General features: G+C 44.4%; 3 protein-coding genes across 7 annotated transcripts; 2 read left to right on the top strand and 1 right to left on the bottom strand.

Annotated features, from left to right (window-relative positions):
- The first annotated feature begins 18,816 nt into the window (after positions 1 to 18,816).
- STOML1 (stomatin like 1) lies at positions 18,817 to 41,834 on the top strand. 3 transcript variants are annotated; one of them, XM_056572639.1, is made up of 7 exons: positions 18,821 to 19,545; positions 27,274 to 27,380; positions 29,422 to 29,571; positions 38,768 to 38,971; positions 39,346 to 39,550; positions 41,290 to 41,439; positions 41,555 to 41,834. In XM_056572639.1, the coding sequence occupies exons 1-7, from the start codon at positions 19,476 to 19,478 to the stop codon at positions 41,752 to 41,754; spliced, it is 1,086 nt and encodes a 361-aa protein (XP_056428614.1). In that variant the 5' UTR covers positions 18,821 to 19,475; the 3' UTR covers positions 41,755 to 41,834. The 3 variants fall into 3 exon arrangements, with proteins under 3 accessions (XP_056428616.1, XP_056428614.1, XP_056428615.1); XM_056572640.1 differs by having other exon boundaries at positions 18,825 to 19,545; positions 41,299 to 41,439; XM_056572641.1 differs by lacking the exon at positions 41,290 to 41,439 and having other exon boundaries at positions 18,817 to 19,545.
- Positions 41,835 to 62,080: 20,246 nt separating this feature from the next.
- Positions 62,081 to 85,165, top strand: PPIB (peptidylprolyl isomerase B). Its single transcript, XM_056572638.1, has 5 exons — positions 62,081 to 62,275; positions 79,857 to 79,970; positions 80,834 to 80,927; positions 83,243 to 83,427; positions 84,720 to 85,165. Exons 1-5 carry the CDS (start codon positions 62,141 to 62,143, stop codon positions 84,840 to 84,842), a joined length of 651 nt encoding a protein of 216 aa, XP_056428613.1. The 5' UTR covers positions 62,081 to 62,140; the 3' UTR covers positions 84,843 to 85,165.
- A 2,842-nt stretch (positions 85,166 to 88,007) lies between these two features.
- On the bottom strand, positions 88,008 to 139,336 carry SNX22 (sorting nexin 22). 3 transcript variants are annotated; one of them, XM_056572637.1, is made up of 9 exons: positions 139,204 to 139,336; positions 134,306 to 134,588; positions 133,658 to 133,827; positions 111,994 to 112,077; positions 111,072 to 111,176; positions 97,180 to 97,274; positions 96,328 to 96,363; positions 91,824 to 91,891; positions 88,008 to 89,923 (listed from the first exon to the last, which is right to left on the bottom strand). In XM_056572637.1, exons 3-9 carry the CDS (start codon positions 133,715 to 133,717, stop codon positions 89,811 to 89,813), a joined length of 561 nt encoding a protein of 186 aa, XP_056428612.1. In that variant the 5' UTR covers positions 133,718 to 133,827; positions 134,306 to 134,588; positions 139,204 to 139,336; the 3' UTR covers positions 88,008 to 89,810. The 3 variants fall into 3 exon arrangements, with proteins under 3 accessions (XP_056428612.1, XP_056428611.1, XP_056428610.1); XM_056572636.1 differs by lacking the exons at positions 133,658 to 133,827; positions 134,306 to 134,588; positions 139,204 to 139,336 and adding an exon at positions 131,195 to 131,478 and having other exon boundaries at positions 96,328 to 96,360; XM_056572635.1 differs by lacking the exons at positions 133,658 to 133,827; positions 134,306 to 134,588; positions 139,204 to 139,336 and adding an exon at positions 131,195 to 131,471.
- Between the last annotated feature and the right edge of the window lie 4,843 nt (positions 139,337 to 144,179).

Below are 144,179 nucleotides of genomic sequence, written 5' to 3'. Positions count from 1 at the left end.
TATCCCCTATCCTTTGGATAGGGGATAAGATGTGTAAGCATCGGAGTACCCCTTTAATTATGATGATCCTGTATAGATGTATCTAAGATATATTCTTTGATAACTGTTAAATCTATGTCTGTACATAACCATGGTTGTTCCAAAGGGAAAGATTATCACAACGAATCGTGAACGAACATGTACAAATAACAGAATAAAGTAAGCATTTTAGTGGGTGATAATGTTATAAAGAAAAGGAATACTTGGTGTAAGATTATGGAAAGGATAAGCCTAGCTCGTGGGATTAGTAAATGGTAACTGTCGTAAAGTATGGGATACTTAGGGATATGAAGCTTAGAATCTGATTAGAGGGGAATTGAACTGGAGAATACTCATTAGTCAAGACACGTCTGACCATACACATTTCTAGTACTGAACCTACAAAGGAACCCAAACCACACTCTAGAAGTAAATGTGCAGCCCCTGCTGGGAGCCTTGACCCCCATGTGTATATTGATATGAGTCCCAAGGGGGGTCCCAGATGAGTTTAAAGCTATAGGTCAAGTAAAAGCCGGAGTTGAGTCAATAATATCCCAGATATCCCAGGCTGAACAACTAAGAGCCACATCTGCTATAACATTCCAAAATGGTACGGCATTAGATATGATGTATGGTGTAAGAGGAAAAAGGGGGGTATGCAAAATGTTTGGGGAGACCTGTTGCACATATATATTTCAGCCAATACAGGACCAGTAAAATAACCATACTCATAATTCTGATAATCTTGCTTTGTTGTGTGTTGTTTGCCTTGCCTAAAGAAGTGAGACGACCGTCGAGAATGCCACGCCAGTGATGACGAATGTGGACTTCGAAATTACAGATGAAGCCTATACCCCATTACAGAGCGTTAATGCCATCTAGAACACCAGTGAACCATAGGGATAGCATCTGACTCCATATGTGTAAAGTCTGAGGCTAAGGGGGTCCATGGACAAGCCATGGGTCGTCCAAAGTACAGTGAAGAGTTCGAGAAAACACATTGGGGCAGATGAGTTAGGGAAATTAGTGAAAGGTAAAATTATCATTTTAGGGGGGATTGTAATGGATGTATATATATATATGTGTGTGTGTGTGCGTGTGTATATATATATATATATATATATATATATATATGCTTGTGTATGTATATATGTATAATGTTCATTTAGGGGCCTCCATCCCCCGCATGCTATTTTGCTCCTTCTTGTCTGGCCCCCACCATCGAATAGAGGAAATTGCTGGCTAGCATGCAAGAGGACTTGAAGCCCGCTGAAGTTTCACAAAGAACTATACCTTTATATGGTATGCATATGGTATGTCAAGACTAAGAAAATCTCCCTTGTGAGGGTGGGAACTTTGTTAATTACAAAGGTGATCTAAGGTTGAACGGTTTGAAATAAAGCTCAGAAGAGCACGCAGAACTTTGAAGTATTTGAAACTGACATGGCTCCGTTTGACTTACTGTGGTATACTTTGGTATAGGGAATTCTGTTTACGGATTTTGCCGGGAGTAAGATAGTTACAAGGTCACTGATAAAATCCATATCAATGTGAATTGAAAATCACTCATTCATATTTTCCACCCAGAACGGAGATTGACCGGATTGTGGCAGCCATTCCCTGCTCTCAGTGAGAAAGCCGGCCAGAGTACAGAGCAGAAATGCCAGCACAGGAGAAAGCTGCTCCACATCTCAGGGATGAAGGATGATCGCAGCAGGTGTCAGGAGTTACACCCACTGTGATCTGTCCTTAACTGCAGGTACTACTACTCCCAACATGGAGCACCCTGCTTCATGCTGGGAGCTGTAGTACCTACATTAAGAGACAGATTGCAGCGAGTGTCACTCCTGACACCCACTGTGATCCTCCTGTATAATGTATCGATGCGGCCGGCTGCTGTTCGATATATATACACAAGGAAAGAATGTGCAGGGAGGCACTCGTGGATCCAACAGTGTTTATTCAGGTATGGTCACAGGATACAACAAAGGTCAATGAGCCTTTTCATGCACACATACGCTTAATCATGATTAAGCGCATGTGTACGTGAAACGGCCCGTTGGCCTTGGTTGTATCCTGTGACCATACCTGAATAAACTCTGTTGGATTCCTGAGTGCCTCCCTGCACATTATTTCCTTGGATTTATTGGACTTTTGTTTCAGTGGGATTGAGCACCGTGAGGTACACAGCTCAGCCTGAGCTCCTGCGTGTTGGACGCCGTTCACAGCACCCGCGTCAATTGGTCTGCGGCAGTGCCGACACACTTTTTTCTTCAAATACTTTGATGTATATATATATATACCTATTCATATTTCACGCGGAGAGCTGTGATTGGCTGGAACCTGCTGGCCAATCACAGCTCTCCGCGGGAAATATGAATAGGTGTATATATACGGCAGTGCAGGGGGACCATAGAAGAGCAGCCTACCGCCCGTATCTTTACATTATACAGGAGGATCGCAACGGACGATCTGTCAATTAGTACAGGTACTACTACTCCCATCATGGAACAGTGTGTTCTATGCTGGGAGTAGTAGTACTTCCTAAAAAATGTAAAGAAAACAAAGTGAAAAACATGCTTCATTTTTATTATTGTCGGCTACCCTGCCTGCCCACATAAATGGATCCCTGTTTAAAAATGGATTAAAATTTTGTTAAAATAAAAATAAACCTTGGCGTGGTATGCGGGCTCAAGTGTGTCCTTCATATAAGGATATACTGGCTAATGTCTCAATTTTACATCAGTTTTGAGGGTTAGCTAATGTCATTGTTTACATTAACCACAGTTGTGAAACCACATTGTGATCCATAGGTGCAGGTCCTCCACTCCAATGTAGGTGCACAACTGCACTTGGAGTTGAGCACCTTGTATCACCTTAGATCACATCAATGTAAGTGTTTTTATAATAAAAATACTATTTTTTCCATCACTATCTTTATCATTTTTTTTTTAATGGTACAGTACCAAATTGTATTAAAAAAAGGTATCTCCAAATTGCTAAAGTCCAATAAAGAATAAAAACCGCCAGCAGAAATGCCAAAATTAAAGGGTCACTCTCACTCAAACAAACTTTTGCTATTGCACAAAAAAATATTTCTAATATACTTTGTTTAAAAAAAAAATTAGTTTTCTATGTTTTATTTGTGCTTAAAAACACTCAAGAGAACATTTTCCCCCAACTCATACACAGACTTTGGACCGAAGTCCAAACACAGGAAGTGCCGTCTGGAGTGCTGGGGGGGGGGGGGGGGTGTCCAGCCTCATCCAATCATAGCTCCTCTCACATATAGCTGCCATATGCTGTTGGTTTAACACCCCCCCCCCCCCCTCAGCACTCCAGGCGGCACTTCCTGTGTTTGGACTTTGGTCCAAAGTCTGTGTATGAGTTGGGGGAAAATGTGTTCTTGAGCTTTTTTAAGCACAAATAAAACATAGAAAACGTATTTTTTTTAAACAAAGTATATTATAAATATTTTTCATTTACCATAAGGAGTGCAATAGCAAAAAAATTTTTAATGAGAGTGTCCATTTAAAACCCACATGTCGTTTTTCTTGGCATTGCCACGATTTCAGGGGAAAAAAACGCCAAACTCTCAACGTGCTGCAACTTTGCAAAACCGCAAAAGAGCTGATAAACGCCCCCCTCCCCCCCCCCCCAAAAAAAAAGGTGAAAAAGAACATTTACTCCAGGCAATCAGACAGAGCACGGAGGTGAGGGGTGTCAAGGTCTGTGACGAGGAGGTTAAATGTGCAGCTTTCGCGGATGACCCCTTAATATACCTCTCGTCCCCTGAGTCCAGCCTCCCGGCCCTCCTATCGCTCATCTCTGATTATGGTCGGTTTGGTAACTTCAAGTTGAACCTGACGAAAAGTGTAGTCTTGGATGTCTCCCTTGGCCCGATAGGGGTCTCGGCCCTTAAAAGTAGATATCAGTTTAGATGGGCTACTTCCTCTATCACATACCTAGGGGTTCAGGTCCCCAACGATCTCACCCGCACATATGACTTGAACTTTAGCCCCTTACTCTCCTCTTTCTCCTCTGACCTGACTAAATGGGACAGACGTGACTTTTCCTGGATTGGGAGGGTCAACATTATCAAAATGAATCTTTTGCCTCGTCTTCTCTATCTCTTTCAAACTATCCCTGTCCTCCTCCCCCGCACATTCTTCACTGCCCTGGATAGAATGTGGACTAAATATGTGTGGGGTCCGGTGGGCCATCGTATGGCTCGGAGTGCGCTGGTGCGTCCTAAGTCTGAGGGGGGTCTGGCTCTCCCCGACCCCTTTCTCTATTACCTGTCCGCAGTAGCCACGAGAATACTGAATTGGTTCCACCACTCTAAGGGGAAACTTTGGGTGCGCTTGGAGACCCTCTTGACACCTGTCCCGCTCACTTCGCTCCCCTGGCTGCGAGTATCGTATTGGACATCCTCTCGAATGGCGAGCCTCCCGTTTGTGGCGCGGTCTGTACTCCGGGTGTGCCATCGCTTTTTTGACAAGATGGGTCTCCTGCGCCCCAACGGCCCCCTCACGCCTCTTCGTGATAACCCCGATTTCACACCGGGTGCGGTAGCAGGTCCCTTTCTGGGTAAGGTCAGGGGGACGGTCTTTGTTTGCGCCCACGTTTTACACTCGGGCTCCATTAAATCATTGGCGGAGATAGTTCCAGGTGGTTCCCCAGCTCCCATTCACTTATGGCAATATATGCAACTTACCCATTTTTACTCTAATTGGAAGCAGGTACTGGACCTTCATAGATCCCCGCTCCCCTTTGAGTCCCTCTGTTTTAGTACTGACCCCCCTGGTCGCTTGGTCTCTGTTCTCTATGCCCTCTTACGTGATCATACCTGTTCTAAACCTTTGGCTCATCAGGGGGGATGGTCTCGGGAGTTGGGCTGCACTCTTGCCCGGCAGGATTGGACCAAGGCTTATGCCCTTTGTCATGGTGCCTCGATCTCGGTGAAATTACAAGAGACCAACTTTAAAGTGTTGTCTAGATGGTATCGTGTACCTGCATTGTTGCACCGCTTCTATCCCTCCATCTCAGATGTATGCTGGAGATGTGGCGCTTCTCCCGGGACCATGTCTCATGTTTGGCTGGACTGCCCCCTTCTTCTCCCATTTTGGTCGGGGGTTCTGGAGATCATTAAGAGGGTGACGGACATTGCTGTTCCCTGTTCCCCACAAGCTGTATTGCTGTCGATGCTCCCGGGCTCGATCAAATCCATGAAGGCGGGCTTGGTGTGTATTCTTCTCTCCGCGGCACGTAGGGTCATACCTAGAAAGTGGAAATCTGCCCAACCCCCGACAATTTCTGACTGGGTCCGTGAAGTAATCTATATACATGGGATGGAGGAGTGCATGGCGGAGACGGCATCCAAATCTGAGCGGTTTTTGCTGCGCTGGATGCCGTGGTCTGCGTTTTTGGACTCCCCTGCCTGCGGTGCCCTGAACCTGTCCCCCTGAGGTGGGGTCCTGAGGACGCACTTTTTGGGAACTGGTTGGACGCCCCTGGCCCTGGTGGTCCTTCTCCACGGGGGAGTTTCTCTCCCTTTCCCGGGTTCCCCCTCCCTCTTTCCCCCAGTGTGTCCTTCTTTATCCCCCCTTTTCCTTTTTTTCCCCTCTCCGTCTCTCTTTTCTTCGGTTTGTGTTGTTTAGTCTTCCCTTCTCGGTGTTGTTTTTGTTTGATTTAGTTGATATGTTACGGGCTTATAGTGTCTTTCCTTGCCCATATTCCGCCTACTGATCATTTATTGTTCACCCGGCTTGATTATGCTGGTTTACTTGCTCTCATGTTTCTTAGTGTCATTTTTGCATTGGCTGCTACACGTCCCTTTCTTGTGTACGGGATGACTGGGAGGCGTAGCTCCCGGGACTCCTCATATGCCTATTTGCTGCCTTTATTTGTATCTCCTCATTGTCAATGTATTGCTGCCATCTCATGCAGAATTGCTTACATATGCTTTCCTGTCAGAAAATGTATATCCTGGCGGATGACGTTTCTAATGTTTTTGTATTGCTATTGGTCCTTAATAAACTTCTTTTTGAATTCGAAAAAAAAAAAAAAGGTGAAAAACACCAAAGTGTTTAAAAAAAAAAACGCCAAACTGAAAAACGCTAAGTGGAAAAAGAATTTTGCCATTTTTAATTAATTTACAGCTAGCATCTGGCTGCAGCATTTTTTTGGCCGAAGAAAACGCCGTGCGGCATAGTTACATAGTTAGTACGGTCGAAAAAAGACATATGTCCATCAAGTTCAACCAGGGAATTAAAGGGTAGGGAGTTGGCGTTTTTCTTGGTGTTTCCCCCCCCCCCCAAAGAAAACCAAGTGAAAATTATGGCGCTGATAATTGCTACAAAACTGCAGCGGGGAGCTAGGTGGAGACAGGTGCCAGTTTTCAATAGGTGCTGATTAAAAAGACTCTCCTGTCTGTCTCCCCGCTGCAGTTTTCTATATGCACAGAAGAAAATAAAGAAATAAGTTCCCTGATGGTGAGTGCCGTTGTTTCATAATTCTCAATACAAAATGCAGCACTTTATAACAGAGCACCCAATTTGAAGTGGTTCATTTGTGCTTATCTCCTGCATTGGCTGGATTTGTTTCAAGTGTGAATAGGACCCTATCATACAGCAGTGCCAGTACAGCTATTGTTTTTCTAATTACAAAAATAACAGCACATGTTGTCTAGCCTCCCTGTTGTTACATATACACTGCTCAAAAAAATAAAGGGAACACTTAAACAACACAATATAACTCCAAGTCAATCACACTTCTGTGAAATCACACTGTCCACTCAGGAAGCAACACTGATTGACAATCAATTTCACATGCTGTTGTGCTTACAGCCTAACACCGTGCAGGACATTTGGCATTTGCCAGAGAACACCAAGATTTGCAAATTTGCCACTGGTGCCCTGTGCTCTTCACAGATGAAAGCAGGTTCACACTGAGCACATGTGACAGAGTCTGGAGACGCCGTGGAGAATGTTCTGCTGCCTGCATCATCCTCCAGCATGACCGGTTTGGCGGTGGGTCAGTAATGGAGGATATCCCTCAGGAAACCATCCGCCACCTCATCAGGAGCATGCCCAGGTGTTGTAGGGAGGTCCTACAGGCATGTGGAGGACACACACACACACACACACTACTGAGCCTCATTTTGACTTGTTTTAAGGACATTACATCAAAGTTGGATCAGCCTGTAGTGTGATTTTCCACTTAGATTTTGAGTGTGACTCCATATCCAGACCTCCATGGGTTGAAAAATTAGATTTCTATTAATACTTTTTGTGTGATTTTGTTGTCAACACATTCAACTATGTAAAGATGAAAGTATTTCTTACGATTTAGTTCATTCATTCAGATCGAGGATGTGTTATCTTAATGTTCCCTTTATATTTTTATACAGTGGGGATCAAAAGTTTAGGCACCCCAGGTAAAAATTTGTATTAATGTGCATAAAGAAGCCAAGGAAAGATGGAAAAATCTCCAAAAGGCATCAAATTACAGATTAGACATTCTTATAATATGTCAACAAAAGTTAGATTTCATTTACACTAGGGTGACACAATTTGCCCTGCAGGCAAAAAAACTGGCAACTGTGACGTGAACTGACAGTGACGACTGGTTTTATTTAACAGCCAAAAAAGTTTTTTTTTTTTTAATTTGCACAACTGTCACACCAAATGTGATTTGCACTAGTGTGACAATGAGCAAAAAAGCTTGCCAGAGGAGTTCCCCTTTTAAGCAGCGGTCTCCAACCAGGGTGCCTCCAGCTGTTGCAAAACACACGGACTGATATATTTCAGGCCTTTGAATACTGTAGTAGTTAGTTGCTTTAAAGAAAAAAAGCTTGCCAGCGGAGTTCCCCTTTTAAGCTGTGGTTCCCAACCAGGGTGCCTCCAGCTGTTGCAAAACACACGGACTGATATCTTTCAGCCCTTTGAATACTGTAGTAGTTAGTTGCTTGAAGGAACTTAAGTTTTATACTGGAGTACCCCTTTTAACCAGCGGTTCCCTCCCAACCATGGTGCCTCCAGCTGTTGCAAGACACACGGACTGATATCTTTCAGCCCTAAAAAGGGCTTTTTTGGGTGCTGTCCTTAAAGCAGATGTTACACTAGTGCTTTAGAAGTAAACTGGACCCTGAATACACCACCTAGCAGCAACCTAGCTATCGCTTCCCTATACAGCAGGAGCAGCTTCTCTGTCCCTCCACTTCCTAAGCCTGCAGCATGCTGAATGAGGGTAAAATGGCGTCCGTGCAAGAGGCAGGAGGGTCTGGAAGGGAGGGACTGCTGCTGATTGGCTGTAATGTGTCTGCTGTCTCTGACTCACAGGGTCAAAGTTTACTGCAATGTTAAAGTATAGGGGGCGGATCGAACTTCACATATGTTCGCCCGGCAACGCGAACATGCTAAATTCGCTGGGAACTGTTCGCCGGCGAACAATTCGCCACATCTCTACTAATAAACTGTAAACAAAAAAATAACAATAAATAAAATTAAAAAAAAGTTGAATAAAAGTAAAAAAAAAACAAAAAAACATTAACCCCTTCCATATTAAGTTTGAATCACCCCCTTTTTCCCAAATTCCATATAAAAAATATGTAAAAACATAATAAAAATAAACATGTGGTATCACCGCGTGTGCAAATGTCCGAACTTTAAAAATATAATGTTAATTAACCTCTTAAGGACCCAGGACGTACGGGGACGTCCCCGCACCCTGGGCCTTAAGGACCCAGGACGTCCCCGTACGTCCTGGCGTTTTCCGGTCTCTGCCGCGCGCCGGGCAGAGATCGGAACTGGATGCCTGCTGAAATCTTTCAGCAGGCATCCAGGGCAGACGCCGAGGGGGGCCATGTAGGCCCCCCATGTCGGCGATCGCCGCAAATCGCAAGGGAAATCGCCCTTGCGATCTGCGGCGATACCGGGCTGATCGGGTCTCTGGGACCCGACCGCCCGGTAATTTCGCATGATCCCGGCTGTCACAGACAGCCAGGACCATGCTGAAGTATCGGAGCGAGGTGGCAAGCCTGGCACCTCCTCCGATCCCCTGCGATCCGTCGGTTAGTGAACCGACCAATCGCAGGAGGGGGGGCGGTTACTTCCTCCCGTCCTGCCCGGCCCCTGAAAGTCCGGAGAGGACGGGAGGAAGACCGGAGGACGCGGCGGGGGACGGGGGAGTGCTGGGGATCGGCCCCGGTACTTACCTCGTCCCTGAAGACCCGGATCCCGGCGGTGAAGATGGCGGCGGCGGCGACAGGTGAGTAAATCTTCAGCCGCGGTCGGGCCCTTTACAGCAATGCACGTCGCCGTAAAGCGACATGCATTGCTGTAATAGGACCCTGTAAACTACAACTCCCAGCATGCCCAGACAGCCCTTGGCGTCTGGGCATGCTGGGAGTTGCAGTTTTGCAACATCTGGAGGTCCACAGTTTGGAGACCACTGTGCCCTTCCAGATGTTGCAAAACTACACATCCTCAACATGCCCTTACTGTCCAGGCATGCTGGGAGTTGTAGTTCTGTAACATCTGGCCCTTCAGATGTTGCAGAACTACAACTCCCAGCATGCCTGGACAGTTTTGGCATACTGGGAGTTGTAGTTTTGCAACATCTGGAAGGGCACAGATTGGGAACCACTGTATTAGTGGTCTGCAAACTGTAGTCCTCCAGATGTTGCAAAACTACAACTCCAAGCATGCTGGGAGTTGTAGTTCGGCAACATCTGGCTCTAAAGATGTTGCCGAACTACTACTCCCAGCATGCCTGAGAATGTTTGGGAGTTGTGGTTTTGCAACAGCTGGAGGCACACTGGTTGGGAAACATTGTTTCCTTACTCAGTGTTTCCCAACCAGTGTGCCTCCAGCTGTTGCAAAACCACAACTCCCAAACATTCTCAGGCATGCTGGGAGTAGTAGTTTTGCAACAGCTGGAGGTCCCCCCCCTGTGAATGTACAGGGTACACTCACATGGGCAGGGGGCTTACAGTGAGTATCGGGCTGCAAGTTTGCAATGCAGCAAATTTTGCGCGGCAGCTCAAACTCGCTGTAATCCCCCCGCCCGTGTGACTGTACCCTAAAAACACTACACTACACTAACACAAAATAAAATAAAAAGTAAAAAACACTACATATACACATACCCCTACACAGCCCCCCTCCCTCCCCAATAAAAATGAAAAACGCCTGGTACGCCACTCTTTCCAAAATGGAGCCTCCAGCTGTTGCAAAACAACAACTCCCAGTATTGCCGGACAGCCGTTGACTGTCCAGGCATGCTGGGAGTTTTGCAACAGCTGGAGGCACCCTGTTTGGGAATCACTGGTGTAGAATACCCCTATGTCCACCCCTATGCAAATCCTTAATTCAGGCCTCAAATGCGCATGGCGCTCTCACTATGGAGCCCTGTCGTATTTCAGGGCAACAGTTTAGGGTCACATATGGGGTATCGCCGTACTCGGGAGAAATTGACTAACAAATCTTGGGGGTCTTTTTCTCCTTTCACCCCTTATGAAAAGGTGAAGTTGGGGTCTACACCAGCATGTTAGTGTAAAAAAAATAAACTTTTTACACTAACATGCTGGTGTTGCCCTATACTTTTCATTTTGACAAGAGATAAAGGGGAAAAAAGCCCCCCAAAATTTGTAACACAATTTCTCCCTAGTACGGAGATACCCCATATGTGGGCGCAAACTGCTCTGGGGGCGCACAACAAGGCCCAGAAGGGAGAGTGCGCCATGTACATTTGAGGGGATTTGCACAGGGGTGGCTGATTGTTACAGCGGTTTTGACAAACGCAAAATAAAAAAAAAAACCACATGTGACCCCATTTCGGAAACTACACACCTCACGGAATGTAATGAGGGGTGCAGTGAGAATTTACACCCCACTGGTGTCTGACAGATCTTTGGAAGAGTGGGCTGTGCAAATTAAAAATGTTGTACAGCCCACTGTTCCAAAGATATGACAGACACCATTGGGGGGTAAATGCTCACTTTACGCCTTCTTACGTTCCTCAAGGGGTCTAGTTTCCAAAATGGTATGCCATGTGGGGGTTATTTTGCTGTCCTGGCACCATAGGGGCTTCCTAAATGCGACATGCCCCCCGAGCAAAATTTGCTCTCAAAAAGCCAAATATGACTCCTTCTCTTCTGAGCATTGTAGTTCGCCCGTAGTGCACTTCAGGTCAACTTTTGGGGTACCTCCATACTCAGAAGAGATGTGGTTACAAATTTTGGGGGGTATTTTCTGCTATTAACCCTTGCAAAAATGTGAAATTTGGGGGGGAAACACACCTTTTAGTGATTTTTTTTATTTTTTTTTTACGTATGCAAAAGTCGTGAAACCCCTGTGGGGTATTAAGGCTCACTTTATTTCTTGTTACGTTCCCCGAGGGGTCTAGTTTCCAAAATGGTATGCCATGTGTTTTTTTTTTTTGCTGTCCTGGCACCATAGGGGCTTCCTAAATGCGACATGCCCCCGAGCAAAATTTGCTCTCAAAAAGCCAAATATGACTCCTTCTCTTCTGAGCATTGTAGTTCACCCATAGTACACCTCAGGTCAACTTATGGGGTACCTTCATACTCAGAAGAGATGGGGTTACAATGTTTGGGGGGTATTTTCTGCTATTAACCCTTGCAAAAATGTGAAATTTGGGGGGAAACACACATTTTAGTGAAATTTTATTTTTATTTTTTTACATATGCAAAAGTCGTGAAACACCTGTGGGGTATTAAGGCTCACTTTATTCCTTGTTACGTACCTCAAGGGGTCTAGTTTCCAAAATGGTATGCCATGTGGGGGATTTTTGCTGTTCTGGCACCATAGGGGCTTCCTAAATGCAACATGCCCCCCAAAAACCATTTCAAAAAAACGTACTCTCCAAAATCCCCTTGTCGCTCCTTCGTTTCTGAGCCCTCTACTGCGCCCGCCGAACACTTTACATAGACATATGAGGTATGTGCTTACTCGAGAGAAATTGGGCTACAAATATAAGTATACATTTTCTCCTTTTTCCCCTTGTAAAAGTTCAAAAATTGGGTCTACAAGAACATGCGAGTGTAAAAAATGGAGATTGTGAATTTTCTCCTTCACTTTGCTGTTATTCCTGTGAAACACCTAAAGGGTTAAAACGTGGACTGAATGTCATTTTCAATACTTTGGGGGGTGCAGTTTTTATAATGGGGTCATTTGTGGGGTATTTCTAAAATGAAGACCCTTCAAATCCACTTCAAACCTGAACTGGTCCATGAGAAATTGTGAGTTTGGAAATTTTGTGAAAAATTGGAAAATTGCTGCTGAACTTTGAAGCCCTCTGGTGTCTTCCAAAAGTAAAAACACGTAAATTTTATGATGCAAATATAAAGTAGACATATTGTATATGTGAATAAAAAAAAAAAATATTCGGAATATCCATTTTCCTTACAAGCAGAGAGCTTCAAAGTTAGAAAAATGCAAAATTTTCAAATTTTTCATAAAATTTGGGGATTTTTCACCAAGAAAGGATGCAAGTTACCACAAAATTTTACCACTAAGTTAAAGTAGAATATGTCACGAAAAAACAATCTCGGAATCAGAATGATAACTAAAAGCATTCCAGAGTTATTAATGTTTAAAGTGACAGTGGTCAGATGTGCAAAAAAAGGCCGGGTCCTGAGGTGTAAAATGGCTGGGTCCTTAAGGGGTTAAACTGCATGGTCAGTGGCATTTATGTCAAAAATACCAAAGTCCAAAACTGCATATTTTTGAACTGCATATTTTTGGTCACTATGTTTGTATAAAAAGCAATCAAAAAGTCCCATTAAAACTAAAATAGAACCTATTAAAACTTCAGATCTACATGATTATTTTCTAGCTATTGAAAAAGGGGACCTGGTTCCCCAAAATGCATCTAGCATTACCAGCATTACATCATTGATGTACCCCAACTCAAGCCGAACTGAATAAACCACAGCATGTTTGGAAATATTGATCTACTATATCAAGATTGAAGCTCGCACGCTGCGTGGATACCTGCTGTGCCAGGGCCGGACTGGGGATGAAAACCAGCCCTGGAAATTATTGCATACCAGCCCCACAGCAATGCGTCATTGTGCCAGCAAACGGCCACCGAGCGCAGATGTATCACTTTACGTGGGGCACAGAGGAAGAGAGGTGAGGATAGGAGGGGGACAGAGGAAGAAAGTTGAGGATAGGAGGGGGCAGAGGAAGAAAGTTGAGGATAGGAGGGGGCAGAGGAAGAGAGGTGAGGATAGGAGGGGTGCAGAAGGAAGAAAGGTGAGGATAGGAGGGGTGCAGAGGAAGAAAGGTGAGGATAGGTGGGGCGAAGAGGAAGAAAGGTGAGGATAGGAGGGGCGCAGAGGAAGAAAGGTGAGGATAGGAGGGGTGCAGAGGAAGAAAGGTGAGGATAGGAGGGGCGCATAGGAAGAAAGGTGAGGATAGGTGGGGCACAGAGGAAGAAAGGTGAGGATAGGAGGGGTGCAGAGGAAGAAAGGTGAGGATAGGAGGGGGGCAGAGGAAGAAAGGTGAGGATAGGAGGGGGGCAGAGGAAGAAAGGTGAGGATAGGAGGGGCAGAGGAAGAGATGTGAGGATAGGAGGGGCGCAGAGGAAGAAAGGTAAGGATAGGAGGGGTGCAGAGGAAGAAAGGTAAGGATAGGAGAGGTGCAGAGGAAGAAAGGTGAAGATAGGAGGGGTGCAGAGGAAGAAAGGACAGGATAGGAGGGGGGCAGAGGAAGAAAGGTGAGGATAGGAGGGGCAGAGGAAGAAAGGTGAGGATAGGAGGGGTGCAGAGGAAGAGATGTGAGGATAGGAGGGGTGCAGAGGAAGAGATGTGAGGATAGGAGGGGGGCAGAGGAAGAGATGTGAGGATAGGAGGGGGGCAGAGGAAGAGATGTGAGGATAGGAGGGGGGCAGAGGAAGAGATGTGAGGATAGGAGGGGGCCGAGGAAGGGAGGTGAGGATAGGAGGGGGGCAGAGGAAGAGAGGTGAGGATAGGAGGGGTGCAGAGGAAAAGAGGTGAGGATAGGAGGGGGGCAGAGGAAAAGAGGTGAGGATATGAGGGGGGCAGAGGAACAAAGATGAGGATAGGAGGGGTGCAGAGGAAGAAAGGTGAGGATAGGTGGGGCGAAGAGGAAGAAAGGTGAGGATAGGAGGGGCGCAGAGGAAGAAAGGTGAGGATAGGAGGGGTGCAGAGGAAGAAAGGTGAGGATAGGAGGGGCGCATAGGAAGAAAGGTGAGGATAGGTGGGGCACAGAGGAAGAAAGGTGAGGATAGGAGGGGGACAGAGGAAGAAAGTTGAGGATAGGAGGGGGCAGAGGAAGAAAGTTGAGGATAGGAGGGGGCAGAGGAAGAGAGGTGAGGATAGGAGGGGTGCAGAGGAAGAAAGGTGAGGATAGGAGGGGTGCAGAGGAAGAAAGGTGAGGATAGGTGGGGCGAAGAGGAAGAAAGGTGAGGATAGGAGGGGCGCAGAGGAAGAAAGGTGAGGATAGGAGGGGTGCAGAGGAAGAAAGGTGAGGATAGGAGGGGCGCATAGGAAGAAAGGTGAGGATAGGTGGGGCACAGAGGAAGAAAGGTGAGGATAGGAGGGGTGCAGAGGAAGAAAGGTGAGGATAGGAGGGGGGCAGAGGAAGAAAGGTGAGGATAGGAGGGGGGCAGAGGAAGAAAGGTGAGGATAGGAGGGGCAGAGGAAGAGATGTGAGGATAGGAGGGGTGCAGAGGAAGAAAGGTAAGGATAGGAGGGGTGCAGAGGAAGAAAGGTAAGGATAGGAGGGGTGCAGAGGAAGAAAGGTGAAGGTAGCAGGGGTGCAGAGGAAGAAAGGACAGGATAGGAGGGGGGCAGAGGAAGAAAGGTGAGGATAGGAGGGGCAGAGGAAGAAAGGTGAGGATAGGAGGGGTGCAGAGGAAGAGATGTGAGGATAGGAGGGGTGCAGAGGAAGAGATGTGAGGATAGGAGGGGGGCAGAGGAAGAGATGTGAGGATAGGAGGGGGGCAGAGGAAGAGATGTGAGGATAGGAGGGGGGCAGAGGAAGAGATGTGAGGATAGGAGGGGGCAGAGGAAGGGAGGTGAGGATAGGAGGGGGGCAGAGGAAGAGAGGTGAGGATAGGAGGGGTGCAGAGGAAAAGAGGTGAGGATAGGAGGGGGGCAGAGGAAAAGAGGTGAGGATATGAGGGGGGCAGAGGAACAAAGATGAGGATAGGAGGGGTGCAGAGGAAGAGAGGTGAGGATAGGAGGGGTGCAGAGGAACAAAGATGAGGATAGGAGGGGTGCAGAGAAAGAGAGGTGAGGATAGAAGGGGTGCAGAGGAAGAAAGGTGAGGATAGGAGGGGTGCAGAGGAAGAAAGGTGAGGATAGGCCTCTCTTTCTATTAGATATCCCCCCCCCTTTAGGCAGGCAGATATGTTGTAAGCAGGCTTTAGCCACCAACACCTCCCTTTCCACCCTCCATAGACAAATAGATCGCCCCTCTTTAGGCACTTAGGTTGGAATGGCTGCACAAAAAACATAGCAAAAAGTTACCTTTCACCACACCCACGCAGAGCCGTTCCGTCCGGGGCATGAACATCCGTGTCATCGCGTAGGCAGCGTGATGACGTCATATCATTGCGCCACCCATGCCATGACACGGACGTCCTGCATGGCCTCCCGTCGGTAGGTGGAGTGAGTGGCAGGGCTTGGAGCTTATAGCTCTCTGCTCTGCCACTCTGTGGCCGCAGGTCCTGATAATAGTGTGAAGCAGCAGCCAGCCCGCGCTGCTGTCGCATTGGGCAGCCAAACACGGGGCGGCCACTGCCAGTCCAAGGGACGAGCAGCCTACCGGGGATTATCCCGGTAAGCCAATCCGGCCCTGCTGGTACATCACAGATGCTGATAACCGGCTCACCCGTACTATAGGATCCAGGGCTTGAGCCAGCGATACGAACTCATATTACAGACAATCTATTAACCAGGAGTGGGTAAGAGGTGCATACTACCAGCCCCATACAGTATCTCACTTGTGACTTGTATATCATATTGGCCCTGTGCCATCAGGACCAATCAAGTAAAAATGGACAGGATAAAGGGATGGCACATCAATGCGAGCTGTGTCAAGAAGGTTTGCTTTGTCAGAGTAGTGTCCAGAGCATGGAGGTGCTTCCAGGAGACAGGCCAGTACATCAGGAGATGTGGAGGAGGCCGTAGGAGGGCAACAACCCAGCAGCAGGACCGCTACCTCCGCCTTTGTGCAAGGAGGAGCACTGCAAGAGCCCTGCAAAATGACCTCCAGCAGGCCACAAATGTGCATGTGTCCACTCAAACGGTCAGAAACAGACTCCATGAGGGAGGTATTAGGGCCCGATGCCCACGGATGGGGGGTTGTGCTTACAGCCTAACACCGTGCAGGACATTTGGCATTTGACAGAGAACACCAAGATTTGCAAATTCGCCACTGGCGCCCTGTGCTCTTCACAGATGAAAGCAGGTTCACACTGAGCATATGTGACAGAGTCTGGAGACGCCGTGGAGAATGTTCTGCTGCCTGCATCATCCTCCAGCATGACCGGTTTGGCGGTGGGTCAGTATTGGAGGATATCCCTCAGGAAACCATCCGCCACCTCATCAGGAGCATGCCCAGGTGTTGTAGGGAGGTCCTACAGGCACGTGGAGGCCACACACACTACTGAGCCTCATTTTGACTTGTTTTAAGGACATTACATCAAAGTTGGATCAGCCTGTACTGTGATTTTCCACTTAGATTTTGAGTGTGACTCCATATCCAGACCTCCATCGGTTGATAAATTAGATTTCCATTAATACTTTTTGTGTGATTTTGTTGTCAACACATTCAACTATGTAAAGATGAAAGTATTTCTTACGATTTAGTTCATTAATTCAGATCGAGGATGTGTTATCTTAGTGTTCCCTTTATATTTTTATACAGTGGGGATCAAAAGTTTGGGCACCCCAGGTAAAAATTTGTATTAATGTGCATAAAGAAGCCAAGGAAAGATGGAAAAAATCTCCAAAAGGCATCAAATTACAGATTAGACATTCTTATAATATGCCAACAAAAGTTAGATTTCATTTACACTAGGGTGACACAATTTGCCCTGCAGGCAAAAAAACTGGCAACTGTGACGTGAACTGACAGTGACGACTGGTTTTATTTAACAGCCCAAAAAGTTTTTTTAAATTTTTTTATTTGCACAACTGTCACACCTAATGTGATTTACACTAGGGTGACAATTTGCCCTGCAGGCAAAAAAACTGGCAACTGTGACATGAACTGACAGTGACGACAGGTTTTATTTAACAGCCAAAAAAGGCATGTTTTATTTTAATTTGCACAACTGTCACACCTAATGTGATTTGCACTAGGGTGACACAATTTGCCCTGCAGGCGAAAAAACTGGCAACTGTGACGTGAACTGACAGTGACGACTGGTTTTATTTAACAGCCAAAAAAGTTTTTTTGTTTTTTTATTTGCACAACTGTCACACTGTAGGCAGCATGATGACGTCATATCATTGCGCCACCCTTGCCGTGACACGGACGTCCTGCATGGCCTCCCGTCGGTAGGTGGAGTGAGTGGCAGGGCTGGGAGCTTATAGCTCTCTGCTCTGCCACTCTGCAGCTGCAGGTCCTGATAATAGCCAGCCCGCACTGCTGTCGCATTGGGCAGCGAAGAACGGGCCGGCCACTGCCAGCCCAAGGGACGAGCAGCCTACCGGGGATTATCCCGGTAAGCCAGTCCGGCCCTGCTGGTACATCACACATGCTGATAACCGGCTCACCCGTACTATAGGATCCAGGGCTTGAGCCAGCGATACGAACTCATATTACAGACAATCTACTAACCAGGAGTGGGTAAGAGGTACATACTACCAGCCCCATACAGTATCTCACTTGTGACTAGTATATCATATTGGCCCTGTGCCATCAGGACCAATCAAGTAAAAATGGACAGGATAAAGGGATCTACAGCGCTGCCGAGCGCCTCTACCATATACTACACTTGTTATTTTTGCATATTATATCGGCACTATGCCACCTGGGCCAATCTAGTGAAATAGAATAAGACATTGGTATCTACAGAGCTGCTGAACGCTTTCACATAGTGTCCCAATGGCCCGGTGCTGTCCAAGCCACTAGAATTTGCAGTGGTACAAATTATCTGTACCTACAGCGCTATTGAACAACAGTATACTCACCTTACAAGTGACAGCCGAACGGACATACAAATTGTCAGTCCTAGACGGGAGTACACCTTCCCCCGGTTTTCCACAGTAGCATATTTACTCTCCTGTCTTCTTATCGTGCAATACATCATACTTATATTCCCCTTGCTCATTTGGGATCATCCTATATGTTTTAATAGTCAAACCATGAAGCATTTATTGAGGCTGAGAAGAACAGGAAAATCATTGCTTCCAGTCAGTAATTACGGTAACTACAGTCCTAAGACCGAATAAACAGTGAACAAGGTACAGTACAGTGATACACACAAAGAAATGATTGTTAATACAAAGCTCTCAATGAATAGAAAAGGACATGACAAGTGATAATATCCATAAAAGTTCAACAATAATACTTGAGAACACAAAGGATACTGAACCCACAATCCTATATGTTTTATGGGGGAGATTTATCAAAACCTGTGCAGAGGAAAACTTGCCCAGTTGCCCATAGCAACCAATCAGATCACTTCTTTCATTTTTCACAGGCCTTTCTAAGAATGAAAGAAGCGATCTGATTGGTTGCTATGGGCAACTGGGCAAGTTTTCCTCTATACAGGTTTTGATAAATCTTCCCCGATGTGTTTATAATATAATTTAATAACCTCGGATATAACCATCCATTTGTATCTTTCACTGTATTTTATGTCTCGCATCCGATGCAAGGGCCCTGCAGAGGATGTTATTTATAATTAATAAATAGTTATATAAGAGATTTGATTCTCACTCTAAATTTTTAACCTCTATTTCTATTTATACCATTTCTAGTATCTCTATTGTCCCCATTATCTAGTAGATATTGTCTATTTGGTGGTTGGTTGTTACAATAAAGTTGATTTAAAAGGAAAAGGAAAATTAGAGTGGAGGTCACATGTTTCCAGTGTAGAGTGGAGGTCCAGGCTGCAGACTCCTTTCCCACAAGGTAGGAAACACAGGATTTGTTACTTTCTGCGCACATGTAACCTCTCCGCAGTGCAAGTTAGTCCTCCCCTCCACTGAAGTCACATGACACTGCTGTGACGTAAGTGACAGGGCGGCCCTGTCACTTACGTCACCCCTGTCATGCATGCATAGTAACCAGGAAGAGACAAATGTAACTGACCATCCTGGCGACGTTCTCAGGGATTCCGGGCAGTTTTCTATGGAGGATACCGCAGCTGTCATGCACTTGTGTGGTGTCTTCTTACGGGGTATTACCCTAGGAGTTCAGTGATATTATTAGTAGCAGGTTTCCACCATGTGGGAGAAGTATAAGTACTCAGCCTTACCGCACACACTAGAAGGACAGACTCCAGCTACAAAACCAGGTAATATTTCTTTATGTGTGAACAGTTACTGAACTCTCATATAGGCAGTTATATGTACAGCAATATACAATGGTCCCTCAACATACGATGGTACTCCGTTCCAAATGGACCATCATTTGTTGAAACCATGGTATGTTGAGGGATCCGTGCAATGTAAAGTATAGGACAGTGGTCTACAACCTGCGTACCTACAGATTTTGCAAAACTACAACACCCAGCATGCCCGGACAGCCAACGGCTGTCCGGGCATGCTGGGAGTTGTAGTTTTGCAACATCTGGAGGACCGCAGGTTGAAGACCACTGGTAGAGGAAGTTGTACTCACCTGTCCCCGCCGCTCTGGACCGTCACCACTCGTCACCGTTGCCATGGATGTCGCCGTCCCAACGTTCCGGCAAGGCCTCTGCTTCCCCAGCATCCTCGCTCTCCGTCGCCGCCATCGCGTCGTTACGCACGCCGCTCCTATTGGATGACGGGGCGGCGTGCGCAGCGACGTGATGACGACAATGGAGAGCGCCGACGATGCAGGGGATCCCGAAGAGGACATATCGGAGCCCCGAGGACAGGTAGGTGATCGTCAGCGGACCACGCGGGGCACCGTAAACGGCTATCCGGTGACAGCTGAAGCAGTCTACGCTGCCGGATAGCCGTTTATGCGATGGCCCTGACATACAAAAGCATCGTATGTTGATTCTGCCTTCAACATGCGATGGCCTCTGAGAGGCCATCGTATGTTGAAATGATCGTATGTCGGGGCCATCATAGGTCGGGGGGTCACTGTATTGTACAGGTGAGGTCGGCCCTCGTATTGGCAGGTGATAACTGCTACCACTTTTCCTTGATGTGTGAATGAACACAGGCTGGTTTCACACCATGATTTTGCTATACGGTTCCTGTATCAGGTTTTTGATTAAAAAAAAACTGATTCCTCAAAACCTGACTAAACTGTATCAAAACGTGTGTACAAATTTCTATCTGTATACGGTTGAAAATCGTATGCGGTTTGGAAAATTATGTCCGTTGGCATCCGTTTTTTAAGGGGAAAAAAACATAAGTTTTGAACTTTTCACTCCATTATGAATAAAGTTTCACTTGTTTGATTGAAATTCCAAGAAAAAAAAAATGTGGAAAGTCAAAAACCAAATGGTGAAAACTGGATGGAACCGTACACACATATGGTTCTGTACGGTTCCCACTGAAAAAAAAGAAATGTAAGCGGTTTAATACGGTTTTTCACCCGACCAAAAACCGTGGTAGGCTACGGTTTTCTGTCCAGAAAAAAAAAGGTAAAAAACCGTGTGGTTTGAAAAACAGAGACAATCGTATACAATATGGTGCATACGGTTTTGAATGGGAAGTCTATGGGCATGGTTTTCTGTGCGGTTGCTTACATTTTTTTTAAATGAAACCGTATAACAAAATTGTGGTGTGAACCCACCCAAAGACGTTTTGCAAGCAACTGTAGCTTTGATAGCGGGACTTAAAGGGTTAATAGCCTCGCAGCGGCGATCTTTGCTGCGTCCCCTGGCAGCGCCTCAATCCCCCTGCCGCACGCTTATGTCCTGGGGAGGGAAGGGGTTAAGACCAAGTGCGAGTACTGATACTTTTTTAAATGTCATGTGACAGGGTTTTTTTATTTTAATTTTTTTTTTAAATGGGGGGAAAAAGGGGGGGGGGTGTTTTCAGTTTTTATTAGAGGAAGTGCTTTTTTATATTGAAAAAAACAAAAAAATGTATTTAAACTTTTTAAAAATGGGGGTGGTTCAAACTTTTTAAGGAAGGGGTTAATTCACATTTATTATTATTTATTTATATATCCCCATACATGCAATCTGTAGATATACTGATCAATGCTGTGCCATAGCATAGCATAGATCAATGTTATCGGTGCTCCTTTACTACTGCCTGCCATGGCTGGCTGCAGTATAGGAGCGACGATCGGGCAACACGGAGCATGGTATGGGATCGGCACATCGGAATCGGGACACCGCTATTTCAACACAGTGATCCCAATAACAAGCAGTTATTTCAGGACTTGACTGTTATTTCAGGCAGTGTTCAACTATGATCACAGCATCTAAAGGGTTAATGCCGGACATCAGGTATTGGAGAAATTTGTACAAGTACCAGCATCATCCCTATTTTTCATTATCTTGATTATTTAATAAAATCATCACAACCATCTCTCACTGATCCCATTAATCTATCTATCTATCTATCTATCTATCTATCTATCTATATATATATATATATATATATATATATATATATCTCAGTGTGTGTGTATGTTCCAGCATCACGTCCAAGATATTAACATGAAACTTGGCACACAGGTTACTTATATGTCAACAACAAACATAGGATAGGTGATTTAACCCTTACTCAGGGGCGTAGCTAGAAACCCAAGGGCCCCGGTGCGAAAAATTGCCTTGGGCCCCCCTACCACCTGACAACCCTCTTCCCCAATCTCGGACGATCCCCTACTCTGCCGCATAAACATTTCAGTGACTACAGCACTGATGAGACACAGTCAGGAGAATACACAACTATATAAGTGACTAACAGGCAGGCCAGACAGACAAAACATATGCCCAGGCATTTAAGAATAAGCAGACCATTTTTCTAGTGGGGGTCCAACTGCTGGGGCCCCCACCAATCACTCAATCACCCTGGTTCCAGTTGCTCTCCAGCTGTTATAAAGCTATAACTCCCATCATGTCTGGAGAGCCTCCGGCATTATAGGAGTTGTAGTTTTACAACAGCTGGAGAGCCCCAGATTAGGGTACAGCATCACCCATCATCACTGTGGAACAAGTGACTCCAGCTGATAGGACAGTCAGGAGAATACACAATGATATCAGTGACCTGAGTGATGTCTTCTCTGTTGTCTTTTCTTTTCTTCTTCATCTGGTTCAGACGTCAGGACGTCTTCCAGCTCCATCTTCTCTGCAGAGTCTGACGCCCGGACATCATAGGCTCCTCATCCTCTGTATGAAGACAATAATCATTATTATTCTGCTAAATACTGTACCCCCTGAATATAAAACTACCATCCACTGTACCTCCTGCATATACTACCACCCACTGTACCCCCCAAATATAATCCTGCCACCCAATGTACCCCCTGAATATAATCCTGCCACCCAATGTACCCCCTGAATATAATACTGCCACATACAGTACATACACACACGAACAATTCATACATATAGTACATACACACACATCATAGACACGCCGCCTCCGCCCCCCCACCCCACACATGCATAATACATACACACACACATATCATGCATACACATATCATACATACACCCGCCGCCTCCAGATCCCCCCGCATAATACATCTCCACACATCATACATACATCTTGTTTTCACACACCTATCATTCATACACACATCATTCATACATCATACATACAGTACATACACACACATCATTCATACATACAGTACATACAGTACATACACACACACACACCATACATACACACGCTGCCTCCGGACCCCAAATTCTATGATCACCTCATGAACAAGCAGATACCATTATTCAGGATGGCTGAACGTGTGCAGCCCACAAATCGCCCCTCCCCTCCCCCCACAGATTCAAGAAATTTTCTGCTGCAGATTTGCAGATTTGCTGTGGTACATTTTGCTACCCATTGAAGTCAATGGGCAGCAAAATCTGCTGAACCAAATCTGCAGCAAAAATACGCACATGTGAATGCACCCTTAGGGTAGGGTCACATGTAACAGATCAGTAGTGTATGTTACTCTGCTGATCGGTCAATGACTTGACCCTATAGTGTGCCTCCAGCTGTTTTCCCCCGTGTCCTGCTTACAGCAGCAATCCGCCGCTACCAGCCGCTCCATGATGTTTCCGAGAACATAGCATGTGCCCGTGGTGACTCGCAGGTCCCTGTGTGGCTGCTTGTTAGTGGCAGATTGCTGTTGTGAGCAGCACACAAGGGGGAAACCAGCAGGAGGCACTCTATAGAGTCAAGTCATTGGCTGCGGATGTTACATGTAACTCTACCCTAATGTTAATCTGTACAGGATGATTTATGATAAGAGGGGTGTTCACAATATATATTTCTCTAACTTAAAGAGTACTCCAGGATGCAAAAATTGCCATTCAGACTGCCAGCAGTAAAATAATAAATATACATACTTGCTGTTGCTCCCCTGGTGCCTCCAGTAACCCGCTCTGGCCTCCGCCCCGATCCTTTTCCTGGTTGCCGGTGGTCGGTGAGTCATACTGCACTCAGCCAAGCCCCGCCTCGGCCGGCGATAGGCTTAGCGGCAGTGTGACTCACCGACCACCGGCAACCAGGAAAAGGATCGGGGCGGAGGCCAGAGCGGGTTACTGGAGGCACCAGGGGAGCAACAGCAAGTATGTATATTTATTATTTTACTGCTGGCAGTCTGAATGACAATTTTTGCATCCTGGAGTACTCCTTTTAAGACATTTACTGTAAGCCAGTGTTTTCCAACCATGGCACCTCCAGCTGTTGCAAAACTACAACTCCCAGCATGCCCAGACAGCCTTTGGCTTTCCGGGCATGCTGGGAGTTGTAGTTTTGCAACAGCAGGAGACCCAAAACTACAAATCCCAGCATGCCCAAACAGCCAAAGGTTGTAGTTTTACAACAGCTGAAGGCTCCATGGTTGGAAAACACTGGCTTCTGACATCAGAGGATGTCACTATGCGCAACTACTTTGAAGTGAGCGCAGGAGTTCCTGCTCTAACTTCATAGGCATGCCTTAAATCAGTGGTCTCCAACCTGCGGACCTCTAGATGTTGCAAAACTACAATTCCCAGCATGCCCGGACCACCAACGGCTGTCCGGGCATGCTGGGAGTTGTAGTTTTGCAACATCTGGAGGTCCGCAGGTTGAAGAAAACTGCCATAAATGAACGGCGCTGCACACTGCAGCGCCGTTCATTTATAATGCGCGGAGGAAAGGGAAGCAGTCAGACAGACGGTCCTGCTGGCGGATTACCGGGCTGTGACTGACGGTCCTGCAGGCGGTGTGACTAGGTGAGATTACGGGCAGTCACTGCGGAAGGAGAGAGGCAGGGCTTCCTGTTGGCGCCGTACGTGCCATGCCAGGGGTGGGATAGTCACTCAGGTTCCACCCCAGGTCCTCCTCATGTAGACTGCGCTGCTGCCAGACAGACAGGTCTGGTAGCAGCGGCTGCAGTCATGCTGATTAATTAATGGCGGTGCCGGCCATAATGTGATTGTGGCAAGGGGGGCCCTGCGGGCCCCCCTGGTTAACGGGCCCGGTCGCCATTGGCGACCGTTGCGACCTGTATAGCTACGCCACTGCCCTTACTCACCCCCATTTTCCAGGGTCGGGATTTTTGTTTAAAGTCCCATGCAAGTCTATGGGAAATATGTTACTGCATAACTTCCAAACGGCTGGAGATATTTCGATAATACTTGGTCACATGTTACTTATATGTCCACTTAAAATATAGGATAGTTAATTTAACCCTTAACTACCCCCCATTTGTGAGGGTCGGGGTTTTCGTTTAAAGTCCAATGCAAATCAATGAAAATGTATGTTCCCACATAACTTCTGTACGGCTGGAGATATTTCAATACCTGGTACACATATTTATGGACATTTATCAACGGGTTTAGTCAGGTTTTCTTTACTATAATTGTCGCAAAATACGGGATATGGTGTTGGGATATGACAACAATATATGAGGACGGGATATGAAGTCAAAAGCTTCCTCTGTTGATTTTCCTCCACAACAAGGATTAGGAAGGAAAAACCGGGCAACACCGGGTACTCAGCTAGTTTTAGATAAAACAAATTTGCTGATGCAATTTCTTGTCATTTTATGTCTACAGCTTATATGCAGACTTGTGTATCTCCAAGATAAGGGGCACCAAATAAACAGAAAAGGCACAAAATAACTCAGATTCAGGTTAGGTTTCCACAAAGATTTTTTTCTGGCAATTTTTTAGAAAAACTGCCACTGCAGTTTTTGTGCCAAAATTAGAAGTGTATTCCAAAGGAATAGGAAATATATAGAAAGGACTTAAACTTCTTCCTACTGACTTTGGCTCAAAAACTGCAAGGGCAATTTTCCAAAAAGGCCAAAAGAAAAACCTATGAGGAAAGCAGTGAGACATACACCCTATGCCAAACCTATACCACGGTTTTAGGTCGGTGCAGAAAAACGGTATACGGGACAAAAATTTGCCAACCTGAGTCTGCGTTTGACTCTCGGCTCATTGAAATGCATTACATACGGGCCGGGGCCGGCTGGGATATGGGAGCGCCCGGTTTTTGCTCCCCCCTGGATACGGTCACGTATTGCTAAAAACGTGGTGTGAACTGGCCCTAATACAGTAAAATGACAAATCAAACAAGCATAGAATCATAAGCATATTCATTGCCCACCACCCCAACCAAAGATACCCTCACACTGGAGATGTTTTTGGCCAAGAATGAACATGTTAAGTCTTTAGGCAGAATTCTGCTGGACTGCATTGCCGTCTATGAGACAGGACATGTCCGAGCCCTAAGGCTAGGTTTCCACTTGTGTTTTTTTTTTCTGCCATTTGTTTAATTTTTAGTTACGGTCACTGATTTTCCCTGCGTTTTGTCGGTTTTTCTGGCATTTTTACCTTTCTGTGGAAATTGCATTTTTGGCCCCTTTAGCGGTTTCCCTGCGGGAGTCTTTTCCGAATTTTATTTGGGTACCCAAAAAAATGCAGTAGGGAACAAATTTTCTATTTTTATAACAAAGCTTTTTTTATTTTATTTTTTAAGCAGGAAACAATTTATGTGTGTCAGCAGGGACTTGAAATGTACCCTGCAATATTAAAAATGGATAAGGGGTCCATGTCTTTTTTTTAAATTAATATCTTTTTTATTTTCATTTTAACTTTTTATTACTAATGTATTTACTGTATTTTAATAAATGCCATCTGGCCAATCACAACTCTCAGTGGAAAATATGAATCTGTGATGTGAAGTTCTCTTTACATCACCGCTCCGGAGTACAGTACAGTGCCGGGGAGCAGAGCAGTTCCACAGGCCGCCCCCTTCTCCCGATCTGTCCCTTAGGGCAGCTACTACTGCTCCCAACATAAAACACACTCTTTTATGGGGAAAAAAACCACCTCAACATGCTGAGATTTTTAAAAACTGCCAAGGAGCAGGAATGGGATAAATAGGATAAAAAAAAAAAAAAAAAAAAAAAAACATCATACCCACCCTTGTTGCCCTTGTTCCAGTTTCCCCTGCTAGAAGTGCTGCAGTGACAACCCTGAACATTGACCATGTAACACTGCAGCCAATTACTAGCCTCAGTGGTCACATGTATGAGGCCAATGATTGGCTGCAGTGTCACATTCTCACTGAATAAGGATGTCATTGCAGCACTAGCAGGGGAAACAGTAGCAATAGTGGCTACAAGCTGAGGGGTGAATATAGGTTTTGTTTCTTTTTTTTTATTATAATTTTTTATTTTATTTACCCCATTTCCTGCCTGTGTGACATTTTTTTTTTATCACGGCCGTGGAGAAGCCACGGTGGACCACTGATGACTTGTGGTTCAGGCTGCATGAAATTGGTAATAGGTTACTCATAAATAGCAAAAGCACAAAGGTTAATAAGAGAAATCCTAAATTGCTATATCTGACAATGCTTGCTGTAATATGTTACATTTCTGAAGCTAAGCACACACATGTATTTCTCAACAGATGCCTCTCACTCATGGCTGACGTGGTGCTGTCACGTGTGGATTACCTGCCTTTCAGCTATAATTCTTCTCCTCACTTTACCTATATCCATCTGGTGTTTCCTAAAGGTATAAATATTCTGTAAAGTGGAGGTGACCCACAGAAAAACTGCATTTAGCATTAGAATATGTATGTACCCCTTTACCTTGGTTTCAATCAAGTCCCTTATGCACCAAATATGCAGTAACTACCATCTTAGGGCTCGTTCACATTAACTTCTGTCCCCGTTAATTCATGCCCGTTATCAAATCTGTTCAAGCCTTTTGCAAATGGCTGTAAATAGATCCCATTGACGTTATTGGGATTTTTTTTTTTACAGTGCTTTGTCACCCATTTGCACTCGTGTGGTTCCTATTCCTATTCCGTTTTTTTTCAATCCGTTTTTGATCCATTATTACTTCTGAGCATTCTCAGAAAAGGTGGGAGCAACCAATAAAGGATACAAACAGATTAAAATTGATACAACAGGATGCCACTTAATGGGTTACTCTGGCGCTTAGACATCTTATCCCCTATCCAAAGGATAGGGTATAAGATGCCTGATCGCGGGGGTCCCGCCGCTGGGGACCCCCGTGATCTTGCACGCCGCACCCTGTTAGAATCAGTCCCCGGAGCGTGTTCGCTTCGGGTCTGATTACTGTCAATCACGGGGACGGAGCATTGTGATGTCACGGCTCCGCCCCCGTGTGACGTCACGCTCTGCCCCCTCAATGCAAGCCTATGGAGGGGGCGTGACAGCTGTCACGCCCCCTCCCATAGGCTTGCATTGAGGGGGCGGAGCCGTGACGTCACAATGCTCCGTCCCCTTGATTGACAGTAATCAGACCCGGAGCAAACACACTCCGGGGACTGATTCTAACAGGGTGCGGCATGCAAGATCACGGGGGTCCCCAGCGGCGGGTCCCCAGTGGCGGGACCCCCGCGATCAGCCATCTTATCCCCTATCCTTTGGATAGGGGATAAGATGTCTAAGCAACGGAGTACCACTTTAATGTCATCCCTCTGTATCAGTTTGCATCTGTTTGTTAGTATGGTCCATTTAGCAGCAATGATGGGAGAATAGCAGGACAGGAGAGAACAGCCATGTGAACGTAGCCTTACAAGAGCTTTCTACCTTATTCACAGAGTGCAGATCTCTAGCTTGAGGGTAATAGCGCCACCAGGATGAGGCTGTATTTTCATGGCTTAGTTTTGCATTGGAAAAAATAAACGCCTACATACATACAGGCATGATTAAGGTGCCTATACACATTAGCTGTCTTCACATTCAGTCTTTAGTAAAGCTGCTGCATGTAAAAATGTAAGCTAGCTCTGAGCTAGTGTAAACTTTCGCTATAACTTACGCCACTGGCATGAACAATATAAAATCACGGAGGTGCCCTGTGCACGCTACTGAACTAAGCAGCGCGCTCAGCACATGTCATAGCCGGGACCCGTAGCTAATGCTGGACATCACCGATCACAGTAATGTTCGGCATTATCCCTTTAAACGCCGCCGCAATTAAAGTTGATTGCGGCATCTTAAAAATCTGAAATGAATTGCCGGTTAGCTCAGGGATGCTGATTTTGATCACCTCAGTAAAATTGTGTGTCAGGATCAGCTGAGAGGATGGGCGGAGGTCCCTTACCATGCTCTGTGCCATCTGATTGTCGCACCTATACTGCAGCCATCCATCGTAGGCAGTAGTAAAGGAGCGCCGATAACAGTGATCAATGCTATGCTATGGCAGAGCATTGATCAGTGTGTAATAGTTCCCTATGGGGACTAAAAAATTGTGAGAAAAATGTGTAAAAAAAAAATAAAATAAATAATATGTAATAAATGTGAATTAACTCCTTAACCCCTTCCCTAATAAGTTTGAATCACCCCCCTTTTCAAAAAGTTTCAATCAAATTTTTTTTTTTTATATATAAAAAAAAGCCCTTCCTCTAATAAAAACTAAACAAACACCCATTTTTCCCATAAAAAAAGAAAAAAAATGTAAACCCTGTCACGTGACATTGAAAAAAAAAGTACTTATAAAAAGTATTGGTACACCATAAAAAAATGGTATTGGAGCATCCTTAATATTTACTGAATGTGATTTTATTACTATTTTATTTTAACAGATCGTTCCAGATTATGAGAGGGTAGTGGTGTTTCGCCTTGGTCGGATACGTCCACCTAAAGGTCCTGGACTTATCCTACTGCTCCCTCTTATTGACCAGCTTCAAAGAGTAGACATGAGAATAAGAGCGTTCAGAATACAGCCATGTAAGGTGAGAACTCCAGAATTAAAACTGCTTGGGTACCTCAAAATGCATGTAGTAACTTGCATCCTCATGGATATGCTCTTAATAGCACATTCTTTTTTTTTTTTTTTTTTTTTTTATAAAAGCTGGATAAATATCACTTGTAAAGCTAGAGAATCAAAAGAAAACCCCCAAAGGATAAACACCGAATACAGTGCTAGTACTGTTTCCTCATTCAAAGAAATTGTTTGTTCTACTTTATTTAGTTAAACTTTATATTGCAGGTCTGTGCTGTGTATTAGATTTTCAGAATTTATAAAAAAAAAAAAAACATTTTTGAGTGGTGAGGGTGTATTAAAAATAATGCATACTCCCTGGCACTTTCTTCCGCTGCTTTTATTCTGAAGGTGCCTAGGTACTTGCTCTCAGCACTTATGTGCTGACATACAGGAAAAGCCCTCTCAGCTGAGGCAGGTCACCAGTTTTTGTCGGCTTGTCATCCAAAAGCGGTGAGCAACAGGTAGTATGAATCAGACCCCACCACAGTACAGACCCCAGAATCAGACCTAACCATAATGCAGACTTCAGAATCACCACCCACCATAATGCAGACCCCATAATCACCACCATAATACAGACCCCAGAATCACCACACACCATAATACAGACCCCAGAATCAGACCTCACCATAATGCAGACTTCAGAATCACCACCCACCATAATACAGACTCCATAATCACCACCATAATACAGACCCCAGAATCACCACCCACCATTATACAGACCCCAGAATCACCACCCACCATAATACAGACCCCAGAATCACCACCCACCATAATACAGACCCCAAAATTCCACCATAATACAAACCCCAGAATCACCACCCACCATAATACAGGCCCCAGAATCCCACCATAATACAGACCCCAGAATCAGACCCCGCCATAATACAAACCCCAGAATCTCCACCCACCATAATACAGACCCCAGAATCCCACCATAATACAGACCCCAGAATCAGACCCCGCCATAATACAAACCCCAGAATCAGACCCCGCCATAATACAAACCCCAGAATCACCACCCACCATAATACAGACCCCAGAATCACCACCCACCATAATACAGACCCCAGAATCCCCCACCACCATAATACAGACCCCAGAATCACCACCCACCATAATACAGACCCCAGAATCACCACCCACCATAATACAGACCCCAGAATCACCACCCACCATAATACAGACCCCAGAATCACCACCCACCATAATACAGACCCCAGAATCAGACCCCACAATAATACAGACCCCAGAATCAGTCCACACCATAATACAGACCCCACCACAATACAGACCCCACCATAATTCAGACCCCTGAATCACCACCCACCATAATACAGACCCCCGAATCAGACCCCACCACAATACAGACCCCCGAATCAGACCCCACCACAATACAGACCCCCGAATCAGACCCCACCACAATACAGACCCCAGAATCAGACCCCACCATAATACAGACCTCAGAATCACCACCCACCATAATACAGACCCCAGAATCACCACCCACCATAATACAGACCCCAGAATCACCACCCACCATAATACAGACCCCAGAATCAGCCCCCACCATAATACAGAACCCAGAATCACCATCCACCATAATACAGACCCCAGAATCACCACCGACCATAATACAGACCCCAGAATCACCACCCACCATAATACAGACCCCATAATCACCACCCACCATAATACAGACCCCAGAATCCGCCCCCACAATAATACAGACCCCCGAATCACCACCCACCATAATACAGACCCCCGAATCACCACCCACCATAATACAGACCCCCGAATCAGACCTCACCATAATACAGACCCCAGAATCAGACCTCACCATAATACAGACCCCAGAATCACCACCCACCATAATACAGACCCCAGAATCGTCACCCACCATAATACAGACCCCAGAATCACCACCCACCATAATACAGACCCCAGAATCAGCACCCACCATAATACAGACCCCAGAATCACCACCCACCATAATACAGACCCCAGAATCAGCCCCCACCATAATACAGACCCCAGAATCAGCCCCCACCATAATACAGACCCCAGAATCAGCCCCCACCATAATACAGGCCCTAGAATCACCATCCACCATAATACAGACCCCAGAATCACCACCCACCATAATACAGACCCCCGAATCAGACCTCACCATAATACAGACCCCAGAATCACCACCCACCATAATACAGACCCCAGAATCGTCACCCACCATAATACAGACCCCAGAATCACCACCCACCATAATACAGACCCCAGAATCGTCACCCACCATAATACAGACCCCAGAATCACCACCCACCATAATACAGACCCCAGAATCAGCCCCCACCATAATACAGAACCCAGAATCACCATCCACCATAATACAGACCCCAGAATCACCACCGACCATAATACAGACCCCAGAATCACCACCCACCATAATATAGACCCCATAATCACCACCCACCATAATACAGACCCCAGAATCCGCCCCCACAATAATACAGACCCCCGAATCACCACCCACCATAATACAGACCCCCGAATCACCACCCACCATAATACAGACCCCCGAATCAGACCTCACCATAATACAGACCCCAGAATCAGACCTCACCATAATACAGACCCCAGAATCACCACCCACCATAATACAGACCCCAGAATCGTCACCCACCATAATACAGACCCCAGAATCACCACCCACCATAATACAGACCCCAGAATCAGCACCCACCATAATACAGACCCCAGAATCACCACCCACCATAATACAAACCCCAGAATCAGCCCCCACCATAATACAGACCCCAGAATCAGCCCCCACCATAATACAGACCCCAGAATCAGCCCCCACCATAATACAGGCCCTAGAATCACCATCCACCATAATACAGACCCCAGAATCAGACTTCACCATAATACAGACCCCAGAATCACCACCCACCATAATACAGACCCCATAATCACCACCCACCATAATAGAGACCCCAGAATCCGCCCCCACAATAATACAGACCCCAGAATCACCAACCACCATAATACAGACCCCCGAATCACCACCCACCATAATACAGACCCCAGAATCAGACCCCACCATAATACAGACCTCAGAATCATCACCCACCATAATACAGACCCCATAATCACCACCCACCATAATACAGACCTCAGAATCCGCCCCCACCATAATACAGACCCCAGAATCACCACCCACCATAATACAGACCCCAGAATCAGACCCCACCACAATACAGACCCCCGAATCAGACCCCACCACAATACAGACCCCAGAATCAGACCCCACCATAATACAGACCTCCGAATCACCACCCACCATAATACAGACCCCAGAATCAGACCCCACCATAATACAGACCCCAGAATCACCACCCACCATAATATAGATCCCAGAATCACCATCCACCATAATTCAGACCCCAGAATCACCATCCACCATAATACAGACCCCCGAATCACCCCCCACCATAATACAGACCTCAGAATCACCACCCACCATAATACAGACCCCAGAATCACCACCCACCATAATACAGACCCCAGAATCCGCCCCTACAATAATACAGACCCCAGAATCACCACCCACCATAATACAGACCCCAGAATTGTCACCCACCATAATACAGACCCCAGAATCAGACCCCAGAATCACCACCCACCATAATACAGACCCCAGAATCACCACCCACCATAATACAGACCCCAGAATCAGACCCCACCATAATACAGACCCCAGAATCACCACCCACCATAATACAGACCCCAGAATCACCACCCACCATAATATAGATCCCAGAATCACCATCCACCATAATTCAGACCCCAGAATCACCATCCACCATAATACAGACCCCCGAATCACCCCCCACCATAATACAGACCCCCGAATCACCACCCACCATAATACAGACCCCCGAATCACCACCCACCATAATACAGACCCCCGAATCACCACCCACCATAATACAGACCCCAGAATCACCACCCACCATAATACAGACCCCAGAATCACCACCCACCATAATACAGAACCCCAGAATTGTCACCCACCATAATACAGACACCAGAATCACCACCCACCATAATACAGACACCAGAATCACCACCCACCATAATACAGACCCCAGAATCACCACCCACCATAATACAGACCCCAGAATCACCACCCACCATAATACAGACCCCAGAATCACCACCCACCATAATACAGACCCCAGAATCACCACCCACCATAATACAGACCCCAGAATCACCACCCACCATAATACAGACCCCAGAATCACCACCCACCATAATACAGACCCCAGAATCACCACCCACCATAATACAGACCCCAGAATCACCACCCACCATAATACAGACCCCAGAATAACCACCCACCATAATACAGACCCCAGAATCACCACTCACCATAATACAAACCCCAGAATCAGCCCCCACCATAATACAGACCCCAGAATCAGCCCCAACCATAATAGAGGCCCTAGAATCACCATCCACCATAATACAGACCCCAGAATCAGACTTCACCATAATACAGACCCCATAATCACCACCCACCATAATACAGACCCCAGAATCCGCCCCCACAATAATACAGACCCCAGAATCACCAACCACCATAATACAGACCCCGAATCACCACCCACCATAATACAGACCCCAGAATCAGACCCCACCATAATGCAGACCTCAGAATCACCACCCACCATAATACAGACTCCATAATCACCACCCACCATAATACAGACCTCAGAATCCGCCCCCACCATAATACAGACCCCAGAATCACCACCCACCATAATACAGACCCCAGAATCACCACCCACCATAATACAGACCCCAGAATCACCACCCACCATAATACAGACCCCAGATTCACCACCCACCATAATACAGACCCGAGAATCAGTCCCCACCAGAATAAAGACTCCAGAATCACCACCCACCATAATACAGACCCCAGAATCAGTCCCCACCAGAATACAGACCCCAGAATCACCACCCACCATAATACAGACCCCAGAATCACCACCCACCATAATACAGACCCCAGAATCAGACCCCACCATAATACAGACCCCAGAATCACCACCCACCATAATACAGACCCCAGAATCACCACCCACCATAATACAGACCCCAGAATCACCACCCACCATAATACAGACCCCAGAATCACCACCCACCATAATATAGATCCCAGAATCACCATCCACCATAATACAGACCCCAGAATCACCACCCACCATAATACAGACCCCAGAATCACCACCCACCATAATATAGATCCCAGAATCACCATCCACCATAATTCAGACCCCAGAATCACCATCCACCATAATACAGACCCCCGAATCACCCCCCACCATAATACAGACCCCCGAATCACCACCCACCATAATACAGACCCCCGAATCACCACCCACCATAATACAGACCCCCGAATCACCACCCACCATAATACAGACCCCAGAATCACCACCCACCATAATACAGACCCCAGAATCACCACCCACCATAATACAGAACCCCAGAATTGTCACCCACCATAATACAGACACCAGAATCACCACCCACCATAATACAGACACCAGAATCACCACCCACCATAATACAGACCCCAGAATCACCACCCACCATAATACAGACCCCAGAATCACCACCCACCATAATACAGACCCCAGAATCACCACCCACCATAATACAGACCCCAGAATCACCACCCACCATAATACAGACCCCAGAATCACCACCCACCATAATACAGACCCCAGAATCACCACCCACCATAATACAGACCCCAGAATCACCACCCACCATAATACAGACCCCAGAATCACCACCCACCATAATACAGACCCCAGAATCACCACCCACCATAATACAGACCCCAGAATAACCACCCACCATAATACAGACCCCAGAATCACCACTCACCATAATACAAACCCCAGAATCAGCCCCCACCATAATACAGACCCCAGAATCAGCCCCAACCATAATAGAGGCCCTAGAATCACCATCCACCATAATACAGACCCCAGAATCAGACTTCACCATAATACAGACCCCATAATCACCACCCACCATAATACAGACCCCAGAATCCGCCCCCACAATAATACAGACCCCAGAATCACCAACCACCATAATACAGACCCCGAATCACCACCCACCATAATACAGACCCCAGAATCAGACCCCACCATAATGCAGACCTCAGAATCACCACCCACCATAATACAGACTCCATAATCACCACCCACCATAATACAGACCTCAGAATCCGCCCCCACCATAATACAGACCCCAGAATCACCACCCACCATAATACAGACCCCAGAATCACCACCCACCATAATACAGACCCCAGAATCACCACCCACCATAATACAGACCCCAGATTCACCACCCACCATAATACAGACCCGAGAATCAGTCCCCACCAGAATAAAGACTCCAGAATCACCACCCACCATAATACAGACCCCAGAATCAGTCCCCACCAGAATACAGACCCCAGAATCACCACCCACCATAATACAGACCCCAGAATCACCACCCACCATAATACAGACCCCAGAATCACCACCCACCATAATACAGAACCCCAGAATTGTCACCCACCATAATACAGACACCAGAATCACCACCCACCATAATACAGACACCAGAATCACCACCCACCATAATACAGACCCCAGAATCACCACCCACCATAATACAGACCCCAGAATCACCACCCACCATAATACAGACCCCAGAATCACCACCCACCATAATACAGACCCCAGAATCACCACCCACCATAATACAGACCCCAGAATCACCACCCACCATAATACAGACCCCAGAATCACCACCCACCATAATACAGACCCCAGAATCACCACCCACCATAATACAGACCCCAGAATCACCACCCACCATAATACAGACCCCAGAATAACCACCCACCATAATACAGACCCCAGAATCACCACTCACCATAATACAAACCCCAGAATCAGCCCCCACCATAATACAGACCCCAGAATCAGCCCCAACCATAATAGAGGCCCTAGAATCACCATCCACCATAATACAGACCCCAGAATCAGACTTCACCATAATACAGACCCCATAATCACCACCCACCATAATACAGACCCCAGAATCCGCCCCCACAATAATACAGACCCCAGAATCACCAACCACCATAATACAGACCCCGAATCACCACCCACCATAATACAGACCCCAGAATCAGACCCCACCATAATGCAGACCTCAGAATCACCACCCACCATAATACAGACTCCATAATCACCACCCACCATAATACAGACCTCAGAATCCGCCCCCACCATAATACAGACCCCAGAATCACCACCCACCATAATACAGACCCCAGAATCACCACCCACCATAATACAGACCCCAGAATCACCACCCACCATAATACAGACCCCAGATTCACCACCCACCATAATACAGACCCGAGAATCAGTCCCCACCAGAATAAAGACTCCAGAATCACCACCCACCATAATACAGACCCCAGAATCAGTCCCCACCAGAATACAGACCCCAGAATCACCACCCACCATAATACAGACCCCAGAATCACCACCCACCATAATACAGACCCCAGAATCATCACCCACCATAATACAGACCCCAGAATCACCACCCACCATAATACAGACCCCAGAATCACCACCCACCATAATACAGACCCCAGAATCACCACCCACCATAATACAGACCCCAGAATCACCACCCACCATAATACAGACCCCAGAATCACCACCCACCATAATACAGACCCCAGAATCACCACCCACCATAATACAGACCCCAGATTCACCACCCACCATAATACAGACCCCAGAATCAGTCCCCACCAGAATAAAGACTCCAGAATCACCACCCACCATAATACAGACCCCAGAATCAGTCCCCACCAGAATACAGACCCCAGAATCAGGCCCCACCAGAATAAAGACCCCAGAATCACCACCCACCATAATACAGACCCCAGAGGGTGTGAGTCAGTTTAGGGCCGCACTTATCCCCTGCCCAGCGTGACAGCAGATTTGTAAAATCAGTAGTGTGGTCTTTACCTGCAGCTTCCCATAGGGTTTACTAATTGCAGGTTCATTCAGTGAATTCCCATATACTTTAAATCCTTTCTCTCAGGTGGTCTCCGGGTTTCATATATTTTATAGGTCCAGTCTCTGCTGTAATTCTTAGAGAAAGAGATAATTTAATTGTCTGGTCTTGATGTAAAAAGGTGTGTTCTGTGTTACATGGAGGTTACCAGGGAATTGTGTCAGGTTAGCTCTCTATTTGTTCAGTTTTCAGGACTCGGAAGTAAGGGGAAATCGGACACTAAAGGTAACATTCCAAGATGGCAGTCTCTTGGGCTAATGGTTTCGATGAAGATATATCTGTAGGGCAGCTACCTGACTTTCTCCTACTTCTTTCTTTAGACACTATCATCGACATCTTCCTTCTAATGCTGACCTTACCTTTGGGCGTAAGGTGTTCCAGGTGGTGATCCCTCCCTAGGGATATTTCCTCCTGGGTGTTTGCAGTCTCTCCAGAGTGCTGTTTTGGGTGATATGATTAAATAATATATTATTAGTACTAATGATATATTATTAGTATTATTAATTTAATATTTTGCAACCGATAACTTGCATTCCCCCCTTTGTTTTCTTTGGTTATTGGCTCACAGAGTACATAGAGAAAAATGAATTGAGAAAAGGTGAGAGGCTCCACCTATTTACATCTGCAGGGTTCCTTTCCGTTTTGATTGGCTCTCTCTCCTGTGTGTTATTATGGGTTCCAGATAATCAAATTACCATAAGGTTGTAATTATCGCTTTCCTGCAGCATTGCCTGTAGGTGCTGTACATAAACAGCCATACACTACGAGGGATATAATGAAAAATATGGGTTTGCTTCGAGTATTAGTTTTGTAGAAAGAAGAACAATAAAAGGGCAAACAAATACAAGGACTTTCAAAGTTTCAGGTCATACACAGGAAGCTGTTGTAAAAACTATTTTCCAGACATATGTTTTAAAAATGTAGGAATTTATGACTTTATCTGCTATCTTTTAACCATGAATCCACCCTAATATTTTCAGGTCAAGTCTCGTGACGATGTGCTTGTATCCGTAGAAGCTGGTGTACAGTTTAGAGTATGTGATCCTGTACTATCTGTGCTGTCAGTCCAGGACCTTAATTTTGTTATCCAGAACACAGCAGAAAATCTGTTGGTGCAGAACTTTGGCCGCAAGTATCTCAGAGAGATTTATGGTGACAAAATGCGACTAGGAGAACATTTTAAGGTTAGTAAACAGGAAAAGAAGTCATTTAACATCATCCTGGGAAATAGAGTATTTGCTGAGTATACAAAGTTTACAAGAATTACAACTTCAAACAGTTCTATAAGTAAATCATTTTGTTCCAATTATACTGTGTAAATAAGTAAAGTAATTTTATCGGCATTACTGTGTAAATATAGCATTAGTGCTATTTATGTTGCCACCTTTGTGTCTACAGAAACTCCATCTACTTTTGCTTTTAAGCACCACAACTAATTCACCAACTATGTTAATGTACGAGCCCTGCGGCTAAAGAGCATGTGCGCGTGTATTTACATATTTGTTTGGGCATGCAGAATATGTACAGATTATTGCTGTTATCTTACATTGTCTTTCAGGAGGATATTAATGAACAGGTAAAGCCTTTGGGAGTTTGTGTAGAGCATGTGGACCTCCTTGTGGAAGCTGTCATGCAACCCCACGAAGAGCATGTGCCCCTCACCTCACAAGCTGTAAACCCAAATGGTGGATTAGAGCAACTGATCATGCAGTTTGTCTCAATAGCTACGCAAGTTTCAGCACAAGATACAAAACCATCTACAGGTTTGACAATTTTCGACTATATCTAAATATGATATTAAAATGTGTGTATTAAAACCGCATTCATAAAGTCTTTTCACATCTTATGTTGAGGCCTTATTCTATAATTTAAAAATCAAGTTTTTCCCAATAATTCTGCCCTCAATACCCCATTATTTGATGACCAAAAAGCCAATGATCACTGTGTGCATATCGGAAAAACTTCCAGTAGGTTAACAAAGCCAGCATGAAGCCTCTGCTCAGTAAAACACACACGAAAGCCCATCTGGAGTTTGCAAAAAAAAAAAAAAAAAGCCCAAGCACCTAAAGGATTCGTGGACTGTGAAAAACAAGATTCTGTAGCCTGATAAAACCATGATAGAATTTTTGGCCTCAATTTCAAGTGTCGTGTATTGAGGACACTAGGCTTGTGTTCAAGAATAAAAATGAAATCGCCAGCAGTCCAGCTAAAATTCCATTCTTTTATATGTGTGTCTGATCGTGGGGGGTCAGAATGCTGGAACCCCTAAGATCTCCTGAATAGGAAATGGCTTTCTGAGAGATTGCGGGGGTCCCAGAGGTCAACCGCTAGAATCAGACACTTATCCCCTATTCTGTGGATAGGGGATAAGTTGTTTTTCAGTGGACCACCTTTAGTGCATTAGGGAATTCATAAAGAAGCTTCATTTTAAAATTGTCATTGGTTCAAAGGGTTTTCTAAGTTCCAGGCGATTATCAGAAAATATCTTTAGTTTGCTGGATAAAATAAATATTTTTAAAGTGTACCTGTCATAGTGCAAAAAAAAAAAAAGTAATATGTTACTCAGTATCTTATCCTGATCATGTACATACAATTTGTATGTGTCTAGGACCTATATATACCTAACAAATAGCATTTATGTCTTGCTCACTTTCTTTATCTCCCTTTGTGGAGGGGGTGTGTCCGTCTCCCTCACTGTGGATGACTCATCAGCTCTGAGTCTGGGAGCAGTCTGCAAATCACTGCACAGTAGTTTGTATGCATACATTTTCTATCTGTTCCTAGTAAAGCTGGATGCTAATCAACATAGCTGTCACTATGTGTGTCATTCAGCTTTCAAAGACTCCTGAATGTCTGATCAGCTTCTTTGTCATTCAGGAGTCAGAGAAAGCTTTGGCTGTTCAAGCATGCTGGGAGGTGTAGTTTTACAACAGCTGGAGCTGCTGTGTTTGTAAAGCACTTTGTTAGAGCAGTGTTGCCTTTAGCTGTTGCAAAACTACAACTCCCAGCATGCCCACACATCCTTTGTCTGTAGTTTTGCAAGAGCCGGAGGCACACAGCTGGAGAATACACGGCTCTAAAACAGTTTTACAAAGATTGTATTCCCAACTGTTGCAAAAATACAACTCCCATTCACAATACATGACTACTGCTGCAAGTCTTGTCACAGCGGTTCAAAGATTAGAATTCGTACTCCATTTTGTATGTCAGCCAAAACTGACCAATAATCTTGTGTATAGGGGCCTCCCAACTCTCTCTCCTACACGTTAGAGGGAAGAGGGATCAGACCTGTTGGATTCAGTATGCCAAATCCTTTGGTCCCAAGGGAGATCTCTGGCTGCCATAGATGTCTAACTGCAGCTTTTTCCCCTCTTCACAGTAAAAATAAACCAGTTTGGTGTGTGAACTTGTTTAATTTAGTGTTAGGAGAAAATCTGGTGGCCAGCACCATAACAAATTCACTTTAAAACTGTGATAATGTTACAATGTCTTTGTTTTGTAGCGGTTACAGATCTCTCATTAGAGGAGATGTTGTCTCGACTGGAAAGAATCCTGTCAGAATCTTTGGTTTCAGAAATAAGGTCTTCATATCAGTTCTTCGTGATCCAAAAAGATGGGAAGAGATCTGCATGTTTCCTTGATTTAACATCAGGTAGATACATTAAGACATGATCCTCAGGAGGTTCCCATGCCTGCTGTTATGTATTGTTTTGTTTTCACCCTATTTCCGTATCCATCAAATGTTTTCTCTATCTTCCTCCTTACAGGATCTGGACTTTGTGGCATGGGAATCCTCACTTTCTCCCCTGATGTTACTCTAGAGATTACAGAAGCCGATCTCCTGTCTGTTGTTCGAGGAGACTTGAATCCCATGATTGCTTACACAACAGGTCGCTTACATGTCACAGGGAATCTACAGACTGCACTACTACTACAGAAGGTCCTTCCAAAGATACTGCATTCCTGATGCTGTTGCAAAATGTCTTTTTTTTTATTGAAGGTTTTTATGTGAAATAGAGTTGTTTATATAAAGAAAATCATATGTTCTATTCCCTGTCTTTTTTATCATTCTGTTTTTAGGCTATGACTTATTTTGTGCTTTTGTTTCTATATATTGTGAAAAATGTACATAATATTAGACCAGGCTAGTTTTTACCATTTTGGCGGAAATTCCTCTGATCTAAGGCCCCTTTCACACTTTAAAATTAATCCGTTTTAAAGATTCGTTCAATGTTCCGTTATAAAAACCCTTAAAATTGGACGTTAAATGTCTGTTACAAAATCCCATTATAGTCTATGGGATTTTTACATTATCAGTTTTAACCCGTTATTAATAACTGATGTTATTTTGTGATTGGAGAAAGAACGGAAGAAATAGTGCATGCACTATTTCTCCCGTTAGTTTCTCCCGTCACAAAATAATGTCCGTTATTAATAACGGGCTATGAGGGGTTAAAACGGATAATGTAAAAATCCCATAGACTATAATGGGATTTTGTAACAGACGTTTAACAGACGATTTTAAGGGTTTTTATAACGGAACATTGAATGGATCTTTAAAACGGATACATTTTATAGTGTGAAAGGGGTCTTACCTGTGCTCAGCATAGGTGGACTTTGCTGATCTCATCCACATGCTGCAGATGTATTCTGTGCAGAAATATGTGCATGCGTTTAGAATTGTCAAAGATTTCCCCACAGGTGGTAGAAAATTTTTACTTGTATGAATCTGGCCTTATGCGTACTGTTCTTTATATCAGCAATGCACTTTTAATTTAGAGGGATAATACATGTGAAAGGGAAAGCGACTCATTAGCAATATATTTCAAGGCGTTCTTTGGGTCTTGTCCTTTAGCTCAAAGACTTCAGAGGAGACCAATTCCTTTAACAATATGCAGTCTCCTGTAGCAGAAACACCCTGAAGACTAGGTTTCCACACAGGTTTTTTTTTCTGCCATTTTTTTGGAAAACTGCCACAGCAGTTTTTGAGCCAAAGTCAGAAGTGGATCCATAGGGGAGGAGATGGCCTTCCTTTAAAATTCCCATTCCTTTAGAACAAACTTCTGGCTTTGGCTTAAAAACTGTAGTGGCAGTTTTCCAAAAAATGCCAGAAAAAAAGCCTGTGTGGAAACTTAGCCTAACAAGTTAGCCTAAGGATAGGTTCATACTATGTTAAAGGGGTATTCCGGGTTTATACATCTTATCCACTTTCCAAAGGACCCCCACGATCTCTGTGCAGCCCCCGGCATTCTGTTCCAGGCATTGCCTCCGAGACGGTGACGTGACATCACGCCCACAAGCGACATCACGCCACGCCCTCCATTCATGTCTATGCTGGGCGTGGCTGTAGCGTCATGTCCCCGTCTCAGAGGCAGCGCTCAGCACAAAATGCCGGGGCTGCACATAGATCGTGGGGGTCCCCAGCGTCAGGACCCCTGTGATCATACATTGATTGGATTGATTTGGATAGGGGATAAGATGTATAAACCCAAAATACCCCTTTAATGCATGCGAAATGCCGATGCATACTGTTAACAGGAACAGTGAACCCTATTGATTACTATGACTGAATGGAGTCCCCTAGTGACTCAGTTTGGGACCTACGCGCTATTTTAAGTGGACTTAAAAGCGTGGGCAGCTGCGCTTTTGAAATAGCGCATAGGTCCCGAACAGAGTCACCCATAGAAACAATGGAGTTTGCTGCTCCCACAACAGTATACATTGGCACCCTGCTTTTAACAGATATGACTAATGGGAGCACTAACAGAGTATGAACCTAGTCTAAGGCTGGTTTTAGAAATTCCAGCTTGACCTTGTTTCTGATGACCTGCAATGAGGCAAAGATTTGCGGCCAGAAAATCAACCCAAGTTTACATGTGGAATTTATGGAAGTTTATGGAAGTTTTTTTTTATCAAAATTTTTATTACATATATATTTGCACAGAATACAAGAAGTAAATTATTCTTATACGTATTACTGTGATTTATTACTACAAATCAAAAAGCAAGGAAAATTAACTTAACAAAATTTTCCTACATGTAACTGAACCCACCCATCCTTCCCCCCCAAAGTAGAGAGACTGTGGAATTAACCCAAACATTATTTAGGTCACCCTAGCTGCCTATTACCCTGTGTTATTCCTAGAAAAGTGGTTGAAGGAGATCCTGCCCTTGGAAACCTTCTCTCCATATTTCTCGATTGAGCGTGCTCATCGTGTTCTGGCACGGCCGCCTCCTCCTGGTGGCCCTCCTCGTCCCTTCCTGGCCAAGTTGTTGCACTTCAGAGACAGGGATGCTATTCTCAGGGCCGTGCAGAGAGGTCCTCTGTGACTGCAGTAGAGTGTCCTTCTATCCTGACTTTTCAGTGGAGCTTTGCAAGCAGCGGGTGCAGTTTACGGAGGTTCGGGCGAAGCTACGTGCCAAGGGATACCGCTACTCCATGTTGTACCCGGGCCCGCTTGAGAGTTGTTAATGGAGCGACGGCCAAGTTCTTCACTTCCCTGACAGAAGCACTCCATTGGGTGGATGCGGCCCCTCCGGCACAGCCTCCGGATTGACTTTTTCCTGATCACCCCTGCTGGAGACTGTTCCCCAGGCTTGTCTTTAGTTAGGTGTTAGGGAGGTAGTCTCCTTTAGGGTCCTTTTAGGTTCCTGATCCCCTAGGTTTCCTGGGTCTAGTTATTTAGCTACTGGCCACCTCTAGTTTATGGTGGGGTGGCGCTGCAATGTGATGGACTGTCCTGCTCATCACTCCTTCCGCCATGTTCTTGGGTTTAGTTAGGGGAAGGGAGTTAGATCACTAGGGACTCCATAGGTTCCGGCTCTCCCTGAGTTATCCATGGGTTATACTTAGCTACCGGACGATTTACTGTAGGTGGGGTAGCGGGGGCGCTCTGTTAGAGTCGTCTTCCAGTTGCTTAGTGTTTAGCGGACGCTTTGCAATAGTTGTAGTTTTGGGTATAGGTCTGCACTGTGTTAGGGGATAGTAGTTGCTATGTCCCGTTTAGTGTTAGACAGGGAATTCATGTGATTGTTTTATGTGTTGTTGTATCTGTTTCTCTGTTATCTGTTTGTGCCCTGTTTGTCTTTTTGTGGTATGTGTGTGGTCCTGGTGCTCCGTCCTTCCTCCTCTGGGCCTTTCATTGCTTCCTACTGCTCCTATCTTTGATCGTTACTAGTGAGGGGTACCTTGAAAGTTATTAGCTGGAACGTCCGTGGGCTTAATTCCAAGTTCAAGAGGGCCTTATGCATGGACTTTGTGAAACGACAGTCACCTCATATTATTTGCTTACAGTAGACTCACATCACGGGACAGAAGGTACTTGCTCTGAAGAGGGCATGGATAGCTCAGGGATATCATACTTCCTATTCCAGTTATGCCAGGGGTATTTCATTCTTAGTTACTAAGTCCCTGCCATTGGTGGTAGCCTGTGATCACTTTGGGAGGTTTGTCATTTTGCACTGTTCTCTGGGCTCTTTCTCGTTTGTCCTTGTCTCTGTCTATGTCCCTCCTCCATTTCAGGTCTCTGTCCTGGAGTCCATTGCTAACAAACTCTTGTCTTTTCCCTCTGATCCTGTTTTACTTGTAGGAGACTTCAATGTAGTTCCTGATCCTCAGCTCGATCGCACCACTGCTGCTGACCCTGGCTCCCTTCATTTTAATACCTGGTGCTCGGCGTTGGGCCTGACTGACCTTTGGAGATTGAAATATCCCACAGCATCTGCTTTTCCCTTCTACTCTGCTGCTCACAGATCCTTCTCTCGTATAGATCTTGCACTGGCGTCGAGGATCTCCTTCAAGCGGTAAGAGACGTTTCTTACAGCACTAGGGGGATCTCAGACCACTCTGCAATATTGGTAGTTCTCACGTTAGGTCCTAGCCCCCTCTCCCGTATTTGGCGCATGCACCCTGGTTGGCTACAGTCGGAGGTGGTAGTAGAGGCCTGGGGGGCTGCTCATTCTGAGTACTGGGAGCATAATGCTCTGTATCCTGATCCTCTAATTCAGTGGAACACCTACAAGGCTACAATTAGGGGTGCTTTTGTAGCGGGGGTGGCGGGTCAGAGGAAGCTTAGGTTGGCCACGGAGACTAAATTGTTGCATGAAGTTAGTGCTTTGGAGGCAGCTTACATTAGAGATCCTACCCCTGACGGTGAACGGGCATGGGTGAAGGCGCAGAGGGCTCTACTGCTTGTCCAGAAGGATAGGGTTCGGTTGAGGTTAGCTGATAGGGAAGCAGCGCTCTTTGCATTTGGTGATAAAAATGGGAAAATTTTAGCGTAGTTGGCTAGAAGTAGTCGCCCTGCAGCGTCTATTCCCTGTATCAAAGGGGGGGATGGCTCCCTGTTGTCTGATCCCCAGCTAATTAACTCTTTCTTCAGGGATTTCTACTCCTCTCTTTATTCTGTCACTTCTATGCCCTGTCAGGGGGAACTTCTGTTTTTTCTAAAGGATTTGTCACTTCCAAGGCTTATCCGTGCTCACGCAGAGGCGTTAGATGCCCCTTTTACTCTAGAGGAGGTTACACAGGCTATTAAATATCTTCCCCATGGAAAGATGCCAGGATTAGACGGGTTGGTTAGTGATTTGGTACGGGATGAACGAGGAGCTTTGGCCCCTATACTCCTTAACTTGTTTAGATCGATGGCTGAGGCTGACTCTTTTCCGGATTCTATGAGGGAAGCATTGATAGTGGTACTGACCAAGCCTGGGAAGGATCTGTTATTACCTGATTCCTACAGACCTATCTCCCTATTAAATGTCGATATTAAGATCTTTGCTAAAATATTGGCTACGTGCCTATATGGGGTGATTAGCTCTATCGTTCATCCTGACCAAACCGGGTTCTTGCCGGGCAGGGCCACTGATGTTGACATGAAGCGCCTACAGCTTAATATTGCGGCAGTGGGGAAAGGCTTTCCTTCTGGGGTCTTGGTTAGTCTAGATGTCTATAAAGCCTTTGATTCTGTACTGTGGCCGTATCTCTGGGAGGTGTTGGGCGAGTTCGGGTTTGGCCCTAAGTTTTGTGCTTGGGTTGGCTTGTTGTATGATTGTCCCAGGGCTTGTATTCATACTAATCTAGATGTTTCCGATCCCTTTTTCTTGGGCAGGGGGACAAGGCAGGGATGCCATCTATCCACTTTCCTTTTTGCGCTAGCGATTGAGCCCTTGGCAGCGGCCATACACAGAGATCCCGCTATCTGCGGCATTCCCAGGGGGTCCATTGAAGAGAAGGTTTCTCTTTATGCAGACGACACTCTGGTATATTTGGCAGATACAGGGGGTTCCCTTGTCTCTTTGATTGACTTACTAGATAGAGCTAAACCTATCTCAGGTCGGCGGGTCAATTGGGGAAAGTCCCCCCGTATGACTTTCTCGACGTCCGTTTCACTTCCTTCTTCTATCCCAGCAGGGGTGCAGGTGGTTTCCCGATTTAGGTACCTTGGGGTGGAGGTTAATGCATCTTTGGCAGATTATATGTCCCTGAATTTAGATCCGCTCTTGGCTTCCACGGTAGATAGGTTGTAGGCCTGGTCCTCCCTCCCTAGCTGGACGGATTAACATTTTTAAAGGGGTTCTCCGGTGCTTACACATCTTTTCCCCTATCCATAGGATAGGGGATAAGATGCCTGATCGCGGGAGTCCCACCTCTGGGGACCCCCAGGATCATGCACGCGGCACCCCCCGTTTGTAATCAGTACCCGGAGCGTGTTTGCTCCGGGACTGATTACAGGCGACCACCAGGCCGGCGGCGTGTGACATCATGCTCCGCCCCTCAATGCAAGCCTACGCTCCGGGGACTGATTACAATAGGGGTGCCGTGTGCAGGATCCCGGGGGTCCCCAGCGGCGGGACTCCCGCGATCAGGCATCTTATCCCCTATCCTTTGGATAGGGGATAAGATGTCTAAAGCACCGAAGAACCCCTTTAAAATGATTTATCTGCCTAAATTCCTTTATCTTTTCCACTTTGTTCCTGTGGTCCCCCCCAAGAAATATTTTAATAGATTGTGTGGTGCTCTGGGATCCTTCTATTGGCAGGGAAAGTCTCCTAGACTCGGTCGGGCTCTCCTTCAGGCCCCAAAAAAGCACAGTGGTTTAGCTGCTCCCGATGTATAGAACTATTTTCTTGCCTCTCAGTTGGTTTATGCAGCATGGTGGATCGATCTGGATTTGTCGAACTCGGCGAGTGCTTTGGCTGGAGCACTGATGGGTTCATATGAAGCTCTCACTAACTCACTGTACAGGTAATATTCTTGATCCTCTTATACTCTTCCTCTGAAAACTAGCTAAGGTGTGGTCGGTGGTGTCTAGCAAGTTTCCACAACCGCTGGTCTCTCCTAGGGCACCCTTGTGGGGGAATGTACATTTACCTCAACTACATGGGTTACAGGAGGTTGGTTTCTGGGGTTCTCATGGAGTCAAATTTGTGATTAATTTGTTCCGGGAGGATCAGGTTTTCTTATCCTTTGCGGAGATGAAGGACAGATATGATATTCCTGGCAGTGCCTTTTATAGGTACCTTCTGCTGCGGAATGTGGTTCAAGCGCAGTTTGGCTCCCTGGCATATACCCCTGTGTTTTCTGATGTAGAGATTCTCCTGGGCACCACGGATCTCACTAAACCTCTCACCCAGTCCTATGCTCTCCTTCAGATGCTGGGGCCTAGCCCGTTCTCGCGAGCCTATCATAAGTGGGTGGCTAATATTCCTGATTTGTCTGAGTGCCAGTGGAAGGTAGTGGAGGGCTCCTATTATTCTACGGTGGTTAGTAGTAGGGACATGTTGATTCAGTGAAGGTATGTTTTGAGGTTATACTATAGTCATGTTAAATTGAAACGTATAGGGGTGTGCTCGTCGGATATATGTTTCTGCTGTTCTGCGGAGATAGGCACTTTTATGCATGCGGTATGGGATTGTCCTGTTATAGCCTTTTTTTGGAGGGAGGTGATGGGGTTTTTAGCGTATAATCTAGATTTCCCCTTCCTGCTTACCCTGGTGGTGTGCTTGTTGAGAGTTCTCAATGAGGTGGTACCTGGGTCGCATAGACGTACCCTGATCCGTTTCTTGCTATTTTGTGCTCGTAAGGTTGTTGTGATGACGTGGATTTGTCCCCTCCCCCTTTATCCCGAATATGGTTAGTAAATATGTCTCGTTGTACCAAGCTTTTGTATAAGAGTTGTAGGTGCCTGGAAAAATTTGATAAGGTGTGGACTTGTGGCTTTTATTCGATGTGTCGGCTGACCTTCCATCCGAAACTACTCAGTAACTTTTTTAACTAAGGTATTTGCCCTGCAGGGGGGGGGGGGGGCTTGGTGGCGGGCTGTTCAGAGTCACTGGGATGTGTGGTAGTGTGAATGTACGTTTGTCTGTCGGTGTGGGGCTTCTCTGGGAGGTCATGGGAAGGCTCTCTCACTATGTGTATGATTACCTTTAGTTGTCTTCTCCCTGTAATTATGATGGAGTTGCCTTGTGGCCCAACAGAGGCAATGGTTGGGTGCTACACGTTGTTTGGTTGTATATTTTTTGCAATAAAATTCAATAAATAAATACTTTTAAAAAAAATAATTGGCCATACTAATTTTAAAATGGTCTCCAGATCTTATTGAATTGAAGTAATGTATGATATTCCTTTTTTGTTTATAGTATAATTCACAATATACCTCTCACGCACTTCCTTTAGATTAGGAATTAGGATCTTCTGTCGTCACACAAGGCCAATAGATTTCCTAACCTAATGCATAACTCTATCGCCAATAAAGTAAATCTATCCCCCAGGATACTATCTGCACAGCCCAATATACAACATAGCGGGTTTGCAGTTAACTGAATTGAAAATATACCTCATAAGTATTTCAATATGTGCATGATGGAGAATCCTATATTAAGAGTGGATTTTTTCAAATGGGGTTTTATGAAACCATAAAGAATTGACTGAGTAGCATTTATTTTCTATTGAATAAAAGTTTCTATTATGCGGCTGCCTAAAAGAACAATGGCTCTGGAAACAAATCCTCCTAAAGGATTAATATCCTATTTGTGTGTTAGTTCAACCTTTTAATCAGAACAATCCTCTTACCATAAATGTCACCATTAATGTAGAATGTCCACGCTTTTTGGAAAATCTGCATTACCATAACTCAGGCAGTTTTAAGGTTTGCTTATGGAAAACATATTTAACCAGATTGTTTGCAACTTTAAGGATAAAGCCCATTTTCACCTTAAGGACCAGGCCAATTTTTGTTTTTCCACGTTTTTTCCTCCTCCTCCTCCTCTTCTAAAAATTATAATGCTTTCAATTTTGCACCTACAGACCCCATATAAAGGGCTTGTTTTTTGTGTCACCAATTATACAAACTGGACCTCAAACCATGGTCAACTACAGTTTTAGGTGTGGTGGAAAAACCGCATACGGGGAAAAATTAGCCGACCAGAGTCAGCGTTTCACTCCGGTTGGCTCATTGAAATGAATTACATACGGGCGGCATACGGCAGGGATACGGAATCGCAAGGTTTTAGCTCCCCCCAACCGTATGCGGTCCCGTATTGGTAAAAACGTGATGTGAACCCAGCCTTATCGGTGCTCTGCTTTTCAAGCTTGCCATCGCTGGCCAGAGCACAGATCGGATGTCGAGGAGGTAGGTAAGGGCCCCTCCTGCCGTCCACTCAGCTGATCGAGACCCACAATTTGCCATGAATGTCCCGGTCAGCTGCCCTGAGCTAACTGGCACCGTTAACTCCGCACTTTAGATGCTGCGATCAACTTTGATTGCAGTGTCTAAAGAGTTAATGCCAGGCATTGGCTTAATCGGCGATGCCCGGCACGTACCTGTATGCCCTTCATCCTGGAGGGATAAAACTTTTAACCTAAAGGTACGATCACACTGACTCTATTCTGACATAACTGGAGCAGGGTATCCCTTTCACCATTAACATCCCATTTTCTGCAGGATGCCGTCTGATATGATTAACAAGGGCAGGAACGCAGTATTGCTGTAGTCTATATAAGGCATGCTGTGGATCAGCAGCATGACCTGAACCTTAACAAGGGATTCCAGGTAGGAAATGTACACTGAACACCAAGGACCGAATACTCTTACCAAGATGCCTGGATAAATGCTGAGATTACAAAAAATACTGAATATTCCCCTCTTAAGATGATCGCTCAGGTGGGATTTAAATTTTTTTTAAAGTGCTTGTCTGGACTTATTACTGTAAAAAAAAAAAAAAAAAAATTCTGAATTTTTACAGCACTGCAACAAGGACACTCTGAATAGTCCCAGTCATATCAGCACACTCTATAAAGCAGTGATGACCCATCAACTGCCCCTAGCCACCACAGCTTTGTGATGCATGGCAATCGGGCACAGCGGGCATTTGCCCGGTGGGCCGGGCCGTCCAGTGGGCCGTCTGCCTCGATGCAATGTTTAAAAACCTTTTTTTTTTATTTCTAAGTTTGCGGCTCCAGTCGCTCTTACCCCTCCTCCTGCTGCAGCAGATTTGCTGGAGGCAAACGTGTGCCGCGTAGGCACGATGTCTGCTTGCTCCTTGCGCCCAGGAAGAAGTGGAGGCCGGCAAGCAGATGGGAGTCGGCGCTCCTTATCTGCCTCTGACCCCAACATCCGCGGCAACATATTCCTGGCGGTGGTGGCGTAGCGGCCCCCAGCAGTGCCCCCCTCCGAAATAAAAACCCCCGCCCCGGGCACCTCCCGCACCCCCGCTGAGCTGCTGTAGCACGGGCCTTTGCTTTGGCCTACCCAGGGCCTAGTGCGGCTTAGCGCTGCCTCAGACCCTGGATCCCCGGGACATGATCACCCTGAACTCGCGGCGTATGCAGGTGAGGAGGCCGAGGACTGGGGGGAAAGGAGGTTATGTATCATGTGTATGTACGATGTTTGCATGTATGTGTTATGTGAGGGGTGTGTATGATTTATGTGTGAGTATATGTATTATTGCGTTTGTGTATGTATGATGTGTGTACAGTGTGAGTATGTATGTAATGTATGATGTGTATGTAATGTATGATGTGTGTACAGTGTGTGAGTATGTATGTAATGTATGATGTGTATGTATGATGTGTGTACAGTGTGTGAGTATGTATGTAATGTATGATGTGTATGTAATGTATAATGTGTGTACAGTGTGTGAGTATGTATATAATGTATGATGTGTATGTAATGTCTGATGTGGGGGCGGCGGCTGGTATATGTATGATATGATATGTGTGTAGAATGTGTATGTATGATGTGTGTATATATGTATGTATGATATGTGTGTAGAATGTGTATGTATGATGTGTGTAAGATGTGTGCGTATGTATGATGTTTATGTATGAAATATATGAATATGCATGATGTATGTATGATGTGTGTAAGCTAGACAGATGTATGTATGTGTTATGTATGCTTTTATGTACGATGTGTGTATGTCTTTTACACATTTTACATGTGGAAATTCAGCACAATTAACACCATTTGAACATGACCTCGGGTCTGCAGTGGACAGAGAGCTCTGGAGGAGGAGAACGGAGAAAGGCAGAGGAGTCTGGAGGAGTAGGGAAAAGGGGGTCTGGAGGAGGAGGACAGAGGGGTCTGGAGGAGGAGGACAGAGGGGTCTGGAGGAGGACAGAGGGGTCGGGAGGAGGAGGACAGAGGGGTCTGGAGAAGTAGGGAAAAGGGGGTCTGGAGGAGGAGGACAGAGGGGTCAGGAGGAGGAGAGAGAAGTCTGGAGGACAACGGAGGGTGGAGGAGTAAAGTGGGGTCTGGTGGAGGGGTCTGGTGGAGAAGGCTGGAGGAGAACAGAGGGCCCGTAGAAGGGGATTGAGGAGGACAGATTGGTCTGGAGAACAAGAGAAAACAGAGGTATTGAGGAAGATGCAGGAGGAAAGATAGGTCAGGAGAAGGATGGAGTACAGAGACGTCAGGAGGAGTAAAGAGGGGTCTGGAGAAGGAGAATAAAGATGGACAGAGGGGTCTGTAGGTGGAGGAAAAAGGAGTCTGGAGGAGGAGGGTTGAGGAGGAAAGAGGAGTCTGAAGGAAGAGGACAGAGGGGTCTGGAGGAGGGTGGAGGATGAAAGAAGAGGATGGAGGAGGACAGGGGGTCTGGAGGAGGAGGATAGAGGAGGACAAAGAGGTCTGGAGCAGGAGGGCAGAAGAGGATGTAGGAGGAGGACAGAGGGGTCTGGAGGAGAAGGACTGAGGAGGACAGAGGGTCCTGGATGAGGAGAACAGAGTGGTCAGGTGGAGGAGGAGGAGTAAAGAATGGTCTGCAGCAGGAGGGCGGAGTAGGATGGAGGAGGGAGGATAGAGGGGTCTGGAGCAGGAGGGCGGAGTAGGATGGAGGAGGGAGGATAGAGGGGTCTGGAGCAGGAGGGTGGAGAAGGATAGAGGAGGACAGAGGGGTCTGGAGCAGGAGGGTGGAGGAGGAGGACAGAGGGGTCTGGAGGAGGTGGATGTAGGAGGACAGATGAGTCTTAAGGAGGAGAGAGGAGGAGGACAAAGTGGTCTGAGGAAGGAGGATGGAGAAGGACAAAGTGGTCTGGAGGAGAAGAGAAAAGAGAGGCCTGGAGGATGGAGGAGGACAGAGGGGTCTAGAGGAGGACAGAGGGCTCTGAAGAAGGAAGATGGAGGAGGAAAGAGGGGTCTGCTGGAGAAGTATGGAGGAGGACACAGGGGCCTGGAGGAAGAGACAGAGTTGTCAGGAGGAGGACGATGGAGGAGTACAGAGGGGTCTGAAGGAGAAGAGAAAAAAATGGTATTGAGGGGGACGACGACAGAGGGGTCAGAAGGAAGACGGAGGAGTAAAGATGGGTCTGGAGAAGAAGGACAAAGGGGTCTGGAGCAGTAGGATGGAGGAGGACAAAGGGGTCTGGAGGAGGAGAATGAAGGAGGACAAAGGAGAATGGATGAGGGGGACAGAGGGGTCTGGAGGAGGAGAATGAAGGAGGACAATGGAGGACAGAGGGGTCTGGAGGAGGGGGATAGAGGAAGACAGTGCAGGGGTGGGATTAAGCTGATCTGAGAAGAAACAGTGTGTGGCAGTATTATTATAATGGGTACAAAGGGTTCTTTTAAGGGGGCACAGTGTTTGGCAGTGTTATGTTAATTATTTTTTTCATGTAGAGGATGAGGATCTGCTGGCAAAGTGAGGAGCCAACGATGTCCTGACGTCATACTCTGCAGAGAAGATGTAGCTGGATAAAGTCCTGGCGTCTGGACCAACAGAGAAGACGTCACTCAGGTCACTGATATAATATTCTATTCTCCTGACTGTCCCATCAGATGTAGTGACTGATATTGTGTATTCTCCTGACTGTCCCATCAGAGCTGTAGTCAATTTTAAGTTCTGCAGGGATGATGGATTAAACTGTTCCCCAATCTGTGGCTCTCCAGTTGTAGCAAAATTACAACTCCCATAATTCCTGAGGTTCTCCAGACATGATGGTAGTTAAAGCTTTACAACAGCTGGAAAGCCACCTAAACTGAGGTGATCAGTCGGGGGTCTCAGTAGTCAGAACGCCACCCAAAAAATGGGCTGCTTATTCTAAAATGCCCGGGCCTATTTTTGGTCCCAGTCCAGCCTTGAGGACATGGATTCATCTGTCTGCTCTGCCACTCGCACTATTAATGGGGGAGATGGATAAATAGTGTGTAGGACATATTACTGAGTTGGGGCACTATTAATGTGGGTAAGATTACTAGTGTGAGTGAACACAATAGGGTCCATATTTTGTGGGGGCACAAAAGAAGCCGTATTGTTGAGTGGGGGAACAATAAGAGAAGTATTAATACTATGTAGGAAACCAAGGGGGTGTTAATTCCATTTTAAGCACTAAGGATGGGAGTTTATGTAGAGGTGGGAAAAGGTAAGGATGGTACTAGAAAACAATGAGCGTAAGGCTAGTAAGGAGACATCAAAACTTAGCTGAGGGTACATTCACACATGCAGATTTTCGCAGCGTATTTAGCTGCGGATCCGCTGGTGAAGGCCCCGCTCTATGCTGGCTTTACATGTGCCTGCTGGTAGTGGCAATACGCCGATACGAGCAGACACAGTGCAGCGATGTGTGCAGCGTACTCACACATCGCGGCCGCTCTCCCTGCTCTGAGCTAGGCAGAGATCTCCCGCGATGTGCGAGTATACTGCGACTTGCACATCGCTTCAGTGTGTCTGCACGTAACGGCGTATTGCCGCTACGAGCAGGCACATGTAAAGCCAGCATAGAGCGGGCCTTCACCAGCGGATTTGCAGTGTAAAATCCGCTGTAAATCCGCGCGTGTGAACGTACCCTAAAGATGTTTCTATGGCAGATTCTGCAGAGATGTGTTGTGGTGGAATAAATCATGGCAGTCTGGGCTGGATATAGAAGAAAAAGGAAAGTGAACAATTCTAAGATGAAATTTGTAGTCACTAGCTAAAGTCTTGTGGGCCATGGTACATGGAGTCAACTTAGCCCCCTCCTCACGAAGTTCCTATGCAATAGATATGGACAACCTGCATATTTTGGGGGTATATAATATTAAAGCAAAATTAGAAGACAAAATAGAAGACCGCTATTGAAAAAGAGACTGATGAACGTCTCAAAACGCGTCTAGCCTCTACATATACCAGCAATCTATTATACCATACTCACCACCATAGAAACCAGAATCTTTACAAACCAACTTGCAACTGCTGGAGGCCCAGAGTGAGCGGCCCACTGTTACATGCGCAGCGACACAGGACATCAGCACTGTTACGTACGCCTCTACACAGGACGCCAGCATTCACTGCTGACCTCCCTTACATCATCACTCCCACAGTCACCTGTTGAAGCCTGGACATTTCACATCGGCCGGACGCCAGCCGTGCCAGTCCGGCACCACAGGACCACGCGGAGAAGTGCGGCTTTCCCTCCAGACGGGCACATACAACTGTGCCGGACCCAAGCCGAGCCAGCCCGTCAGTGTGCATAGGGACACCGCCGGGAGGTCAGGTAAGTGGTGCTGTGCACCACTGCATATTGCTAACTCACTGTACTACCAATGAACATAGGAGTATAACTCCATTATATCACCAACGGTGGTAAAATACTAACGATTACTTCACCACCAATGAGCATAGGAGTATAACTCCAATATACCACCAACGACGTACTACCAACTGCTGCTTATTTATTTTAAATCCTGGACATTTAGCAATAAGCTGGTTTACTATTATCACTATTTTTATTTTATTTTCATATTTTAACCTATATTTTACTTGTATATCTGTATTAATTCCTGCCCCCTGCAAGGGCCCTGCGGGGGTAGGTGATTATAACTGTATTTAATAAATGTTTTATGATTACACTGACTCTCCTACAATCTTTTTAACCCCTTAAGGACCCAGCCATTTTACACCGTAGGACCCGGCCATTTTTTGCACATCTGACCACTGTCACTTTAAACATTAATAACTCTGGAATGCTTTTAGTTATCATTCTGATTCCGAGATTGTTTTTTCGTGACATATTCTACTTTAACTTAGTGGTAAGTTAATTTTGCATTTTTCTAACTTTGAAGCTCTCTGCTTGTAATGAAAATGGATATTCCAAATATTATTTTATTTTATTCACATATACAATATGTCTACTTTATATTTGCATCATAAAATTGACGAGTTTTTACTTTTGGAAGACATCAGAGGGCTTCAAAGTTCAGCAGCAATTTTCCAATTTTTCACAAAATTTCCAAAATCACAATTTTTCAGGGACCAGTTCAGGTTTGAAGTGGATTTGAAGGGTCTTCATCTTAGAAATACCCAACAAATGACCCCATTATAAAAACTGCACCCCCCAAAATATTCAAAATGACATTCAGACAGCATTTTAACCCTTTAGGTGTTTCACAGGAATAGCAGCAAAGTGAAGGAGAAAATTCACAATTTCCATTTTTTACACTCGCATGTTCTTGTAGACCCAATTTTTGAATTTTTACAAGGGGTAAAAGGAGAAAATGTATACTTCTATTTGTAGCCCAATTTCTCTCGACTAAGCACATACCTCATATGTCTATCTAAAGTGTTCGGCGGGCGCAGTAGAGGGCTCAGAAGGGAAGGAGCGACAAGGGGATTTTGGAGCTTACATTTTTCTGAAATGGTTTTTGGGGGGCATGTTGCATTTAGGAAGCCCCTATGGTGCCAGAAAAGCAAAAAAAAAAACACATGGCACACCATTTTGGAAACTAGACCCCTTGAGGAACGTAACAAGGAATAAAGTGAGCCTTAATACCCCACAAGTGTTTCACGACTTTTGCATATGTAAAAAAAATTTAAAAAAATTTCAATAAAATGTGTGCTTCCCCCCAAATTTCACATTTTTGCAAGGGTTAATAGCAGAAAATAGCCCCCAAAATTTGTAACCCCATCTCTTCTGAGTATGGAGGTACCCCATAAGTTGACATGAAGTGCACTATGGGCGAACTACAATGCTCAGAAGAGAAGGAGTCATATTTGGCTTTTTGAGAGCAAATTTTGCTCGTGGGCATGTCGCATTTAGGAAGCCCCTATGGTGCCAGGACAACAAAAAATACCCACATGCCATACCGTTTTGGAAACTAGACCCCTTGAGGAACGTAACAAGGAATAAAGTGAGCCTTAATACCCCACAGGGGTTTCACGACTTTTGCATACGTAAAAAAAAATAAAAAATTTTCACTAAAATGTGTGTTTCCCCCCCAAATTTCACATTTTTGCAAGGGTTAATAGCAGAAAATACCCCCCAAAATTTGTAACCCCATCTCTTCCGAGTATGGAGGTACCCCATAAGTTGACCTGAAGCGCACTACGGGCGAACTACAATGCTCAGAAGAGAAGGAGTCATATTTGGCTTTTTGAGAGCAAATTTTGCTCGGGGGGCATGTCGCATTTAGGAAGCCCCTATGGTGCCAGGACAGCAAAATAACCCCCACATGGCATACCATTTTGGAAACTAGACCCCTTGAGGTACGTAACAAGGCGTAAAGTGAGCATTTACCCCCCACTGGTGTCTGTCAGATCTTTGGAACAGTGGGCTGTACAAAATTTTTAATTTGCGCAGCCCACTGTTCCAAAGATCTGTCAGACACCAGTGGGGTGTAAATTCTCACTGCACCCCTCATTACATTCCATGAGGGGTGTAGTTTCCGAAATGGGGTCACATGTTTTTTTTTTTTTTTTTTGCGTTTGTCAAAACCGCTGTAACAATCAGCCACCTCTGTGCAAATCACCTCGAATGTACATGGTGCACTCTCCCTTCTGAGCCTTGTTGTGCGCCCCCAGAGCACTTTGCGCCCACATATGGGGTATCTCCGTAGTCGGGAGAAGTTGCATTACAAATTGTGGGGGGCTTTTTTCCCTTTTTACCTCTTGTCAAAATGAAAAGTATAGGACAACACCAGCATGTTAGTGTAAAAAATTTATTTTTTTACACTAACATGCTGGTGTAGACCACAATTTCACCTTTTCATAAAGGGTGAAAGGAGAAAAAGCCCCCCAAAATTTGTAAGGCAATTTCTCCCGAGTACGGCGATACCCCATATGTGACCCTAAACTGTTGCCTTGAAATACGACAGGGCTCCAAAGTGAGAGCACCATGCGCATTTGAGGCCTGAATTAGGGATTTGCATTGGGGTGGACATAGGGGTATTCTACGCCAGTGATTCCCAAACAGTGTGCCTCCAGCTGTTGCAAAACTCCCAGCATGCTTGGACAGTCAACGGCTGTCCGGCAATACTGGGAGTTGTTGTTTTGCAACAGCTGGAGGCTCCATTTTGAAAACAGTGGCATACCAGATGTTTTTCATTTTTATTGGGGAGGGGGGCTGTGTAGGGGTATGTGTATATGTAGTGTTTTTTACTTTTTATTTTATTTTGTGTTAGTGTAGTGTAGTGTTTTTTAGGGTACAGTCACACGGGCGGGGAGGGTTACAGCGATTTTCCCGCTGCGAGTTTGAGCTGCCGCGCAAAATTAGCTGCATCGCAAACTGCAGCCTGATACTCACTGTAAGCCCCCTGCCCATGTGAATGTACCCTGTACATTCACAGGGGGGGACATCCCGCTGTTGCAAAACTACAACTCCCAGCATGCACAGTCTATCAGTGCATGCTGGTAGTTATAGTTTTGCAACAGCTGGAGGCACACGGGTTGGGAAACACTGAGTTAGGAAACAGACAATGTTTCCCAACCAGTGTGCCCCCTGTTGTTGCAAAACCACAACTCCCAAACATTCTCAGGCATGCTGGGAGTAGTAGTTCGGCAACATCTTTAGAGCCAGATGTTGCCGAACTACAACATCTGCAACATCTGGAGGACTACAGTTTGCAGACCACTAGTACAGTGGTTCCCAATCTGTGCCCTTCTAGATGTTGCAAAACTACAACTCCCAGTATGCCAAAACTGTCCAGGCATGCTGAGAGTTGTAGTTCTGCAACATCTGAAGGGCCAGATGTTACAGAACTACAACTCCCAGCATGCCTGGACAGTAAGGGCATGCTGAGGATGTGTAGTTTTGCAACATCTGGAAGGGCACAGTGGTCTCCAAACTGTGGACCTCCAGATGTTGCAAAACTGCAACTCCCAGCATGCCCAGACGCCCCCCCTCCTGCGATTGGTTGGTTAACTAACCGACAGATCGCAGGGAATAGGAGGAGGTGGCCGGCTTGCCACCTCGCTCCTATACGTTAGCATGGTCCTGGCTGTCTGTGACAGCCGGGATCATGCGAAATTACCGGGCGGTCGGGACCCAGAGACCCGATCAGCCCGGTATCGCCGCAGATCGCAAGGGCATACGTGGCCCCCCTCGGCGTTTGCCCTGGATCCCTGCTGAAGGATTTCAGCAGGGATCCGCTTCCGATCTCCGCCGGGTGAGCGGCGGAGACCAGGAAAAGACATGACGTATGCATACGTCATGGGTCCTTAAGACCCAGGGTGTGAAGACGTATGCATACGTCATGGGTCCTGAAGAGGTTAATATCATATTTACATATATACACACACATTACATTTACACACACACACACACACACACACACACACTCACTTTTATACACACATTAAAACCCATATAGACAACATCACATATTTATATGGTCCATACATATTTATCCATATCACACAAACCCAATTTTAGTATTTAATACAATACATAAGCCCAGATTTGAGGAAACACATACACAGTATATACACAATTTTCATATATTTATCCTGGTTGTACAAGCTACACAACCTTCACGCTAGTACTCGTCTGGCAAATATTCCATATAATCACTGTCTTGGTTGTAGCTACCTATTTTTTTTTAAATAAAATTAGAAGTTTATTGGGGAAAACTGTTCAATAGAAACAAGGCTCTAGCCTGGATACCGGATGAGATATGGTCATATGGTTGGGATACATGGAGGCTCTAGTACACTACTGGCCACTTTAACCTGGATACAAGATGGTGGGGAAATATGGAGGCATACAGGTTCCTATTACATTCAGAGGGTACAGTGTGTGGCGGTATCATATACAGAGGGCACAGTGTGTGGCGGTATCATATACAGAGGGTACAGTGTGTGGCGGTATCATGTACAGAGGGTACAGTGTGTGGCGGTATCCTGTACAGAGGGTACAGGGAGTGTGTGGCGGTATCCTATACAGAGGGTACAGTGTGTGGCGGTATCCTATACAGAGGGTACAGGGAGTGTGTGGCGGTATCCTATACAGAGGGTACAGTGAGTGTGTGGCAGTATCATATACAGAGGGCACAGTGGGTGGCGGTATCATGTACAGAGGGTACAGTGTGTGGCGGTATCCTGTACAGAGGGTACAGGGAGTGTGTGGCGGTATCCTATACAGAGGGTACAGTGTGTGGCGGTATCCTATACAGAGGGTACAGTGTGTGGCGGTATCCTATACAGAGGGTACAGGGAGTGTGTGGCGGTATCCTATACAGAGGGTACAGTGAGTGTGTGGCGGTATCCTATACAGAGGGTACAGTGAGTGTGTGGCAGTATCAGATACAGAGGGCACAGTGTGTGGCTTTATCATATACAGAGGGTACAGTGAGTGTGTGGCGGTATCCTATACAGAGGGTACAGTGTGTGGCGGTATCCTATACAGAGGGTACAGTGAGTGTGTGGCGGTATCAGATACAGAGGGTACAGTGAGTGTGTGGCAGTATCATGTACAGAGGGTACAGTGTGTGGCAGTATCATGTACAGAGGGTACAGTGTGTGGCAGTATCATGTACAGAGGGTACAGTGTGTGGCTTTATCATATACAGAGGGTACAGTGAGTGTGTGGCAGTATCATATACAGAGGGCACAGTGTGTGGCTTTATCATATACAGAGGGTACAGTGTGTGGTGGTATCATGTACAGAGGGTACAGTGTGTGGCGGTATCATAGACAGAGGGTACAGTGAGTGTGTGGCGGTATCAGATACAGAGGGTACAGTGTGTGGCGGTATCATATTCAGAAGTAACAGTATCATATTCAGACGGTACAGGGAAATCTATAGTTGCCACTGTTTCTGAATCTTTGCATCACAGATATATAATCCTGTCATCTAGCAGAGCCCTAAACCCTTTCTAGATGTAGAAGAGATGGATTCTCATTTCACTGTGAACATCATATTTCCACGATGCACTAGGATAAATGAGCTGCACTACTCTAACCAAATAACATATCCACAAAGGCGCCAAATCACAAACTCAGCACCGCTATCGCAGCGCGAAGAAATGTCCACAACAACCCTCCAGGGGGCGGGGCCGCGGACACACCGCATCCTTTCACCAGCCGCTCTAGGAGTATGGAGTGCCGCGAGCTCTCCAGGGAGCCCATAAGCTGTCTAGCCATGACCGGCGATCATTCCTATTGGATGAGTTGTCTGGCATGTCGGCCTCTGATTGGCTGCTTCGTCACCCAATTATAAAATCGTAACGTGGCACATAACTCTGAAGATGCAATGGGGGTGGCAGAAATATGGTACAGTCCTAGATTATTTCTAAGAGCAATGCTAGAAAGAAATAAATAAAACTGTTTACATGGCTATTGTACTAATGGAGTAATATAAATCTTAGGAAATATCTAAATCATAGGAAATAAATTTCTGAAAATAGTTTTTATACAATTCCGTCATTAGTTATAGTCCAGGTAGCACTTTACCTGTTCACCAGAACCTATTATATGTGTATTAAATGAGCCTGCAAGTCATATATCTGAAGTGCTGCTATAAATACATACTCATTTATATTGTAGGATTAATACCATACTGAACACCCCTCTATTCAGTTGCCCTGTGGACCGCTCCTGTTACGGTGACGTCACACCGCCAGGACGCCCTATTTCTTGCTCTCCGAGGCCTGTGCTCTTCTTTGATGCTTCGGCTGCTGGAGAGAAACATGAAGCTGCTCTTTGCCGCTGCCCTTATCGCGGGTTCCGTCATCTTCCTGCTCTTCCCCGGGGGCTCCGAGGCGGATGAGAAGAAGAAGGGACCCAAGGTCACCGTGAAGGTAATAAGCGGCAGTGCGGACGGGAGGGAGCTAGAGCCGCCGCACAGAGTCCACGCTGCCCCGGGCGCTGCAGTCATTGGAGATGCACGATACGTCTCCTGTACGTGGCCAGACGTGGCGGGGGCTTTCCGGAGCCCCCCATGTTCTTTGTCCTGTGCACGATGCTCCCCGCACTCCTCCTCCCATTATAGTGAGACGCAGCGGATATATATATATATAATATATATATATATATATATATATATATATATATATATATATATTCTCTATCGCTGGAGACTACCGCGCGGTACCGCTGCGTCTCCTGTCAGCTAGTGATGCTCTTACACTGTGTCCATAATGCTGCCTATAGGACACCGCTATCCACAGCATGAGGAGAAGATAACCAGGGGTCAAGTGAGGGAACTCAACCCAAAATCTCCACTCAAGGGCTGGTCCTGTTAATGGGAAGGTGATCCTGCTGTGGAAATGTCCTGCAGATAACAGTCCTGTAGAGGAGCCCACAGCATTGTTGCAAAACTACAACTCTCATTCCCTGAAGGCTCAGGTCTTGACAGGAGTTGTAGTTTTGGAATGCTGCCCTATATAAAGGTGGCTGGCATCACTGCCTACTGCATTCACATGTATAGGACTAGGTTTCTGTTGCAGAAGCTTCTGCAACAATCTGCCTGGTGTGAATCTATCCTAGGGCAGTGTTTTCCAACCAGTGCGCCCCCAATAAGGGTATGTTCACACTGAGGAATGTCCTCAAGCAGAATTCTGATGAGGAAGTCTGTTCGCTTGAAGAAAGAATATGTTCTTTCTTTCAGGCGGAATCAGCGTCGTTCTCCCATAGAGATCAATGTTATTTTTTTTTCAGTCAGAAGCATTTTCGCGCGGAATTGCCGCATGAAAAAAAAAAATTATGAATAGAAATACTTGATACTCCTCCTCCGCATGAAACCTGCATTTCCGTGCGGAATCTCTGTGAGTTCTTGTGGAAAAGTAACAATATTTTGAGGCAGAAAATTTTACTTGATTTCCGCCCCAATTCCTCAGTGTGAACATACCCTTAGGGTGAGAAAACATTACTTGAGGCCAGTGGGGACCTCTGTATGAACATGCCGATACAGGAAGCCATATAGAGCACCTTGAGGGCTTGGTATTCCAGAGCTTCTTAGTCAGGCTAGGATCTGGAGGGCTTGGTATTCCAGAGCTTCTCAGTCAGGCTAGGATCTGGAGGGCTTGGTATTCCAGAGCTTCTCAGTCAGGCTAGGATCTGGAGGGCTTGGTATTCCAGAGCTTCTCAGTCAGGCTAGGATCTGGTGGGCTTGGTATTCCAGAGCTTCTCAGTCAGGCTAGGATCTGGAGGTCGTGGTATTCCAGAGCTTCAGTCAGGCTAGGATCTGGTGGGCTTGGTATTCCAGAGCTTCAGTCAGGCTAGGATCTGGTGGGCTTGGTATTCCAGAGCTTCAGTCAGGCTAGGATCTGGAGGGCTTGGTATTCCAGAGCTTCTCAGTCAGGCTAGGATCTGGTGGGCTTGGTATTCCAGAGCTTCTCAGTCAGGCTAGGATCTGGTGGGCTTGGTATTCCAGAGCTTCAGTCAGGCTAGGATCTGGAGGGCTTGGTATTCCAGAGCTTCTCAGTCAGGCTAGGATCTGGTGGGCTTGGTATTCCAGAGCTTCTCAGTCAGGCTAGGATCTGGAGGTCGTGGTATTCCAGAGCTTCTCAGTCAGGCTAGGATCTGGAGGGCTTGGTATTCCAGAGCTTCTCAGTCAGGCTAGGATCTGGAGGGCTTGGTATTCCAGAGCTTCTCAGTCAGGCTCTGGAGGTCTGTTCTCAGAACCGGTTAAAATATGTGCAAGCAGTCATTTCTTTTTTTTCTCTGCTCACATCCTGCAAATGGAACCAGAAGGACCCTATTATGCTTGGTTCACCCCCCTGTGACACTGCTGCAGATCCTTGATCTAAAGTGGGTGCTTTAAATCAATGAACTGAAGCGGCTTTTGCGGTGCCTAAGACCGCTGCCGCCTCTCTCCCCTTTCCTGTCCTGGGGTCCTCCTGAGGCCTACCCATTGCTCCCCCCTACCGACCCTCTGCCCAGAGACCACCGCAGCCTACTTCTCTCCCCCTGCCGGTCCTTAGTCCAACCACCGCCACTGCCCCATTGCCTCCCCATCTCCGGTTTTCTAATTACCTGTTCCCGGGGTCCGCGCTACTTCTGACTCCAGCGGCGTCCTGAGCTGTCACTGTGCACACTGATGGTGACATCGCGTTGAGGACATCACTTGTCTTTGCGCAGCGCACAGCGTAACACAGGATGCCGCAGGAGCCAGAAGTAGCGTGGACCCCGGGATCAGGTAATTATAAAACCGGAGATGGGGAGGCAATGGGGCAGGGGCGGTGCAGTGGTGGGGGGCAGGGCATTATCGGATTATCGGCAAGGTAATTGCAGATACCGATAACGTCCAAAATCGTGAATATCGGCCAAACTGATAATCGGTCTATCCCGAATAGGAACTAGACAAGATGTTTCCCTCTCCGGTGCTGATGTGATATGCTCCACCATCCCGCGTCCAACTTGAGACTCCAGATGAATGTGAACTGTCCCATTCTACAATCGGTTTCCTTCCGGTGCTTTTTCTTCGGTGCCGGAGGGAAAACGCCACTGGAAGACGGATATATGTGGAGGGGCTGTAAAGTTAGTGGGATCTGTTGGTGTCCTCTGTGCAGTGGACCGTCCAGAGTCAGTGATGGAGCTCCCACACAGATGTGAATCATGTTGCCTGATGTAACAACTTTCTTCTATATTTTGACAAAAGGATATGCACCCCCTAAAACTAGACACTGCCCTGAGTGGTCTCTCTGCAAAGTAGAACATGCTGCTGTGTACTGCTGCCTGCAGAAAGAACAAATTGATCTCTGCACCTTTGTTCATGCACTACAGATGACAGCATTCCATCACTGTAATGTGTTCAGATACACCTGCTGATCAAGCATTAAGAAGATTAGATTTCATTCAGACAGCATAGATTTAAAGGGGTACTTCAGTGGAATTTTTTTTAATTTTTTTTTAATCAACTGGTGCCAGAAAGTTAAACAAATTTGTAAATGACTTCTATTTCAGAATCTTAATCCTTCCAGTACTTATCAGCTGCTGTATGCTCCACAGGAAGTTCTTTTCTTTTTGAATTTTCCTTTGTCTGACCGCAAGTGTTCTCTGCGGATACCTTTGTCCATATCAGGAACTGGCCAGAGCAGGATAGGGTTACTATGGGGATTTGCTTCTACTCTGGACAGTTCCTGACATGGACAGAGGTGTCAGCAGAGAGCACTGTGGTCAGACAAAAGAAATTCAAAAAGAAAATAACTTCATGTGGAGGATACAGCAGCTAAGTACTGGAAGGATTAAGATTTTTAAATAGGAGAAATTTAAAAATCTGTTTAACTTTCTGGCACCAGTTAATAAAAAAATAAAAAATGATTTTCCACCGGAGTACCCCTTTAAGCTGCACACAGACAATAGATTAATGAAGACTCATGTCTGCATGTAGTTCCTTTTTTTTTTTTTTTAACAAAAAGTAATCTAGCATTAGTGCTTAGCTGGAAATTCTCCTTGAGGGTATGTTCATGTGTGTGTTTTGCTGCAGATTTTCTGCCGCTGATTTGCTTACCCATTGATGTGAATAGATGGCAAAAGGCTGCATGTTTGAATGTACCCTTAGTAGGGATCGACCGATATCGTTTTTTTAGGGCCGATACCGATAATCGGTGGAGGTTAGGGCCGATAGCCGATAACTTATACCGATATTCCGGTATAAGTTATCGGCTATTTAACCCCCTGCGACACCGCTGCAGATCATTGATTTAAAGCGGGCGCTTTAAATCAATGATCTGCAGTGGCTTTTGCGGGGCCATAGGCCGCCGCCGCTGCCACCACCCGCTTCTCTCCCCCTACCTGTCAGGGTGGTCCGGGCCATCCATCCATCCTTCCTGTAGTGTCCAGGGGCGTTCCGGGTGAAGAGTGAACCGGTCCGGGCTGTACTTCTTCTCCGGCGGTCATCTTCTCCACTCCGGGCAGGCTCCGGCCTAGTACGCTGCATAGACGGCGCTGCGCAGTGACGCCCGTGCGCAGCGACGCACCTGACATCACGGCGTAGCGGCGTCTATGCAGTGTACAAGGCCGGAGCCTGCCCGGAGTGGAGAAGATGACCGCCGGAGAAGAAGTACAGCCCGGACCGGTTCACTCTTCACCCGGAACGCCCCCGGACACTACAGGAAGGAAGGATGGATGGCCCGGACCACCCCCATTACGGGTAAGTTTAATTTTTTTATTGACTTGGAGGGTGGGGGAGGGGCCCGACCGGTATAGCGGTATGGGCAAAAATCCATACCGGTATACCGCCCAGCATCACGGTGGGGGTCGGGGGTGTGGCGGGTCGGGGGTGGCGGTCGCGGTGCGGGGGGCGGGGCATTATCTGCAAGGTAATTGCCGATACCGATAATGCCCAAAATCGTGATTATCGGCCGATAATATCGGCCATACCGATAATCGGTCGATCCCTAACCCTTAGGGTAGAGTCACACATGCCATATTTTGCAGCATATTTTCATCTGGTTTTGCTACCTATTGATGTCAATGGGTAGAAAAATACTCAGCAAAATATTATTCAGGTTTTGGCAAAATCACGGAGTAAAAAAGCCACCAGGACCCAGATAATCATGGGGGACTGCTCTCTGCACCGCCAGCCTTAATTGACTCTTTTCTCCCGGTCTGTGTATAGTAAGACATTTCACTCAAAAGAATAAGTGGAACCCCGGCCAGGCAAGTGTGCTGCAGCTCCATTCATTCTGACAATTGTCATTCATTGTTGAGATCAGTGAGGGCCCCAGCAGTTAGACCACTACTGATCAGCTAGTGATTTTGTAGGTAGAGGAGAACTCTTCATCTTGGCATAACCCCTTTAAGGAACTGCACACATAATGATCAGAATTGTGATTTAGTGTGTACACCAGGAAAGTGTAGTTAAGGCTTCATTCTCAGTCTGTCACTTTGGTCTCCATCAGACTGATATACTACAAAAACCAACAATAAAACCCAAAACTATGGAATAGCTTGACCTGTTGTCATTTCTAAAAAGAAAAAAAACTTTTTCTGGTGTGTGTAGATGGCTTTGGGGGGCCTGATCACATACCCTTTCAGTTTGTTGATCCAGCCATCCTGTGTTTGGCTTTGTAGAGACAGAGGGGACAGAGCCTCATCACCACTGCACTTAAATCTTATCAAAGTGCAGCTTTAACTTAAGTGTTCCAAATGGGATGAGATCCTAGAGAAGGCCGGGGGTGACCACAACAATGTCACAGTGGGTAGGAACCATTTGATTTCTATAAGGCTGGGTTCACACTGCAGAATTTCTGTGCAGAATTTCTGCCGGAGATCGAGCCGGCGGCGCTAGGACTGAGCAGACTGCATTGCTGCCCCCATAGACTCCAATGCATTTCTGGCTGCATTTTTTGGGAGATCTGCTCAGAAATGCATTGCCATCTATGGGGACAGCAATGTAGTCCTTGCAGTCCTAGTGCCGCCGGCTCGATCTCTGGCAGAAATTCCACAGTGTAAACCCAGCCTAAGTTGCCCACAATTGTTTGGTCAATGGGGGAGATTTATCAAAACCTGTGTAGAGGAAGAGTGGTGCAGTTGCCCATAGCAACCAATCAGATCGCTTCTTTCATTTCTCACAGGCCTCTTTAAAAATGAAAGAAGCGAGCTGATTGGTTGCTATGGGCAACTGCACCACTCTTCCTCTGCACAGGTTTTGATAAATATCCCCCAATGACCTTTTATCTTGCTTAGTAGTAAATGTGTAAAACTCTGGATTTAGTTTAGTAGAAAATAGTAGTTGCTCTATGTAAACCTCTTGCCCAAAAAAGGACTGCTTAAAGGGGTACTCCGGTGGAAACATTTTATTTAAATCAACTGGTGGCAGAAAGTTATAGATTTGTAAATTACTTCTATTAAAAGATCTGAATCCTTCCAGTACATATCAGCTGCTGTATGCTCCACAGGATGTTCTTTTCTTTTTGGATTTATTTTCTGTCTGACCACAGTGTTATCTGCTGACACCTGTCCGTGTCAGGAACTGTCCAGAACAGGAGCAAATCCCCACAGCAAACCTCTCCTGTTCTGGACAGTTCCTGACATGGACAGAGGGGTCAGCAGAGAGCATGATGGTCAGACAGGAAAGAACTTTAAAAAGAAAAGCACTTCCTGTTGAGCATACAGCAGCAGGAGAGAATTGACTATTGTGGATGAACTAAGATGGATGGAAGGAGTAAGATTTTTTTTCTTTTTTTAATAGAAGTAATTTACAAATCTAATAGTATAAAGGAGTTGGAGAGGCTCTTGTCTAACTACCCACCAAATAAACCCGGGCTGCCTAATTAGACACCTATACCCAAGGTGTCAAAAAGTAGTTTGTCTATAGAAATATATATATTAGGGCTCGGGGTTTGAGACAACTGGACAGATGGTGATTAAATTTATTTATAATTGTACAATGTGACAATATAATATAAATAAAAAATAAAATAAATACAAATAGTGGCGTCTGCATCTCACAGGGCCCTTGTGTAGGCGCAGCACCAACTAATATAATCTAAAATATAAGTATACCATAATGTGTTAAAAATTATATAATAAGACCACCATATAAAAATATATATAAAACCTCTAATAGGATATAACTATACAGGGAGAGAAATCTTAGTTCATCCACAATAGTCAATTCTCTCCTTTCTCAACAAATTATAGCAGATTCCAGTATAGTTGTAACCAATAGCAACCATATAGGTTTTGGTTAATAACCCATAGCAACCATTTAGATTTGTCTGGCTGTAGCAGTAGTTCTTAATCGAACATCTTGGCAAATAATGTTCATATAATTGCTATTAGCGGGGGGAGGAGCCTAGCCGCGGATAGGAATGGACGCGTGAGCCTGCTGCTCTCTCGTCTGACCGGAGAATCAAGCCTTCTAACTACCTTATTTTCCCCTACAAATGGTCAAATACGGCAAGCTAGTGCCTGGAGAGTCGCCCAAACCGGGTAGGAATCAAGCAGATATGTTGAAATTCTTTAAGAGAAAGGGCGGTGTGTCTCCCTCTCGGCAGGCCAAGATGACGCAGGAGACTACCCCACTCAGAGACTCAGGAGACGACTGTGAGGCTGAGAGTGAAGTCAAGGAGGACACATCGGCAGTTCTCACCCAGCAATGCCTGAAGTCCTTCATGAAAAAAGCCTTACCTCAGGCAGTGAAGCCGCTCCTAACTATACTAGCCGAGATAAAATCTGAAGTCTTAGGGATTGGTCACAGGACCGAGGCCTTGGAGACTGCCTGCGCAACCCTCTCTGTGTACTCGGCTGCTATGGCGGATCGCATGTCCCTCCTGGAGACCCACTTGAATTCCACCTACACTCTAATAGAAGACCAGGAAAATCGCAGTCGCCGGAAGAATATTAGGCTAAAAGGCTTACCAGAGTCCTGGGCGGCAGAAGTGCTCCGGAATGTAGCGGGTGAAGTTTTTGCCGGCCTACTGGGTCCTGATAGAGCAAAGAGAGTGGTCATTGAGAGGATCCACCGGGCCCTCAGGCCGAAACCGACTGATCCCCCCCCCGATCCCCCCCCCCCCCCCCCGTGATGTGGTGTGTGGGCTCCTGTCCTATGTAGACACCGCGGACATTCTCCGGGCCGCCAGGGAAAAACGGCCGATTTGCTATGGGGATACTGAAATCGCCCTGTACCAAGCTATAGCCCAATCTACACTAGCAAAAAGGCGCCTTCTACGACCGCTTCTGGAAAAGCTGAGAGATAAGGATATCCAATATGCATGGCTATTCCCATTCGGCCTGTCCATTAACTTCAAGGGCAGGAGACTCACTATACGTATGCCATCTGACCTAGACCGAGTTTGGCCTACCCTAGAGATGGAACCGCTGGACATACCCTCCTGGCTCCCGGTGTCAGATCTAACCCAGCTGCCTCCCCTGCCGAAACCGGAGGAATGGAAGATAGTCTCCCGCACCAAAGGCAACAAACACAAGAAGACGCCTGTTAAGGATGGTCCCCCGCCATGTTGACCCGCTTGGGGAGCGCAGTGAGTCTTTTATTTGCCACTCCATGTGAGGGCTTTGAGCTGTCCTCTCCCCCTGATGAGGATCATCTGTTATCATTAACCCTACAGTTACCTTCCATTCTCTGGGCATGTTTGCCAGTGCATTGTGTGCTCAACTTTTTACCCCTAGTGGCACCTGTAGCAAGGTACTGTAATTCATCAGTCCATTATTCCCCAGCACCCCCCCCCCTCCTCCTATGATGGGATGCAGCTGCCCTATATGATCCCTCTGTGCACCCTGCAGCAACACGGAACTTCTTTGGAACACTCACACGCTGCAAGTGACGTTTCTGCTAAAACATGCACTGGACTTGGACTCCTCCCGGATCCCTCCCCGGGCCTCCCTCATCGCCCCCTCTCTTGTCACACTTCACCCCACCCCCCCCCACCCACCTTTTTATTTTTATTTTATAACACTCTTTGCAGACACTTCATCCCTGCAGGGGGACTTTGAGCTGATTCTCATCGTTGGACTCCTTAAACTTTCCCAAGACTGGACTTTACCTCTGGAAATGGCCTGCTCTATTCCTTTCTGCATTGGTGTTTTTCTTTTCTTTTTTTCAATTCATTTCACTGCTTTATTTTATTTGCCTAGCCTATCTAACTTTTATTTAAGTATCTTAACGTTACACTGTATTTGTATTTTAGGATGCACTTTCTGTGTGGCAATTCTCTCTGTGGTGGTCGCCTTCTGGTGACTCTTTCCACATCTACATTTTCAAATTTTATTTCCTACGTTCCTCCTTGGGTCCTCTCTTGCTCAATCCTTATTCCCCCTCCCCCCCCTTCCTTCCCTTTTCCTCCCTCCCTCTCCTCTCTCCTTCCGGCTCCCCTTACCCCCTCCCCTCACCGCTTTTCCCTCCATTCCTTCTCCCTTTCTCTTCTCCACTCCCTCCTTTTTGCTTTTCCCCCTTCCCTCTTTCCCCCTCCGACTTCTTCCCTTCTTCCACCTATTCTAGCCTTTTTTACCCTTCCTCCCTTGCTCCACCCTCCCTCTCTTCCCCATTCCTCTTACTCCTTTCCGAAGTTCCTCCCTTTTCCTTCCTTAATTCTCTACTCCTTGCCCTTGCTCTCTCCTGTCATGCCTCTTTGAATTATGGACTTTATACCTCCTTGATGCTCCTATGGGGTTGTCATGTTAGCTTAAATTATATGTATAATCCATTGCTTGACTGTTTCAGTATAAAATGGCTTTGTTCTCTGGTGCACTCAGACTAGGTCTTGTTGTACCCCCCCTTTCACTCGGTTCTGTCCTCCTGGCAGTTCTTCTGAGTGAAATTCTACCTGATATACCTACCTAACCTATCCCCCCCCCCCCCTTCCTCTCTCTCTCGTCCCCCTTTCCATACTTGAATATCTCTTAACTTCCTCGCACCCTTACCTCTCACCACTCGCGCTTCCCTTTTCCCTTCCCCCTCTTCTCTTCCCCTCCCTTCGTGCACTCTCCCTCCACTACTGCCGGTTGTCTTAGCTAAGTGTCATAATGTCAGATGTCAACTTAGTGTCATTCAATGTGCGGGGGCTGAACACCCCTGAGAAGCGCCACCATGTTGTGGACCACCTCAGGCGTCTTCACACCTCTATTGCGTTCATCCAGGAAACACATTTTAAAAGAGACAAGATACCCAAGCTCCCTACCCGTTACTTCTCACAGTGGTTCCACTCATGTCATGGCTTCTCGGCGTCGAAAGGGGTATCTATAGCTTTTAGCTCATCCCTGCCAGTAGAGGTACTTCACCAACACGTGGATTCTGAAGGCAGGGCGTTATTTCTTCGAATTCGATTATTCAATTCCATTTATACACTTGCGAACCTCTATGCCCCGAATCATGCCCAGGTGCCATGGCTCATTAACACGCTGTCCGCTCTTAAAGCCTTCTCGGAGGGTCCCATCATCATTGGGTCGGACCTAAATGTTGTTTTAAATCCTTACTTGGACTCTTCGTCTAAGACCTGTGGTTTATCTCAGAAGCTGCTGTCTAGATTGCACTCTAAACTTACTGATTTGTCCCTCATAGATCCGTGGAGGCTGCATAACTCTTCCGTCCGTGACTTCTCTTTTTTCTCCTCCTCGCATAAGACATATAAACTCCTCGACTACCTACTGATCCATACCTCTCTGCTGACAACAGTGAGTGGAGCAAATATTGGGGTGATTGCGGTCTCAGATCATGCCCCTGTTTCCTTGTCTCTGTCACTCTCCACCCTCCCTGCCCCTGTGCCCACCTGGAGGCTCAACAAAACCATCTTAGAGAACCCTTCAGCCATCTCTGACCTTACGGCACACCTAAAGTTATACTTTCATACTAATTGCACTCCCGAATCCTCTCCTCCTCTGGTGTGGGAAGCCCATAAGGCCTATATGAGAGGCATTCTCATCTCCTGGGGCTCCAGGCTTAAAAAGTCCTATAGACGGAAGACTGACCAACTGTTAGCTGACATCTCGGATCTGGAGAGGCTTCATAAGAGATCTCAGGTTGAAGCCACCCTTTCTGGTCTGAAGCTCAAAAGGGAACAGCTGCTGACCCATCTACATGACCAGTCCTCTAAGACCTACCTTCCCCATAAACAAAAAATATATGCCCATGGAGACAAAGGGGGGAGACTTATGTCTTCCCTCCTTAAAAAGAGGAGGGCCAAGCAGCGTATATTGAGCATAAGGGACAGGGACTGGGTGGTTCACACTGATACTCCCCTCATAGCTCGTACTTTTCAACAGTTCTACTCGGATCTATATAACCTCCCCTCACCCGCTGGGGTCGACTTGGCCTCGACTGTGTCCTCGGCTCAGGATTCTTTCCTTGATGAGTTGGCTCTCCCCAAACTGGATGGCTCCATGGCAGGAAGCCTGCTCTCCCAAGTGTCGGAACTAGAGGTCCGTAAGGTTATCCAATCCTCCCCCCCCCCCCCCCCCGTAAGGTCCGTAAGGTTATCCAATCCTTCCCCCCCCCCCCCCCTGGAAAAAGCCTGGATCCTCATGGACTCCCCCTGTGCTACTATACTAAATTCTTGGATCTCCTTGTACCCCATCTCACTACCTCTTTTAACACTTTACTCGAGGGTGGCTCTCTTCCTCGACAGGCGCAGGAGGCACACATTACTCTCATAGCAAAGGAGGGAAAGGATACAGAGGAGAGTGGTAGCTACAGACCCATATCCTTGTTGACCCTAGATCTAAAAGTATGGGCCAAACTTCTATCCATGCGTGTTAAAAAACACTTTGCTCACTCTAACAAACTCCCACTGGTCCTTCTCGGCGTAGACGCAGAGAAGGCATTTGATAGGGTCATTTGGTCCTACATGAGAGCGGTCCATCTCAGATTTGGTTTTCCCCCAGCATTTGTGTCAGCGATATTCACTCTCTATGCTTGCCCCTACGCTTCCCTACGAATTAACAACTCCCTCTCCTCGCCCTCTTGCATAACGAATGGCACCAGGCAGGGGTGCCTTTTCATTCTGGTGATGGAGACCCTGCTCCAGAAAATTAGACAGATGCCTGAGGTTAAGGGCTTTGAGACGCCAGGAGGGGAACTTAAGACGTTTGCTTTCGCTGACGATTTGCTTTTCCTATTGTCTGACCCCGAGGGGGCCTCCCCTGCCTGGTCTCCTTATTCGAGAGATTTGGCACCCTCTGCAACTTTAAAGTTAATGTGAGCAAATCAGAGTTACTCAACGTCACGCTCCCTCCCGCCACACAGGCTACCCTGCTAAATATCTCCCCCTTTTCCTGGGCCAAGTCATCCTTAAAATACCTTGGAGTGCATATGACCCCCACAATTACACGCCTCTATGATGCTAACTTTAAGTCCCTCCTTACAGACATCCAGCAGTTATTGACAGACTATGACAATCCCCTTATATCGTGGATTGGTAGGCGTAACGTTATCCAAACATATGTTGCTCCAAAAATAGTTTATAAACTATCAATGCTCCCGATAGCACTCCCGCCCTTGTTCTTTTTAACCATAAGGAGACTCTTTTCCCGCTTTCTCTGGAAAGCCAAAAAACCCAGACTGGCTAGGTCACTGTTGGCTAGATCCCCCACCAGAGGAGGAATGGGTATGCCGGATGTCCAGATTATATACGAGGCTATTCAATTGAGGAGGTGGATATTTCGCCATTCACCCTCAGGTCCTCCCCCTTCACCCTTGGAGTTCAGAGAGGACCTATGGTCCCGTTGGGCGTATGGTGCTGACTTCTTGCGCCACCTTTGGATTCCAGGGAGACGTAATTTTTCTCACTCACCCATCACTCCTTTTTCTTGGGTCTCTTCTCCGTGTGGTCTTCTCTCTCTCCTACTCTCTCTCCTCCAGTTTCTCCTTTACTGCCTGCTGTGCTCATCCCTGCTGTTCTAGACCTATGCGTATAGCTCTCTATGGGCCAAATTGAGGAACTACACTATTGCACAAGTCTTCACGGACAGAAAGGCCCCAACCACGGAAGAGTTATCCTCCATGTTCCCCATGCAAAAGCTGTCCTTTCTCCAGCTGTCCCACATTCATGTCTGTTGCAAGGAATTTTGCTGTAAAGTGGGGCCCCTGAGACCCTTGACGGACTTTGAGGTAGATTTGAGTTCCCCCCCGAGAGGTTTACATAAACTCTCCTATGCCAAAAAATTCTGTTCCTCCCTAGACAGCTCCTCTATTCCCGATTACTTGATCTCCTGGGAGAAAGAACTGAATTTAGTATTATCGACGGACGAGAAAAATTACATATTGAAATACTCCCACGGGTACTCTAGATGCGTCAGATTGAAAGAAACCGGAGTTTCTCTTTGCTCATGGCTTAGCTCCTTCCAAGATGTGTTGGAGGTGCAATGCCCATACGGGGACCCATACACATATCTGGTGGACCTGCCCGGCTATTTTGTCTTATTGGAGTGAGAGAGAATCCAAAATCAGTAGTCTACTTTCCATGTCCTTCAAACTACAGCCTGATATGGTGCTTCTTGGTAGGCCGACGTTAACCTTCCAGCCTCATAAGCACAAATTATTAGCGCACCTCTTGTCAGCCGCCAAATCCTTAATTCCGCTAAAGTGGCTTAACTCCAGCCCACCCTGTTTATGAATGGGAGTCCAAGGTCCACCAGGTGTGCCGTTTTGAAGAGTTAGCGAGTAGATCTGAGAGAGCCTATGGTTCCTTCCGTGAGATCTGGGGTCCTTGGCTGTCCTTTGTATCTAAGACTGGAGGCGCCTGATTACATCATATTAGGCCGCTGGCCCCTAGGTCTCACTACATCGTCTTTGATATTTCCTCTTATTTTCACTGTACTTATGATCAGATGTGCCTGTTGTTATAAGCTGTTACCTTGCTGGCATACGTTCCTATGATATGTGATGACTTGCACTCTCGGTGCCTCGGCCGGCCCAGGAAAGGGACGATCGTAGGCCCTAAATCAAATTCCCCTCCTTTCCCCCCTTCCCTCTATCACTTTCTTTCCTACCTTGCCTCTCTCTTCTCCTCTCCCCCCTACTCTTTCTTCCCTCCTTCCCCCTACCACCCTATTACTACCCTACATGCCTTCCAATTGGGTGGTTTTCTTTGGCTACACAATCAAAGTTCTTGCTAGATATTGTTTGTCCGTGCCTTAAGGCAGTCATTGTTATATCATCACATCTTTATTGCTGTGATCATTCTTTGTAATTGTCATTGTTCAAAACCAATAAAAACTAAATTGAGGAAAAGAAGAAAATATATATATATAATTGCTATTAGCAGATAACGGTCAACGTATATGCTTGTGTACAGTCACTGTTAATATGCATGCATATCTTTTTGGATACTTTGTATCTCACCACTCCCGGGCACTGATGCACTGAATAGCTGCTGAAGAAAGGACTGAGACAGTCCTGAAACGCGTCCAGCGTCCCCTTAATAACCATTGAGACCACCAGTTTATTTGTCCTGCTCAGCAACTAGCAGTCCGATACCGGAAAACATAACTGTCAATCACCCGGCACCCGGTAAAGGAGACATACGCGCCTCATTGCCACGAGGACGCTACCAGCTCAACAACATACTCACCTGCAGAACCGCTGCAGTACCACCACTCGGAAGCCACTGTCATCCAGCATTACCACCGTGGGAGACGGCCGAGTCTCTGGTGATGCTGTCTCACGCCACGAGAGCCACTTAGTGTTAACACACTGCGGGGTTCTATAGCGCAACTGGAGGAGATCGCAGCATCCCCGTGAAGTCCAGCGCATCAGTGCCCGGGAGCGGTGAGATACAAAGTATCTAAAGATATGCATGCATAGTAACAGTGACTGTACACAAGCATATATGTTGACCGTTATCTACTAATAGCAAGTGTATGAACATTTTTTGCTAAGGTGTTCGATTACGAACTACTGCTACAGCCGGACACATCTAAATGGTTGCTATGGGTTATTAACCAAAACCTATATGGTTGCTATTGGTTACAACTATACTGGAATCTGTTATAAATTGTTGAGAGGGGAGAGAATTGACTATTGTGGATGAACTAAGACTCTCCCACCCAGATTTCTCTCCCTGTATAGTTATATCCTATTAGAGGTTTTATATATATTTTTATATGGTGGTCTTATTATATAATTTTTAACACATTATGGTAGGGGTGTGAATCGCCAAGAATTTGGCGATTCGATTCGAATCGCGATACCAGTGTGGCGATTCGATATATCGCGATACCGTCTAGTTGACGATACATCGCGATATATCCCGATACATCGCCCACCTGGGAGCATTCATAGATCCCAATAGACGCCGCTGTCAGCATTGACAGCGGCGATCTAGTAGTCCGGTGCTCACTTTTCTCATGTTATCCCGTCCGGGCTGCAAAATAAAAGAAAACGCACTTTATCTTACCTGCCAACGAGCCCCCGGAGCTCCGGTACAGGTGTTGGGTCCCCGGGCTGTATTCTTCTTACTTCCTGTTAGCCCGACACGTCACATGGAGCTTCAGCCTATCACCAGCGGAGGCGGGACATCGCTGCGGCCAGTGATAGGCTGAAGCTCCGTGTGACGTGCCGGGCTACAGGAAGTAAGAAGAATACAGCCCGGGGACCGAACACCTGTACCGGAGCTCCGGGGGCTCGTTGGCAGGTAAGATAAAGTGCGTTTTCTTTTATTTTGCAGCCCGGACAGGATAACATGAGAAAAGTGTGCACCGGAGTACTCCTTTAATAGCCAGCCGCGGCGATCGCCGCATGCTGGCTATTAGCGGCGGCCCCCGGCTACTGAAATCAGCCGGGGGTCGCATAGTACGGAGCGGGCACGAGTCGGAGCCCGCTCCATACACCCTGAGCGCCACCGTGTCAGATCCGGCCTGCCCGGCTCCACAAATGTGGAACTTTTATCTCCTGATGCCCAGGACATACTGTTCCGGGCGTCAGGAGATAAAAATTCCACATCCCTAAAAGAATCGATTCAAAAATATTTTGAATAGATTCAGTATCGGCAAATTAAAAAATCGCGATTATCGCGAGAATCGATTTTTTTCTTACATCCCTACATTATGGTATACTTATATTTTAGATAATATTAGTTGGTGCTGCGCCTACACAAGGGCTCTGTGAGACGCAGACGCCACTATTTGTATTTATTTTATTTTTTATTTATATTGTCACACTGTACAATTATAAATAAATGTAATCAATATCTGTCCAGTTGTCTCAAACCCTGAGCCCTAAAATATATGTATTTCTATCATTTACAAATCTGTTAAACTTTCTGCCACCAAAAAAATTTGATTTCCACTGGAGTACCCCTTTTAAGACACATGGGGGTAAACTAGAGAAGCTACACAATTCCTTGACTGATGTCCACAATTAACCCCTCCGATGCTATGATCAATATTTATCACAATCTGCGGTTATATGGTGGTTCCAGTGATTTGATCAGCCAAGATGGTGACTGGAGGTCTCCTTACCTGCTGCCATCAAGTGAATAAGTCAATAAAATGGGAGAAAATGTCCGATCTATTAAAATATTGTTAATCATCCTGTACAATGAATAGTGTAAATGTAAAAATAAAGTCCATAAATATAGATTAAAAAAATCAAAACAAGAATGGTACCAATAAAAAGTAAAGAACACAGTGCAAAAAATGAGCCCTCATGCATCCTGGTTTGTGGAAAAGTTTAAGGAGTCAGAGGACAATTTTAAATATACCGATTTTGTTCAAAAAAGCTTGACTTTTTTAATAGTGCAATAGTAGAAAAATCTATAGAAATTGGATATTATTTTATTCCCCAGACTGCATTTCCTGATTTTGGACTTCTGCCTGGTCAGCGGGAGTCCAAAGTCTATGCAAAAGATGGGGGAGGGGAGAAACATAGAAAACTTCATTTTGTTTAAACAAAGTGCTAGTGCTGGGCAGTATGGCTTCTTACATGACAGTGGGCTCAGCCTATCACCAGCCGAGGCGGAACATCGCTGCGGCCGGTGATAGGCTGACGGCTCTCCGACATTCCCATCCCCAGGAAGCAGGTGAGGCCGATACCGAAGGAGAGTTCGTTTATTTTGTAATCTTTTGCAGCCCGGGCATAGGGATACAGCGTACAGTATAGAGTGTCAGCTCCGGCGGCCACAACAAACAGGAGGATGGGGAGGGCAGCGCTTGCGGGTGACTTGATTAGTTCCCCGATGGGGACAGTGCAGCGCTGATAATTGGGGGGAGAAGCAGAACAGCGCTCGCAGGTCACTTGATTGTGGTGGGGAGCATTACCGTTATATTCCGTGGAACAGCCATAAGTTACAAAAAATACCGTGATACACATTTGTGGTCATACCGCCCAGCTCTACAAAGTACATTAGAAAGATTTTATTTACCATAAGGAGTGCAATACCAAAAACTAGTTTTAATGACCAGGCTGCAGTGAAAAATAATTTCACCTCTATCCAAAGGATAAGTTATAGATCATGGGGGTCTGCGATCTCAGACACTCCCCTTCATGTAGCTCTATGGTATACATTGAGGGGGCGTGTTGGCTGCCGCTCTGTGCAGGGGTCTGCACGCCCCCTTTTAGCAGACTGATGGGGCCCTGTTCCGTTGGATAGGGAATAAATTATTTTTCACTACAAAACTCCTTTGAAAATAGAGGTCGCTCAGTTTAAATATTTTGACAGATCTTTTACGTGACACAGAATTTTTTTTTTTTTTTTTGGGGGGGGGGGGGGGGGGGGCCCTACTGTACCCGTCTTTAAGCAGTCTAATCCCTGCATTATTATTATATTTGTGTCTGACTTTGTTGTATAATTGTTCTGTTTCTCACATAAGTATTGCCACAATTTGTTGTCTTCTCTGCCAGCTTACATGTAAAGGGTTTAGGTGCCAGCACTAATAGTGAGGACAATAGATTCTAGTCTGTGAATGTCAGGGCTTTATTTTTATTGCACGCCTCCAGGTGTTGTGTGAACCTGACCTGTTTTCATGACCTTCTCTTTAAAGGTGTTCTTTGATATTAATATTGGCGATGATGAAGTTGGACGCGTAGTCATTGGACTCTTTGGCAAAACTGTTCCTAAGACCGTTGACAACTTTGTTGCACTTGCAACTGGAGAGGTAAGTATCCGCTTTATCTGTACAGTTGAAGGCAGCTTTGTACATTTCCACCAGGAGGCCACAAAGCACTTGGCTGTTGTAGGAATAAATAGGGCCAACCAGGCAGGAACCTTGCCAGGGGTCTTGGGTAGAAGATTAGGGAGATATACCAAGGGATCCAGCGAAATCACTATTATCCGACACAGCTCACCAATACTTCTACAGGTCTAATAGATAATCTAAAGGCTCCCTTGATCTTCACCACATTGCCAGCCATTTTTCAGCATTTAACAACTTTTGAAGTTTTTTTTTTTTTTTTTGTAAAAAAAAAAAAAAGCTCTCTTCATACACTTTCTTCTTTTTCTTCTGTGACATTTTGTTTACATCTTGGTTAGAACACAGTGCTATGTGTATTGTTTTTTGGTTTGTTTCTATAGCAGTGTTTCCCAACCAGTGTGGCTCCAGCTGTTGCAAAACTACACCTCCCAGCTTGCCCGGACCAATGGCTGTCCGGGCATTTTGCTGCACACTGGTTGGGAAACACTGCTATAGGAATACTGTGAATAAGGACCAGCAGTCCACCCTAGACTTAGACTAAGGATAGCGCTGCAGGCAGAAGTGGCTTGAGGTTTAGGCAGCATGAAAATGAAAACAGGTTCCTAAAAAACAGCATACTGACCTGCCCTAGTCTGATCTCTGATAGGACTGGGCACCATCAGACAGATAACCATATAGCATACAAACTTTGTCCATCATGTGACCAGATAGAGAGTCTCTGTGTATATGTATGTGTACTAAAGCCGCTTCTGTTTTAGGGGATTAGATAAAACTTGTTTGTCTGTGTTTATTATAACTAAAAGGCAAGCCATTCCTTCTATTTTCAGAAAGGATTTGGCTATAAGGGCAGCAAGTTTCACCGTGTGATCAAAGACTTCATGATTCAGGGAGGTGATTTTACAAGGGGAGACGGTACTGGAGGTCAGTATCTTATATATAGAGATATATATATATATATATATATATATATATATTTATACATTCTAAACTGTTTTTTCTGTCTGGTTTTCTTTAAAAAAAAACAAAAAAAACACTATTGGCGCTATTTTGAAAGAAAGCAGCAATTTTTCTTTTCCTGGACAACCACTTTAGAGTGGTTTCACATACTGAAGAGAAAGGGGGAGATTTATCAAAACCTGTGCAGAGGAAAACTTGCCCAGTTGCCCATAGCAACCAATCAGATCGCTTCTTTCATTTTTCACAGGCCTTCATAAAAATGAAAGCAGCAAGCTGATTGGTTGCTATGGGCAACTGGGCAAGTTTTCCTCTGCACAGGTTTTGATAAATCTCCCCCAAGATGTCTAATAAATTGTATTTTTGTTGCAATTCTAAACTGATGTCAAGTGCATTAAAGAAAACTTATGTCTTTTACATTGAGCATTTTTTTACAGTAGCATGCAAAACACTATTAAAGGAAAAATCTGCAAAAATTCTATATCTGCCCTGACTTACCTTCTGTTTGTGCCTCTGGTATTGATGTCTTGTCCCCTTCTGACTATGCCCAGACAAACCTGGACTTACAGTGCAGAGAGATTTTTGCCAAAGTACCTCCGTACACTTGGCAATGCATATAGGGTCTAATCTGCTGTCTTCTGCTTACAAATCACAGAGCAAAAAACGAGCCCTCATACAGCCTTGTATACGGAGAAATTAGAAAGTTATAGGTGGTCAAAATAGGGCAATTTTATACTAATATTGTGAGTTTTTAACCCCCTTAAGGACCGGGGTTTTTTCCGTTTTTGCATTTTCGTTTTTTGCTCCTTGCCTTTAAAAAATCATAACCCTTTCAATTTTGCACCTAAAAATCCATATTATGGCTTATTTTTTGCGCCACCAATTCTACTTTGTAATGACGTCAGTCATTGTGCCCAAAAATCTACGGTGAAATGGAAAAAAAAATCATTGTGAGACAAAATTGAAAAAAACGCCATTTTGTAACTTTTGGGGGCTTCCGTTTCTACTTAGTACATATTTCAGTAAAAATGACACCTTATCTTTATTCTTTAGGTCCATACGGTTAAAATGATACCCTACTTATATATGTTTAATTTTGTCGTACTTCTGGAAAAAAAATCATAACTACATGCAGGAAAATGTATACGTTTAAAATTGTCATCTGCTGACCCCTATAACTTTTTTATTTTTCCGTGTATGGGGCGGTATGAGGGCTCATTTTTTGCGCCCTGATCTGAAGTTTAACAGTACCATTTTTGCTTTGATAGGACTTATTAATTTTTTCATTATATAAAAAGTGACCAAAAATGCACTATTTTGGACTTTGGAATTTTTTTGCGCGCACGCCATTGACCGAGCGGTTTAATTAATGATATATTTTTATAATTCGGACTTTTCCGCACGCGGCGATACCATATGTTTATTTTTATTTACACTTTTTTTTTTTTTTTTATGGGAAAAGGGGGGTGATTCAAACTTTTAATAGGGGAGGGGTTAAATGATGTTTGTTCACTTTTTTTTGCAGTGTTATAGGTCCCATAGGGACCTATAACACTGCACACACTGATCTTTATCATTGATCACTGGTTTCTCATAAGAAACCAGTGATCGATGATTCTGCCGCTTGACTGCTCAGGCCTGGATCTCGGGCACTGAGCAGTCATTCGGCGATCGGACAGCGAGGAGGCAGGTAGGGGCCCTCCCGCTGTCCTGTAAGCTGTTCGGGATGCCGCGATTTCGCCGCGGCTATCCCGAACAGCCCACTGAGCTAGCCGGCATACTTTCGGTTTCCCTTTAGACGCGGCGTTCAACTTTGAACGCCGCGTCTAAAGGGTTAATAGCGCGCGGCACAGCGATCAATGCCGCACGCTATTGGCTACGGGTCCCGGCTGTTGTTAGAGGCCGGGCTTGACCCGCTACGTTATAGATCGGGAGTGGACACATGACGTTCCAGTACGTAATGTGTCCTTAAGGGGTTAAAGCAGTGAAATAATTGAAAAGTTATGTAATCATGGGTATCAAATTTTAAAAGGCAAGGAGAGTTATGATTTTTAGGAGAGGAAAAAACAAAAACACAATAATAAAAGACTGTGCCCTTAAAGGACATCTGCAGCGTTACAAACACTTATCCCCTATCTTGAGGATAGGGGATAAGTGTTTGATCGCGGGGGGTCCGAACGCAGGGCCCCCAGCGATCTCCTGTACGGGGCCGCGGCTGTCCCGTGCAGGGGGCGTGCCAGCCGCATGGTGTACAAAACATTTATCTTATTCTTCTAACCTAGGAAAAAGCATTTATGGAGATAAATTCCCAGATGAAAACTTCAAGCTGAAGCACTATGGTCCATTCTGGGTGAGCATGGCCAATGCCGGAAAGGACACAAACGGTTCCCAGTTTTTCATCACAACTGTAAAAACTACTTGGCTAGATGGAAGACATGTGGTATTTGGCAAAGTCCTGGAAGGAGAGGTAACGAATGACTAATCTCTAATGTAATGTAACAGTCATTGTGTAGTGGATACTTTGTGTTGCTTACAGCATTGCTCTATTCACCTAAATGGGAAGATGCTGCCCAGCCATGTAGCGATGCAGGTACAAGCACTAGCAAACATTTGTACAGATAAGCACTGCAGCCTCTTCTAAGGGTGGGTTCACACTACGTTTTCTCCCATACAGGAGCGCATACGGCAGGGAGGGAGCTAAAACCTCGCGCTCCTGTATGTCTTCGTATGCGCTCCCGTATGTAATTCATTTCAATGAGCCGGCCGGAGTGAAACGTCCGCTCGGCTCATTTTTGCACCGTATGCGCTTTTACGACCGGACCTCAAACCGTGGTTGACCACAGTTTTAGGTCCGGTTGTAAAAGCGCATACGGCTCAAAAATGAGCCAACCGGACCAAATGTTTCACTCCGGCCGGCTCATTGAAATGAATGACATACGGGAGCGCATACGAAGGCATACGGGAGCGCAAGGTTTTAGCTCCCCCCTGCCGTATGCGCTCCCGTATGGGAGAAAACGTAGTGTGAACCCAGCCTAACACATCCATGTGGGTTCTGGGAGTTGAACCTCATCCAGTCTTAAAGGGGAACACCAGTGGAAACAAGTGAATAACAAATGTTTTCAAATCAACTGGTGCCAGAAAGTTAAATAGATTTGTAAATTACTTCTATTAAAAAATCTGAAGCCTTCCAGTACATATCAGCTGCTGTATACTACTGAGAAATTTGAAGTTCTTTCCAGTCTGACCACAATGCTCTCTGCTGACACCTCTGTCTGTGCCAGGAACTGTCCAGATTAGAAGCAGATCCCCATTGAAAAACTCCCCTCCTTACACGGACAGAGGTGTCGGCAGAGAGCACTGTGGTCAGACTGAAAAGAACTTCACAAATTTCTCTGTAGTATACAGCAGCTGATAAGTACTGGAAGGGTTGATATTTTTAAATAGGAGTAACTTACAAATCTGTTTTAACTTTCTGGAGCCAATTGATTTGAAAACATTTTTTTTTTCCCCCACTGGAGTTCCCCTTTAAATAGATGACCTATCCTCAGAATAGGCCATCTGTATCAAAGGCCAGAAATCCCCTAGGCTAAACGTTAATACATATGGCACTTGTAAGAGTTTTCCCCACAGCAGGAAGCATTTTTCTGTAGCTCTTTGGCTAATAAGTGGATGCCATGTTATCTTTATACTGACACAATGGAATACTTCACATGTGACTGTATTGTCGTCCTTCACTTATAATCCTGTGTTTTATTGCAGGATGTAGTAAGAAGGATTGAAGCTACAAAGACCGATTCACGGGACAAGCCTCTTAAAGATGTGGTTATTGTTAACAGTGGAACAATTGAAGTGGAGAAGCCATTTGGAATTGCTAAAGAGTAAACCTATGGCAGCGACAACTCTACCACAAATTGCTCTTCCATCACTGGATCAATTTGAGCTTGAAGATTTGTTTTAACCAGTTGCCTTTGTTCTGTGACAGGCAGAAAGCTCTTTGCCATCTATACAGGGACGTCTGTGTAGCTCAGAACTGATCTAAAAGTGACCAAAACAAAATGCTGCCCAACGCTGTTGGAGCACCCAGTACACTGACTTACACATTCCACCTATTTTGTGTTTAATGTGTCCAAATTGGGTTAGGGAAGACATGAGAAATGTGTACAATTCCTTGAAATAAACTGGTTTCTAAAAAAAAATTAAAAAAATTGCTTCTTATACTTTCTTGGTTCAAAACAGAGCAGTAAGCGCACATTAATGGTCTATTCACATGTACAGTGTTCTAAGCCAGGGGTCAGCAAGTGCTTTTGAGTGGCACGCAGGGCCACTGGCGGAGAGGAGGCCTGTCTGACACAGGCGCTCACTCTGCTATTGGGGATCCAGGACACTTGTCCCAGATCTCCATGTGAGCGGTGCCACTTTCTGCTGTGTGGGCTCACTCACATACAGCTGAAAGCCTCCTGTGTGTGAGCCGCAGGACCTGCAGCTTCACTGAGGATACCTGTGACCTCTGCCCAAACGCAGTGTAGGTGCCGAGGAAGTCTCTGCTGGAGCAGGTAAGGGTACCTCTGGCTGCGCTGCGGGTGATCATACATTAAAGGGGTATTCCGGCACTAAGGCTGGCTTCCCATTACGTTTTCCCCCATATGGGAGTGCATACGGCAGGGGAGAGCTAAAAACTTGCGCTCCCGTATGTAATTCATTTCAATGAGCCGACTGCAGTGAAACGTTTAGTTGGCTAATTTTTGCCCCGTATGCGCTTTTACAACCGGACCTAAAACCGTGGTCGACCACTGTTTTAGATGCGGGGAAAAAGCGCATACAGGGCAAAAATGAGCCAACTGAACATTTCACTGCGGTCGGCTCATTGAAATTAATTACATACGGGAGTGCAAGTTTTTAGCTCTCCCCTGCCGTATGCACTCCCGTATGGGGGAAAACGTAATGGGAACCCAGCCTAAGAAATCTTATCCCCTATCCAAAGGATAGGGGATAAGATGCCTAATCGCGGACCCCCATGATCTTGCACGCAGCACCCCATTATAATCAGTCCCTGGCGCATGTTCGCTCCGAATCTGATCACTGGGTCGGAGCAGTGTGACTTAATGGCCCTGCCCCCGTGTGACATAACTGCCCCGTCCCCCAATGCAAACCTATGCAAGCTGTCATGCCCCCTCCCATAGGCTTGCATTGCGGAGGCGGAGGGTGATGTCACACGGGGGCGGGACTGTGACATCACAATGCTCTGGCCACTGTGATCGCCGGTAATCAGACCCGGAGGGAACATGTTCCGGGGACTGATTATAATGGGGTGCTGCGTGCAAGATCACGGGGGTCTCCAGCGGCGGGACCCCTGCGATCAGGCATCTTATCCCCTATCCTTTGGATAGGGGATAAGATGTCTTAGCGCTGGAGTACCCCTTTAAAACAGCATTGCTGCAGATAACGTGATCTGTATTGATCACGGCATGTGACGGGTTAAAGGTTATACCGATATTCCGGTATAAGTTATCGGCTATTTATCCCCCCCGTGACACCACTGCAGATCATTGATTTAAAGAGCCCGCTTTAAATCGATGCACTGCAGTGGCTTTTGCGGTGCCATAGACCGCCGCCACCACCCGCTACTCTCCCCCTGCCTGTCCGGGGGTCCTATCACTGCCACCCCCGCACCGCTCCGCACCCCCCACTGCCCCGGCCCCATTGCCTCCCCCATCCCCGGTTTTATAATTACCTGTGCCCGGGGTCCACTTTACATCTGGCTCCGGTGGCGTCCTCCTGAGCTGTCACTGTGCCCACTGACGGTGACGTTGCGCACGTCACTCGTCATTGCGCACAGCATAACGCAGGAGGCAGCAGGAGCCCCAGGAACAGGTAATAATAAAACCGGGGATGGGGGAGGCAATGGCGCCGGTGCGGGGGGGCGTTCTCTGTGCGGTGGGGGCGGGGCATTATCAGCTAATAGGCAAGGTAATTGCCGATACCGATAATGCCCAAAATCGTGATTATCGGCCAAACCGATAATCGGTCGATCCCTACTGTGAACAGTAGAGATAAGCGAAGTTACAGCAATTCGATTAGTCACAAACTTCGGCTCAACAGTTGCTGACTTTATCCTGCATAGATTAGTTCAGCTTTCAGGTGCTCTGGTGGATGGAGACTCTCCTAGGACTGTATCCACCTTTTCCAGCCAACCGGAGCACCTGAAAGCTGAACTCATCTATGCAGGATAAAGTCAGCAACTGTTGAGCCGAAGTTCGTGACGAATCAAATCACTAACTTCATTCATCTCTAGCAAGAACCTCTGTCCATGTCGGGAACTGTCCAGAGTACAAGCAAATCCCCATACAAACCACTCCTGCTCTGGACAGTTCCTGACATGGACAGAGGTGTCAGCTGAGAGCACTGTGGTCAGACAGAAAAGAAATAGAAAGAAATAAAACTTCCTGTGGAGCATACAGCAGCTAAGTACTGGAAGGATTAAGATTTACAAAGTAATTTACAAATCTTTTTAACTTTGTGGCACCAGTTGATTTCAATGGTGGATATCAGCGCGATAACTATTGTCTGCCATTACCGATGGGTCCATGGCTGGTGATAGCAGTCTGGATCTGCCGTGCATGATAGGAGCACCGGACCATTGCTTCTGTCATGTACAGGATGTAAATGGTGCATTAAGTACCAGGGCACCAGGATGAACATTTATGTCATATGTCGTTAAAGGGTTAATATACAGGAGATTAAGCACAGTGCTGCACCCTGCCCACCAACTGCAGATTAACATCTGGCTCCCTATAAACAGCTGTCAATCTGGACAGGGGAGGGAAGCAGCGGGAGTTTGCAGAATGGTGAAGACTACTTACACCTGCAACAGGAGCAGCATCTTAGTTTATGCTGCACTAACTGAAGGAACATGGGGAGATTTATTAAAACATGTATAGTGGTGCATTTTCCCATAGCAACCTATTAGAGTGCTTTTTATATTAAAGAAGTATCATGGACCAAGTCACTATATGTATCTCACCCTCTCTCTTCTCCTGCATTCCCCTCTGAAAGATCGGTACTTCCTGGTCCATGGAGGTCCCTGACTTCCTGTCTCCCATAATGCCTTTCAGTTCATCATAGAAGTAGCCCAGCCTAGACCAGTGCTTCCTAACCAGGGTGCCTCCAGCTGTTGTGAAACTACAACTCCCAGCATGCCTGGGAGTTTTAGTTTTGCAACAGCTGGAGGCACCCTGGTTGGGATACACTGACCTAGACACTGATCACTTTCCTAACAGCAGGCTCAGTGTTTCCCCTCCCCCTGCTTCTATTCTCAGGACATCATTCTTTCAGACTGACCTGCTGTCAGATTGTGATCAGTGCAGGGGAGAGCAGGGATCTCCCCCTCTGCTTCTTCTCAGGACATCGTTCTTGCTCTTATAAACACTGAGCTGGCTGTCAGATGCTTCCCTGCCGAGGAGATGAAGACAAGTGCTCAGCTCACTGGGGCTTCTATGATTGGCTGAAGCTGCACATGGGAGGTTCCCTTGCCGTGCACAGAGCTGGCTAAGCTGCAGAACTATGGGAAATTGTGACATCACGGCCCCCAGCATAATGCAGCTCAATGGGGGGTCGCAAGTCATCAGAACAGGGAGCTGCTGAACTTCCTCTCTGAACAAAGAAGCTAGAAAAACAGGTTTTACTTACAAGATGGGTGAAGTCAGTGATTTACTAAGTGATATAACTTTTGCTTCTCCATTTAAAACACAATACTTTTTCTGCATGGGATTTCTCCTTTAAGTACCCTGAATCATAAGGCAATCTGGTTGCTATGAGCAACTGCACCATTCTTTCTTTACAAAGAGTTTTGATAAATCTCCCCCAGTCTCCTGAAGTGTTGTTGCCCACACTATCTAATCAGGAAATAAAACTTAAGGCTATGTTCACATGTCCACACACACAAAAAAATAAATCTGTGCGGGCCTTCTGCAGACTCGTACTGCTATGCATTCTGTGCGGAGTCCGCAGAAAGAACTCAGGTTTATTTTCTGCGGACATGTGAATGTGACCGAACATTGAAAACTTTTGGTACACTTGCTAGACTATTTTAGGTCCAGTGAAATCAATGGACCCGACCAGAATACGCTGTGCTGTCACCATGCCATTCGTCTAGTATACCACAAGCAAAGGTTTTCTGCAGTGAACATGGGACCAAGCTGCCCATTGACAAAAGCTAGTCAATTTGTGGGAAATTTCTGTAACATTAATAATTCTACATAACCCTCAGTTGACTCTTTATCGGCTGGATTTTTTTTAAACCTCCATCTTGTTGTATTGGTACAAGTCACTTTATTTTCAGGAGCTTTTCACACCAGTTTTAACTTGCATTATATACCATGAGTTGTCAGTTTCAGTTCTACAAAAGTTAAAAACAAACAACTGCCTGGACTGAGATACAGTACAGCTATCACTGTATTTTATGATTCTAGATCTCATACACTGAACTGTGAGGAAGATTTATCAACACCTGTGTATAGAAAAGTGGTGCAGTTACCCATAGCAACCAATCTGCCTATGTGTAAAAGCAATCTGGTTGCTATTCTACACAAGTTTGATAATTCTCCCCACAATGACTTTCTACTGTTCACCCCCAGACATACAGAATAGTACTAGTAATACAACTTGTGAAACACCAGAGTTAATGTCACTCCTCAGACGATCCAGGTAGTTATTGATACCAGGGGCAGCTCCTGTCTGACCGGCTGTGCAGCGCCAAAATACTTGGTCCATGAAATATCCAATGATGATGTTGACTAGAGAAGTAGCAGAGCTCACAGGTACAAATGGAATGATTGTCATATCTGTTTACTGTCACGGAACAGGATTGCTTGTTGGTAACTTCTGCTTGGCTACTGGAGGATTCTTGTGAGTCTGCTGATATAGTCCTTGAATTACTCCTTGTAACACTATGTCCTCAAGTATAGCTAAAACAAAAGAAATATACTTAGCTTGCATTGTGCCATATTAATCTATGTTTACACACAGTATTTTGAGCCATAAACTGCCAAAAAATACCAGACCAGCTCAAAAATGGCGTATGAATACAGCCTATGTGTATGTTCACACTTGTGTACTTTGCTTCCCTTTGACTTTAATGGATAGCAAAATATACACGTGTGAACATACCCTAAGTGTGCAAAGAGATTTGCTGGCTTCTCTATTCGCTGTCAGAAGTGCAGCACTATCACATCGCATCCACAGTAATTCTTACAGTGACAGTGCTGCGCTCCTCACAGCCAGAAGAAGCGCAGCACCACCACTGCACGCTCCTCCTCAGCACGTCCATGGTTATCCAGGGCTCGAGTCCTGCAAGACCGACCCTAGATTATGCTAACCCCTCCCCAACTGACCTACAAGAGGGTGAAGGACCTTTGATGATGTCACCATTCAGTGACCAGTTACATGTTGGGGGCGGAGCTCAACCATGCAGGATAGGAGAGATGGTGGTTAAAGGACCTTTGATGATGCTGTGGAGGAGGCGGGGCTGACCTAGAGTGGAGGTCACATGTTTCCAGCACACTGTCACTGCTGCTGTGTTTAAAGAAATTTGCTCCTTAGAAAAACCCCAGTAGTAAAAAGATTACATGAGGAGGGGGTTTGTTACAGTGTGTCACTCCAGTAGTAAGATTATATGAGGATGGGGAGAGAATTGTCACCCAAGTAATAATGTAGGGATGTCAAAGGGTGGAAAAAACACCAGTTATGTTATGTATCTGGATAAAGCCATACACAAACCAGATGAAAAAAACACTGGGCATCAGTACTAGAAAGATAGATGGTGTCCCATAGACAGAGGTGCCTTTTAAAGCATAACTTTTAATTCTAGCTACTAAAAAAAAATACACACCCAAATTAAACGTGATAATTCCCAAGTGAGAATACTATATAAGTAGGTAGTAAAATTAGCAATATCTGCCAAGTATGGTAAGGTGCTGCTCTAATGCAGCTAATTAATACATGTTCTCCTCATATTCAAAGATAATGTATCACTGTCCCGGCGAGTTTCCATGCAAGGGACCCAATTACAACAGTCACCCACACTTCATCAGGGGACAAGCATCATTTTAATATAAAGATGTGCAATTATGCATTAAATTGATGCAAAAAGTTATTGGATAAAAGGAGAAGAGCCAACTCCATTAATAAATACCGTACATAAATGGAGTGATAATGCTGATTCCAAATTCAGTCAGCCATTAACTATGTGCAAATATTAACCGCACTCTTATGGTAAATAACATCCCAGAGGTACATGCTAATAGGCAGGTTAGCCCCAAACTGTCCGGTGTATGATGACAGTCCTATATAGCGTGTAACTAGTGGAGGGGTCTGCGGGGTCCCCGTCCCCAGGAAATGGAATGACGTCAGCACTGCCGGACCGTGAGGCCTGTGCCGGACCAACGGGGGCTCGTAGGAAGGTATGTATGAGTTTATTTTGTTTATTTTTGAGGCACGGGCATATATAAAAAAGTGTTCCACTACAGTTGTCCTTTAAGCTGCAGAAAATACACAGCAAAATACAACATGTGTGACCCTACACTGAATGTATAAATTGCATACCAAACTTTTGTATTTGACATTTCTATCACAAAGGATCCAATGGGCAGCAGCCCCACATTGCTGAAATGAGGTGAAGAATTACTGGGATATTATTTTAGGCTTTTATTTATTTAGTGTTGCTACACCAAACATAGAAAAATAAGGATGATCTTATTGTTTATTAGAAAGGATGTAAAATTGGGGTAAATAAAATAAAAAATAAAAATCAAACCTGCTAAACTATTATTTTGCACAAAATAGCTCAGTAACTGGTACACATCTTACCTGTGTCTGGAGGGAAAATGTACAGGTCCTTGTAAAATCCTACAACTGCCTTATGTGCCAACTGTGAACTGCAGGGAAAACAAGAAGAAAAAAAAACAGGAAAGGATTATGTTCATATATTCCCGTTTATGGCTGGGTGCAGATATTTCTGTGGTGCTGCGCTTAATACTTTTTTTTTCCCCCTTAGCCAAAATTCAGACTAGATCAAAAAGAGTAAGGCTGGATTCACACAGCATTTTTCTGCACACATGACATACCAAAAAACACATGCAAGGGACACAACAATGGTTTTTTTTATTGGAATATCTGTGTGCAGTTCACAATGTTAGCATTGGCACCTATGGACATGTCATTTAGTCCAACTATATTCCTAATTGTCATTGAATGGGGCTACTCTGCTTCAATCACTGCAATAAAAAAAAAGAGTCAAAATACATGACAGTCAAAAGAGTCAAATACATGACAGTATGGTTTTTAAACCGGAGACAAAAACGTGGTCAACCACGGTTTTGACTCCGGTTTAAAAACCGTACTGCAACCGCATATGTTTTTTTTTTTTTTTAACATGGACGTCAATGGGAAACGCACATATATACGGTTCCATATGGGACACCATATACGGTTTTTACTTTGCAAATGCACATTTGCATCCTAAAGTCCCCACACAACACCACTCCCATTAAAAATTGACAAAATTATTAAAAACGTATGTTTCTTTTTTCTATAAAAACGGAGAGAACTGTATGCACTTTTAAAAACAGTATACAGTTTAAAAACGCATACGGTTTACTTTTTCCCATACTGTTCCATCCGCTTTTTTTGCCATATGGTTTTCTTTAGAAAAACGGATTGAAAACCGTACGGCAAAAACGTGATGTGAACCCAGCCTGACACATTCTGACCACATGCCGCCAACAGCTTATGTGGTTTTACCATGAGGGGGAATTTCTGCTCTAACACTTTCCAGCTGCAAAGTTTGTGGCACTTTGGGACACAATATGACATATCATAAGAGTATTGTAGTTGGTAAAGCATAGCAGACACATGTAGAAGACTATGCATAAAACTATCCATAAAAAATAGCAACCTGCAGCTTTATACACACACAAATTACAACTTCTGATTTGATTATGTCAGATGTACAAAAAAAAGCATAAAAACTTAAATAACTGGCTAAACAACGCAATGAGAAGCCTAGAGAACAAATGTGCTACACATTCCGTACAGGTAACTGCAGACACTGACTTGCTTCCTGTACTGTACATTTTTTGAAATTATATATATGGCCACTAGGTGGTGCCACAGTTTAGTAGATGATGCTGCATTACACAAGCATTCATAACTTATAGAGGTACTCCAGTAGAGACAAAATGTTTTCAAATCAACTGGCACCAGAAAGTTAAAAACAGGTTTGTGAAATACTTCTGTTAAAAAAGCCTTCCAGTACTTATCAGCTGCTGTATGCTCCAGACAAAATTGTGTAGTTCTTTCCAGACTGACCACCGTGCTCTCTGCTGACACAAACATAGGTGCAAAAATTGCTAGTTTTGGTCCAAAATGTGGAGTAAAAAAGATCAAAAGGTAGCATGAGTCGCAAAAATGGTACCAATGAAAAGAACAGAGTGGTCCTGAAAAAAAATAAGCCCTCACGACGAAAAATAAAAAAGTTATGGGTGTCCGAACATGGCAACGCAAAAAAAAAGGAAATGTTCCTTATAAGACCATAAAGTGACTGTGCTTGCTTAAATGCGGTAAGAGTCGACACTCACCACTAATGACAGACATGATTAGATGGCATGATCAAGGACAATCACATCATCAAAAACATTGGTGTGATTAAAGGGGTATTCCAGGAATTATTATTTTTTTGACTATGCTACAGGGGCTGTAAAGTTAGTGTAGTCCATAATATAGTGTATGTACCTGTGTGTGATGGTTTTCACACAATTCTTCTGTGATTTTCACCCCAATATTTGTTTTCCCCAGCATACAAAATGACTGTTGTCTCATATTTTTCCCAGGTTGCAATGCGGCCGAGACCTGACTCACTAGTCAGCTGATGACAGGGAGCCTGTCTGCTTCAATGGCTAGAGGGATCAATCTGCAACTAATGCAACAGCTGTAGGCACCCTGATTGAAAACCACAGGTCATTTGAATGGATGCAGCTCATTTATGTTTCAATGGGTCGGGTGGCTGATGTGTGGGAGGGAGGAAAATTGAATTATGGGATTTGTAAGCAAAAAAAGAAAAGTCAAGCAGGAAATACTAGTTCACAAAAAGCCAGCCACAGTGTTATGGTAATCTCACAACATAGCCATTTAGCCCCAAGACAAGTGCAGATCCTTCCTAAGCATGTCATTACTGTTTGCCAGGTACGTGCTAAAATCACCTTATGGTGGATAACCCCTTTAATCATAGATGCCAGCTAGCTCTTGGGGGCTCATCTTCTGATGAGCTAAAAAGCTAAGGGTGGGTCACCTTACTCGCCTCAATTCGCTAGTTCGCAGATTCACTGATGCAGCCTGGTCCTGCCAGGCTGCATCAGTGGAGCACAAATCACACTGTATAATGCTATACAATAGGCACAGCATTATACAGCGATTGCAAACTAATGATTGCATATAAAAGTCCCCTATGGGGACTCAAAAAGTGAGAAATAAAAGATTAAAAAAATAACATTTTATATAAAAGCCCCTCCCCTACTAAAAAATTAAATAACCCTTTTCCCATTTTACTCATGTTTGGTATTGCTGCATCCAAACTATTAAAATATGTTTATGATCCTGCACGGTAAGTAACAAAACAAAAATGGCACCTAAAAGAAACTGCAGATCACAGTGCAAAAAAAATGAGCACTTGAGCAGCCCTGTATACAAAAAAAATAAATACATTTTAGAAAACAAACGTTATAGGGGAAAAAGGACAATACTAGGAATACCGATTTTGGTTAAAATGATTCCAAATTTATATAGTTTTTCTATGTTTGTAGTTTTTAATAAAACAACCAAACAAAAATGTTTTTTTTTTATATCGCATTGAGCTAAAGAATAAAGAGAAAATGTCATGTTTACTATGTAAAAACCAATCCCCCAAATTTACATAATTACAGTTTATTTTACATTTTTTCCCATGAACAATAATTATTTTTCGTTTCGCTGTACATTTGATAACAAAATACGAGTTATACCTCTAACCCGCCTCCCGCCCCAAGACGTATGCATATGTCCCAGTTTCTGACATGTTCGCGCAACTGGACAAATGCATACGCCCTGGCGATATCCTGCTCAGCACAATGCACTGCAGGAGGTCACTGGTGGGACCTGGCCGAGACCGGGATCACCACATAATATAACCTGTAAAAGTAAAAAATGTAAGAATAAAAGTTTTTTCAATAAATTATGAAAATAAAATAATAATAAAATAAATGCCTCTTTCCAAATCCCCCCCCCCCCCCCCAAAAAAAAAAACCCACGAGAGATGGGGAAGAAATAGATTTCAACACATCCTTTTTTTGCCTTACACAAAATAACATAGTTGACTACATTTCTGTATACTGATGAGTTACACTATCACTGACACAACGGACTATAATGTCCGCTTTAGCTAGTTTAACCTCAAAAAATTATATAGTTCACCTGTTGTAAACTGTTTTGTAATATATCTTATTAACTCATCAGTATCAAAAACTTAATAAAATGATGTTTTTAGCTATTTGATAGTAAGTTTTTGATACTGATGAGTTAATAAGAAATATTACAAAACAGTTTACAACAGGTCAACTATATCTGTCATGGATCCTATGGACACAAGACCATGATGTCAATGTGAATGTGATGTCAACAGAGATTAATATATTAAATTAAAGGGGTACTCTGCTGGGAATTTTTTTTTCAAATCAACTGGTGCCAGAAAGTTAAATGGATTTGTAAATGACTTCTATTAAAAAATCGTAATCCTTCCAGTACTTATCCGCTGCTGTATACTCCAGGGGAAGTTGTGTAGTTCTTTTTAGTCTGACAACAGTGCTCTCTGTTGTTATCTCTGTCTGTGTCATGGACTGTCCAGAGAAGGAGAAAATCTCCATAGTGTACCTCTCCTGCTCCAGACAGTTCCTGACACATACAGAGATGACAGCAAACATCAATGTGGTCAGACTAGAAAGAACTACACAACTTCCTCTGGAGCATACAGCAGCTGATAACTGAAGTACTGGAAGGCTTTTATTTTTTTAAATAGAAGTAATTTACAAAATCTGTTTAACTTTCTGGCACCTGTTGATTTGAAAACATTTGTTTTCCCCTGGAGTACCCCTTTAGTATTTTTAGATAAATACAGATAATACTCATAATGGACGTCACTTTCCATTAGCTGTAAAACCTTTGCTTCACTGGCAGTAAAGAGATCTTAACATCACAAATACAAGTTACTGATGTCATATTGGGAACAGCCATCAATTAAAAACCTGGTGAACCATTTGGTGCTTAATACAACAGAAGACAGTACCTGGTTTCTCCTGGAGTGATGTCTGCCAAAAGCCTGCTGGAAAGAAAAGTTGTAACAGACTATTTACTAAATTGACTTTTCTTATGGCTTTCAATCCAATTTTTAGTGGTAGTGAGTAAATATTTTAGGATTTAAGGGCAACATTATTACAGATTTGAAACATAAATTTATACCCACAACTGAGGAATCCATAATATTTACCTGAATAGAGTTGATTTTGCAACATGTATGTGGATCTGTGCAAAACCCATTCAAATAAATGTCACATTCATAGAAATTTGGCATGTGTAAGTTAACCCTTAGACTCTATTCATATTAATGTGTTTCTTTAAAATCCATACATAGCATGAAAGTCTCCTGACACATGCGCCGAACATAAAGACCTACAGTATAATACAGTGGCAAGTGTTTGGCATACAATATAGCCGCCTGCTCGGCCCTCTGCAGTTATATAACTAAGGGGCCACTGCAGAAAGGGCGGTATAAGGAGGCCTGTAAAGCGTGTGTGTGTGTGTGTGGGGGGGGGGGGGGGGGTTGAAGGAATGCCCGGCCCCCCATTGCACCAAACAGCCTAAATTGCATACTAATAATTGGATATTACACAGCAACAGTTCTCTGGACAGTCATATTAAAAGGTAGCATATTACTCTGTGTAATGTCCCCTATAAAGCTCTATAGACCCCCTTTATGAGCCCCTCCCCCCCACCAGATACCAGTTCTCCTATATACTGTATAAGTTGTCCATCCTGATTGATGTTCTAGGCAATTTCTCTAATCACTGTTCACACCATTTCATCTATCCAGTTTTGATCACATTTTCACACCCCAAATATTGCAATAGTATATACTTACTCTAAGCTGCAGTTCTTTTTGCCTTGTGGAAAGTGTTTCACTTTTAGAAAATCTAACAGCTCTTTGGGAACTTCTTGGTTGAACCACAAAACCCCCTAAAATAGAATAAACATGAAAATGTTAGCTCCTGTGTTCAAGGTCTCACACAAATATACAAACGTGAGAAGTGAAATAATAAATGTCATTGTGACATGTGAAAGCACATTCCTCTTGTATGTCCCAAGAATATGCATAGTACAGTTACCTGCAGTGTGTAATATTAACTCCTTAAGAATGGAACCTTTGGGATACAGTATCTCACATAAGTGACAACACTGAAGTAGTGACACTGCTACAATGTTAAGTAGTGAGTATACAGCCTGTATAACAGTGTTCAATGTTGTGTCCCCTCAAAACTCACACAGCTATTAATGTCTAAACCTTGGCAACAAAAGTGAGTACACCCCAAAGTGGAAATGTCCAAATTGGGACCAAAGGGTCAATATTTAGTGTGTCCACCATTATTTTCCAGCGCTGCCTAAAGCCTCTAAAGCATGGAGCTTCACAGGTTGCCACTGGAGTCCTCTTCCATTTCTCCATGACAACATCACAGAGCTGGTAGATGTTCGAGACCTTGCACTCCCCACCTTCTGTTTGAGGATTACCCACAGATGCTCAATAGGGTTTAGGTCTGGAGACATGCTTGGCCATCCCATCAGATTTACCCTTACATTTACAGTGGTTATTTTGGAGGTGTGTTTGGGGTCGTTATAATGTTGCAATACTGTCCTGCGGCCCAGTCTCTGAAGGTAGGGGATCATGATCTGCTTCACTAGGTCACAGTACATGTTCACATTTATAGTTCCCTCAATGAACTGTAGCCCCCCAGTGCCAGCAGCAGTCATGCAGCCACACTCCCACCACCATGCCTGACTGTAGACAAGACACATTTGTCTTTGTACTCCTCACCTGGTTACGTACACATGCTTAACCCCTTAAGGACCCGAGGTTTTTCCGTTTTTGCATTTTCGTTTTTTCCTCCTTACCTTTAAAAAATCATAACTATTATAATTTTGCACCAAAAAATTCATATGATGGCTTATTTTTTGCGCCACCAGTTTTACTTTGTAATGACGTCAGTCATTTTACCCAAAAATCTACGGCGAAACAAAAAAAATCATTGTGAGACAAAATTGAAAAAAAAAAAAAAACGCCATTTTGTACCTTTTGGGGGCTTCCGTTTCTACGCAGTGCATATTTCGGTAAAAATGAGACCTTTTTATTCTGTAGGTCCATACGGTTAAAATGATACCCTACTTATATTGGTTTGATTTTGTCGCACTTCTGGAAAAAATCATAACTACATGCAGGAAAATTTATACGTTTAACCCCTTAAGGACTCAGGGTTTTTCCGTTTTTGCACTTTCGTTTTTTCCTCCTTACCTTTTAAAAATCATAACCCTTTCAATTTTCCACCTAAAAATCCATATTATGGCTTATTTTTTGCGTCGCCAATTCTACTTTGCAGTGACATTAGTCATTTTACCCAAAAATGCACAGCGAAACAGAAAAAAAAATCATTGTGCGACAAAATTGGAAAAAAACGTCATTTTGTAACTTTTGGGGGCTTCAGTTTCGTTTAAATGACCTTTATTAACACTTTTTTTTTACATTTTTTTTGCAGTGTTATAGGTCCCATAGGGACCTATAACACTGCACACACTGAACTCTCATCCTGATCACAGGCGTGAATTAACACGCCTGTTATCAGTGTTATCGGCGCTTGACTGCTCCTGCCTGGATCTCAGGCACGGAGCAGTCATTCGTCGATCGGACACCGAGGAGGCAGGTAAGGTCCCTCCCGGTGTCCGGTCAGCTGTTTGGGACGCCGCGATTTCACCGCGGCGGTCCCGAACAGCCCGACTGAGCAGCCGGTCACTTTCACTTTCACTTTAGAAGCGGCGGTCAGCTTTGACCGCCGCTTCTAAAGGGTTAATACCGCACATCGCCGCGATCGGCGATGTGTGGTATTAGCCGCGGGTCCCGGCCGTTGATGAGCGCCGGGACCGACGCGATATGATGCAGGATGGCGGCGCGATCCCGCTTCATATCGCGGGAGCCGGCGCAGGACGTAAATATACGTCCTGCGTCGTTAAGGGGTTAAAATTGTCATCTTCTGACCCCTATAACTTTTTCATTTTTCCGCGCATGGGGATGTATGTGGGCTAATTTTTTGGCGCCGTGATCTGAAGTTTTTAGCTGTACCATTTTTGCATGGATCGGACTTATTGATTATTTTATTCATTTTTTCGTGATATAAAAAGTGACCAAAAATGCACTATTTTGGACTTTGACATTTTTTTGCGCGCACGCCATTGACCGTGCGGTTTAATTAATGATATATTTTTATAATTCGGACATTTACGCACTCTGTGATACCACATGTTTATTTTTATTTACACAGTTTTTATTTTTTTTATGGGAAAAGGGGGTGATTCAAACTTTTATTATGAAAGGGGTTAAATGATCTTTATTAACATTTTTTTTGCAGTGTTATAGCTCCCATAGGGGGTTATAACACTGCACACACTGATCTTTTACATTGATCAGTGGTTTCTGATCGACGATTCTGCTGCTTGACTGCTCATGTCTGGATCTCAGGCACGGAGCAGTCATTCGGCGATCGGACAGCATGGAGGCAGGTAGGGATCCTCTGGCTGTCATGTAAGCTGTTCGGGATGCCGCGATTTCGCCGTGGCGATCCCGAACAGCTCCCTGAGCTAACCGGCATGGTTTTACTTTCACTTTAGACACGGCGTTCAACTTTGAATGCAGTGTCTAAAGGGTTAATAGCGCACGGCACTGTGATCAGTGCTGCGCGCTATTAGCCACAAGTCCCGGCCGTTGTTAGAGGCCCCGCGTTATAGATCGGGAGCGGACTCATGACGTACCGGGCATAGATAACCTTTAAGGGTTATCCAGGAATAGAAAAACAGAGCTACTTTCTTTCACAAACAGCTCCAAGTCTGTCCCCAGGTTGTGTGTGGTATTGCAACTTGGCTTCATTCACTTCAATGGAACAGAGCTGCAGAACCACACCCAACCTGGAGACAGATGGGGAGCGGTTTTTGAAAGAAATTAGCTCTCTTTTTCTATTCCTGGATAACCCCTTTAACACTATCTGAACCAAATAAGTTTATCTTGGTCTCATCAGATGACAGGACAGGATTCCAGTAATCCATGTCTTTAGTCTGCTTGTCCTCAGCAAACTGTTTACTGTTTGCAGTATATCTTGTGAATCATCTTTAGAAGAGGCTTCCCTCTGGGACGACAGCCATGCAGACCGATTTGATGCAGTGTACGCTGTAAGGTCTGAGCACTGACAGGCTGACCCTCACTCCTTCAACCTCTGCAGCAATGCTGGCAGCACTCGTATGTCTATTTTCCAAAGACAACCTCTGGATATGACGCTGAGCACATGCACTCAACTTCACATGTTGGGGTTTCACACACTAGTCTAATGGAATATCCCGCTGGTATCAGCTATGGATAATTTATTGTGCACGCCTCTGGCACTTTAGTGGCTTCCTGTGCACCGCACTTTGAAATCTACACCAGCTAGATTTTAGCTATAAATTACGCCTTTTGTTGTAAATCCGGTGGGCACAGCATCAAATCTGTGTTTTAACAGTAAGGGACCAGTTGTAAATGAACTCCTTAACGATGAAGGACGTATATTTACTTCCTCCGCCGGCTCCCGCGATATGCCGCCGGCTCCCGCGATATACCTTACCTGCCTCATCGGTGTCCAATCGGCGAATGACTGCTCTGTGCCTGAGAACCAGGCAGGAGCAGTCAAACGCCGATAACAATGATCACAGGCGTGTTAATACACGCCAGTGATCTGTGTAAAAGATCAGTGTGTGCAACGTTATAGGTCCAAGACAAGTAAAAAAAAAGTGTTAATAAAGTTCTTTTAACCCCTTCCCTAATAAAAGTTTGAATCAGTTAATTAAACTGCACGGTCAATGGTGTACACGTAAAAAAAATTCCAAAGTCCAAAAAAAGGGTATTTTTGGTCACTTTTTATACCATAAAAAAAAATGAATAAAAAGTGATCAAAAAGTCAGATCAAAACAAATATGGTTCCGATAAAAACTTGTGCGGAAATGTCCGAATTATAAAAATATATCATTAATTAAACCGCACGGTCAATGGCGTACACGCAAAAAATTCCAAAGTCCAAAATAGTGCATTTTTGGTCACTTTTTATATCATGAAAAAATGAATAAAATAATCAATAAGTCCGATCAATGCAAAAATGGTACACCTAAAAACTTCAGATCACGGCGCAAAAAATTAGCCCTCATACATCCCCATGTGCGGAAAAATGAAAAAGTTATAGGGGTCAGAATATGACATTTTTAAACATATAAATTTTCCTGCATGTAGTTATGATTTTTTCCAGAACTACGATAAAATTAAACCTATATAAGTAGGGTATCATTTTAACCATATGGACCTACAGAATAAAGATAAGGTGTCATTTTTACCGAAATATGCACTGCGTAGAAACGGAAGCCCCCAAAAGTTACAAAATGGCGATTTTTCGATTTTGTCGCACAATGATTTTTTTTTACCGCTTCGCCGTGGATTTTTGGGTAAAATGACTAATGTCATTACAAAATAGAATTGGTGGCGCAAAAATAAGCCATAATATGGATTTTTTGTTGGAAAATTGAAAGGGTTATGATTTTTAAAAGGTAAGGAGGAAAAAATGAAAATGCAAAAACTGAAAAACCCTCCGTTCTTAAAGGGGTACTCCGCCCCTAGACATCTTATCCCCTATCCAAAGGATAGGGGATAAGATGTCAGATCGCCACGGTCCTGCTGCTGGGGAGCCCTGGGATCCCTGCTGCGGCACCCCGCTATCATTACAGCACAGAGCGAGTTCGCTCTGTGCGTAATGACGGGTGATACGGGGGACGGAGCAGCGTGACGTCATGGCTCCGCCCCTCGTGACATCACGGCCCGTCCCCTTAATGCAAGTCTAAGGGAGGGGGCGTGGCGACCGCCGCGCCCCCTCCCATAGACTTGTATTGAAAGGGGTGGGCCGTGATGTCACGAGGGGCGGAGCCGTGACGTAACGATGCTCCGGCCCCTGTACTGCCCATCATTACGTGCAGAGCGAACTCGCTCTGTGCTGTAATGAGAGCGGGGTGCTGCAGCAGGGATCCCAGGGCTCCCCAGCAGCAGGACCGTGGCGATCTGACATCTTATCCCCTATCCTTTGGATAGGGGATAAGATGTCTAGGGGCGGAGTACCCCTTTAAGGGGTTAAAGCCTGGCTTCTGCTGTTGATCAGGCGGGTATAACTATTGTGCCTGTGCAATCATCCTAATGTAGATGTACATGCAGAGACCTCTAGTTAAGGCATTTTATGACACATTTACTTCACTGAGTATTAATGTAGTTAATATTACAGCAACTCTAAGCTTCATTTTACATGTTCCTAGCTTGAAGTAAATAGAGCTTGGACTTAAAGAGGACACAGGCATTAGCATTACTTTTTCAAAAGTTAGGTAGATAGTCTGGTTAACTTTTTGCAGTGGTCAGGAATTTATAATAGTGATTTGTCACAACTCTACATCAAATTTAAGAAAGGTGGTGTGGCTCACTCAGAGAGAAAATATACCTGAGGTGAACTGGTGTTACCTTCATCCAAAGGTCTATAAAATAGGAAAAGATTGGTATAGTTGAATAGTTCAACTAAATGACCAGTCCTGAAGGTATATAGAATGGAAGGAATAGAAGAAATATAGAGTATGATCCAAGTAGATAAATAATAGTAGTTTATTGCTAAATCACAAATAATTGTTAGTCACTAATGTTCACTGCCCATGCAGGGCCCTTGTATGGGACATAGAACTCAGTGTGTGTGACAATAGGTATAAAAATATGATGGATTTTAATACCTATTGTCACACACACTGAGTTCTATGTCCCATGTAAGGGCCCTGCATGGGCAGTGAACATTAGTGACTAACAATTATTTGTGATTTAGCAATAAACTACTATTATTTACCTACTTGGATCATACTCTATATTTCTTCTATTCCTTCCATTCTATATACCTTCAGGACTGGTCATTTAGTTGAACTATTCAACCATACCAATATTTTCCTACAACTCTACATCAGCCCTGGCCTTGCTTACAAAACTGACTGTGAATAGCATTTTCTAAAAGTTGCACATTTTGGCACACAGGTTAAATAAAGAATTTGCAGAAAAAGTTTGAAAGAAGGCCCCATACTGAAGTACTGCAGTATAAAATGTATACCATATTTATCACATGTCCTGCACCATTTAATACATTTGGTGAATGTACACAGTTTCCACCACACAAATTAAAAAGACGTTAACCTACACCCCTCTTCATAAATTCCCCCCAATGTCTGTACACTGAGCCAATTCCATGAGTAGATCCAAAATATGGAACAGGACAAATATTTCCATTATACTTTTTCTGTGTATCTTTTGGTTTTGGCTTAAAAATACTGATGGAAAACACTAACCAAGCAATGGCTTCTTCTTAGACATAGAAGCAATTCAAGGGTTACTGCTGGCCCTCACTATTGTTAGTTAAACTGGCAAGTCTTTATCTACAGTCAGGATTCATATATGAAGTTATTACTTTTGTACAATCACAGTTAGAAGGGGTTGCTGGGTGTGGGACCTGTCTGCAATGAGCAGCTGATTGCTATGATGCCTGCATTCTAAAAGGGTCGGCCTAAAACAGCAAAACCAATAATCCAAAGGGAACATCTCTCGCTCAGTAGATGAAAGAAGCTTCTATATATTGGGCCATAAACAAAATTGTGGTAGGTGTCACTGGTTGAGGTAGAACTGTATCAAGGCAAATAACTTCCTTCTAGCACATTAATTATATCATAATACTATGTATATTAGTTGTATCTGCCGGACACCAAAAAGAAAAGTGGTTGTGTGCAAAAACATTTTCCATTCTTCATTCATGGTCATACAATATTCCAGAAAATATTCTGATGGGCACCTTGTGTTGTATTTTTATCATTTAGAAATATTTCACTGTTTTATATGTTACTGTATTTCCCACCAGTAATTGGTGGTTTGTGAATTTCAAACATTTCGGTTCTCTTCATGCTCTAGTTTCTTCTCTCACATCTGCTAAGACAGAACTTCATGAATCACTTTCTGTAAACTGCTTCTGCACTTCCTCATACTTTTTTTTTTAAAGCATCATACTGTACAATAAAAAGCCTTCTTTCATAGGCGTTCTATTCTCACCTTATTGCAAGTGCTCAATACAAGGATTAGCCTAGTCATTTTCATACCCAAGATGAGACTTTTTTTTTTTTTTTTAAGATCGAGCACACATACTAATACTTTTATTCTAAAACTAACAGATCCAAATGCCCCCCTTCCCACAACGGGCTGATGCGAACAACTGCGGAGGGTACCACCTATAGCAGGTATTGGATTCTTTATCAGAGACATTTGCTCGAGTCCCCAATACAGTGCAATTGTCCGGTATCTGCCCTGATACCAATACTGGAATTGGGACATCAATAACTTAAAGGGAATTTCTTGTCTAAATTTTGTCATTCCACTCAACACCTATTCTGTCAATATTATTCTCTTCTTGATATTTATGACATATCCACAGGGACTTAAAGGGGTTATCCACATAAGGTGAATTTAGTACGTACCTGGCAGGCAGTAATGGACAGGCTTAGCAGACCCACGAGGCAGACCCACGCCAGCACTACTCATCACAGGAACCCCACAAGTGCAATCTTGCATCTGATCCACCCCAGAATTAGCACTGTATGTTTGGACCTGAGGAAGGCACTCCGAAACGCGTTGTCCATTGTGTTAAATAAAATATTTATTGTCCTGTGCTGGCTGGAATCTTCCCATCTGTGACCACGTTTTGGGCAGCGCCTCTAAGACCGTTTTTCTCCATCTTCCACGTATTGCTCAAACTAGCCCTTGCGCAAGGGTCCAGTCCCGGTCAGAGTGCAGCAGCCATTACCCACTAAAACCATACCCCCACTGGTCCACTGCAAGTATTGGTCCCGGGAAACCTAGGACTAAGGCTTGCCATCCAATCTGGTGAGTATATCACTTAGGTGTGGTGGAGGGTCACACTAAGTCGGTATACGCAAACGAAGGGAGCGCCCCCTGTTTTATTTTTCCCTCTTTCCTACGACTTGTCTAAATTTTGTCATTCCGCTCAACACTTATTCTGTCAATATTATTCTCTTCTTGATATTTATGACATATTCACAGGGACTTAAAGGGTTCTCCACCATAAGGTGAATTTAGTACGTACCTGGTAGACAGTAATGGACATGCTTAGGAAAGACCTGTGCTTGTCTTGGGGCTAAATGGCTATGTTGTGAGATTACCATAATACTGTGGCTAGCTTTTTGTGAACTGGTATTTCCTGTTTGACTTTTCTTTTTTTGACTACAAATCCCACAATTCAATTTTCCTCCCTCCCACACATCACCCCACCCATTGAAACATAAATGAGCTGCATCCATTCAAAAGACCTGTGGTTTTTAATCAGGGTTCCTAGAGCTGTTGCATTAGTTGCAGATTTATCTCACTCCCATCAAGCGATCCCTCCACCCATTGAAGCAGACAGGCTCCCTGTCATCAGCTGACTAGTGATTCAGGTCTCGGCCGCATTGCAAGCTGGGAAAAATCTAATACAACAGTAATTTTGTATGCTGTTAAAAAAAAAATTGGGACTGAAAATCACAGAATTGTGAGAAAACCGTCACACACAGGTACAGACACTATATTATGAACTACACTAACTTTACAGCTCCTGTTGCATAGTCAAATAAAATAAAAAAAATCCTGGAGTACCCCTTTAACCCTATCCCAAGATCTAGGGCTCTCTAGCCCTTTTTAAGCATGCTTGCCACAGGTGGTTGGGAAGCTGAAAACACAGAAATTGCCTGCCAGCCTAATGTGGGGGAACATACTGCACCTAATGTGGGGGAACTATACTGCCAGCCTAATGTGGGGGAACATACTGCACCTAATGTGGGGGAACTATACTGCCAGCCTAATGTGGGGGACTATATTGCACCTAATGTGGGGGAACATACTGCCAACGTAATGTGGGGGACTATATTGCACCTAATGTGGGGGAACTATACTGCCAGCCTAATGTGGGGGACTATATTGTACCTAATGTGGGGGAACTATACTGCCAGCCTAATGTGGGGGACTATATTGCACCTAATGTGGGGGAACTATACTGCCAGCCTAATGTGGGGGACTATATTGCACCTAATGTGGGGGAACTATACTGCCAGCCTAATGTGGGGGACTATATTGCTCCTAATGTGGGGGAACTATACTGCCAGCCTAATGTGGGGGACTATATTGCACCTAATGTGGGGGAACTATACTGCCAGCCTAATGTGGGGGACTATATTGCACCTAATGTGGAGGAACATACTGCAAGCCTAATGTGGGGGACTATATTGCACCTAATGTGGAGGAACATACTGCAAGCCTAATGTGGGGGAACATACTGCCAACGTAATGTGGGGGACTATATTGCACCTAATGTGGGGGAACTATACTGCCAGCCTAATGTGGGGGACTATATTGCACCTAATGTGGGGAAACTATACTGCCAGCCTAATGTGGGGGACTATATTGCTCTTAATGTGGGGGAACTATACTGCCAGCCTAATGTGGGGGACTATATTGCACCTAATGTGGGGGAACATACTGCAAGCCTAATGTGGGGGACTATATTGCACCTAATGTGGGGGAACATACTGCAAGCCTAATGTGGGGGACTATATTGCACCTAATGTGGAGGAACATACTGCCAACCTAATGTGGGGGACTATATTGCACCTAATGTGGGGGAACATACTGCCAACGTAATGTGGGGGACTATATTGCACCTAATGTGGGGGAACTATACTGCCAGCCTAATGTGGGGGACTATATTGCTCCTAATGTGGGGGAACTATACTGCCAGCCTAATGTGGGGGACTATATTGCACCTAATGTGGGGGAACTATACTGCCAGCCTAATGTGGGGGACTATATTGCACCTAATGTGGAGGAACATACTGCAAGCCTAATGTGGGGGACTATATTGCACCTAATGTGGAGGAACATACTGCAAGCCTAATGTGGGGGACTATATTGCACCTAATGTGGGGGAACATACTGCCAACGTAATGTGGGGGACTATATTGCACCTAATGTGGGGGAACTATACTGCCAGCCTAATGTGGGGGACTATATTGCACCTAATGTGGGGAAACTATACTGCCAGCCTAATGTGGGGGACTATATTGCTCTTAATGTGGGGGAACTATACTGCCAGCCTAATGTGGGGGACTATATTGCACCTAATGTGGGGGAACATACTGCAAGCCTAATGTGGGGGACTATATTCCACCTAATGTGGGGGAACATACTGCAAGCCTAATGTGGGGGACTATATTGCACCTAATGTGGAGGAACATACTGCCAACCTAATGTGGGGGACTATATTGCACCTAATGTGGGGGAACATACTGCCAACGTAATGTGGGGGACTATATTGCACCTAATGTGGGGGAACTATACTGCCAGCCTAATGTGGGGGACTATATTGCACCTAATGTGGGGGGACTATACTGCCAGCCTAATGTGGGGGACTATATTGCACCTAATGTGGGGGAACATACTGCCAACGTTTTGTGGGGGACTATATTGCACCTAATGTGGGGGAACTATACTGCCAGCCTAATGTGGGGGACTATATTGCACCTAATGTGGGGGAACTATACTGCCAGCCTAATGTGGGGGACTATATTGCACATAATGTGGGGGACTATATTGCACCTAATGTGGGGGAACTATACTGCCAGCCTAATGTGGGGGACTATATGGCACCTAATGTGGGGGGGACTATACTGCCTGCCTAATGTGGGGGACTATATTGCACCTAATGTGGGGGAACATACTGCCATCGTAATGTGGGGGACTATATTGCACCTAATGTGGGGGAACATACTGCAAGCCGAATGTGGGGGACTATATTGCACCTAATGTGGGGGAACATACTGCAAGCCTAATGTAGGGGACTATATTGCACCTAATGTGGGGGGACTATACTGCCTGCCTAATGTGGGGGACTATATTGCACCTAATGTTGGGGAACATACTGTCATCGTAATGTGGGGGACTATATTGCACCTAATGTGGGGGACTATATCGCACCTAATGTGGGGGAACATACTGCCTGCCTAATGTGGGGGACTATATTGCACCTAATGTTGGGGAACATACTGTCATCGTAATGTGGGGGACTATATTGCACCTAATGTGGGGGACTATATTGCACCTAATGTGGGGGAACATACTGCAAGCCGAATGTGGGGGACTATATTGCACCTAATGTGGGGGAACTATACTGCCAGCCTAATGTAGGGGACTATATTGCACCTAATGTGGGGGACTATATTGCACCTAATGTGGGGGAACTATACTGCCAGCCTAATGTGGGGGACTATATTGCACCTAATGTGGGGGGACTATACTGCCAACGTAATGTGGGGGACTATATTGCACCTAATGTGGGAGAACTATACTGCACCTTATGTGGGGGACTATATTGCACCTAATGTGGGGGAACTACAAGCGAATGTGGGTGAACTGTACTGCACCTAATGTGGGGGGAACTATACTGCCAGCCTAATGTGGGGGACTATTTGGCACCTAATGTGGGGGGGACTATACTGCCTGCCTAATGTGGGGGACTATATTGCACCTAATGTGGGGGAACATACAGCCATCGTAATGTGGGGGACTATATTGCACCTAATGTGGGGGAACATACTGCAAGCCGAATGTGGGGGACTATATTGCACCTAATGTGGGGGAACATACTGCAAGCCTAATGTGGGGGACTATATTGCACCTAATGTTGGGGAACATACTGTCATCGTAATGTGGGGGACTATATTGCACCTAATGTGGGGGAACATACTGTCATCGTAATGTGGGGGACTATATTGCACCTAATGTGGGGGACTATATTGCACCTAATGTGGGGGAACATACTGCCTGCCTAATGTGGGGGACTATATTGCACCTAATGTTGGGGAACATACTGTCATCGTAATGTGGGGGACTATATTGCACCTAATGTGGGGGACTATATTGCACCTAATGTGGGGGAACATACTGCAAGCCGAATGTGGGGGACTATATTGCACCTAATGTGGGGGAACTATACTGCCAGCCTAATGTAGGGGACTATATTGCACCTAATGTGGGGGACTATATTGCACCTAATGTGGGGGAACTATACTGCACCTAATGTGGGGGGACTATACTGCCAACGTAATGTGGGGGACTATATTGCACCTAATGTGGGAGAACTATACTGCACCTTATGTGGGGGACTATATTGCACCTAATGTGGGGGAACTACAAGCGAATGTGGGTGAACTGTACTGCATCTAATGTGGGGGGAACTACAACCTAATGTAGGGGAACTACTACCTAATGTGAGGGACTATACTGCCAACCTAATGTGGGGGAATTGTACTGCACCTAATGTGGGGAAATTGTACTGCCAACCCTAATGTGGGGGAATTGTATTGACAACCCTAATGTGGGGGAACTACAACCTAATGTGGGGGATCTATACTGCCAACCTAATGTGGGGAGAACATACTGCAAGCCGAATGTGGGGGACTATATTGCACCTAATGTGGGGGAACTATACTGCCAGCCTAATGTGGGGGACTATATTGCACCTAATGTGGGGGAACTATAATGCCAGCCTAATGTGGGGGACTATATTGCACCTAATGTGGGGGACTATATTGCACCTAATGTGGGGGACTATATTGCACCTAATGTGGGGGAACTATACTGCCAGCCTAATGTGGGGGACTATATTGCACCTAATGTGGGGGACTATATTGCACCTAATGTGGGGGACTATATTGCACCTAATGTGGGGGAACTATACTGCCAGCCTAATGTGGGGGACTATATTGCACCTAATGTGGGGGGACTATACTGCCAACGTAATGTGGGGGACTATATTGCACTTAATGTGGGAGAACTATACTGCACCTAATGTGGGGGACTATATTGCACTTAATGTGGGAGAACTATACTGCACCTAATGTGGGGGACTATATTGCACCTAATGTGGGGGAACTACAAGCGAATGTGGGTGAACTGTACTGCACCTAATGTGGGGGGGGAACTACAACCTAATGTAGGGGAACTACTACCTAATCTGGGGGACTATACTGCCAACCTAATGTGGGGGAATTGTACTGCACCTAATGTGTGGAAATTTTACTGCACCTAATGTGGGGAAATTGTACTGCACCTAATGTGGGGGAAATGTACGGCACCTAATGTGGGGGAAATGTACGGCACCTAATGTGGGGGAACTGTACTGCCAACCCTAATGTGGGGGAATTGTATTGCCAACACTAATGTGGGGGAACTACAACCTAATGTGGGGGATCTATACTGCCAACCTAATGTGGGGAGAACTGTGCTGTGTACTTAAAGTGGTAGTCCACTAATAAGATATATATGTGTGCATAGGAATTTATTCATGTTTTGTTATCTATAGTCCGACCCTCCAACGGTCTGAGGGACCGTGAACTGGCCCCCCGTTTAAAAAGTTTGAGGACCCCTGGGCTAGGTAATAACCCTGTGAAAAAGCAGCTCTTAAGGATAAAAAGGCTCACTAGTGCCATCTAAAAATCTCTAGCCATGTTATTAGGCTATATAAAATATATACCTTACTTATCAAAAGGCAGAACGAAAAAAAAAAATGAATTACTGAATAAAGAATACTTTCTTACTTGAATATATGCCTCTAGTCCTTGTCGTCTTTGCTCCTGCACCTTGGACATCCAGTTTGGAACCCTTTTGGGGGGAAAGTCAGGAACTTTGCATGTCTTCTTGAGCTGTGCAGACACAAAGATTTTCACTCACTTTAAAAGACAGTTTGGAAAAGTGTCAGACCTTTATATGTATCTTTGCTACTTGCATAAATTATTATTGTGGTACTTCAGAAGCCCCCACCCCCTCAAAAAACAAATAGAAATAATAATTAACATAGTACAACCAAACTGTGGACCAGTAATATCTATGAATTGCATTAAATATAAGTAGTTGCATTTACTTGTTTACATTACAATATAGTACGGTCACAAACTAAAACATCATTCCTGTACTGGATCAAGCAGGAGACTACGTGGATGTCCAAAAAGAGATAAAGATGAGAGCTTTTATCTCTTTTATGGACATTGCTTACACACATATTCCTGAGCACCACTACACATTGCTAATAGAGATTACACACCCCAACTGTTGAATGTCATTTACTTATTAGAATCGGTTATTAATGGCGGAAGTGCCAAACATTCTTTCTCTGTATTGCATAGACTATGTTAATGCATTGCTAGGACTGTAAGTACAGATAAGACACAACCAATGCTTGTTTACAGCTGGGGAGTGTTACATAGATCTCAGAATGAGGATAGCTGTGGACTGCCGGGTTCATTTGTAATAAGAGCATCTTCTCAATGAGTGAAAAGAATTTAAAGACTGATTAGAAAAGGAACCTTCTATAACAAATATGGTCTTTACTCCTATCTAGACATTATCGTGCCATTGCATAGGCAGACTAATCTGCAGGAGTAGCTAACAAATAATACGTTTTATGCTTGGATGAAGTTTTCGAACAAATCTGAAAGACAGAAAAGAAAAAGGAAAACTTACCAGCTTATGAAGTGTATGAAATTCACTATACCGGCGGTCCAGTGTATGTCGACGGCCATTGCATAAAACATCTAATTTGAAAACCTAACAAGAAAAACAAACAGATTCCCTTTCAAACAAAAATACAAGAATACATCATGAAAGTGCAAATGAAATGTCTGTTAAGAAGCAGAGAGCTATAGCTAATGCCTTCAGTGTTCATGTCTAGTCTTCTGGTGCTGTAAAATGGGTATCCGGTATATATGCCAGGTCCTAGTATACACAGAAAATCTACTTTTACATACCAGAGAAACAGCACTTACAGTGGTTGTTGCAGGACGGTATCCAATGTAAGATACCTACACATGCACTGTCTATAGAAGCACTCAAGGTACACGGGTACAGCACTAGTGTTTGTTCTGCATTTCCATAGTGAATGCATGGAGTGAGTGCTGACTCCGCACTCCATGCAGCAGGGAGATTTGGGGCTCCGATCTGAAGATTGCAGGGAGTTCCAGAGGTCAGACACCTGCAATCAGACACTTATTTTTAAAAGCTCTTCTTTTCTTAAGCTGGCATCATACTGGCATCATCAAAAAAGTCATCCAGACCCTGAGGCAGAAGGGTTTAGGACTGATGTTTTGTCCCATCTGTTGGGTGAAGGAGAGACTAAACAGGCTAAATTTTACATGTCCGTTATATTCCTCAATAGATTAGTGGCCATCAGAGAATTTGGATAGTGGTTTATCCACCTGGTAGATAAATATGCAAGTAAAAAGGTGTTGACTGATGCGTAAAAAATGCGGTTGCAGGGGGTGCGACTGATCAGGCAGGTAGGGGGAAGAGGGGCACACCTGGGGATCTGTGGGAAAAGTTCTGCACCCTCGGGCGAATGCAGCTCTCAAATGCATTTGCGTCCTTAGGATACACACACAGTTCTTAAGTATGTTGAAAAATAAAGGTATGGAGTGCAGGGAGCGGAGTGACAGGTGAGATACAGTATATTTTTTCTATCCAAGACGGGATTACAACCATCTCTAAAAAAAGATTAACTAGTCGGACTATTAAAACTGAACTTTTATTTGTGTGCAATAAAAAGCTAAGGTTTGTGTCGTCCGACCCACAATGAGAATGCAAGTAGCAATAAAATTGTACTTTTGACTTCTAACACCATGCCACATTATTCTGTGGTTTCCCTGAAAGAAAACAGCCTGGTGTAAACACCTATCTCTAGTATTATCAATACAAGGACTGATAAGCTGAGATTTGAGTCTACTGTGTGGCCAATGGAAGGCCATTGTGGCAGATGTACTGCCTGTATAAAGGAGAGCTTTTTATTTACCATTAGCTGTTAAGGTTCAACAGTCTGTTTGGTGAATCTATGTGAAAAGGCACTAGAATAATGTTAGTCAAGTAACTTGAAATGGCGACATCTTTTCCAGACATTCTGCATACAATAGATATACAGCCGCATGAGGATCTATGCCATTAAGCAAGGCGATGCAGTAACCTAAAAAAAATCTTTGGTTTTAAGGAAGAGTTTTGATCATGATAGGTACTCTTTAAGGTATTTAGAGCCTTTTTATTTTGCTTACTCCGGGTGCACAAAAAGTTGTATGTGCGCCTAAGCACTTTTTTGTGGGTAAGCAGAAAGTTACAAACAGCCTTACCAAAGCAAATTTCTGTTTTTACTTTGCAGTGGTCACAAATTTATGATGTGCAAAAGTCGCACATAGGCACAAAAAAAAAAAAAAAAAAGTTGCAAACCCCTTAAAAAAAAGTCAGAAGTCTGCTCCAGGTCTGATCTGGGGTACAAAACTCCTGTACGTAAGCAAATTTAAAAAGTCGCAATAAAGTCTCACAGAAGTCTCAGCTGCGACTTGCGTTTTGCTATTGTGCTCCAAATTGATCAACCCCCTGTGTTAGTATGATAAATATGTAGCACAAGCAAAACTAAAGTAAAAAAAAAAATTTACTACAGAAATTGCTTACCAAAGCAAACAAACAATGATAAATGTCCTGATTACTCTTGGGATAAATCAAAGCCCATTTGACAGGACGGTTACCAGTAAGTTGACCTCAGTTAATACGATTTTAATAGTACAAGTAATAATAACCACACCTCAAGGACACTACCATTAAAAATGGGGCATAATGTTCAAAAATGTAAAAGGACTATTAAAAGAAAATATTACTAGAAATTACAGCACTGTAACTAGGTAATACAATACTTAAATTCAATGTTATATTTTCATATTTTGACCTGCTATATTGCTTATGAGCCGGTCAAAATATGAAAATATAAGATCCAATTTAAGTATTGTATTACCTAGTAACAGTGCTGTAATTTCTAGTAATATATCCTCCACTTGGGCCCAGGGGTAGGAAAGCAATATTAGTGCTTGTTTTTAATACGTGTGTATTTTTGTATGTAATAAATATCATATAAAATTGAAGCACGGTCCTGCACCATATTTAATGGTGGTGTCCTTTAGGTGTGGTTATTATTTCTTCTACTATTAATCTTTACTGACCGTTGGGTATCGGCAAGTAACCATGATAACCTCGGACATTTTAGCTGTGAGCTGCACACATTAGTAGTTTTAATACAGTTTTAACCTGAGTTTTTCCAGATATATACTTTACACTCAAACACAAATTGAATACATTTTTTTTTATCATTTTCATGAAATTTTTTAGCCTTTCAGCTTTTTTCTATTTTTTTTTTTACTACAATTGATAATTCAACTTTTGCCTGTTCCTATTCCACCACTAACAAGACATGCGCACATACATATTGGAAATATTCTCATACTGCCCACAGAAAATGCACATTGTAATGTTTGCAAAGACTGTATGCATTACATATACTGAAAGTCTCAGCACTTGTAGGAAGCAATTTTGGAATCAGAGTTTCTCTTTATAGGAAGGGTTCACCTATAAATATTATTTGACTTGAGAAATTAATGCAGAAGAAAAAAAATGGATGCCAGCATCTATTTCAAGATCAAAAATTTAATTTTCTAAATGTATTTTTTTTTTGGCTCAAATACCTTCAAGTTTACCCAAACTGTTGAACCATATGCTGTTCCTCATAATTGTTTCTCAAAATCTATCCTCTGTGATCCCTACCATTCACAAATATAAAAAGCATCTCAGGGCTGCTGAATGCAGCATGTCCATTTTCATTTTATGTTTTTTTTTTTTTTTAATTAGGCTCAGTTCACACAAGTATTTTTTTGCTGCCAATTTGCTCCAGCAGATTTTGCTGCCCATTGAATTTAATGGGTAGCAAAATCTGCTACAGCATATCTTGCAGCAGAAAATATGCATGTGTGAACTGACCTTTTGGGTACAAACACAAGCTGCAGATACGCTGCAGATTTTATGAAGCAGAATATTTGCCAAAAGCAGGAAAGGATCCAGCTGGAAGAGGAAATATCAAGGAAGGTGTTATACCTTCCCCCTTTCAGCCAGATCCACTTCCTGCCTTTGGCACATTTTCTGCTGCAGAACATCTGCAGCATATCGGTAACATGTATTCCTCCCTTCAAAGGGAATTTGTCAGCTGCAATTCATGTTCCAAACTGCTGATACTGTTAGATGGCTGTTAGTACAAGGAGACACATGGTATCTTTCATATATCTATCTGTGCTTTCCTAACTAAAAAAAAATAAATAAAAAACAAAACACTTTAGTTCTATAATACAAAGTGTCAAAAAGGCATTCCATAACCCCTGAAGTGCTGGGGGCTGGTATGCCTCCTCAATACCACTCCCATCATACTACAACTACGAGCAGCTGTTAGTGTTTATTGTTGATGGTCAGATAATTTGCTTGGCGTTTCTCAGGCTAGGTTTCCACTTTTGTTTTGTTTTTTTCTTTTTTACGCCAAAAAAAATGGCAGCAAACACACCAGAAAAACTGCCACAACTTTTTCTGGCGTTTTTTCTGGCGTTTTCCCTGGTGTGTGGAAACAGCCAGTTTTGTCCCCTGTTGCAGTTTTCTCACTGTCTTCAGGTACCATTCTATGGGTCGGATGCTGGGCGCCCGGTCCACAGTGTGTAAGGAGATGAGGAGTGATGTACAGCATCAATACTCACCTCCCCCGGCCGTATAGTATACAGGGGGCATAGTGTACCTGTATATACTATACACGAGCCGGGAATCCTGTCACCAGACTGACAGGACTCCCTGCTCCTATAGCCCCTTTGGGTGGTATACAGAATATACAGCTATCTATAGATAGCTGTATATAGTGTATACAGAACACGAGGTCCACTTACCTCCCTCGCTCCCTGTCCCCGCCGAGTCCGTGTAGGGATGCCCCTAGTGATGACGTCCTTAGGGGCGGAGCTACAAAAGGGAGCCAGGCTAGTAAGTCAGATGCTCTGTTCACATTTTCTGTTTTGTATAATGTGAACTGGGGATCGACCGATTATCGGTTTGGCCGATATTATCTGGCGATATTCACGATTTTGGACTTTATCGGTATTGGCAATTACCTTGCCTATAATGCAATAATGCCCCGCCACCACCGCACCGCGGAATATCGGTATAAGTTATTGGCTATCGGCCCTAACCTTCACAGAGTATCGGTATCGGCCCTAAAAAAAAAAAAAAAAAAATCGATATCAGTCGATCCCTAATGTGAACAGACCCTTCTGGCAGTGTCCTCCCAGTCAGAGAGACTCCAGCTGTTGCTAAACTACAACTCCCAGCATGCCCAGACAGCCAAAGGCTTTCGGGGCATGCTGGGAGTTGTAGTTTTGACACAATTGTAGGCTCTCTGTTTGGAAAGACATTTCATTATGGGCGCTCTCCCCAATCTATAGATACTTGTATATAGTATATACCGCCCAAAAGGGTTAACCTACACTGTCCAGCAGTGTAAGTTAACTCTTTCCTTGCTGGGCTGACGCATAGCGCACAGCTCAGCAAGGGGTTAAGTGAGCCAGCAATGTGTATACTGTATACACATTGCAGGCTCACTATAAGTAGAATAGATATATGACCAGATCACATCGAGTGTCACTCCTGACACCCACTGTGATCCTCCTGTATAATGTATAGATGCGCCAGGCGCTCTTCTATGGTCCCCTGCACTGAAGTATATATACACATATTCCTATTGCCCACAGAGTTGTGATTGGCTGGCCGGCCGCATCTATTAATTATACATGAAGATTGCAACGGACCCGGGCGATCTGTCAATTAGTACAGGTACTACTCCCATTATGGAACATTTTGTTGTAAAAAAGATAAATTTTGTTAAATACAATTTTTTCCATCAATACTGTATCTTTTTTATAATTCTTTTTTAAAGGTACCCTATGAAATTTTAATTAAAAAAGGTATCTCCATCACTTTTTTGGATTGCTAAAGTCCATAAAAGAATAAAAACCACCTGCAAAAATGGCAAAGCTAAAACCCACATGGCATTTTTTCATTCCCATAGACTTCTATGGGATGAAAATGCCAAGATTTTCCCCCAAAAAAACGCCATAGTCTCAACAAGAGGTCGTTTTTGAAAAACTGCCAAGGAGCCCAAAATAGCTGAAAAAACGCCAAAAATGATTAAAAAAAAAAAAAAAGGGCAAACTGAAAAACTATATAACTTGTAATTGGCAACAAAGTTACTAAGTATCCTCTGTGCTAAACTCACATTGATACCTGTATCTTCATGAATGGGGTTGTTGAAGTCCGCGACCCTGCTGATGTTTCCTCGGGTTTTTCTGCAGGATTCGCTGCTCTGCAGTGTCCGGGTGCAACGTTCTGCAGAAGTCCGGGAGGATGATAGTATAGTAGTCCAGTACGATGGAAATGCTGTATAATCTATCTTGTGGGTATGCCGATAGATGGATCGATTGCAAGGGGATTGCAGATCCCTGACGAAGGAAGCCGCTAGCTTCTGAAAAGCTTCGGAGATACTCCCTTGTCCCTCATTGTGCCCACTAGTGACGTCACTCTACCAGGCACTCACGGATCTGCACACACCGGCGGGAACCAGAGGGGTAGAGACGCCACCGGCCAGGGCTCTCTCCCTATTTTCTCTGGGTCCCCCCTTGCAATCGATCCATCTACCGGCATACCCACAAGATAGATTATACAGCATTTCCATCCTACCGGACTACTATACTATCATCCTCCCGGACTTCTGCAGAACGTTGCACCCGGACACTGCAGAGCAGCGAATCCTGCAGAAAAAGCAGAGGAAACATCAGCAGGGTCGCGGACTTCAACAACCCCATTCATGAAGATACAGGTATCAATGTGAGTTTAGCACAGAGGATACTTAGTAACTTTGTTGCCAATTACAAGTTATATAGTGTTGCAATATTCTGATATAACATAACATCATATAGTCTCACTAAGCGCTCATCCATATTATACTTCTTAGTGTTTTATAAGTGGGACATTTTTCTATCGCTTAATACTGTATGGTTTTCAGGGAAACATACAGGATTGAGCAGCTAAGTGAGCACTCTCCATCTGACAAGCGCCTATGTATATTTATTTTCTTACCAAACTGAAAAACACCAAGTGCATATGGCATTGTGTTGCTGTTTCCTATTGACTTGCAGCTAACAACTGGCTGCAGCGTTTTCTTTAAAAAAAAAAAAAAACGCCACGCGGCAGAATGGGCGTTTTTATTGGCGTTTTACCAAGTGGAAACCTACCCCACTCTTACCAAATTGATGGGCATGACACTCTTGGATGTCTTAAAGCCCCTATTGCTCCCTTCTCATTCCTAATAATATATGACGCCATGCGTGTTTGAAAAAAAAAATATTTCTTCATTGTAACACTGAACATTTTGGAAAACAAATGGAGATAGATATATATTAGATTCACTCAAATAGCTCAATATATGAATAAGAGCCTAAAGAGGAAAATGTAATCTTCTGCAAATTCTCATCACAATGTTCTCTACTCGTAAAAGATTCAGATAACATAGATTTCTATCTTACACAATTGCTGGTTATGTACTGTATTTCAAGATATATACGCACAAACCACAAAGGTGAGCCTTATATATGTTTATATTATGTTGTAAAATACAAAAGCTTAAAAGGCCAAAACATAATACAAATCTGAATATTATACAGTGGCAAGCTGGGTAATTGTGTCAATAACAAAACATGTTCTTTCCTATTCTAACTTTTGACATTTGATCTAAGGTCAGATCATGTGACAGACCTGAACGCAGATTCTTTTGCTCTCGGTGAACAACAAACAACCAAGCCCCACACCCAAGTCCTGTATGACAAAGCAAGCAGGATTTCGTTTTAAAACAGAAGTCCTGAATTCTGACTAAAAGATAAGGTAAATGCCATCTACATGAGCAGTCTATTTAGGTCATCTACAAGGTTTAAGTGTATGTTCGCATAATTCCCATGAATCACCCAGAATCTGGATCCAAATCATAAGAAAATTTGTGAGAAAATCCACAACAAATTGTGCTAAATTTGGTGGGGAAAAAAAATTCAATGATAATGCTTTCCTTGTCCTCTGCCAGTCTCTGTTACATGTTTAGTTTTTGTTTTCTTTGTTTACTTTTTCCCCCTGAATGAGATTTTTTTGCAGCAAATAAGATCCACAACACATTAGTTTTTAAGCAAATTTTTACTTTCCCAAAAAATTCCTTGGGTGAAAAGAACAGAAAATCCACAACATGAACTGACATGCTTGTCAGCTGACATGTGGACAAGGTTTAAGAAAATCTCATCCCCTTCTGTACTCTGCTGTAGCTTTTCCATCCTCAATCCAGCCCACGGAAACATACCTTAACAGGACCCCTTTCCCATGACTGCAGAATAGCCTTTTATAATAAACTAGCTTTTGCCCACGGCTTCGCTCACATTAAATTTGGGGTAACATAGATTTACTTCTTACAATCCTATATTAATGAGGCTGCTCTGGGTAAAGTCTACGGGCATCCATACAACCCGAATTATTTCAACTTTGATCGCCACGTCTAAAGAGTTAATGCCTGACATCTGGCGGAACGGCAATGTCCGGCATTAGCGACGGGTCCTGGCTGCTGATAACAGCCAGGACCGTGCGGGTATGATGCGAACTCAGCTCCTGAGCTTGCTTCATAACCCTCCTGTGCTGCAGCGCCAGGTATACCTGGCATTCTGCAGCAAGTGGTTAATTCATACAAACTTTGAACCCCCATTTCACCTCTTCAGGGGTGGAATTTTAGAAAACGTTAAAATATGTGTTTCTTTATCTCTAATTGTTAGTCTAAAAACAAAGTTTCATGCTTCTAGCTTCAAAAATGACAGACTTCCATACAAACTTTCAACCCCTTTTTCACCCCCTTAAGGGTTGAATTTAGAAAAATCCTCTCTTATTCCTCGTCTAAGTCTTAAAAACAACACCTGTGAAAAAATTCAGCTTTCTAGGTCCAAGGGTTTAGGCTGGGCGTTGATGAGTCAGGCCTTCTCTTTATATTATATATACGCAAGAAATTCCCCCAGGACTTTTCCCTACAGTGGAAGTGCTGCCTATCCTTGGATTTATATATGATTGTCACATTGTTAATATTAATTTTGGGGATAATAGGCATCTATTATAAATTATTTATGAAATGTTTATAAAACTATTTAAAGGGTACCTTTCATCAAAAAAAAAAAAAAAATTTGATATATTATAGATTCATGCATGCATAATAACTTTCCAATAGCATGTCATTAAAAAATATGCTACTTTCTATTTCATTTTCCACTTTGAAGAAATGACCACTAGGGGTCTCCCTACCAGTTCTGGCCACAAGCCAAGTCAATCAGAAGCAGCACTGTGCTCATAGCACAGCAGGGCATACACCTTACTGCATGCCATCATCCATTATACTATCTGAGCTCCGATCTTTCTTCTCTTTGCACATACAGTTGTAAACAGAGAGAAGATTCAGAGCTGCAGGCTGCTGTGTTCACAGCCTCTATGCTGGGCCACGCCCCCTTTCCTCCCTCACACTAGGACAGCTGAATGAGCAGCCAAGAAGACAATAAATCAGGTAGAATGAGGGGGTTTTGAATGAAAAGAAACATAGGGATAGTGTCAGTGAAAAGTCAGGGACAGATGGCGGGGGGGGGGGGGGGTATGCGAGATTAGGGAGAGTTTAAATCATGATAGATATAAAATTACAGCATATTGCTAGGATGTGGCATCATCCTATAAATGTTGGGGGTCCACACTCTCAGTGCAAAGCAGCGACCAAACACCTGCTGTGCGAGGAAACTAAAGAAAATCTTTATTGATAGTAGTGCAGCTGCAATGCGAAAACCAGGAAAGGAGTTGCAGTTCTGAGTGCCGTGGCCCCTTGTTTCTTACGATCAGTGGAGGACCTAGATGTCACACCCCTTTACACATACCCTAGCCTTATGCCATCAAATTATTAGATAGCAATATCCCTTTATGAAAAGTCCTGCACCACATGTTAGCTAGTGGTCAGTGCGAAAAAATAAAACACAATAAAACAATGCTGCTTTCATTTTGTGTGTTTTTCTTTACTTGTGGTACATTTTTTGGGTTACTGGTATTTTATTTTATTTTTTCTCAAAATGCAGCATGCAAACAATATCCATTTAACCAGGTGTAACTATTACTTTATAACATACAGAGGATACAAAATGTATGTGTCTATTTAACCAGTTTTTTATGACAGTCATTTGCTCTTCCTCCCACCTTTTGAATATTTAACCAATGTACCACCATTTTTGTTCTATTCTACATCACTGGTTGGGGACACCCTTACTAAGAGGCAAGATAAATGGGAGGGGTAAGACTAGGATTGTACATCCCTCCCCATCTCCCTTTTTTTTTAGGTGTTCATGCCTCTGCATATGCATAATTTAAATTGATATGATATGTGGACTTCCCACCATTTTGGGTATGCTAAAACACATTTTGAAAGGATACGTTTTGTTTTATTTCCATATCTAGTGAATTACAAGTGATTTTGAATTTAGGCATATAATTGGACAAAACAAGCCCCGGGACCTAATTGTATGACTGTAATAATTAACGAATTATACTATGTATACACAAAAAGCTGTTTTTTTTTGGCTCAATAGAATCCAATGGGAAAAATACATAAGGTGCATTAAGGCATTTTTTCAGCTATAAAATAACTATTTAAAAAGGAAAGTTTTATTGTTTAAAAAAAAATAACTGCCTAAAATACTGTGTGGACATAACTCAAAACTCCATATCATAGCCTAAAGCCTTATGCACACAACTGTATTTAGGATCATACAAATATCAAATGCAGTAAAAATTTTATTCAATAGAACTGAACATACCACCATAAAATAAGAGAGCTATACAAAAAGATTACTATGGAAAGTGCTTTCTACTATAAGGCAAAAGAAAAGTAGGAGGTATTTCCCACAACTACCAGGTAAGATTATTCTCCAAAGGACGTTAGACAATGAAAGTTGAAATATGACTGCTTGGACATCTCCTTGGCCTCGTTCTTTGTTCCAGTTTTGCTAAATCTCCCCCAATGGACCTGGCAATAGAAAGGATTCTGGACATTTATCACTGCCCTAGAGGGTTACTCAGGGGAGCAGACTCATGTTCTCTGACATGCAAAATCTCATTACATGAACAAGTGCACTGCCAAGTCATCAATATTGGTTCTTGAACATACAGAGCAAACAATGTGCATGTGACATAGAGACAGCCTACAGCATGTAACTTGATCTGAACAAGAGAAGTAGACTAACTATATAGGAAACAAAAAGTTCCAAAATGCAAACAAATTCTGTTTAAAGGAACAGTCAAGTTAATCCAGGGCAGACATCACATTACTCAGAGTATTGCTTAGTCTCACTTCTACAGACTATGCAGTGTGCTTTCTGCTTTCTCTTTATACTTGTATGAGCCTATATGATTCTCCTCTGCAAACTACCTTTTGTCTGTTTGCTCTTTCTATATTCTGCCCTTCAAGGTTTCTCTTCCAATGCTTACTCTAAGCTGTTATTTTTCTCTGGCAGCTCTATCTTACCTTTCTCTGAGTAGCAGCTAAATGGTAGGAAATTTTTACTGAAGACTATATAGATAGTTGCTTCAATTTACAATATCAACAATAAATCAACAATAAACAAAGCAAAGTAAAGAGGTCTGCAGCCTTCAAACTGAATAGCAGAGATTCCAACATATTTTCATTTACTTAGTTTTTTTTCTCCAGTTTCATTGGTGTAGCCATGAAAATCAATAATCAGAGCACAGGGAACGCTTTGGTTATTGATTTTATCAGATTATCATTACCTTCATTATTCAGAAATGTATTACAAATATATTTTTCATGGCATAAAAAGGTTGTACTAGGGGTAAACTTTCCTCCCCGTTCTAGCCTGAATGCTGATATGAATCACTGTATTTGGAATGCCTGTTTGGCTACAATAGTCAATCTCCTTGAAATTAAATCTATTAAACATCAAAGTAATCTGGATGATTTACGTGCACACAGGCTGGCATGCATTGGTATCAAATGAACACAACCAGAGAAGAATACGACTTTGCCATGAGAAAATAAGTTAAAAAACATTGGCCCTTTCATGTTCTCAGTGGAGGTTAGGGCTGGCAGGTAGTGATCACAGCTAATCATCAGAAAATACTAATCCTTCAGTATTTCACTCTGAAAGGATTTATGATTATGCTGATGTAACGCCGAGTGCTCCGGGTCCCACTCCTCCCCCGGAGCGCTCGCGGCGTTCATCTTCTGTTAGGAGCGTCCCGGTCAGACTCTCTGACCGGGATTGCTGCTCTGAGTCCCCCGGTGGGGATGCGATCTGCACAGCGGGACGTGCCTGCCCGCGGGTCGCATCCCGTTCTGCTCACCTGCCCCGTCCTCCTTCCGTCCCGGCGCGCGCGGCCCCGCTCTCTAGGGCGCGCGCCGGCTCTCTGAAATTTAAAGGGCCAGTACACCGCTAATTGGTGCCTGGCCCAATCAAGTGCTATCACCTCCATTCTTATAAAAACCCACTTCCCCTTCCTGTCCTCGCCGGATCTTGTTGCCTTGTGCCCTGAGAAAGCGTTTCTGTGTGTTCCCTAGCCTGTGTATCCAGACCCTTGCCGTTGCCCCTGACTATGAACCTTGCCGCCCGCCTTGACCTTCTGCTACGTCTGACCTCGCCTTGCCTTGTGCACCGCACCTGTCTCAGCTGTCAGTGATTGAGTCGCTATCGGGTGGAACGACCTGGGGGTTACCTGCCGCAGCAAGTCCATCACGCTTTGCGGCGAGCTCTGGTGAAAACCAGTAACCTCTTAGATTCCGCTCCCCTGGTACGGCCCACACCATCTCCTCACTGACACAGAGGATCCACTACAGTGACCTTCCTGCGTACCAGCCCGGATCCTGACAGCTGACAGGTATTTGTTTTACGTTTGCAAAAAAAAAAAAAAGCTATATTCTGTGGAATGGAGAGGTCATACAAAGGCTTTCCAATAAAAAAGTTATTGCAAGATACTGCAACATTTTATGATTTGCATCAGCATCACTGGACTAATACGGCTACTCAAATTTACTTCATTTTAGGCAAAGATTCAATTTATTGGTCTTAGCCCTGTATCTAAATACCCTAGGCATTACAAAATAACTTCTTGGAGATATCTCCCCAGAAGCACTAAAAGAATACAACAGAGCTGCACAAAATACCCCACTCCAAGTGCCAAACACCAGAGTATAGCACAAAATACCTCCCTGAGGAACCAAACACGCAAGTGCACCACAAAATACCTCCCCACATCACCACAGTAAAGTACAAAATAGTGGCAAAAACCAAGGTGCAGCACAATATACCTTCTTGACTTTTCTCTGGTGCTCTTTCTTCTCCATCACTCTGAAATTTCAGTGAATGTCTAAACACAGTCACTTTTTGGTCACACGGGCGTGTATCCATTCGCTTTAAAAACAATCCACAACTCCTCTGAACTCTCTCTGATTTGCTTAAATGGGCACTGTCAGATTCATAAGCCTTTTATATGTTTTACATCTTGGCAAAACATTTGCCTTTCTATATACTTCATAAGAAAATGTAATTTTTATAGAAATCATGGCTTTGTCCAAGCTGAAGCACAGGCATGGACAAAGTCCAGTAAGTGAGGGTGGGCTAGCACTCCTCTGTATTCTCTCCTGGCTGATAGGACAGGAGAGAGCACAGAGGAGTGCTATCAGACAGGAGAGAGCACAGAGGAGTGCTATCAGGCAGGAGAGAGCACAGAGGAGTACTATCAGACAGGAAAGAGCACAGAGGAGTACTATCAGACAGGAGAGAGCACAGAAGAGTACTATCAGACCGGAGAGAGCACAGAGGAGTGCTATAAGATAGGAGAGAGTACAAAGGAGTACCATCATACAGGAGAACACAGAGGAGTGCTATCAGGCAGGAGAGAGCACAGAGGAGTGCTATCAGAGAGGAGAGAGCACAGAGGAGTGCTATCAGAGAGGAGAGAGCACAGAGGAGTGCTATCAGAGAGGAGAGAGCACAGAGGAGTGCTATCAGAGAGGAGAGAGCACAGAGGAGTGCTATCAGACAGGAGAGAGCACAGAGGAGTCCTATCAGACAGGAGAGAGCACAGTGCTAGCCCCTCCTCACTTACTGGACTTTGTCTACGCCTGTGCTTCAGCTTGGACAAAGCCATGATTTTATAAGCCATGATTTCTATAAAAAGGGAATAGAATTTTCTTATGAAGTATATTAGAAAGGTTAATGTTTTGCCAAGATGTACAACATATAAAAAGTATTTAAATATGACAGTGCTCATTTAAGTTTATTACATCATGTACCTGGAGAACTTGTATTCCACGCTCCATGACTATGATTGTTTTTATAAGACATGGTTCCACTGGATATAATTCCAAGACTCGCTTAAATATGCATTCCTCTTGCAGAATGCACCCCATGGACCTGTCCTTTCCTTGTGCTCCACCTTGACTGACCAGACCCAACACTGTGTGCTTATTATTTTAAAAAGGGATAGATGCATTGGAAAGATTCAGACACATGGGATTAGTGGAATCAAGTAGGTGCTCCTTTATTTATTTTTTTATTTTAGTCATGTTGCATATAACCCACATAGTAGATTTTACATTTGTAACAGGTAATCCTATACACGACATGGGTAAAATTACAATAAATAAACTCGCTCTCATAATTCATTTTAGCAATAACAAAGAGAGCGTACGTGCACTCACCGTCTGGATGGTGTCAACGCATCCGTGAGTCTGGGATCACGGGAACATGCCGAGACGGAATGGAGCGCTCACAGGCAATGCCAGCCGTTTCATACGACGATGCGTACTTCTTCCGGCCTCAGAGGCCGGAAGAAGTACGCATTGTCGTGCAAAACGGCTGGCGTTGCCTCTGAGTGCTCCTCTCCATCTCGGCATGTTCCTGTGATCCTGGATGCATTGACACCATCCCGGCAGTGAGTGCACGTATGCTCCCTTTTCTGCTATTGCCATATATGGTAGTTTACCTAGTATGTGCACCCCGCAGGTGTTTATTCATTGAAGACCCAGGACCTCTGCTGTGTGTGCCCAAGGTAACTATAGGTTGCTCAGCTTGCTCAGTTTACTGATGTGCTCTCCCCTCATTTTCTATTTTAGTATAATTCATTTTAGCATTACTGCATTTATAAAGCCCTTTCAAGTTCGCCATGTCTCTCTATTACTACTCCCATTATGGTATTCAATCTAACTTAAAGACAGCATACTGCCCATAATGGGACTCTGTTTAGCTGTAAACCTGCACCTTACTTTAAGACATTTTTAAAACAGCATCCTGGTACAAAACATATTTATTAAAGGAAATCTGCTGAGTCTGAACACTGGGACCCCCCCCGATCTACTGCACGGAGCCCCGGCTCTGCTGCGGCTCTCTTGTGCAAGAGGCGTGTCGGCCGCAGCATGACGTTGCGGCCAACATGCCCCCTCCATGTATCTCTATGGGAGAGGCGGGGATGCAGAGTTTGTGCCTCCCTGCCTCTTTAATAGAGCTGTATGTAGGGGGCGTGTCTGTTGAGCCCAGTAAGCTCGGCGCTATGCGCCTTAGTCGGCGCACAGAATGGCAATGCAGGGGTCCTGTTTGGGAGATAGCGGGGGGGGGGGGGGGGGGGGGTCCTACTGATCAGACACTTATCCCCTATCCTGTGGATAGGGGATAAGTTTTTTTTTTTGCTGCAGATGTCCTATAATGATATCTCAGTTTATTATCTTCCCGACTGTAGGTGGTAACAAATGTTAGTGCGTTTGTTTTCTCTCCCTTTCTGGGCATAGACTTAAAGGGGTTATCCAGCGGGAGGGTTTTTTCCCCAGGAATTAGGCAGTGAATAGCATTTTTTTTTAAAATGGCGTAAATGTAAAAAAATAAAGTCCAAAATTGCTGATTTTTTTGTTCCATCATATGCCAGAAAAAAAATTGAATAAAAGAAGTGATATATACGCAAAAGTGGTACCAATAATAACTTCCATTCACAGTGCAAGGAAAGAAAATGGTGAGCAACTCCAAAAAAATGAAATAGATGCACAGCGCTAGTTTTGTGTGTTACCAGTAAGGTACACGGGACAAATAATACTGCCACACCATGACCATCACTATATAAATCCCACTACACAAAAGACCAGTATTCCTCCAATTCAGTGTCCATATAGTGGTAGAAAAGAGCTGTACATAGGATTTGCACGCCATGTAAGTGATTAGTTACATCCAGTGACTCACAGGTGACGTCTTCTCTAATTGCAGTCGTCCTCTTTCCTTTCTGTCAGACTGTCATGTCAACTTTTTCTAGCCAAAACTCATTTCTTTAGCATCTGCAGTACAAACATCTTAGACTCTACATTTTCCAGTGCTCTTTCCGCCTCTACACAAGCTCCCTATTTATAAGCTTTAAACTGTAATAATGCCTCCTTTCTTGTCCTGAACAGTAAAAGTGGGTAAATTAGTAGGTCCCCCCATTAAGAAGGTATACCCCCCCCCCCCCCCAGAGGGAAGGTAGTTCCCCCTTTGGGTAATTATGACCCACAGTAGTTAGTTCCCTTATTAGGGAATCCACCATAGGTAAATATGTTGGTAGGTAAGTGGCTAGCCAGGTAGTTAGTTAGCTAGGTAGCTAGCTAGCTAAGTAGCCAGGTATTTAGAAAGGTAGTTAGCCAGGTAAGTATTAGGGTAAATAGGTAGCACCACCCGAAGTATTTACACACTTATGTATGCTTGTCTGGCTTAATATTCACCAGACAGGATGAGGTTAATATACATCATATCATGTACTGCTATAAATTCTATATTACAGTTTGTAACACTTCACTCACTTGGCAGGAGAAAGGGATATTATTCCCTCTTATAACACTGTACGCTGTGTGAGGAGAGAAAACATAACTTTATTATCATATAGATTAGATTCTCCATGCAGTACAGGAATTAGCTTCTGCACTAATGACTGCTGGGAAATGAAGTTCAAAGATAACCATGTGACAGAAGCTCCGCCCAACACAGAAGGCAGTGGTTAAAAAGAAGGCAGAGACAAGAAAATAAAGCCATGTCTGCATTATTTATCAGAGCGAGACAATTCATTTCATTCAACAAAATATTATCTTTGTTGTAGAAAGTGGATCATGCTAAAACCCCTTTACGGCTCATTCACACTACGGAATTTCCGCCCCGAGATATTCCATCTGTAGCGGGTGCCAGCAGAACAAGCCAGTGCCAGGATTGAATGGAAACAACACAGACGGCAATGCATTTCCAAGCAAATTCCACCACAAAGAATGAACATGATCATTCTTTCTGGGGTCTGGAATTTCTGTGTCGGAAGGTCCACTGTGGAAATTCCATAGTGTGAATGGTGCAGCAGAATCCCATTAAAGGAAATCTGCAGTGAAATAAACTTTTCCCCTATACACAGGAAAGGAAATAAGTGTCTGATTGCGGGGGGGTGCGAACACTGGGACCCCCCGCGATCTCCTGCACGGGGCCCTGGCTCTCCCGTGCAGGAGGCGTGCTGGCCGCAGCATGATGCTGCGGCTGACACGCCCCCTCCATGTATCTCTATGGGAGAGGCAGGGATGCAGTGCTCATGCATCCCCGCCTCTCCCATAGAGCTTTGTCAACCTCAGTGAGCCACGGCCCCATACGGGAGAGCGCGGGGGGTCCCAGTGGTCAGACCACCCCGCGATCAGACACTTATCCCCTATCCTGTGGATAGGGGATAAGTTTATTTCACTGCAGATCTCCTTTAAAAACGAGAGACTGCTGCATCGTATTTTCCGAGAAGAACTCCGGAGCCGAATTCCACTCCAAAAATATGTAGTGTGAACAGGCCCTTATCAGGCTTATGTCATGAACATACCTAAGTCTATATGCTTTATTAAGGACTATTGCCATCTACAAAGGGGTCCCCAGTCAGGAAAATATGCAACATGCCTAGAATCCACAACTGTTTATTAACAGTTTGTTAAAATTCATAACACTTACCATAACACTTACTATATCACTTACTATATCACTTACTATAACACTTACTATAACACTTACTATAACACTTACTTACTATAACACTTACTATGACACTTACTATGACACTTACTATAACACTTACTATAACCTTGTACTGGACCAAACAACAAATACATGCTTTGTGAATTCACTGAAATCTGTAGTCACCCCTGCAAAAGTGTTCCCTCCAACCCAACTCTTCTCCAGTCTTCTATTCAGACACATGAAAAGAAAAGAAAACAACCCAAAGCGTTATTTGCGGAGTTGCTGAAGAAAAGCTTTGGGACGGTTTTCCTTTCCACTTCTCAGTATTCTTTCCCATTTTGACAACAGAAGAGCGACTAGGAGAGGAACTGCCACAGATCAAAGTCTAGACACCTCTGCTATAACATTGTGCAATGCACAGCACGAGAACACTGTCCCATACGTCATATACCTCAGCACAAGCTTCAACAGGGTTATGTAGTGGCATCAACAAAACCTTACATACCATGTGTACCATACATCCTACAAAATAGAGCAGTGTTTCCAAACCAGGGTGCCTCCAGCTGTTGCAAAACTACAACTCCCAGCATGCCCGGACAGCCAACGGCTGTCGGGGCATGCTGGGAGTTGTAGTTTTGCAACAGCTGGAGGCACCCTGGTTTGGAAACACTGCTCTATTTCGCTGGGAGTTGTAGTTTTGCAAAACGGCTATCTAAGCATGCTGGGAGTTGTAGGTTTGCAACAGCTGGAGGCACCCTGGTTTGGAAACACTGCTCTATTTCGCTGGGAGTTGTAGTTTTGTAAAACGGCTATCTGAGCATGCTGGGAGTTGTAGGTTTGCAACAGCTGGAGGCACCCTGGTTGGGAAATAGTGTTGGGCGCCAATATTCAAAATTGCAATATTTATCACAAATATCGCCTATTCGCCAATAAAGCTCTATATATTCGCAAATACGAATATTCACATTTTTTTTTTCCACAGTACACATCACAGTGATCATCCCTCCCTGCTTCCAGCTCGTGGTGTAAACAAGGCTCCAATACTAGTTACTGTGTCAGACTGGCGGGCGCCCCAAAATTCACATATGCTAATTTTTCGCGCATATTGATCCTTCCCTTCTTTTAGCTTGTGGTCCAATCCCGGGGGGTAAAATAGGAAAAAACGGACGTTTTACTTTTTTATTGGGGGAGGGGATTTTTCACTTTTTTTTTACTTTTACATTTTTTTACACTTGAATAGTCCCCATATGGGGGGTAAAATAGGAAAAAACTGACGTTTTTACAATAACCATGGCGTCTCTGGTACCAACATTAGACGCACTGAACTTGTGGAGGTAATCTGTAGTCCACCAATATTCAGACTTTGAGGAATGATGAAGGTGCCCCTGTACCCAGGCAGGAGTCCTAAATGATGAGGGGGGGGGGGGGGGCACACTAAATATACCAAATAAGAGTCTGCAAAAAGTTCCCTGTACTAATAGGTTACAATGTAAAATGACTTTGTGGGCATCATCTGCCCAGGTTAAACATATACAAGCAGTTTATGGATGTACACTGTTCAGCAGTGCCAGGTTATGGGCATAACTGGGGGCAGACATCAGCTCCAGGGTCCTTTGTGCTAAGTAACACAGGGGCAGACACCAGCTAATCGGCTCCAGGTGCCCAGGTCCTCCTGCCCCCACAGCCTAAATGGGTATAACTACAAGTCAGTGCCCCCGGCCGGTGCCTACCGTGCGGGTCTTGTCAGCCTTGTACACCTGGTGCCCCACAGACGGAATGTAGACTTCTATCATCCTCGGGTGAGGTGACACTCGGTTCCCGGCTCAGGCTCTCGTCATGCTCCCCGGGATTGTACAGACTGGATGCGGCTACACACATCTGATGTCTTTATGCCACCCCACCCCCATCTCTGCCTCCGCTGCGTCCCCTTCAGCTGTTAGAAACTTGGTAACACTAGACTCCTGTGCCAGCCCCTCCCCGGGACAATGGCGCCCCTCCCCGGCTCCATTCATGTACCGCAGGAGAGCCGCCTTCTCCACACACACTGTTCACACGGTTCAGCCTCCTGTAAGCGGCTCGTCTGTCACCCGGGGCGTCCATGTCAGTCCTCAATGGGATAATATAGGTTTGGGCTGGGGGGGAGGTCAGCGCACATAATACTCGAGTGCTCCGTGTGGGGGAAATGTAGGAACCAAGTTCACACAAAATAGGCTGAAGCGGGATTTTTTTTTTCCTTTCTCGTCGTTTAAATTCAGACTTTGCGTTTAATGCGCATCATAAAGCCACACACCGCAAAGCTACATGTTACATGAGATTTTACTACTGGTGAAGTTTGGTGGTTGCTGGAAATTTCTGGAACAATTCGCATGGAGCAACCTGTGGAAATATATAGTTAAAAGAAAAAAGGGTCCATACAGAACAAAGTCTAAATCAGTGTTTTCCAACCAGCCTCCAGATGTTGCCAAACTACAACTCCCAGCATGCCCGGACAGCCAACGTGCTGGGAGTTGTAGTTTTTCCCACCTGGTTGGGAAACATTGGTCTAAATAAATGTCCACCGTGCCCTAAAGTAGTGTTTCCCAATCTGTGGCCCTCTCCAGCTGTTGCAAAACTACAACTCCCATCATGCCATGACAGAATGCCCTAGAGCAGTGGTTTTTTAAATGTTGCAAGACTACAACTCCCAGCATGGCCATGGCCTAGAGCAGTGGTTTTTTAAATGTTGCAAGACTACAACTCCCAGCATGGCCAGACAACCATCATCTGGAGGTCCACAGTTTGGAGATCATAGATCACTAGAGAATGAAGCTTCCAAATTCTCATTGATGCACATATAACACACACAAAAAAAATAAATTATAATAATATATTGTTTGGCCATATTTGCTGCAGTATTCATTATGAGGGACATTTATCATTGTGTGTCTTTATTTTTGCTTTGATTTTGCTTATTTGTGACCTATTTAAAGTGACATTGCACGAGGGTGAGAAATTTTGTATGCAAATAAAAAATAAAATAAAAAATAAAATAAAAAATCCCTTCTGTACACCAATCTGTATGATTCCTCTGCGTCTTTTCTACTTTGACTTTTTACCCTGTTGCGCAAAAACATTGGTCCCAGGCGTCACTTTTTTTTTTGCCAACTAGGTCCATGTTTGGGCCGTCCCTGCAGCTGCGCCGCTGCTGCTCACTGTTCTAAAGTGTCCGCAGCGCCGGTGCAGTCCGAGCTGCTTAATAGCACCATTTTAAGACAGTGAGCTTACCTCACTCCTCAGGCTGCTGCCGCAGGGAGTAGGCCAGGTGAGTGTGTCTGTGTGTGTAAAACTATGCTGCCTATCTAATGTGGGGGAACTGCTGCCTACCTAATGCTTTTTTTTTTTCTTTTTGGGGAGGGGGCAGCATTTCACTCTTGGAACCAGGTAGCACAAGGTCTTGGGCGATCCTGGGTATTGATCATGACATCTGAACGGTTAATGGTGGACATCAGCATGGTTGCTGATGTCTGCCATTACCGGCGAGTCTCTATATAGTAGCCGGGACCTGCGGTCTATGATGTGAGCGGAGGAGCTTTATAGCCAGGAGCTTTATAGCTGGGATGGGACTCAGGACATACGTGTATGTCCTGTTGCGGCAAGCCCCAGGCAACCCGGGGCATACCTGTACATTCCGTGCCCTCTAGGGGTTAAGAAAGGTCATACTTCATAAATCAGCAACCACTGCAAAGTGGAAAACCAAAAGTCACATAAATTTTGCGCATTTTGCAATTTTTCAACACACAAAAGGCTCTGAACCTGTTGAGAACCTCCATTGTCTTTAAGGGTATATTCACACATTAAAAGGTGAAAACTGTATTAAAAAAAAAAAAAAGAGAGAGATCGACACAATTACTAATCCTGTATCAAACAGTCTAATATGATTTTATCACAGCAGCTCATTCTCAAAAATATATTTGGTGCACTTTTAGACTTTGTTGAATAACTTTATACCACCTAGTGGTGGTCAATATTTTGCACTATAATTTTGCCACACAAGGAGGCATTTCAGGTAATGTCCATTTTTTTCAGGAATACGACACCCTCCTTTGCATTCAGGACAGCACACCTAAAGACCTTGCAGGTTCTAAATTCATTACAGGGAATTACCATACAACTTGTTTTTTTAAACAGAATAAATAAGGTTTATACACTTTAACCTGGTGCTGGATTCCTACAAATTTCCTTGGATACTCCATTCTGTCTGTCCGACGCGGCATCCATGCACCTGGCGCTTGCCATTCAGGATCAGTCAGCCAGTGAGACTGCACTTCTATGTGGCTGGGTGAGCTGTACCAATTGTGCCTTTTGTTTGATCCACTTCAAGCCCCTTTTTAAGTGAGACACAAAGAGTGATTATAAGCAATAATAAATGTGGTACAAGTTATGTATGACAGTTTTTGGGATGAATTGAGACAGAATTTTGGCACATTTGTAATAGTAAATTTGCACCAGTATGTGAGAATGTGCCCTAGGTTCGAAATGACACACATTTTCTTTTTTATGCCAACAATTAATTTTAATTTTAAATGCCAGTGAAGTTTTTTGTGCAGCCTTTTGAGCCACAGACAGAAGTGGATCCAGCACTAAGGAGAGGTGTGAATCCTTCCTATACACTTCCAATTCCTTTAGAATCCACTTTTAGCTTTGGCTCATAAACACTATGAAAAACTGCACAATAAATCATGTGCTTCCTATATCATGTGATTCAGTGATTTCTCGTTGATCCACACGTTTTTAATATCCACAGCAACTAAACCTAGATAACTGACTGGTAATAACAAAAGAAAAGGTAGTGGCACCGGTACCTTAAACCTCCTGAGACCACGAGATGGAAATGGCGTCCCGCAGATATGGAAACCCAACTCTGGCAGCGGAGGTGCTAGGACAGTGAAAGCAACAATCACCGAATAGTAGTATACAAAGGACAAAGGTGCCCTGCACTCACCGCTATAATCCAGGTACTCCTGCTCCCATCTCGGGTCACGGCTCGGACACGGAGAACTCGGACAGTGGAGCGCTCAGAGGCGACTGCCGGCGGTCTCACGCATAGGAATGCGCTTCATCCGGCCTCCTAGATAACCTAGATAACTACCAGGCACAAAATCTATCTAAGAAGCAACACAAAATAAATATTTAAAGGAAAACTGTCAACCTGTTCACCCGCACTAAACCCAATACACTGGATTATAGTGTGGGTGAACAGGATTCCATAGAGGGGTCACTTACTTAAATTGCTTCAGTAGATCCCAAGATATCAGCTTCCGTAGGTCCCATGCTGTATTCAGGGAGCTGCGCAGAGGCAGGACCACCCGGCTTTCCGCTTTTTCTCCCTCTGTCACCTCCTAATCCCGACCCCGCTATTTCAATATTTAGTCTTCAACTCCACATCCTAGTGACATGGAGTCACCAGTCATGTAAGCACAGCGCCCTCTCGGCAGAGCGCATGTGCCAGAAGATAAATCTTCTGGCGCATGCGCTCTGCTGAGAGAGCGCTGCACTCACGTGACTGGTGGTGACTCCTTGTCACTAGGACGTGGAATTGAAGACTATGAATATTCAGATAGCAGAGGGCAGGATTAGGAGGTGACAGAGGGAGACAGAAGCGGCCAGCATGGGAACTTCAGAAGCTGATATCTCGGGACCTATTGAACCTATTTAAGTATGTGACCCCTCTATGGAATCCTGTTAATACACACTATAACCAAGTGTATTGGGTTTAGTGCGGGTGAACAGGCAAACAGTTTTCCTTTAAAAAAAAAAAAACACTTGAAAGACAACAACTCAGTTTTTCTTTTGTTAAAAACACACTAAAAACAAAATTCCAAGGAATAGGGACCCAAACAGATTATAAAGAGGTCCCACCCTAAATTGTTAATAGCATAAAATAAATGCCAATAACATACTATATAATGGCATTGCAATCAGGATATTATTTACTAAGGCTGTGTTCACACATGGCTACCTTGACGTGGTACAGCTGCAATTTTACAACTATTTTTCCCCAAATCACTAATTTTGGAAAGCAGCACTAAAATTGCAGCGGTAACACTAATTAATACTGCCCTACAGTTTAATGTCTTCAAATCTATTGTGGATAATTATTTTATTCGCATCTGCAATTTGCAATAATGTACACATAAAAATAAAGGATGGCAATTGATATACAGGAATTCCCTTTCCCGAACAATGTTTGGGGTCAACAAGGCCATTGTTTTTCTCCCAAGGGTGGCGGTAAAAAACTAAATATAAATACAAAAATAAAAAATAAATCCTTTCAAAGACCAGGTCTTGGTAAAGGTTTTATTTTGAAACACTTGTATGATGGATTGCAAAATTTGGGTCTTTTGAGAGTCAATTAAAAGTTAAGCATTGCGGTTATTGTTACACGATTTGTAATAAGGAAAAAACCACGAAAAGGAAACAAAACCATAACTCATTAAACAAACACAATAGAGCTCCATGGAAGCTGTATTTGCTGCTAAGAGCTGCAGACACCGTTTGATAGCTGTGAGGCTAGGTTTCCACACAGGTTTTTTATCTGATGTTAAAACCGTATGCGTTTTTAAACCCAAAAAAAAATAAAACCATATGTTTTTGAAAATTTTGTCCATTTTTATTAGGAGGGGTCTTGGGTGGGGACTTTAGGATTCAAATGCGCATGTGCAAAGTAAAAACGTATACGTTTTTCCCGTATGGAACCGTATACATGTGCGTTTCCCATTGACGTCCATGTTAAAAAAAACGTATGCGGTTGCAGTACGGTTTTTAAACCAGAGACAAAATTGTGGTCAACCACGGTTTTCACTCCGGTTTAAAAACCGTACTGCAACCGCATACATTTTTTTTAAGGGAAACGCACATGCATACGGTTCCGTACGGTAAAAACGTATATGTTTTTACTTTGCACATGCGCATTTGAATCCTAAAGTCCCCACCCAAGACCCCTCCCATTAGAAATGGACAAAATTTTCAAAAACGTATGGGTTTTTTTTCTATAAAAACTGACGGAACTGTATGCACTTTTAAAAACAGTATACTGTTTAAAAACGCATACGGTTTACTTTTTTCCCCCATACTGTTCCATCCGTTTTTTGCCATACGGTTTTCTTTAGAAAAACGGATTGAAAACAGTATGGCAAAAACGTAGTGTGAACCCAGCCTAAGGCTGGGTCCACACTACGTTTTGTCCCATACGGGAGCGCATACGGCAGGGGGGAGCTAAAAGCTCGCGCTCCCGTATGTTACCGTATGCGCTCCCGTATGTCATTCATTTCAATGAGCCGACCGGAGTGAAACGTTCGGTCCGGTCGGCTCATTTTTGCGCCGTATGCGCTTTTACAACCGGACCTAAAACCGTGGTTGACCACAGTTTTAGGTCCGGTTGTAAAAGCGCATACGGCGCAAAAATGAGCCGACCGGACCGAACGTTTCACTCCGGTCGGCTCATTGAAATGAATGACATACGGGAGCGCATACGGTAACATACGGGAGCGCGAGCTTTTAGCTCCCCCCTGCCGTATGCGCTCCCGTATGGGACAAAACGTAGTGTGGACCCAGCCTAAGTCAGAAGTGAATCCAGGAAAAAAGAAGACGTGTAAGTCCTTCCTTTATATTTCCCATTCCTTTAAATATACACTGCTCAAAAACTAAAGGGAACACTAAGATAACACATCCTAGACCTGAATGAATGAACTAATCATATGAAATACTTTCGTCTTTACATAGTTGAATGCGCTGACAATAAAATCACTCAAAATTATCAATGGAAATCAAATTTATAAAACCATGGAGGTCTGGATATGGAGTCACACTCAAAATCAAAGTGGAAAACCATACTACAGGCTGAACCAACTTTGATGTAATGTCCTTAAAACAAGTAAATGAGGCTCAGTAGTGTGTGTGGCCTCCACATGCCCGTATGACCTCCCTACAACACCTGGGCATGCTCCTAATGAGGTGACGGATGGTCTCCTGAGGGATGTCCTCCCAGACCTGGACTAAAGCATCCGCCAACTCCTGGACAGTCTGTGGTGCAACGTGGCATTGGTGGATGAAGCGAGACATGATGTCCCAGATGTGCTCAATCGGATTCAGGTCTGGGGAACGGGTGGGCCAGTCCATAGCATCAATGCCTTCCTCTTGCAGGAACTGCTGACACATTCCAGCCACATGAGGTCTAGCATTATTTTGCATAAGGAGGAACCCAAGGCCAACTGCACCAGCATATGGTCTCACAAGGGGTCTGAGGATCTGATCTCGGTACTTAATGGCAGTCAGGCTACCTCTGGCAAGCACATGGAGGGCTGTGCGGCCCCCAAAAGGAATGCCACCCCACACCATTACTGACCCACCGAAAAACCGGTCATGCTGGAGGATGTTGCAGGCAGCAGAACGTTCTCTACGGCGTCTCTAGACTATCACATCTGCTCAGTGTGAACTTGCTTTCATCTGTGAGGAGCACAAGGTGCCAGTGGCAAATTTGGTAATCTTGGTGTTCTCAGGCAAATGCCAAACGTCCTGCACAGTGTTGGGCTGTAAGCACAACCCCCACCTGTGGACATCGGGCCCTAATACCACCCTCATGGAGTCTGTTTCTGACCGTTTGAGTAAACACATGCACATTTGTGGCCTGCTGGAGGTCATTTTGCAGGGCTCTGGCAGTGCTCCTCCTTGCACAGAGGCAGAGGTAGCAGTCCTGCTGCTGTGTTTTTGCACTCCTACGGCCTCCTCCACGTCTCCTGGTAGCGCATCTATGCTCTGGACACTACACTGACAGACACAGTAAACCTTCTTGCCACAGCTGGCATTGATGTGCCATGCTGGATGAGCTGCACTACCTGAGCCACTTGTGTGGGTTGTAGACTCGGTCTCATGCTACCACTAGAGTGAAAGCACCGCCAGCATTCAAAAGTGACCAAAACATCGGCCAGAAAGCATAGGAACTCAGAAGTGGTCTGTAGTCACCACCTGCAGAGCCACTCCTTTATTGGGTGTGTCTTGCTAATTGCCTATAATTTCCACCTGTTGTCTGTTCCATTTGCACAACAGCATGTGAAATTGATTGTCAATCAGTGTTGCTTCCTGAGTGGACAGTGTGATTTCACAGAAGTGTGATTGACTTGGAATTACATTGTGTTGTTTAAGTGTTCCCTTTATTTTTTTGAGCAGTGTACTTCTGGCTTCAGAAAGGAGGCAAGACCGTGAAAGGAACGTTGCCTCGCCTTGGATGTCAGTTCAGCATTCTGATGACTGTGCTTCTCCCCTCCATAGTCTCAGGCTATCTTCAAGGAATATGGATCTGCAATTAAGAGAATTCCTTATATACTGGGTGAGTGCAATCTACTTTTTTTCTACATTGTTGCTGATACTTCTGGCTTTGGCTCAAAAACTGCAGGGGCAGTTTTCCAAGAGACGCCAGAAAAAAAAAAACCTGTGTGGAAACCTAACCTTAGGGGATGTTCACATGGGCGGTTTTCTGCGGAATTTCTGCAGGGAATTTTGCTATCATTTACTTCAACGTGTCCGAAGGAAAATCTGCAAATCTTCCTCTATTGCAGATTTTATACTGACCCATTCAAGTCAATGGTAGCAAAACCCACTGTGGATTTTCCACAGTAAATAAATACGCTGTGGAAATTCCGCAGGTAATCTGCTCATGTGAATTTACCCTTAGGGTAAAAAAGCAAACTGTACCTTTCCTTACCTGATGATGTTTGCCAAACTTATTATCTTTTTATTTTTCAGACAAGTGTCAAGGAGGTGGGACAGAGCTGCTGAAGTGCCACAGCCTGGCTTGGTTCTTCATTCACCCCACCTTGAATGACGAGCGGAGCCTTATACCTGAGGATAGACAATCAATTGCAAAGTGACAGGATGCTGACCTGCAGGACACCTTCCAATCTGCTGTTCAGGCTAGCTGCAGCACCCAGATGTAAACGCAATGTATGGATCGAGTATCCTTGACTCCGCTCTGTACACTGTGTAGTGGTGGCGCATGATTTCTGTCGCTCAGCTCCAATTAACTTTAATAGGAACTGAGCTGTAGTAACCTAGCACAGACAGTACACAATGTACAGATCCAAAGTATCCGGATATACACTGTATTTACATCCCGATACCACAGCACCCCACCGTTTAGCTGTTCATGACCTATGCTGAGGATAGGCCATCAATCTATTGTGGCTGGAAAAATCACCTTTAATACTTTTATACTGGGAAATAGTTTATGGATAAAACTTACATGTCTACAATTTGGCAGGTTATATAGACATTTTTGGTTTGCATTGCAACATAGCCAGTGTGTGTATGTACTGTTTGTACTTAAACTGCACATGTACATAATGCAACTGATGTGCATAGCTATGTATGCATATGTATTTATAGTGTCAAATGATTGCTATAGATAGTTCCCTATGAGGACGTATAAAGTGCAAAAAAAGTAAAAAAAAAAATTGAATAATCCCCTCCCCCAATAGAAAAAAGGTAAATGTCCGTTTTTCCAATTGTACACCCAAAAAGCATAAAAATTTTCATTTTATAAACATATTTGGTTATCGCCGCGTCCATAAGTGTCCTATCAAAATAAAATATTAATAATCCCGTTGAACAGCGTAAACATAAAAAAAAAAAAGAATCCAAAATTGCTGCTTTGTCACATCATATTCCAAAAAATAATAAAAAAATGTATTAAAAGTTTTATATAAGCAAATGTGGTATCAATAAAAAGTACAGATCACAGAGCAAAAAATGAGCCCTCATAACGCCAAACAAAGATTTTAAACGTACTAATTTGGCTAAAAATGTTTAGAAATAGAAAAGTATGTAATCATGGGTATCATTTTAACAGCGTGAAAACAAAACCATCCAAAATTTGCAAAATTCACGTTTTCTTGTCAATTTTGCCACACAAATAGTATTTTTTTGGTGGCGCCATACATTTTAGGGTAAATGAGTGATGTCATTACAAAGGACAACTGGTCGAGCAAAAGACAAGCCCTCATACTCGTCTGTGGATGAAAATATAAAAGGTATGATTTTTAGAAGGCGAGGAGGAAAAAACGAAAATGCAAAAATAAAATTGACCTGGTCCTGAAGGGCAAAATAGGCTTGGTCCTTAAGGGGTTAAAATATCGAACTCAAGGAGGGCCCACATGTTCCATACATCAAATTGTACCTTTTCTGGATGGTGTTTGCCAAAATTATACAACCTTTTTATTTTTCAAACAAGTGTCAAGGAGGCAGGGCAGTGCTGCTGAAGTGCACTCGAGAAAGGCCCACACCTTCCATACAGCATGGGGCCCATGGTACCCTTAATCCTCCCCTAGGAGTGGATACAGAAACTAAAAGAAAACAGGAGTAGATTTTTTTTTAAATTATATATCCACACCTTGCAATGGCTCCAAAAACTGCATCAAAACAGTATGTGTGAAACCCCTTTAATGGGAAACTCAAAAATCTGTAATTGATTATTATTGTTGTGGATTTTATATCAAGACAGGAGGCCTCGCATTATATGCAATAACTTTCTTTACTGAAAACATATAGCAGTATTAATAAAGTTCTTTTTCATTGAATTATAAGAAAAAACGTAGGTAGCAGGTGTATCAGTACTGGTATGCACAGCCGAACATGCTGGTCAAGGTACTGGCCAATGAGCATCCAGCCCAGGTGATATAAGGTCCTGTATGCTAGAGATAGTCCTCTTTCTTTACTGCTCCGCAGATAAGTAGTTCATATCAGTTTATTGTCTTATAATATTATACTCGTATCATTCTAGTCACATTTTTTTCCATATATATTCTGGTCCTCCTTCTGATATTCATCCTCAGCTATATTCCGGTTGTATATAAAAAATACTTAACCCCCTTTTTTCAACACAGTGCTCGCTCACCTCAAACCACAACTCTTCATCCTCCGGTGGGCTATTAACCTCGTTTTAACCCCGTTACCTTCATCTTCTACGCCGACGCTCCTTCTATCCTGTATATGCGCGCTTTCTCCTGCTCTATCTAACACGCGCGTAATCTCGGCTCTCGCGAGACTTGCCAGTGGTGATCACTGGCAGTCCCCGCCTCCCGCCCTGACAGACGCGCTCCTCTCCCTGTCAGAGCGGACCTCAGTCATTCAGCGCTGTAATTCCTGTCACACGCCAGAAACCTAACCAATTCTACCTATTGTTGCCAGACTGTACTATAAGTGTTCTTTTAAGAACATTCCAGTCAGGTTGTTTCTCCAACTCCATTTAATTTATACATACCGTTAGTCCTGTGGTAAAAAATATTTGAGCCTGCACTAATATTGAAATTAGTTTTAGTCATAGTTACTACATTTATTATACATATTTCTGACTAACTTTTATATATATATATATTTAATAGTAGTAGTTCCCATTATGTCTTCTGGACAAAATCAACCTAGTAATATGTCAGAAGACCATATTCAACAACTGGTCGACCAATCTGTCTCCAGGTCGGTCCAGACCGCTGTTAATAATGTCATGACTGCCATGCATGAATCCATGGCCAAATTGGTCGCTATGACCGTCTCTCAAATGATGTCCCACAAAACGCATCAATCTAATGTTCTTGTTAGAAAGAGTCTCTCAAAAAAGAGGCATATTAATACGAATGACCTTCCTAATCCCAAACATAAAAAACCCTCTTTTGAGATTGAAGGTCAGGACTATATTGAAAGCCAGTCCCATAATGACGGCTATGATGATGGCGTGTATACCTCGCATCCAGGACCCTCTACCCGTGAGGAGCAAACAAGCAAGCGGGTTAAAAAAGCCTCATTTCAACCTGATCGCACTAATTACAATGAGGACTCTGACAATAATGAATCGGATAGATCAGTCGATTCAGACTATAATGACCCCTCCTACTTACCAGACGAAGTGGAGGGTGATGATGATGATAATGAATTCCATATGGAAGACTCCTCTACTGGAGAGGAAGGTATTCTAGATAGTAAAGGTGTTCCATTTTTTGATCCATCCCAAATTTCACACCCCAGATCGGGTGAATGGACACCTAATTCTTCAGTTGAAAAATGTATTGAACATTGGATAAAAAAGGGTCTAGATAATAAGACCCGTAATAAACTAAAGGCTGAGTGCCCAAGACCTATTATTTCTTTGACTGCAGCTCATACACCTGAGCTTGACCCGATCCTTTTAAAATACCTCCAAAAATTGGGTAAAAACCCCAAAAAGGGCATTGACTGCAGCTTTAAGCTGTGTCAAGATAAATTTTTGGACCTTTTAGGTCCCCTTGCCAAAATATTGGACATTTCAGAGGAAGCATGTAATTCTGGTAAGCCCATTGACGTCCCTACCATCAGAGGTTGGGCCCAAAGGGCCATGTGCACCTTTGGAAATGTTAACCATTCCTTTTGCACGGAGAGGAAAAGAGCAATTCTAATGAAGTTAGACCCCCGGCTAACCCATTTAGCCTCTTCAAACCCCCAATCTCCTAATGAAAGTTCCCTTTTTGGTGAACAATTCATAAAAGAAATCTCCAAGTATGTAGGTTTATTTTCTTCCCTGGATAAGGCCCAATCCTCTCTGAAGAAGGTCTTTTCCAGCAAGGTTTTCTCCAGGGCAGGAAAAAGTCGAGGCCGTTTTTCCGGCCGTGGTCCCCATTATAGACCTCAACAAAGAGGATCCTATCAGCAAGATAGACCCTCATATCCCGTCCCCCCCCCAACCCCCCCCCCCCTTCTTCCCAACCCGTGGACATCCTTGGAGAGCGAGAGGACAAAGAGGTTTCACCCGTTCCAGACCATCAGGTAAGACTGTATGTTCCTCTTTCTTCCCCTCTTCCAGTGGGCGGTCGTCTCCTTTTTTCCCTAAACTGGGTAACAATATCATCCGATCTATGGATCCTAAACACAGTAAAAGGATATCAGATAGAATTCATTTCCCTTCCTTACCAAGAACATCTCCCTCATCCAATTCATTTTTCCAATGCAGATTCGATTCTTGTAAATCAAGAGATAATAGAACTTTCCACAAAAAATGCTATAACTCAAGTCCCTCTAAACTCCCCGGGCTTCATCAGCAACCTATTTCTGGTAAAAAAGAAGGATGTAGGTTTCAGACCAGTAATAAACTTGAAAATATTAAACACTTTTGTTCGTTATCAACACTTCAAGATGGAGGGCATCCATCTGTTGAGAGATCTATTGCTACCAGAAGATTGGTTAGTAAAAATAGACTTAAAAGATGCTTATTTAACAGTCCCTATCCACCCCTCTCACCAACAATTCCTTCAATTCATATGGAACAACAAAAAATGGAAATTCAATTGCCACCCTTCGGCCTTTCCTCAGCTCCCTGGTGTTTCACCAAACTGATGAAACCAGTCATGGCCGCTCTTCGTTCCAGAGGAGTTCGTCTAATAATTTATTTGGACGATATCCTCATTATGGCCAATTCCCAACACTTAGCCTACATTCATATGGAATGGACCCTCTCTCTTCTAACCCATTTGGGCTTTTTAATCAATTACGACAAATCTGTCCTTACCCCTTCCAAAGAACTAGAGTTCCTAGGTTTTCTCATCAATACCCATTCTACCCTTCTGAGACTCCCCCCCCCAAAAAACTAAGAACCATAAGGAAAGAAATCCGTTCTCTCCTCAACAAGAACTTTATCTCCCTACGAGCCATAGCTTGTAT

The sequence above is a fragment of the Hyla sarda genome, chromosome 4 (genome assembly GCF_029499605.1).
Source record: "Hyla sarda isolate aHylSar1 chromosome 4, aHylSar1.hap1, whole genome shotgun sequence".
NCBI classification, from domain to species: Eukaryota; Metazoa; Chordata; class Amphibia; order Anura; family Hylidae; genus Hyla; species Hyla sarda.
Note: the sequence above shows the minus strand (reverse complement) of the source record. Positions and strands in the feature narration are given on the sequence as shown.

Bases quoted from the DNA above. Each gene is read 5' to 3' on its own strand.
- STOML1 (XM_056572639.1), top strand. From the start codon at position 19,476: ATGTGGGAGAAGTATAAGTACTCAGCCTTACCGCACACACTAGAAGGA. The intron at 27,381-29,421 runs GTATAAATATTC...TTATTTTAACAG, and splicing joins CCATCTGGTGTTTCCTAAAG to ATCGTTCCAGATTATGAGAG. The intron at 38,972-39,345 runs GTTAGTAAACAG...ATTGTCTTTCAG, and splicing joins GACTAGGAGAACATTTTAAG to GAGGATATTAATGAACAGGT.
- PPIB (XM_056572638.1), top strand. From the start codon at position 62,141: ATGCTTCGGCTGCTGGAGAGAAACATGAAGCTGCTCTTTGCCGCTGCC. The intron at 79,971-80,833 runs GTAAGTATCCGC...TTCTATTTTCAG, and splicing joins TTGCACTTGCAACTGGAGAG to AAAGGATTTGGCTATAAGGG. The intron at 83,428-84,719 runs GTAACGAATGAC...GTTTTATTGCAG, and splicing joins GCAAAGTCCTGGAAGGAGAG to GATGTAGTAAGAAGGATTGA.
- SNX22 (XM_056572635.1), bottom strand. From the start codon at position 131,257: ATGATAGAAGTCTACATTCCGTCTGTGGGGCACCAGGTGTACAAGGCT. The intron at 112,078-131,194 runs GTAGGCACCGGC...TTTTCTTGTTAG, and splicing joins AGGCTGACAAGACCCGCACG to GTTTTCAAATTAGATGTTTT. The intron at 89,924-91,823 runs GTAAGATGTGTA...CTTTTGTTTTAG, and splicing joins CATTTTCCCTCCAGACACAG to CTATACTTGAGGACATAGTG.